The 144179-nt window shown below is 40.9% G+C and overlaps 1 protein-coding gene across 1 annotated transcript; it reads left to right on the plus strand.

Moving 5' to 3' along the window:
* Positions 1-26018: 26018 nt before the first annotated feature.
* On the plus strand, positions 26019-105431 carry ubtd2 (ubiquitin domain containing 2). Its single transcript, XM_072264433.1, has 3 exons — positions 26019-26157; positions 75810-76046; positions 102309-105431. The coding sequence occupies exons 1-3, from the start codon at positions 26088-26090 to the stop codon at positions 102704-102706; spliced, it is 705 nt and encodes a 234-aa protein (XP_072120534.1). The 5' UTR covers positions 26019-26087; the 3' UTR covers positions 102707-105431.
* Positions 105432-144179: the final 38748 nt, after the last annotated feature.

Consider the following 144179-nt stretch of genomic DNA (forward strand, 5'->3'; position numbering starts at 1 on the left):
CTGAGCTCGTTTTGGAGATCTTCTAAAATTGACTTGGACTTTGTGTTATTCCTAAATGGATTTCAAGTTGATTGATAACGCAGGTAAATCATTCCATGGTGTATTCAGATGGGCCTTACCTGCTTTCAAGGTCTCTATGTTCCTGGTGCTCTGGGTATACTGTGTTCTCCACCAGTGAGTTTAATTCCCCACTGTTTGTCCTCAGTCAGCTCAAAGTAAATTGGAGGAACAGAACCACATTTTATGATAAGGCACTTTACAGCCATATGCACTCAACAGGGACTTCAACAATTCCTGTTAACAAATTTTGTTTTCCCTTTTACTCTGTCTTTAGACCCATCATTTGGTTCTTTACAGCTGACAGTACCAATTTGTTTTCCTTTGCATCTTCATGCTTTTCCCATCCCATTTCTCCTGCCTTCCACATCAGAGAATTTTCATTCTGTACTTTCCTCATAATCTCCTTATTCTATCTCTTTTGTTTAAAACCTGTTGTAATTGAATACTATCAGTTTTGATGAAGACCTGAAATAGTAACAGTTTTCCTCTCTCCAAGAAAGCTGTTGAGTATTTCCAGCATTCCCACAAGCTTTGTGTTTTCAGATTTTCAGCACTCTACTTTCATATTATCTGATAGCATTTCCGTTAAATGTCTTGGAACATTTCACTTTATAGCAGGCACTAAAGAATTTGAAGTGCACATCTGAACTTACTTCCCACAACTTCTCATTGAGACACCACAAAGTACTCTTTAGGTCATATTCTCCCACCACCTGCCTGCCCTCACCCCTACCCTGGTTCCTAATCTCTCAACTGACCTACAACAAGGTTTTGAAAGCTTGGTATTCCCTATTCATAAATGTCTTACTCAGGAAGAGGAGGAGAAGACCAACAGAGGTTATAAAATTGTTTTTAGAAGGTGATATACTTTAATCTATGGTGTTCTAGGAAAAAGTAGTTGGATAATTTGATGTTGTCTTCTCTGTTTTGATCAGATCACTTGAAACAGTTCTCCCTCCCTCCAACTGACATCAATGTTTTCACATGTTCTATCATTAACCTCCAACAGCTTGCTCTTTTTCTCTAAAGTTCAAAGAAATTCCAAAGGTCATTCAAAAGCTGTGAAATGTCAACATATTCTCTTCCCTCATGCTATGACCTGCTTTTATTTGGCTGTGAGTGCCAGATGGTTCTGTGTTGAAAAGTGGCACAAAAATAGTAATGTAACGAACACTGAATTGGGCTGAGTGGGCCAGGCACCACATTTTGCATGCTTTTTGGTCCCACAATCTCCTGCTGCAAGCTTGAGCCAGGCTGGACTGGCTTTTTTAAATATAGAAGTATCATGAAAAGTGCAAGTTTTCATTCCGAAACTGAACGTACACTGAACTTAACAGAGCAAATATACGTGAATGGATTTATTCTAGCATTTATCAGAATCAGAATCAAGTTTATTATCACCAGCATGTGTGGAAGAAGCTGTTCCTGAATCGCTGTGTGTGTGCCTTTAGGCTTCTGTACCTCCTACCTGATGGTAACAGTGAGAAAAGGGCATGCTCTGGGTGCTGGAGGTCCTTAATAATGGACGCTGCCCTTCTGAGACACCGCTCCTTGAAAATGTCCTGGGTACTTTGTGGGCTAGTACCCAAGATGGAGCCAACTAAATTTATAACCATCTGCAGCTTCTGTCAATCCTGTGCAGTAGCAACCCCGCCCCCCCCCCCCCCCCCACCGCCACATACCAGACAGTGATGCAGCCTGTCAGAATGCTCTTCATGGTACATCTATAGAAGTTTTTGAGTGTTTTTGCTGACATACCAAATCTCTTCAAACTCCTAATGAAGTATAGTCACTGACTTGCCTTCTTTATAGCTGCATCAATATGTTGGAACCATGTTAGGTCCTCAGAGATCTTGACACCCAGGAACTTGAAACTGCTCACTCTCTCCACTTCTGATCCCTCTATGAGGATTGGTATGTGTTCCTTCATCTTATCCTTCCTGAAGTCCACAATCAGCTCTTTCGTCTTACTGATGTTGAGTCCAAGGTTGTTGCTGCAACACTACTCTACTAGTTGGCATATCACACTCCTGTACATTCCCCATAATCCTTCTTCCAACTTATTTTATGTCATTATATCAAAATCACTTTCTTTTTCCATCTCCCCCATTAACCTTATTTATCGTTGTAAAGGCATCTAAACTCATTACCTCGTGTGGTGACACGTTCGACATTCTCTGGATTAACATGTAAAAAGACTTTTCTGAATTATCCATTGTATTTAGCATAATTCTTTTGATTTTCAATCCAAATAATCTGAAACTGTTTCATTTGCATAATTTATTGTTTACTTTAGCAAGTTTTGGGACAACCCATTTTCCAGGATCTGGATTCCTTCACGGTTTAAGTAATAACTGATATCAGCAAACTAAAATGCTCGACATCCTGCTGCGTTGTGTTTCTCTTTGATACAATCATCGCCATTCAGGACTAAGTCTGTGCAACACATTGATAATGATCAGGTTGCAAAATTCAACATTATTTTTCAAGCCAATCTTTTCTTTTTCCTTTTGGGAAGATATCACAAGATCAATACTCCAAGAGCAGAGAAGGAAAGAGATATGTGCTTTTCACCCAGAATTTACAAGTCATCATTCAACTGATTTCATGGCTAAGAATGTAGGCAATAATTGTAAAAAGCATGGTTTCTATTATGTAAGTATGAGCATAATATGCAGTAGTAACCAAGCATTCTGTAAAAATCCATGACAAAGTTAAATGAGGCCAGAAATTTCTGAAAGCAGTTGCTCCAGCCTTCTATGTTTTAAAGTTCTGTTCTCTATTGCAGCAGCACCTTCGCCTTCTCCTTCCCAAGAGAACTGTTGTTGGCAACATTCCTGTTGATGTCATGTATAATCTTTTTCCCAAATGTAATCAGGGAATGTTACAATATGTTCATAACCAGTCCCTTATTACAGATAAATCTCAGCTCACTTACATAGACACTGAAGGTCAATTTATGCTACCTGAGGCCAATGACCCTAAAGAGAAATGTTGCCTCTCGTCCAGTACCTGGCAGATCAATGTTGAAATTCAGCAGATGCATCGTAAGTCTGGGATATTGTGAGTGCCAGGTATTATTGCAGCCCCACTTTTCACATGACGAGCCTTTGTCCTCCCGCTTTGCCTCATGATAAGACTTGTTAGGGCATTTTTGGGACAGAGCCTAAGCAGTTTGTCACCTGAGGACTACTTGCTACTAAGACCTGTGTGCTCACTGATGCCCTCCTAATGCAGAGGACTACTTTGATTGCTCCAGAAAAATGCTGGTATAAGGGACACTGGGGAACAAGCAAGCATTGTTTGTTACATGCTGTTAGTGTTGCCTAAGAACTACTGATGTGTTTTCAATATGTATTAAACTTCCCTTCACAAGTCACTCGCCACTCGCCTGGATGAGTGCAGCTCCATCAACACTCAAGAAGCTTGACACCATCCCGTACAAGGCAGCCCACTTGATTGGTACCCTTTCCACAAGCACCCAATTCCTCCACCATTGATGAACAGTTGCAGCAGTGTGTACTATCTACAAGAAGCACTGCAACAACACACAAAAGTTCCTAAGGCAGCACCTTCCAGACCCATGATCACTGCTATCTAGCAGGTTGAGAGCAACAGATACCTGCGAACACCAGCACTTGGAAATCCCCCTCCAAATCACTCACCATCCCGACTTGGAAACATATCACCGTTCCTTCATTGTCGCTGGGTCAAAATTATGAAATTCCCTCCCTAACAGCACGTTGGGTATACCTACACTTCAGGGACTGCAGTGGTTCAAGAAGGCAGCTCATCACCAACTTCTCAAGGGTAATGAGGGATGGGCAATAAATGCTGGCTTAGCTGGTAACGCCCACATCCTGTAAATGAATAAATATAAAAAAAGAATAAAAATAAATAAAGTTGCAAAGATTCTTCCAAAGCTTAAATGACTAAGCAAATCAAAATATGATTCACCTGAAATCTAACTTAATTCTACCACAAGAGACTAAGTTCCCTTGACATAATAGAAGATTATTGCAAGAAATTATGTCCAATGCCAGTTTCTATCGGTTATTGGTGTGAGTTAATCCTTAACCCAAAGGTTCTAATATTGCTGGGGATGTGATATGAAGATAATCAGGAGCTGAGGCCCAGGATTTTCTTTTCACACTGTGGAACTTTGACCCTGCTGTAGAAGTACTTTTTGATCACCAGTATTTCCGCCTGAACACCAATCTGATTGATAAGCTTGACTTCAAGTCAGGCAGGGAGAATGGCCCCAGCCATTGTTAAAGAGACTATAACTGCTGGTGGGAATATAGGAGTGGTGCTCAATGCTGGAGAAATCCACAATCCTAGGAGGGAATTGTTATATGTGTTGCCTTTAGTGTTGCTGTCTACAAAGTCAAGCAACAGAGGTAGAATTACCATTTAAGGATCCTTTCCTGAGAACAGCGAACTCTTAGCTGAACTAAATAATGCAAGGAAGCAATAATATATGGGGATCCTCTCACATGATCCAGTAGGCTCCAAAGGTACCCTGCACTTAATAATCCACTTCAGGGTGGGGGGATTCAGCCAGTGTGTGTGCTCCTATGCCTCTTGCTTCAAAAACAAAGCTCTAATAGCACATATTTCATCTCTCCTGAATTCTCCTCTCAGTTGCTAGGTTTCCCAAGAGAAGTTAAGGTCACACCTGTACCAAAGGCAATATCTCAGGCTGACAGTCTCATTACGACAGCCATCATGTTTCCTAAGAGCACTGACTGCCTATTTTTAATGCAAAATGAAGGTTAAGGTCAGGTTTGAGATTTGTACATTTTTAACACTTCACCTAAACACAAATCAGCTGATTTAGTATGTAGGACCTCTCACTCAATGTCAGCAAAACCAAAGAGCTAATTATTGACTGCAGGAGGATGAAACCAGAGGTTCATGAGCCAGTCCTCATCTGGGATCAGAGGTGGAGAGGATCAGCAACTTTAAATTCCTTAGTGTTATTATTTCAGAGGATCTGCACTGGGTCCAGCACATATGTGCCATTATGGAGAAGGCTCAGCATATCATGGCATACATATATATACACACTTTAATAATAAATTTACTTTGAACTTTATGGATTTTTTTTAAAAAAGTACAATTAGAATAGCTTTAAATTTTGAAAATAGGTATTAATTTATGCTTCAAATGCAACTTTCATTGCAAACTTTCTGGGGTATTTTAGCTAAAATTGAACTTAAGTGTTTCCCCAGAAAATATTTCTTGCACAATTGCAAAATTCATTTTTGTATACATGTGTATTAGATTTGATTGGAAAATTGACATAGAAAAATGTTAGCAAACTTACCCTTTAACATTTGCAGCAAAAAGTGATTAATATTGTTTCCAAAGAGTTGAAATACTTTTAATGCCATGACTCATGGCCCCACTGTCAGATGAGCTGTTAAATTATTCACTTACAATGACTGGCAGTGCAGCTGAGCAGTAATGCCTGGACAGGATTGCCATTGATTAAAAAAAAATGTACAATAGAATTGCTTCTTAAAGATCCCAGACTTTACAAATGGTTATGTTTCAGCAGCTGTGCAACCTTTATTAATACAACAACCAGTTAGTTGAACATTTGGAGAGCAATGAGATAAGGAACCAAATGAGAAAGAGAAAACAAAGATGGGATTAAATCCATTTGAATGTCTATTCTGCTTCTTATGAATCCAATTCAATGGTATGCGAGCAACTAAGTTCTGTAAACAAGTTAAACCTATAGATATTTTTAAAGCAGCATTAAATTGCAGAAACAAAAGGAAAGATTGCACTCCTATTTCTTTTTACTATTAAATATTATTGGTGCTTTTTTCAATTTGTGATATGATCACCATGAACATAATTGCAATTTTGGGTGATTGGTTATTTGTTTCAGCTGTCTATTATGTGCATTCATTTCTAATTAAATGGCTATTAGGCCAATGGTTCATTTGCAAATCAATTGCCTGAAAACAACATGGAGAAAAGATCAAGGCAGACAGTTCCTGAAACACTGTGCTTCAGTGGTGGGCAGCCCTGGTACTTTCAATGGCAGCATGGAGACGGAAAACTAGAAAATAATGTCAATAATACCAAACAATCATTATTCCAGTACTAATATTATACATGCATACAATGCAGACCAACTTTAAGTTTAAACTTTAAAGTCACCTTTCGCCTAAAAATTGGGCGTAATCAATCAGGAAATGAAACTTCCTTCGGTTTCATGAATAAAGGCTATAATATATTTGTTACTTGTCATTTATTTATTCCTGCATGTTAATTTTTTCACATAAATTATATAAGTAGATTTATAAACTTGTTTAACAGATGCCTTTTGGAAGTACACATATATTTTCAACAATTATAAACAACAAATTTAATTCGCTTTCAGGTTAGAAAATATTTCAGGATGTTATTTAAACAAATATAAATCCTTACATCTCTTACAGACTGGTATTTCTTTACAAAAGAAAATTCAGATGTCGGGTGGAGAGCTGAAAACCATGATCTTACATATATATTCAGAGGTAGAGTGTAGGAAGAACTACAGAGAAATAAGATTGAATCAGAATCAGAATCAGGTTTATTGTCACTGGCATGTGACATGAAATATGTTAACTTATTAGCAGCAGTTCAATGCAATACATAATATAGAAGGATAAATAAATAAGAAAAACTTATTCAGTATACTTTATACAGTATACTATGTTGAATAGATTAAAAATTGTGCAAAAAAACAGAAATACTATATATTGGAAAAAAGTGAGGTAGTGTCCAAAGGTTCAGTCCATTTAGGAATCCGATGGCAGAGGGGAAGAAGTTGTTCCTGAATCGTTGAGTGTGTGCCTTCAGGCTTCTGTACCTCCTACCTGATGGTAACAGTGAGAAAAGGGCATGTCCCAGGTGCTGGAGGTCCTTAATAATGGATACTGCCTTTCTGAGACACCGCTCCTTGAAGATGTCCTGGGTGCTTTATAGACTGGTACCCAAGATGGAGCTGACTAAATTTACAACCCTCTGCAGCTTCTTTTGGTCCTGTGCAGTAGCACCCCGCCCCCCCACCAGCACCTCCACCATACCAGCCTGTCAGAATGCTCTCCATGGTACATCTACAGAAGTTTTTGAGTGTACTTGTTGACATACCAAGTCTCTTCAAACTCCTAATAATTATAGCTGCTGTCTTGCCTCCTTTATAACTGCGTCAATATGTTGGTACCAGGTTAGATCCTCAGAGATCTTGAAACTGCTCACTCTCTCCACTTCTAAATCCTCTATGAGGATTGGTATGTGTTCCTTCGTCTTACCCTTCCCGAAGTCCACAATCAGCTCTTTCATCTTACTGATGTTGAGTGCCAGGTTGTTGCTGTGGCACCACTCCACTAGTTGGCATATCTCACTCCTGTACGCCCACCTGAGATTCTACCAACAATGATTGTATCGTCAGCAAACTTATAGATGGTATTTGAGCTATGCCTAGCCATACAGTCATGTGTATATAGAGAGTTGAGCAGTGGGCTAAGCACACACCCCTGAGGTGCACCAGTATTCATCGTCAGCGAGGAGGAGATGTTATCACAAATCCTCAGAGATTGTGGTTTTCCAGTTAGGAAGTCAAGGATCCAATTGCAGAGGGAGGTACAGAGGCCCAGGTTCTGCAACTTCTCAATCAGGATTTGTGGGAATGATGGTATTAAATGCTGAGCAATAGTTGATGAACAGCATCCTGACATCGGTGTTTGTGCTGTCCAGGTAACCTAAAACCACATGGAGAGCCATTCAGATTGCATGTGCCATTAACCTATTGTGGTGATACGCAAATTGCAATGGGTCCAGATCCTTGCTGAGGCAGGAATTCAGTCTGGTCATGACCAACCTCTGAAAGCATCTCATCACTGTGAATGTGAGTGCTACCAAACGACAGTCATTAAGGCAGCTCATGTTATTCTCCTTAGGCACTGATATAATTGTTGCCTTTTTGAAGCAAGTGGGAACTTCCTCCCGTAGCCGTGAGAGGTTGAAAATGTCCCTTGAATACACCCGCTAGTTGGTTGGCACAGGTTTTCAGAGCCTTACCAGGTACTCCATCCGGACTTTCTGCCTTGCAAGGGTTCACTCTCTTTTAAAGACAGTCTAACGTCGACCTCTGAGATGGAGATCACAGGGTCATCAGGTGCAGCAGGGATATTCACAGCTGTGGTTGTGTTCTCCCTTTCAAAGCAGGCATAGAAGGTGTTGAGTTCATCTGGTAGTGAAGCATCGCTGCCATTCATTCTATTGGGTTTCGCTTTGTAGGAAGTAATGTCTTGCAAGCCCTGCCAGAGTTGTCGTGCACCTATGTCGCCTCCAACCTCATTCAAAATTGTCTCATCACCCTTGAAATAGCCCTCCGCAGATCATACCTGGTTTTCAGGTACAGGCCTGGATTGCCACTCTTGAAAGCCACAGATCTAGCCTTCAGCAGACGACGTACATCCTAGTTCATCCATGGCTTTTGACTTGTGAATGTGCAGTAAGTCTTTGTAGGCACACACTCATCCACACAAGTTTTAATGAAGCCGGTAACAACTGCAGCATACTCAGATTCGAAGATGAATCCCTGAATACAGACCAGTTCACTGATTCAAAGCAGTCCTGTAAGCACCCCTGTGCTTTCCCTGTCGATACCTTCTTGGTCTTCACTACTGGTGCTGCAGTCATCAGTCTCTGTCTATACTCAGGGAGTAGAAGTACAGCCAAGTGATCAGACTTCCGAAAGTGAGGGCGTGGAATAGCACAGTAGGCATCCTTGATGGTGGTGTAGCAATGGTCCAGTGTGTTGCTTCCTCTGGTATTGCAAGTGATCTGTTGACGGTACTTGCTTAGTGATTTTTCCAGACTAGTCTGGATAAAACCTCCCAAAACAGTGGTGAAGGCAATAGGATGCACTATTTCGTGCATGTTGATCCCATTGCTTAGATCATCTAAAGCCTGATTGACATTGGCCTGAGGTGGAACATAAACTGCTACCAAAATGAACTCCCGTGAGAACTCCCGTGGTAGGTAAAAAGGACGGCACTTAACTGCTAGATATTCCAGGTCTGGTGAGTAGAACTGGGACAGCACTGATATATTTGTGCACCAAAAAGAGTTGATCATGAGGCATACTCCTCCACCTCTGCTTTGAGAGACTCTATAGATCTATCCTATCGGTGTATAGTAAACCCGTCGATCTGAAGCACTGCATCCGGTAAGGAAGGGGTTAACCAGGATTCCGTGGTCCTAATGTCACTCTGATTCAGCATCCTAGCTCTAGGATCATCAATTTTATTCACCAGAGACTGCACGTTTGCTAGCAAGATAGTGGGATTAGGAGTTTAAAACTTCTTCCGTGGGTGCTTCCGTCCACAATCAGAGTTGTTTCCATCAGTTTTAAGCAGTGATAGTTTACTTATACGCATAAGGACATCTTTGTTGACTGTACTGACCTTGGAAGCAGTTGTGCTTTTTAGCTGTATCCGGCTGAAACCAGAATATTTAATCGTATCCTTTGAGAGTACTGCTGCTACTCCAGTCGCCCCTAGGCACCCCGGATTGCTCATTGATGTTAAATTACCTGTTTAAGTAATAATAAAGATATCTTCTTTAAAATTGTAAAATTACCATCAAATTCAGAGATGAACATGTTCTGATTGTGTAATATCAGATTCAAAACATACATTAGTTGAACATTAAAAAACCTGCCAGTCGTCCTTCCAAGATCTTGCTAAGTACTATCTTTATCTACGAAGTCACTTCCTTATCAGTTAGTCTCATGAAATATGAATTACTTATTCCAACTCAAATTCATATAAATTCAACCCCTCCCCGATGCATGACACTGCTACCTAACTTTACACATTGGTTCCATTATCCATTGTCCTGGGAAATACTGTAGCTTATCAACAATAAGAGGAATTATTACTGTGTACATTTTGGGTGGGTAGAAGTGCAGGAGGATTGCCAGCCTAAGCGGTGTGATGTTAATTCCTTGGCCTCATTTGCTGAGGAGCACAGGAAAGTCATGTCTTCATATTCAATGACAGATTTAACTTTCTTCAGGAAGGTCTTGTTGCCTCCTTTACAGAGAAGTGGGACAGAAGGATCTAGAGGAATTAGCCACTGTAGTATCCAAATCATCTTCAAGGAGCGGTATCTCAAAAAGTCAGCACCCATCATTAAGGACCCCCACCACACAGGACATGTCCTCTTCTCACTGTTACCATCAGGAAGAAGGTACAGGAGTCTGAAGGCACACAGTCAGTGACTCAGGAACAGCTTCTTTACATCTGCCATCTGATTTCTGAGGGGACATTGAAACCATGAACACTACCTCACTACTTTTTTAAAAATTTATGTTTTTGCATTACTAATTTAACTATCTAATACACATATATATGCTTACTGTAATTCACAGTTTTCCCCTCTATTATCATGTATTGCTACTGCTGCCATAGAGTTGATTCTGATGTTATATTCCAGCTGCTCACCCTCCAAGTGGGTAGACACAAAACTTCTTTCTGTCTCTAGTAGCTGTAGGAACATATTTATCACTTTGCAGTCATTTTGATACATTTGCTTACTGCTGTGGAATGAATGAGATCCATGCCCACTAATCTTGCGAGTGTCCTGTACTTTGCATTAAGCTGAAATATTCCACAAATTTAACATGTATTCTACCTTTCAGAAACTATAATAGCAATTATGCTTGCAAAAACCAGTAAACATTCCAATTAATGTATTTGAACTAAAATCTGAAACTGTCAAAACTACCCAGAGTTTCTTTCAGGGTGCACTAATTTCCTTATGCAGAAACAGCATCAGCTATGAAGAAATTGCATTATTTCCTTACAGAAAAACAAGCTGATACATTAGTCATACTGAAAGTCAAGGCTATTTATTAACAAGAGCTTTTAAATTTTGAACTTACTTTATGGTTGTCCTAATAGCAAATATTTCTTCTGAAAAATTAGTGGATAGTTAATTTTTGTTGGTTGCTGCATCTAATGACTAATTTCACTTACATGTGGTTGAAAACTTTGTTAATATATTCACTTTCTGTCAAAAATCCTTTCTTCATTTGCACAATACATATTTTAATGCGTAGTAAATTCTGGAGGTGTGTTAACAACACTTTACTTGGAAACAGAATGTGCATTGTCCCTATGTAAATAATTTGCTGTAATGGTTTGCGAACGTTTTTTTCCATTTTGTTTTCTTCCTATTGGCCTTATATATTGATCAGCTCTTAGCTCAAGAACTTAGAGAATGAGACCAAATACTGCAAACACAGAACAAGATCCAAGGCTTAATATATTTTGGGGAAATAGAGTTCAAATTTGAGACAGAATACACGTCTGGTGATCCCAAATACTCACAGATGAGGAAAAACTTTACTAATCAAAACCCATACTCTTACTCTTACCCATACTCTTCAAGTAAGGCATCAAGGTAACTCATTAATATATTCATTATGCACATTGTGCCAAATGTTAATTATACAATGCAAGGCAAACATAAAGCTCAAAGTTATTTTTTAATGATTTTTAGAGATTTTTTACCTTGTTATTTCCATACTGTTGAGATTCACCTAATCTGTTGCTGTTGTCTGCTTGGCCCATTGATCCAATTTCTGTAAACTTCCATTGAAAATTTAACACAAAACAATCTATGTCCTAGGACCTGTAAAAAAATAAATGCAGCAAAGATAGTGGGTATATGGTTCATGATTCCCTAGTGTTCTTTAGGTCCTGAAAGATGCTGAAATCAATCACTAAAGAAGAAGTGATAGAATATTTTTAAAAATCATAACTGAATTCAGCATAATCAACATACCGTAGCTTTATAAAAGAGAAATCATGTTTTACAAATTCATTAGAGACATTTAAGGATTTATTGAGCAGATTGAATAAAGGTGAACCATAAATGTAGTGTCTTGAAATTCCAAATGGTATTCAGTATGATGCCACATACAAGTTAACTAACAAGACAAGAACTCACAACACGAGGAATTCTGCTGATGCTGGAAATTCAAGCAACACACATCAAAGTTGCTGCTGAACGCACCAGGCCAGGCAGCATCTCTAGGAAGAGGTACAGTCGATGTTTCAGGCCGAGACCCTTCGTCAGGACTAACTGAAGGAAGAGCTAGTAAGAGATTTGAAAGTGAGAGGGGGAGGGGAAGATCCAAAATGATAGGAGAAGACAGGAGAGGGAGGGATGGAGCCAAGAGCTGGACAGTTAATTGGCAAAAGGGATATGAGAGGATCATGGGACAGGAGGCCTAGGGAGAAAGAAAAGGGGGAGGGGGGAAGCCCAGAGGATGGGCAGGGGGTATAGTCAGAGGGACAGAGGGAGAAAAAGGAGAGAGAGAGAAAGAATGTGGGTATATAAATAAATAACGGATGGGGTACGAGGGGGAGGTGGGGCATTAGCGGAAGTTAGAGAAGTCAATGTTTATGCCATCAGGTTGGAGGCTACCCAGGAATATAAGGTGTTGTTCCTCCAACCTGAGTGTGGCTTCATCTATCCACGGCCTCCTCTACTGTAAAGATCATTTCAAGTCAGCTCCTCATCACTTAACAATGAATGGGTTAGCTGAAAGGTTTATCTAAACCTTCAAGAAGTCCATTAAAGCAATGGACAATGGACAAGGAAGACATTTCTCTACAGCACAAGGTGGACAACTTCCTTTTTTTGTATCAGAACTCTGTTCATGTGACACAAAATCAAACACCTGCAATGCTGTTCATGAGCAGGAATCTGAGATCTCACATAAATCTCCTGAAACCAGACCTAAGGAGGGAAGTACAGAATAAACAGTTTAGCCAGTTGCCAAGTAAAGCAGCAAGGAGCTTTGAGATTGGACAGGAAGCCCTAGCGCATGATTACCGAGAAGACAAGTGGACACCTGGTAGGATAGCTACAAGAACTAGACCACTGATGTACACATTGGATGTAGGAGATCAGACATGGAGACGTCACGTGGACGAGATACTGGATGCTCAACCAAAGAACACACCTGAGTCGACTGCATCCAACAAAACGGACATATTACAGTCACCGATCTTACCCCTCGGTGTTGATCATGTAACTAACAGCAACTTGACAGCAGAAACCGAGAATGATGTCTTAGACAAGACACCCACCAAACCTGATGCCACTTCACAGTTCCAGAGGCAGGATGACAAGACACCTGTCAAACCTCCTGCCACTCCACAGGTTCAGAGGCGCTATCCTGAAAGAAACAGGGCGCCACCCAAAAGACTGAACTTTTAGAACTGTGAAATTAGTTATGGACTGTTATTGTGAAAGCATGTTTATTTGGAATGTGGGTTTATGAAAGGGAAATCGGATGTTTTGTACATATACAATTTTATGTTGCATTACTCTAAAGGGAGAGGAAATATAAAGTATGGATCTATTTCTATTAGAGCAATGATCCTTCCCTTAGCACTACCTGTTGATCTGTTGTCTGCACATATGCTGTTGTCTATGCATGAGCATTGTTCTCTCTCTCTGTCATTGCAACGTGAATACACCAGTTAAATCCATCTCTCACATGTGTGCTTTTATTTAATTGATATGTAGTTGTGCACAGACACAACAATACCAAACCAAACTGAGTCTTCAGATTCAAACCCCGGGGCAGCCTGGAACAGGCCCAAAGCCTCGCTTATCAGTTCATCATATGAGCTCGCACGGAGCACAGCAGCCGAGGTAGTTTTCATAGCCTCAGTGACATGGAGGGAAGAGTGACCATTGCGGACAGCAAGTGAAATTGGCTCTCATCTCAGATCCCAACATCCTGTCTTTTCAGTCTATTTGGGCCGGTGTTTAAATTAACCAAACAGCGAAACAGCGAAAGGCTCCGGCACCTTGGAGGGAGGAATGAACATCGCAGAGAGTGAATGAAATCGGCTCTTGCCTCCATTCTGAGCCAGCGTTTAAATTGTCTAAACCGCGAAACATGCTTCGCACTAGGACCCAGCTGCTGCAAAGAGCTCGGGGCCAAGACCATGCCACCCAGTGGCTCGCTCAGGGCCTAGATTTTGCCGCCCAACCTAAAGCAGCCCTCAAGCTCTACAAATCAGCTCTGCGTCCAGAGTAATCCATGTATTTAAATGAAATACTGAATAAATTACCACCAAAATTACAACAGTACTATAAAACTGTGTATTTATTCCTAATACTTATCAATGAGTTCATCCAGTATATGCTGCCATATTCTTTTGATTGACTGTAAATGAACAACATCAGTACAGACGCTTAGTGCAGACAATGGACTGCCTTCAGACAATGCTTTCAATACTTGCATCCTCCAAATCTTCATTTTCATTGTAACATTCAAGATTGTCTATACCTTCAAATTCTTCGTCATTCTGAATTTGTTGAAATAGTGAAATCGCTTCACTTTCAATCCCAACTTGGATCTGCTCCAATTTACCTGCTGAAGCAACAAGTCCACAGCAGATGCCATCTCATTGGCTCTTCACTCAAACCTGGAACATCTGGTCAGCAAAGATGCATACATCAGGATGTTCTTTATCGAATACAGTTCAGTATTCAATACCAAGATCCCCTCAAAACTAATCAATAAGCTTCAAGACTTTGGTCTCAATACCTCCTTATACAACTGGATCCTCAATTGCCTCTCTTGCAGACCCCAGTCACTTCAGATTAGCAACAACATCTCCTCCATGATCTCCGTCAGCACAGGTGCACCACAAGGCTTAGACACCCGTCTGCTTAGCCCACCGCTCTATTTGCTTCACATTTATGGCTGTGTGGCTAAGAACAGTTCCAGTGTGATACTCAAGTTTATACATGATACCATTGTCATAGCCGAATTAAAAATGGTGACAAATCGGCATATAGGAGGAAGATTAAAAATCTAGCTGAATGGTGCCATAACAACAACCCCTTACTCAATGTCAGCAAGACCAAAGGGCTGATTATTGATTTCAGGAGGAGGAAACCAGAGATCCATGAACCAGTCCTCATCAGAGGATCAGCAGTAGAGAGGGTCAACAACTTTAAATTCCTCAGTGTTATTATTTTGGAGGACCTGTCCTAGGCCCAGCACATAAGTGCAATTATGAAGAAAGCACGGCAGCACCTCTACTTTCTCAGAGGATTGCAAAGATTCAGCATGACATCTAAAACTCTGGCAAACTTCTATAGATGTGTCGTGGAGAGTGTATTGACTGGCTGTATCACACCTGGTATGGAAACACCAATGCCCTTGAATAAAAAATCCTACAAAAAGTAACCGACACAGCCCAGTCCATCAGGGTAAAGCCCTCCCTACCATTCAGCTCATCTACATGAAGCGTTGTCGCAGAAAAGCAGCAGCTATCATCAGAAACTCCCACCACCCAGGACATGCTCTCTTCTCACTGCTAAAAATCAGGAAGTATGTACAGAAACCTCAAGACTCACACCACCAGGTTCAGGAACAGTTATTATCCCTCAACCATCAGGGTATTGAACTAAACAGGATAACTTCACTTGCCCCATCATTGAAATGTTCCCACAGCATATGGACTCGCTTTCAAGGACTCGTCATCGCAAGTTCTGGATATTTATTGTTTGTTTGTTTGTTTGTTTATTTATTTATTTTTATTTGCACAATTTGTTATCTTTTGCATGCTGGTTAAACATCCAAGTTGGTGCAGACGTTCATTGATCCTATTATGGTTTTTTCCTATTATGGATTTATTGAGTGTGCCTGCAAGAAAATTAATCTCAGGTTTGTATATGGTGACATATGTGTATGTACTTTGACAATAAATTTACTTTGAACTTGGAACTTCTTGCATCTCCAAGCCTGAATGCTTGAAACCACAATGAGCAAAACAGTTCTGAGTTGGCTTACTGCTTATTAGTTGCCAACTATTAGTGACAAAATCACTGCTTTTTGAATGCAAACTTGCAAGTGACACCATTTTAAAACTGTTCACTCTAAGCATAGTGTAGTGTTTAACGGGCACATGATGTGCACACTACTGAAGCTACTTAGAAACTGTTCAGCACGTTTCCTGGTCCAATTAAGCAGCAGAGTGTCCCAAGTAAATAAAGGGAATCCTGGCTATGTTCTCAATTTGCTTTTGTTTCTTTAAGAGATGTCCCAAATATGTGACTGTTTCAATAAACCGGTGGCCCAATTAACCAGAATCCACTCTACTTGATTATTAGTGCTTTACAAGGATCTACTACCTCTGCCTTAAAAATATTCAAGGACACTGCTTCCACCATACAAAGCACTTGAGCAACTCAACAGGTCAGGCAGCACCTGTGAAGGGGAAATAGACAGTCAACATTTTGGGTCAAGACACTTCATCCGAACTACTTCTAAAGAAGGGTCTCGTACCGAAACATCGACTGTTTACTCCTTTCCATAGATACTGCTTGACCTGCTGAGTTCCTCCAGCATTTTATGTGTGTTAATCTGAACTATTTGTCCATTTTCCTCCCGAACCACTGAGTTCCTCCAGCACTCTGTGTGTTGTCCCAGATTTCAGCCTCTGCAATCTCTTGTGTATCTAAAGACTCATGACTAGCTGAAACACAAATATTTCACCATGTATCATTCTTAAATGGGGAACCACTTATTTTTAAACTGTGACATCTACTTCCGGATTCCCCCAGGAGAAGAAACATTTGTCAAGATCCTCAGGATTTGATAAAGTCCTTACTCACCTGACTAGCTGTAACTGTTGTGCTATTATCTGAATCAAGGCTGAGGCTTATCTATTTATAATCTACACTAATTATTTTGAACAAGGTACCAAATGTATTGCAGCCAGATTTTCTGACAATACAAAGATATGTACAAAATCAGATAGCGAGAAAGTGGGAGGAAATGGCCACTAGAGTATAATATGACTAAATATGAGGTGATCCATTTGATATTAAGAATAGAAAGGCAAAATATAATTTAAATGGAGAGAAAATTGAACTGTATAGAGCAACCTGTGTGTTAATATGCATGAAATTGGGAAGACAAATGGAACGATGGCTTTAGTGCGAAGGAAGTGGAGTACTAAAGCAGGTAAGATTTACTCCAGCTGTACAGTGATTTGTTGAAACCTGAAGTACTGCAAAGAGTCATTGGAGATGATTCAGGAAAGGTCTGATGATTCACTGAGATGGGTGGCTTGTCATTTTAGGAAAGGTTGAGCCATTTAATTTAGTAGAATGACAGGTGACCTGAGTGAAGCATAGTTTGTGAGGGGAATTGATTAGTTAGAATATTATAATTCACCATCCCACTCTGATGCCTTACACTGTTTCAACAAAGCCCTAGATAATCTTAAGAGATGGTACCCTGAGCCGAGGGTCAAAGCACGTAGGTGCGAGGTTGAGGCATATTCGATGAGAAGTAGAGGTAAGGTCGAGGCATATTTGAGGAGAAGTTGGGGCGAGTGGAACAGAGCAAAGTTGGAGCGGAAGAGAGGCTGATTTAGACCCCATTCACGGAAATCGAGGCAAGGTTTGATCAACCTAAGCGCCAGACCAATTTGGAAAGTTCGAGTACAGCCTGAAACATGGCAGTAAGGTCCAGGCCCATAAAATCATAAGACATAGGAGCAGAATTAGGCCATTCAGCCTATTGGGTCTGCTCTGCCATTCCATTACAGCTGATCCTACTCAACCCCATACACCTGCCTTTTTGCCATACCTTTGATGCCCTGACCAATCAGGAAACTATCAATTTTATGTTAAAATATACCCACTCTTTTGGCTTCCACAGTTGTCTGTGGCAAAGCATTCCACAGACTCAATACGCTCTCAATATGTCAAAAAAAATTCCTCCTTACCTCTGTTCTAAAGTGTCACCCCTCAATTTTGAGGCTGTGCTCTCTAGTTCTGGATACCCCCACCGTAGGAAACATCCTCTCCACATCCACCCTATCTAGTCCTTTCAACATTCGGTAGGTTTCAAAGAGATCGCCCTGCATTCTTCCAAATTCCAGTGAGTACAGGCCCAAAGCTGCCAAACACCCCTCAGATGTTAACCCATTCATTCCCGCAATCATTCTCGTGAACCTCCTCTGGACTCTCTCCAATGACAACACATACTTTCTGGGCCCAAAACTGTTGACAGTACTCGAAGTGAGGCCTGACTAGTGCCTTTTAAAGCTTCAGCATTATCTCCTTGTTTTTATATTCTATTCCCCTGAAAATGAATGTCAACATTGCATTTGCCTTCTTTACCACAGACTTAACGTGTAAATTAACCTTCTAGGAGTCTTGCATGAGGACTGCGAAGTCCCTTTGCATCTCTGATGTTTGAAGTTTCTCACCATGAAGATAATAGTCTGCACTTTTGTTCCTTTTACCAAAATGCATTATCATACATTCCCAACACAGTATTCCACCTGCCATTTTTTTTGCCTATTCTTCCAATTTGTCTAAGTCCTTCTGCAATCACATTGCTTCCTCAGCACTACTTAACCCTCCACCATTCTTCGTATCATCCGCAGACTCTACCACAAAGCCTTCAATTCCATTATCTAAATCATTGACTGTGAGAAGTAGCGGTCCCAATACCGACCCCTGAGGAACACCACTAGTCAACCAGGAAAGGTCCCTTTTATTCCCACTCGCTGCCTCCTGCCTGTCAGCCATTCCTCTATCTATGCCAGTATTTTTCCTGTAATGCCATGGGGTTTTACCTTGTAAAGCAGCTCATAGCATTTTGTTGCGACAGGGCCCGAGTCTTAGAGCGAGGAATGACCCGATGTTTGGACGACCTACACACTGGGACAGATGGATTAAAGAGGCAGGGTGTCAGGACCAGAGGCGAGGGTCAGGCTGGTTCTGCTCACTGCTCCATGACATTTACTCTGGTCTTTGCTGTACTGAGGCTGAGGTTGTGTGCCTGCTCTGAGCATCGTGTCTGCAGGCTGTGCGATGTTTACTCCACTATGTGCTGAACGGAGGCTGAGGCCATGGGCCTGCTCTGACTGCTCCAGGCTTTGTGCCTGCGGGCTCCAGGACAGTGACCCCACTCTGCGCCGAACTGGACCTGAGGCCGTGGGGCTGCCCTGACTGCTCCAGGCTTTGTGCCTGCGGGCTCCAGGACAGTGACCCCACTCTGCGCCGAACTGGACCTGAGGCCGTGGGGCTGCCCTGACTGCTCCAGGCTTTGTGCCTGCGGGCTCCAGGACAGTGACTCCACTCTGTGCTGAACGGAATCTGAGGCTGAGGGCCTGCTCCAGCTGCACTGGGCTTCCTGTCTGAGGACTCAATTTTGTTCTAAATGCTATTTGCTTACTTTTATTGTTTGCACAATATGTTTTTGTTCTCTCTGTCTGCAAATTTGGTGTTTGTCAGTCTTTATTTTTAATCAGTTCTCTTGAGTTTCTTGTTTTGTGACTATCTGTAAGGAGACGAATCTCAAAGTTGTATGATGTATGCATACTTTAATAATAAATGTACTTCGAAGTTTTAACTTGTGAACTCATCTTCCATCTGAGAACTCCACTGATCTTTGAATTCACTGGTTTCTGATTTGTATCAGAGTGCTGCCTGCCCTACAAGTATACATTTTTTTTATTTCAGATTTCCAGCAATCCTGTGTTCTATATCTCAGAGTCCCGTTATTTTATTCTGATAAAGAGCTCCAGACCTAAAATTGTATTTGTTTCTATTTGCCAATGCTGTCTAACCTACTGTATGTTTTCAGCATTTTTTACATTTTATTTTCGGTTTACATGTTTTCTTTTGGTTTTCATTTATCGGCATCTTGTTTGTTTTTCTTTCCTGTCCTCTGTTATCATACACCACCTTCTATACACACCACTATACAAACACAGATGCAGTTAATAAGCCTTCATCACACGCTCTCTTCTGGCATCAGCTCCACCTGCTTATTCAGTTTCACTACGTCCCACTCCATCACACACATTCCCTATATTTTCCCTGATACTCCATCTTCGCACAGAATCATTCAGCACAGTAGCCTTTTTGACAATCTATGCTAATCCCATTTGCCTGCTGTAGGCCTACATTCTTCTATGCCTTTCCTATCCAAGTACCCATCCAATGTCTTTTAAATGTCCTCTGGCATCTAATTCAAGATAACCACCACTCTCAGTATGAAACACTTACCTCTGGGTCTCCTTTAAATTTCTCCTCTCTCACCTTATTCCTATGTCCTCTAGTTCTACCCTTTCTGGCCTGTGCAAAAGACTCTGATGATACAGTACATCTTTCTCTGTTCCTTATAATTTTATGAACCTCAGTAATGCCAACTCTCAGTCTCATATGTGCCAGTGCCAATAAATCCAGCCTATCCAATATCTTCCTATAAATACAGCTCTCCATTGCAGGTGAATCTCTTCTGTACTCTCTGTTGCTACCACATGCCACATGAGGGTGGTGACCAGCACAGTACACAATAATCAGGTGCTATCAAGACAATGTTCTTGTACAGCTACAACATAATGTCCCAAATTTTATAATCAATGCACTTGCCCATGAACAATGCCTTCTTTACTCATCTACCCAGGTCACCACTTTCAGCAAACTATGGATTTACACCCGAACGTCCCTCTTTATATCAATGCTCCTAAGTTCATGGTGTTTTCTCTACATGCCCAACCAGAATTTGATATCCCAAAGTGCTCACCTCACACTTCTTTGAATTAAATTTTATCTGCCTCCACTCTGCCCAACTTTCCTAATCTACATGTATGTCTTGCTGAATTCTTAGGCAACCTTCTTCACCAACTACGGCGTTTTGTGCCATTCACAAATTCTAAATCAGGTCATCTACATTCTCATCCACTACAATCAACAAAGATTCTTGCATCACTCTCTGTGGTACATCACTTGTTAGTTTTCCATTCAGTAAAACATCCATCCACCATACCTTCTGCCTGCTATCACCGAATCAATTTTGGATGCAGTTTGCCAACACACTTCAAAACCCTTTGCCTGCCGGACCATTTTGATTGGGTAGAATCAATGTGGATTTTAAAAACAAAAATCATATTTGACAATTTTTTGGAAATGTTTTGATATTTTAACTACTTGAATTGATAAGGTGGAACCAGTGTGATGTATTTAGAGTAGCATATTGGTATTGAGTGAGAATTGATTAACAAAGAAAAAATAGATTATGAACGAAGAGGTCATTTACCACTTGGAAGGAAATAACTGGTAGGATGCCACATGGATCAATGAGTGCTGGGACTTAAATGCTTGCAATCTATACAAATCCTGAGTGAGGGGATGAAATATATCCAAGGTATGTGAAGATAAAGAAGATGACTAGTAATGAGGACTATGAGGTGCAGGCAGAGACTCTTCAGTGAGATATAGATAGGTTAAGTAAATGAGGATGAAATATAACATGGGAAAATTAGGCCATCAATTTTGTAGAAAAATGAGTTATTTCTGAAATGGTGAGTCTGCTAAGTGTTAGTGGGAGCTCCTCTGCACAAATCACAGAAAGTTAACATGCAGCTACAATAAGCAATTAGGACAAATAGTATGCTGGCTTCTGAAAAAAAAGAGCGAAAGAAGCATCTTACTTCAAATATATAGGGCCTTCATGAGACCGAATTATGTGAAATATTGTGTGCAGTTTCGATCTCCCTACCTGGATATAACAAATCAAGCCAAGCCAAGTCAAGTCAGGTCACTTTTTATTGTCCTTTTGACCATAAGTGCTCGTACAGTATACAGGAAAAACGAGACAACGTTTTTCAGGACCATGGTGCTACATGAATAATACAAAAACCACACTGAACTACGTAAAAAAACACAAATCTACACTAGACTACACACCTACCCAGGACCGCATAAAGTGCAAAAAACAGTGCAGGCTTTACAATAAATAATAAACAAGACAATATGCACAGTAGAGGGCGGTAAGTTGGTGTCAGTCCAGGCTCTGGGTATTGAGGAGTCTGATGGCTTGGGGGAAGAAACTGTTACATAGTCTGGTCGTGAGAGCCCGAATGCTTCGGTGCCTTTTGCCAGATGGCAGGAGGGAGAAGAGTTTGTATGAGGGGTGCATGGGGTCCTTCATAATGCTGTTTGCGTTACGGATGCAGCGTGTGGTGTAAATGTCTGTAATGGCGGGAAGAGAGACCCCGATGATCTTCTCAGCTGACCTCACTATCCGCTGCAGGGTCTTGCAATCCGCGATGGTGCAATTTCCAAAGCAGGCAGTGATGCAGCTGCTCAGGATGCTCTCAATACAACCTCTGTAGAATGTGGTGAGGATGGGAGGTGGGAGATAGACTTTTCTCAGCCTTCGCAGAAAGTAGAGACGCTGCAGGGTTTTCTTTGCTATGGAGCTGGTGTTGAGGGACCAGGTGAACACCAAGAAATTTGGTGCTCTTAACGATCTCTGTGGAGGAGTCGTCGATGTTCAGCAGAGAATGGTCGCTCCATGTCCAGCTGAAGTCAACAACCATCTCTTTTGTTTTGTTCACATTCAGAGACAGGTTGTTGGCTCTGCACTAGTCTGTTAGCCACTGCATCTCTTCTCTGTATGCTGACTCATCATTTTTGCTGATGAGACCCACCACGGTTGTGTCATCGGCGAACTTGATGATGTGATTCGAGCTGTGTATTGCTGCACAGTCATGGGTCAGCAGAGTGAACAGCAGTGGACAGAACACACAGCCCTGGGGGGCCCCCGTGCTGGAGATGGTGTTGGAGATGCTGCTTCCAATCTGGACTGACTGAGGTCTCTCAGTCAGGAAGTCTAGGATCCAGTTGCAGAGTGAGGTGTTCAGGCCCAGCAGGCTCAGCTTTCCAATCACAGAAATATTGTTGTGATAAAGAAAGAGCTCTGAAGGATCATTATTTTGAACCCTGGGGCCACTGTTCGTTACGTGTTTAAGGTTAAGCAGACTGGGTCCGTGTTCCCTGAATGAGAGTTGATCTCATTCAAACATGCAAAATTTTTGCAGGGCATGAGAGGCAGATACGAGGAGAATATGTCCCCTTGGCTCGATTACTTAAAACCAGCAGTCAGTCTCAAAAATAGGGAAATGAGAACACATTTCTTCACCTAATGCGGATTTGTAGGGATGTAATCTTTGGAGGGTGCACTCCGCTCACAAATGCCAAACACCCGACCTATTACAATGTCAAGTTTGCTGATGACACAACAGTGGTGGGGCTTTTCACCAACAATGATGAGCCCACAGAGAAGAGGTGAAGGAGCTCGAGGCCTGGTGCCAGGCAAATAACGTCTTCCTCAATGTCAACAAGGGAAAAGAGATGGTTATTGACTCTGTACTTGCACCCCTCTTACCTTGGTGGCACAGCAAAGAAACTGTGCACAGTTTCAAACTACTGGGTGTGCACATCTAGCATCGTCCCAGAACACATCTGCCACAGTCAAGAAAGCCCACAAGTGCCTTTACCTTCTGAGGAGGCAGAAGAGAGCTGGTCTATACGTATCAATACATATCAACTGTACAGTTGAGAGCATGCTAACATGCTGAATTACTGTGTGGTATGAAAACTGCATCTAGCAGACAGGAAGTAGAACTGCCCAATGCTGCACTGGCACCAACCTGCCCACCATTAAAGGCATATATACAGAAAGGTGCCAAAAAAAAAGTCCAGCATTATCATGAAGAATCCCCTGCTTATGGACTGTTTGTCCCACTCCCATCAGGGAAGAGGCTACACAGTATCCACATCAGGACCACTATACTCAAAAAGAGTTACCTTCCCGAGCCATCAGGTTGTTCAACACCTCCACCCATTAACCCACCACCACTGCATACACATCGCCTAGTATCACTATGTACGTTCAATCAGTCTATGTATGCAAGTTACTGCATTTTATAGAATTGCTTCCATATTTATATATATTTTTGTATTTTATTGTGTTTTCTATGCTTATTCTCTTCTTTATGCTGCATCGGATCCACAGTAACAATCATTTCATTCTCCTTTACACTTGTGTACTGTAGAATGACAGTAAACAATCTTCAATATTGAATGAGCAAACCAATGTCAGTGTCCTCTCCCAGGTTGAGGCACTAGCTACATTCAGCAGATTATGTTGTTCATATACCTGAGCTCTGTCATGGGAAGAGAATGCCAGCGAAAAGAGAAAACAATCTGTGCACCTGACTTCTCAAGTGGAGAAGGACTGTTACAGGCATTCAGAATATAGAGGTCATGCATTGTGATGGATATTCACTTTCTAGGCCAGGGGACTCTTGTTTTTTTGCCAAACTTAGCTTTCTAAATTCAGCAGCTGCAACTTGCAAAGATCAAACAGTTGTAAATTAAACTACCAACTGTTTAGCTTCTGGTCATAAATGGGAGCCAATCTTCAATTCTTAATGTAAGTGGGAAAATCAGCTTTATAGAGCCACAGACTTGCTGGCTCATAGCATAAGGCTAATTGCTGAAGAGGTGCAATATAAGACATGGGTTACTTAATTGAGCTTGTTTCAAATCAGACAACATTGGCTAAGTTGTTTAGTAAGCTTGCGGACCAGATGGAGACTATCACTTGCCATATCAATAAGTGATCTATTAGTAAACTGAAAGGTTTATGTACTCAGGGAAGTTAGCTTCATGGCATTAATTGTGGGTACCTGGGATCTGTGTCTCCAAAAAGCTTTTAGACCATTCATGCTAAAAGATATATGAAAGAATATCACATGGGTGTGAAGGCACCTGTGGTAAAGAAACTGTATAAACAAAGAGAACATTTCAAGCATATTAGGAATGGGATAAGCAACATCAAGAAGCATGGAAAAAACATAGGAAGAACTAGAGTCCATTCCTCTACCTTCGATTTCTGCAACAGATGACTGGTTCGTCTGTTGTTCATGGGCATGTCTTTTTAGCTCTTAGGAATTGTATCCGTGTTTTACAAATCCTTCATGTGTTTGAAATTGTTTGTAATTTAGAAGTCTTTTATAAGATAGAAATCCTCTGTGAGTTTTAATTTTGTTTTAAGAATGTTGTTCGGATATACTGTAAATATGTATCACTGAAAAAAATGAACTGTTTAAACTACTTTGCTAGCAGGAAATATCTTATCCTTGGTAGGGAGGGGGACCTACTGCTCATATAGTGGGTATTGGCAGCTAAACTCGCTGTGGAGAATAAACAGGGAAGTGAACTAGTCTTTGAAGATTGGGTAGTTACGGTAAAACCTCCCTTTAGTGAGGGTACTCATGGCAATTTATATTGGATAGGGCTTCGGGTCTAAATGAACAGGGAAGCAAATTAGTCTTTGAAGATTGGATAGTTACAGTAAAACCTCCTTTTAGTAAGGGTACTCATGGCTATTTATATTGGATAGGCTTCGGGTCTTCATTCAAACTCAATACCATCACAACATCAGAAAGAGGAACTTTGAATGAGAAAGAGAAGGAGAGCAGCATCTCAGAAACGACCTCACCTACCCCCCCCCCCCCACCCAGCCATATCTACAGAAAATAATGCAGTTCACATTTGAGCCTGGTCATCCACCAGAATCCAGTAAGTTACAAGCAAACGACCCAGAAAATGCATGAGAAAAAGCAGCCAAGCTTTGGATATCATACACATTTGTCTGGGTCAGTCTACAGTATTTCTGTCTGCAATTTGTTAAACACTAAGAGAATCGATGGCTATGCAGGTACTCGGGGCTGGAATTGTATTGAAGAGCACGCTGAATAGGCCGTTTCTGTTCCCTTATATTTTGATAGATTGGCTGGGAGGGAAGGTTTGGGAGTAAAATTACTTATCCAGCTGGAGGAAGACTCCCTCACATCGCCCCATCTCCAACACGCCGATGTCGTCCACCAGCGTCATGACGTCGGATCGGAGAGTGTCGCGGGGTCGCGCCCGCGGGAGGCGAGAGGTAGTGGATACGGGGAGCGCGCAGTTTTGGGGAAAGAGGCGTCGACGGCCGCGCGCTGGGGGAGGAGCCGCGGGATTGCGCGGCTGAGCAAGCCAGTGCCGGCTGAGGCTGCGGGTGGTAGTTGGTCTGTTGTAAAAGTGACAACAGCTCACCCATGGGAGGTTGTGTGGGCTCTCACCATGACTCCTCGGGCAGCTTGAACGAAAACTCGGACGGCACGGGAGGTAAGAGAAACCGGTGGTGTTTGGTGGCGACAGTGCTTCTCTTTTCAAGTTGATATTTTGGTTAGTTTTTGGGTCGGTGTTTTTGTATCTCCCCCGGTGGTGTGAGTGTGAAACTCTGAGTATGGGCCTCACACTGGCTCCGTAACCCCTTCCCTTCCCCAGTCCGGCCCGGGCCAGCCTCACAGCCTCGGAGTCTCTCCTTCCGTCAGCCCGGGGTAAGTGCAGGAGGATGTATTTCTCTCCGTTCGTCGGCTCGCCTCCCTAGTTTCAGGCTGGGGCTGATGTTCGATCAGAGGGATGCTCCTCTTGCCGACCGTGGGATGGCTTCTAGTGGCTGGAAGCTCACGGGGATCTTCTGCCTTTGTCTCTCTGTTGCTCACATTAAAGCATGATGCTTCCTTTCCTCACTAAATCTAAAGGAGACAGTTTTTAAAAGCGATAGAAATGTTTCTATTCTTTTAGAATAATCGTTTGTGTTTCGCAATTTGGTGTATAATTAGAAGTACTGATCTACATTCCCATCTTTCTCTTTTCTGTTTTATATAAAATGCATGTTTAGATGTGTAACGTTTTATGAAGCATTTATTTGGGATATTTTTGTTAAACACGATGTAAGCTGTAAAGTTACGACTGGCAACCCAAGTCCTAGTGGTGATACTATTCTTAAAACTACAACCTGACTTCATGAGATGGGCCTCTTGCGAGCTGCACAATTTTGTAGTGTTGTTTATGCTGTAAAGTTCAGAAATAAGAACTGTTTAATAAGCCAGTAATTGATTTTGAAAAGGAAAAAAAGTCTAGCACCTTCTTTACTACATTTTTTCATTCTTGGTATTTTGACCACGAAAAAACCATCAGAAAGTTTTCTCCAGATGTTCTCTTGATTCATTGTGAAGTTTCAGTAGGATAACAACGTTTTTAGAAGAAATGATGCCCAGCTAACTTTTTCATGAATAATAAAACTACTTGGTGAGAAGAAGTTGTTATGTTATACTTTTAAATCATTTTTTTAAAATTGCAGATTATTGATCCTTAAAAAGGAAATGTAAAGCTTTTAATATTGTATTATCTTTAAGCCATTATTTTCTAAGATATTATAGTTGCATTCTAAATTTTCCCTCAACAACTCACAAATTTCAAATTTAAAAAGTCCCCTGGCACTCTGAAACTTTGGGTTAAAAGTTTGTAACTTTTTACTATGCCCCTTTTCAGATGGAAAGACTACCTGAGCAATTGCATCCCATCCCAATTCTTCACTAAATATCAAATAAAAGTAAATATTCCTCTTCTAGTTGAGTATGAGTACAACCTGTCAAATAAAGTTTGACCTGAAGGGAACTGTCCCCCAAAAATGGTAGCTAGAATTGGTGCTAACTCCTTAATGGTATGAAAAGTGTGATCAAAAATGTGATCCATTGGAATTGCTCAAATTTTGAACCAGTTTAATAACTCCTGAATCATGGGGTTCCAAATAGCAAAACAGCCTTGCACGAGATCATTGATTTTATGAAATGAGATGATAGTAACTTCTTTGAGGATGTGACCAGTCGAATCGGGATGTTATGTATTTTGATTTTCAGAAAGCTTATTGCCCCACACAGGAGTTGAGCGGAGAGGTTAAAGGAATTGGAATAATATCTTGATGTGGATTGAAAATTGAAGGAATGGCGAGTGAAAATATTTCCTTGGATGAGGCATCGAGAACCAGTGATTGGTCTCAGAATTAGAGGTGCACTGTTTAAAATAGAAATGTATTAAATTAGAAGACTGTCTTACTGACGAGAATTGTGGAACCTTGGTCATTGTATTAATAGCAACACAGTTCCTGGATTTGAGAGATCTGTATGTACTGCAGGGAAATGGCACTGTGGTAGAAAATCACTTATCACGTCAATAAATGGCAGACCACATCCAAAGATTGCATGTCCTGACCCTGCGCCCCCCCCCACCCCTCGTTCCTTATGCTTTTATTTCTTATGCAAGTATGAAGAGCGTGCATGCAAATAACAAGACGGAAGATATTTAACTCTTTCTGTTAAATTTGAGCAATACTGGAAGGTAAGTTATTTTTGACTTAAGTGCAAGGTATAAATTCAAAGTGGCCCGCAGTGCTCTCTAGAATATGGATCTTGATGTAGAAAGCACAAATTGAGAATAAGAAACAGGCCACTTAGCATGATGAAAAATTCCTGTACTCAGTGTAGTAAACCTTTGAATGCTCAACTCAGGTGGATGTGGATGCCTTTTCATAGTTATATGCAGAACACATGATGAATTTCTGGATAATAAGGTAAACAATGGATATGGGGATAAGGTGGGAGAATAACATAGATTTGCAGTACGTTACAGGCTCTTCAGCCCACTGTGTTGCCAGCCATGCAAACTACTCTAGAAAGTGCCTAGAATTTCCTAACCGCATAACCCTCTATTTTCCTAAGCTCCATATACCTATTTCAGTCAGTCAGTGGGTGCCGTCCCGAATCCGGGGTTGGCGGCTATGCACCTCCATCTTCTTCGATCTTATGACAGCACCGAGTACAGCCTCTCCTCCAGTTTGTTCTCGATGGCCGCCGAACTCGAGCCCGAGGCCGTGTTGGCTTCCAGCCGCGGCCGCTTCTTCGAGCTGGGCCCTTCCTTAGGTGGAGGCCTTGGGCAGGTCCAGGCACACGGTGCAGCGCCCAAGTTCATCATATCCCCTCTAACTAGGTGCATAGCATACGATTCGTAGATAGGTGGTGAGGCTTTAATCTCTTCCATGGAAGATAGCGTTGGCTCACAAGGAGCTCATCTGTCCTTTATCAGGTCTTTTTTTTTAAGTCCTACTGGGTGTCCTCACACCCTCCTCTCCAGACTAAGTCCGGTGGGGGAGCCGGCCAAGTCGCCGACCACTCGACCACGGCTATCTAAATGTCTGTTAGAAGACCATATTGTATTTGCCTCCACCACCGTTACTGGCAGTGCATTCCATGTGCCTACCACTCTGACATCCCCCTTGTATCTACTTCCAAGCACCTTAAAACTATGCCCCCTAATGTTAGCCATTTCAGCCCTGGGGAAAAAGCCTCTGACTATCTACAGGATTAATGCTTCACATTGTCTTATACACCTCTTATCAGCTCACTTCTCATCATGTCTCTCCAAGGAGAAAAGGCCAAGTTCACTCAATCTATTCTCATAAGGCATGTTCTCCAATCCAGGCAACATCCTTGTAAATCTCATCTGTACTTTCTGCATAGTATCCATATCCTTCCTGTGGCAAGGTGACCAGATCCCATGGTTGATGAAGGCCAACACACCCTGTGCCTTCTTAACGACACTGTCAACCTGCTCAGCAGCTTTGGGTGTCCTATGGACATAGACCCAAAGATCTCGCTGATCCTCTACACTGCCAGGAGTCTTACCATTATTATTATATTCTGTCTTCAAATTTGACCTACCAAAATGAGCCACTTCACACTTATCTGGGTTGAACTCCATCTGCCATTTCTCAGCCCAGTTCTGCATCCTGTCGATGTCCTGCTGTAACCTCTGACAACCCTCTCAACTATCGACAACACGCCTAACTTTTGTGTCATCAGCAAACTTACTCACCCATCCTTCTACTTCCTCATCCAGGTCATTTATTAAAAAAATCACCAAGAGGAAGGATCCCAGAATAGATCCCTGCAGAACACCACTGGTCACTGCCCTCCATGCAGAATACAAACCTTCCAAACCATCTTTTGCCTTCTGAGGGCAAGCCAATTCTGGATTCACAAAGCAAGGTCTCCTTGGATTCCATGCCTTACTTTCTGAATGAGCCTTGCATGGAGAACCTTATCAAATGCTTTATTGAAATCCACATACACTACATCCACTGCTCTACCTTCAACAATGTGTTTGTTACATTCTCAAAGAGTTCAGTCAGGTTTGTAAGACAAGACCTCCCCTTGACAAAGCCATTCTGACTATCTCTAATCAGATTATGTCTCTCCAAATGCTCATAAATCCTGCCTCTCAGGATCTTCTGCAACAACTTGCCCATCACTGAAGTCAGACTCACTGGTTTCTAATTTCCTGGGTTATCTCTACTCCCTATTTTGAACAAGGGAACAACATTTGCAACCTTCCAATCCTCTGGTACTTCTCCCGTCCCTATTGATGATGCAAAGATCATCGCCAGAGGCTCAACAATCTCCTCCCTTGCTTCCAGCAGTAGCCTGGGGTATATCTCACTTGGTCCTGGTGACATATCTAATAATACCTTTCAAAAGATCCAGCACATCCTCTTTCTCAATGTCTATACACCCAAGTGTTTCAGTCCACTGCAAGTCATCCCCACAATTGCCAAGGTCCTTTTCACTGGTGAATACTGATGCAAAGTAGTCACTAAGTACCTCCGCTCCCTCCTCCAGCTCCATGCACATGTTTTCACTATCGCTCCTGATTGGTCCTATTCTCACACGGTTTATCCTCTTGCTCTTCACTTACTTGTTGAATGCCTTGGGTTTTCCTTAATCCAGCTCGCCAAGGCCTTCTCATGGCCCCTTCTAGCTCTGCTAATTTCATTCTTGAGCTCCTTCCTGGCACCCTTGTAATTTTCTAGAGCTCTAATAGTACATAGTTTCTTGAACCTTTCATAAGCTTCTCTTCTTAACTAGATTTTCTACATCCTTTGTACACCATGTTTCATTTACCCTACCATCCTTTCCCTGCCTCAATGAAACATACCTATGCAGAACACCTTGCAATCCCTGAGTCCCTGAAATGTCCCCTGAACATTTGCTGAATTTCTGCCATACATTTCCATGAGAACATCTGTTGCCAGGTTTTTGCCTAATAGCATCATATTTCCCCCGACCCCAATTAAATGATTTCCGAAATTTTTTGCTTCTATCCTTCTCCAGCACTCTCGTAAAGTTGTGATCATTACCTCCAAAATGCTCTCCTACTGAGAAATCTGACACCTGACCAGGTTCATTTCCTATTGTTTGTCCATCATCGATGAGGACCTCGACACCATTATGATGGTGTCGAGACTAGCGCGTGATTTGGATTTAAGTGAGGGAGAGTTGCGCAGCATCTGCCTCACTATCTTTTCCCAATTCCCATCTGGATCCAGTGGCAAGACAGAGTCGAGACGGCTGGAGATGGGACTAGGCGCAGTGGATGACCAGGACGTTTTCTGTGTCTTGTCCCTCTCTACACGTTCCACGACACTTGCAGAGCCTGCCTTCTTGACCGTTGGACCTTCCATTGGTCTCGTCCGCTCAATCCACCGGAGTCTGTCTTCACATGCTGGGATAGACAACTCCCTATCTCACCAAGGGTTTGAGACACGTTGGGTACCCTCACCTGGTTTAGCCGGCTTGTCGAAGCCGTTGCCCGGGGTGTGGCCGCTGTCACATGCAAACAGCTGTGAGGAGCCACAGGTGTGAGCTGAGTGCCGGGTGGGGACCAAAGGTGGACTAACTGCCTTGAAAAGGATGCGACATGTTCCCCCACCAGAGATGCTACCCCTCCCTGACACCCCATACACCCCAGGTTCATTTCCTAATGCCTGATCAAGTACAGCCTCTCCTCTAGTTGTCTTATCTACATATTACGTCAGAAAACCTTCATGATCACACCTAACAAACTCCACCCATCTAAACCCCTTGTTCTAAGGAGATGCCCATCAATATTAGGAAAGTTAAAATCCTCCAGCACAACAGCCCTATTATTATTGCACCATTCCGTGATTTACCTCCATATCTACACGATGTTACTGTACTATTGGGGGGGGGGGGGGGGGTCTATAAAATTACCCAGTAGAGTTATTGCTCCCTTTCTGTTTCTGAATTCCACACACAATGACTCAGAAGACAATCCCTCCATGACTCCCTCCTTTTCTGCAGCCCTGATTAGCAATGCCAGCACCCCCCACCTCTTTTACCTCCCTTCCCGTCCTTTTTGAAACATTTAAAGCCCAGCACACTCAGCAGCCACTCCTGCCCCGAGACATCCAAATCGCTGTAATGACCACACGAGGATAAAAGATTAACTTTGATCTTGAAGAATGTTGGAGCAGGTTCGAAGGTTCAAATGGCCTGTATTTCTCCTTCCATTTCTTGGGCTATTACATCTTTAACATCAAGGCAGCATTTAATCACGCAAGCTATCAGTGGAAAATTCTTCACCTGTTTGACTTGTCCCAAGCTCAGTGGTGATGGCCGTTATCTCATCGTCATGAATTGCTGCAGTAGCTCTTCTGGGCAATATATTCAATTCACAAAATGGCAGAAAAATTGATGCACAGTGAGAGGCCATTCATTCAGTCATAACTACAGTGTGTTGATTGAAAAAGACCTATCTGGCATACTTGATGTTTTACAAGTTGGCCTGTAACTGCTGCTCACAACTCTTCAAGTATTCACAAGCTACTTAAATGTGAGTGCTTCTGATACTTGCAGATTTCTATCATCTAACCATCCTCACTTGATTCGTATTGGAATATCATTCTCCTATCACATATGAATTGTCAAAGTTACCATATACAATCCTGAAACATACTCCATATCCTCCTTCCCCTCCCCTAACTTTTTATTCTGCCATCTTCCCCCTTCCTTTCCAGTCCTAAAAGAGGATCTCAGCCAGACCAGCTGAGTTCCTCCAGAATTTTATACAATATACTACCTTGAGGTTCATTTTCTTGCAGGTATTTATGGGGAAAAAAGAAATACAATAGAATTTTATGAAAAACTACATGAATAAAGACTGGCAAACACCATTGGGAAAAAAAGTAAACAGCAAATGAAACTAATGCTGAGAACTTGAGATGTAAAGGTACTTGGAAGTGAATCTATAGTTTGCAGAATAAGTTCAGAGTAGTGGTGAATGAAGTTATCCATACTAGTTTAGGAGCCTGATAGTTTTAGGGTAATAAATGTACCATAAGCTTCTATACCACCTCCCCAATAGTAGTAGCAAGAAGAGGTCACGGCTTGGGTGGTGGGGTTTTGATGGATGCTGCTTTCTTGAGTTACCACTCCATATAAATGTTCTCAGTGTTAGGAGGGCTTTGTCTGTGCGCTAGTCAGTAACTAATTCTTCCTGGTAGCCTCTTCCCTTCCTGGTGATTCTGGGCATTGATGCAACTAGTTAGGATGTGCTCTGCTGTGCATCTGTAGAAGTTTGTCATAGTAAAGATTAGCCATATTTGTCACATGGACATTGAAAAAAGCAGAGAAATGCATCATTTTGCATCAGTGACCAACACAGTTTGAGGATGTGCTGGGGCAACCCACAAGTGTTGCCATACTTCTGATGCCAAATGGCATGCCACAACTTACTAACCCTAACTTATACATCTTTGGAATATGGGAAGAAACAGGAGTACCTGGAGGAAACCCACGTGGTCAAAAGGAGAATGTACAAACTTCTTACAGACAGCGGCAGGAAGTGAACCCTGATCTTCCCATCACTGGCATTGCAAAGTACTATACCACCATGCAGCCTTTTTTTTTTTGTGATGTTCTGAACCTGCACAAATTTCTAAGAAGGTAAAGGTGCTGTCATGCCTTCTTTGTAACGACACTGATATGTTGGTCCAAGGACGGATCCTCCAAATGTTAACACCAAGGAATTTACCTTTATTTTCTATTAATCTCTTACATTAGCAGCAACTTAATCATCAATTAATCTTTCAACACATGGGAGGAAACGGGAGCTCCTGGAGGAAACCCATATCACAGGGAGAATGTATGGTCTTAATACAGACATCGTCCTACATCATCGAAACTGATCATTGGAACTATATGGAAAAAGCAGGCCCATTTGTTGTACCATTGTCCCACAAGCAATAACGCTCAATATATCTAGCGGATGATGTGCCAACCGTGCTATCAAACAGCATTCATCAATGTCTCACTAGCGTTTTACTGGGAATAATTCTGGGCTTGAATGAAATAGTTGAATTCTAGAAATGAGATGCAGATGACTGCCTTTGCCATGAAGGCAGAACTTAACTAAATATGGCATCAAGAAGCTTTGGTAGATCTGATGCATTTGGGCATATTATTCCACATTTCCTCATGACAAATGAGGTCATTCTGCCCATCAAGACAATGCTGGTTTTCAGAGTAATTTGTGTTAATTGCATTCTCCAACTTAGCCTTCTAACTAGGCTCAGTAACAACCCCCATTCTCCTGCCAAGTACCTACATAGGATAATTTACGATAGTCAGTTAATTTAATAAACAGCATGCCTGTGGAAGAAATCTGGAGTACCTGCGCTGAAGTTCACAGGGTGACCATGCAAATTCCTCATTGACTACACTGGTTGGTGGGGGTGTAGATTGACAGCAGTTCAGTGGAACACTGGAAGCTCTGCTGTGGAAGGTATCATTGGCACAACAGAAACCTTCATGTGGGTAAAATGGGAAGATGCAATGGAATCTTTGCACGAAGAAAGATTGGAGGAAGTGCAGTCACTATATATCTTGGGTTTATACACCTGTAATAGATATTGGTTGCTAAGCCATGCTGTAAGATAGAGAAATCATGAAATAGAAGGGGAAAGTCAAAGAAAGTGAGACTAGATTGAAAATTGTCTGTAAAAGTGATGAAACTTTTGAGTCCTATATGAAAGCAAGTAGCAGCACCAATAGCTCAGAGTACTGGAAAAAATGTGAGGGGAAAGTACTATTTAAAATAAAAATGAGGGCTATTCCATGTATCCCACAAAGTGATAGGCATAACTTGGACCCATATGAGTTCCCATGGTCTCACTTTGATTTGGAGGGAGTAAATGGAGTTTATAGCAAATCTAAACACAAGAGCAACCAGGCAAAAGAAGGTAGTGGTGGTGAAGGATGTATTGGATTCTATTCAAGAAAGTATGCTGTCATGAGTGGGATTGTAGAGGGATCTGATATCCTATGATTGAACTTTTGCTTCACACAAAGGAGAAAAACTGGTTGTTAGGCATTAGTAATTTTAGCCTCCGAACATTGCTGGAGTACTTTCTTAGACCACTGTGCTTAATTTAACCATTTGCTACTCCAGTGACTTTTTTTTCCATCATAAAGTCGTTAGTGAACGATTCTGATTGATGGAGAGGCTTCACCATTGACCAGGAACTTAGCTAGATCAGCTTCGTAATTACCTTGGCTCTAAGAATTGGGCAGTTTTAGCCTTGCTATCTTATACCTCTTAACCACTGTTCCCATCCCAAGCATACAGGACATAAATACGATGGACTATTAACCACTTGAACTGATAAGTGCAGCTCCAATAATGTTTGAGAAATTCAATACCATACAAGACACAAGAAAGATGCGGACAATAGATATGTGGAAGACCACCACCATTTTTCTGTTTGAGCCATATATGGCATTGTGGAAAAGTCTTGGGCACATACTTAATTGGTGCCTAAGATTTTTGCACAGAACTGTAGTAATTTTATGTATTACATTGCTCTGCAAAAAAAAAACAAATTCCATGACACGTGAGTGATAAACCTGGGTGCTGTTGTGCACGGAGTGTGAGAAGGGGTCAGGGAGAAGGGAAATGATGGTTGGGGAAAGGGGAGAGGAGAGGGAGTTGGAAGGACCAGAGAGACATTGTGTAATCAATAAGCCAATTGTTTGGAATCTAATGACCTTGCCTGATGTCTGAGGACTGGGTGTGTGTGTACCCACGTCACCACCCTCCCCCATCTCTTCCCCCCCCCCCCCCGGGGGCTTGGCATTCCTTCTCTGCCATCTGTCCCGTGCCTCTCCTGGGGTTCCCCACCTTTGCCATTTCCAACATCCTTTGCTCCCACCATCCCACCAGATTTACCAACTCACTCTCTGCTCCATGTTGACAATTAGAGTACTATGCAAAAGTCTTGGGCACCCTAACTATCGTACTGTACTATTCTCATTGTTAACATCAGGAAGAACTTACAGAAGCCTGAAGGCACACACTGAGATTCAGGAACAACTTCTTCCCCTCTGCCATCCAATTTCTAAATAGATATTGAGCCCATGAACACTACCTCACTTTTTTATTTCTGTTTTTGCACTATTTTTAATTAAACTATTTATAAAACATTTACTGTAATTGATTTTATTTTTTTCTATATTTATCATATTTTGCATTGTACTGCTGTCGCTAAGTTAACAAATTTCACAACATATGTTGATGATATTAAACCTGATTTTGATTGTGTTAAAGTCAATGAAATAAAAACGCCGTATATCTTTAGAACTTCTAGAAATCCTAGAACTTTCTATCCAACATCATTGCAGGAGTAGCTTCACTCTAAACACTATTATTGGTTTTTAAAAAAATGAACGGTTCCTTGTCCCTTTTGAGAGCAATTGTGGTTGGGAAGCTTCTTGAGTAAAGAAAAAACTGAGAGATAACTAACAGTATTCAATAAAATATATTCATGCTCATTACCTTGCAGATACAATATTTGCAGTTCAAGAAAATTGATGAACCTGTTGACTTTCTGATTCAGTTTAGTAGAATGTTCCTACCAAAGTTTTGCAGAAAAATTCAATTTTAACATATCTACCTTGTCTATTTATAAAGTTGACTCACCTTGGTTTAAAATTGTAGTTGAGATGTTTACCACTGGGTTCACCAAATTAGAGTATATGCTTTGACTTAATTATTGGCCATTTGATACAGCATTGCTTTTAATGGACATGTATTATGAGATTATTGTCACCTGTATATAATTCCACTGTATGTATTTTAAAAGGTACAATGTTTTTGACAGGACTACACATCTTAATTGAGTAATACCTCCACATTGTCAACAACGTGGTTGCTACTAGTAGTATTAAGTAGTACTAAGCTACTAAAAGTAGTGGATATGGTCCATTTCATCATGGGTAAAGTCCTCTCCACCTTTGAGCATATCTACATGGAGTGTTGTCGCATGAAAGCAGCATCCATCATCAGGGACCCCCACCACCCAGGTCATCCTCTCTTCTTGCTACTGCCATCAAGAAGAAGGCACAGAAGCCTCAAGACTCTCACTACCAGGTTCAGCAACAGTTGTTACCCCTCAACCATCAGGCTCTTGAACCAAAAAGGATGCTATCACTTGCCCCATCACTTAAATGTTCCCGCATTTTCAGGGATTCTTCATCACATTCTTGATATTTATTGCTTATTTATTTTTTATTATTTCTTGCTTTTTGTATTTGCATGGTGTGTTCACTTTTGCTCATCAATTGAATGCCAAGTTGATCCAGTCTTCCATTGATTCTATTATGATTATTCTAATATGGAATTACTGAGAATGCTGACAAGAAAATGAATCTCAGGGTTGTAAATGGTAACATATATGTACTTTGATAATTAATTTACATTGAACTTTGTTTATTTGGGATGGTGAATTCTGATGCACTTTGTGCAGTATTTAAACCTGAATACAAGTTGCTGTGCAGAAACAAGTTATACATTAATTGTTATTCAGTGTATTATCCACAACAACAAGGGAGTTATTTCTCTTGAACAAAATTTAATTGGTTTGTGGAACATATGACTCCATTTGATCCATTGCCTGCATTTTCTTTCAGTGAAATAAATATAAACATCCATTATTTCATGTCAGTACAAGTTAAGGTGTCTTTATTGTCTTGGAGCTTAAAAACGAAAGTATATTGTTACAATTGTGCAAGTTATTAATGACCAACAAATCTTCCCCCTCTTACTTAAAAAATCTGAAAGATTTTCAGTTGGCTACTTCCTGGGACTGAGCAGCTAAAAGAATTGGTTCTGTATAATAAGGGGTAAGGGTGATTTTATTGAAGTGTTTCAAATCTTAGGAGCATGGCAAGGAGAACATTGTGATATATCCCCTAATGGGAGATAGTTACAAGATCAGGAGGCTGTCTGTCTTTTCTAACTGTGTTGCATGGCAATGTCTTGCAGAGTGTGGTGAATCTATGGAACTTTCTAACAAGAAGGGTTGTGGAGGCTAGATCACTGATAATTAAACGGAAGTAGATTTATTTTTGAGGAATCAAGGAATTAAGATCTATAGGGAACTGGCACAGAAGAGGATTTGAGGCTTACGGCGTATCAGCCATAATTATTAGTGAAAGGCTTGAGAGGCCAAGTAGGCTGTTCCTAATTTCCTATTTTCTAAACAATAACTTTACCATTTTGTTTTCAACTGATTTAGTGCACCATTTTTGCGAGAGGAAAGCGAAAAACAGAAAAATGCCTCCTAGTCCTTTGCAATGTTTCATTTGACTGTTTTCATCTCCCCAATTATTAGCCAGCTACGCCACTCCTGAAAGCTCAATCCACTGTCATTCCTTGAGCAACTAATTAAGTTCCAGGAGGCTACAGAAATTGGAAGATGCTATACTACATTTCCCTATCTGGTACATTCAATGAATTTAACCATAATCATATTGTTTCTAGTTTTGACTAATTGAATTTATTGGGCAACTGGTGTGTTTTTTTTCTTAAGTTGAGGTCTCTAATGAAAAGTGTCTTGCTCACAAATCAATATCATCACCTACTTCCACTTTAGTTATAATTTGTATTTATATTGAATCAAAACAATCTTAAAACTCTCAAAGCACAAATTGGAAAATCAACAAACAAAATTTCACACCAAGCTACCTAGTGAGATATTGGAACAAATGATCAAAAGCTTAGGCAGAGAAAAAAAAGTTATAAAGGATATACTGAGGGACAATGCAGAGGATTTGAAAAGGAATTCAGAAGGTAGTGTTCATGTAGTTGTAAGCATATTTGCCAACAGTGGAGGGGGAAGGGTGAGTGATGCTACAGAATATTTGAAAACATGGATGAAAATTATAAAACGATGCTTTGGTTTAATCAGTGTAGATTGTCAGATATTTCTTGAACTTGGATGTTAGAAACAATATATTTTCTGACCTCCAGTTTACAGAGGTAGAAGGTAGAAACCATCTTTTATTCTGTAAATTTGGGTGAGTATTTCAGCAATAGATGATCTGAGGCAGTAGTAACTTAAAATGCATGTATTGAAATTATCATCTGTTGCTTTCTGTAATTTATTGAAATATCAAAATAGTGAATCTGCACTCTAGTTCCACCATCCTATTAACACATACATTTTCATTGATATGGTTTATAAATTTACTATTTTATGCATTCATTGTAAATACTAACTATTGTACCATTGATATGCGTGACTTTAGCTCTCAAAGCTCTAAGCTCTGGAAATCCTTTCCTAAGCTTCAGTCTTGCCTTAACTTGCTCTTTTTAGACATTTTCCTTATGCTTGTTTATCTTAATGATGCTTCTTTTGGCTCAGTATTAAATGTTTTTGTCTGATTACAGGCTTAACAAGTTCCTTAAAATATTTTAATGCTGTGAAGGGTTTTGTAATGTACAATTTTGTTAGATTTGGGCTTTATTCTTTAAAATATTTCATTTGTGTGAAGTCATTGGATTACCTCACCCTGTTATGATAACAGAGGGCCTATAACCTAGCGATCAGTCAAATATCAAGAGCCTGGACTACTTTGTTCCGTAGGGACCCAAAACAAGACATAACCAGAATTTCTCCCTTAACCACAACTGGCAATCTAGGTATGAATTGTGGTCAAAATACCCTTGGTTTTCTAAACAGATATTACAGTTCAAATTTTCGCTCAAACCTTGTTTGTCTAACTGTAAATATATGTAATCCTATGAACCAATTCAATTAGGCTGTTTTGTTTCCTTTGAGTTTATAAACATGATTTATTTAAAAATAACTGTAGCTCACTTAAGCAACTGAAAAGGAGTCTGATTCAGAGTAAATTATTTTTTCAAAAACAAAGCACACAAACTTCTAAAATGCTTATTACTGCTCTTGCACCATGTTTAATTTGAGGAGTTGCCAAAAGATCACATTTAGCAGAAGCTTGTCATGTTAATTAATTTAATCGTGTGAAGAGAAATTTATGGATAGGCCCAATTCTAGCAAAATGTTTCTTAAACCAGTGTTTAAAAGAATGCAGAAACATAGCTTTGACAAGATGCAACTTTAAATACCCCAATCTTTAGTGTTTTAAATTCAAGCTTGATTCATGGAGAATGTAATATTTGTTCTTTCATTCTTCATTGTTTATGTAATTCTCCTCAATATTTCCTAGTTTCCTAATCACAATACTAGTTCTTAACCAGAATCAGAATTGGGTTTGATAGCACCAGCATATGTCTTGAAATTTGTTTATAGCTACAGTCCAGTGAAATATATGACCAATAAATATAAAGAAAAAAAAGAATTACGGTAAGGATATATATAGTTAGGTTAAAATAAATAGTGCAAAAAAAAACAAAAATGAAAAAAAGTATTGTGTTCATGAGTTCAATGTCCATTTAGATGGCTGAGGGGAGCAAGCTGTTCCTGAATCGCTGGTGTGTGCCTTCAGGCTTCTATGCCCCCTTCCCATTGGTAACAATGAGGGTATGTCCTGGGTGGTGGGGGTCTGTAATGATTGACCTTCCAAAGGCACCACTGCTTGAAGATGTCTTGGATACTACAGAGGGTAGTACCCATGATGGAGCTGACTGGTTTTTACAAGTTGCAGTAACTTTGAACTTGCACAGTTGCCCCCCCCCCAGTACTAGACGGTGATGCAGCCAGTCAGAATGCTTTCCACAGTATATTTATAGAGGTTTTCAAGTGTTTTAGTTGACAAACCAAATCTCTTCAAACCCCTCATGAAACATAGCCACTGCCTTGCCTTCTTCATAGCTGCATCGACATGTTGAGACCAGATTAGGTCCTCAGAGATGTTAACACCCAAGAACTTGAAATTGCTCACTCTCTCCACTTCTGATCCCTCTGAAGATTGGTTTGTGTTCCCTCAAATTGCCCTTCCCGAGTCTTCAATCAGTTCTTTGGTCTTGCTGACATTTGAGTGCAAGGTTGTTGCTGCAACACCACTGAACTAACTGGTATATCTTGCTTCTGTATGCCTTTTCTTCACTATCTGAAATTCTGCCAACAATCAGCAAATTTATGGATGGCATTTAAGCTATGCCTAGCCATAGAGTCATGGGTGTAGAGAGAGTAGAGGAGTGGGCTAAGCACATGTCCCTTTTATGTGCCAGTGTTGCTTGTCAATGAGGTAGAGATGTTATTTCCAATCCACACAGATTGTGGTCTTTCAGTTAGGAAGTCGAGGATCCAGTTGCAGAGGGAGGTACAGAGGCCTAGGATCTGTAGCTTTTCAATCAGGACTGTGGAAATGGCAATGTTAAATGCTGAACTATAGTCAATAAACAGCATCCTGACATAGGTATTTGCATTGTCCGGGTGAACCAAGGCCGCACAGAGAGCCATTGAGATCGCGTCTGCTGTAGCCCTATTATGATGGGCAAATTGAAGTGGGTCCAGGTCCTTCCTGAGACAGGTGTTGATTCTAGTCATGACCAACCTCTCAAAGCATTTCATCCGTAGATGTGGGTACAACTGGATGACAGCCATTAAGGCAGCTCACGCTGCTGTTCTTCGGCATTGGTATAATTGTTGACCTTTTGAAGCAGCTAGGGACTTCTAACCACAGCAGTCAGAGATTGAGTATATCTTTGAATACAGGTGTCCCCCGCTTTTAGAACATTTGCTTTCCGAAACCTCACTGTTACGAAAGACCTACATTAGTACTCTGTTTTCACTTTCAGAAAGTGTTTTCACTGTTACGAAGAAAGGCAGCGTGCGAAAAAATCAGCATGCGATAAATGACAGCGCGCGCCCCGAGCAGCCACTTTGCCCCGGATTCGGAACGGCATTGCTTAAATATGTTGCATTGAGCAGCCGTTAGCAAGATGAGTTCTAAGGTGTCAGAAAAGCCTGAAAAGAAATGGGGTGTTACACTCAGCGTAAAACTAGACATAATTAAGCCTTTCAGTCGTGGTGAACGAAGCAAGGACAAAGTGAGTTTGGCTTGTGGAAGTTGATGAAGATGATATTGAAGAGGTTTTGGCATCCCATGACCAAGAACTGATAGATGAAGAGCTGGTGCAATCGGAAGAGGAAAGGATAACAATCGAAACCGAATGCAGAAAGTGAAGCAACTGCGTGAGATTTTCGCTGCAATGATAAAGTACGACATTAATTTTGAAAGGGTACGTAGGTTTAGGGGATATTTGCAGGATGGTTTGAGTGCTTACAAACAACCGTATGATAGAAAAATGAGCGAGGCTCAGCAGTCAAGCAAGCCTTCCACATCAGCCACAAGCAGACGACAAACCTCGACCTTCGACATCAAGGCGGGCAGTCATAGGAGAAGATGAGCTGCCTGCCCTGATCGACGGTGAGATGACACCCCCGTGTCTCGCCACCCCAACACCCGGGCCCTGGACAGATACTGTACCGATTCGCGAAGAATGCAGCAGTAACCAGGAGGCACACAGCACATCGTTAAGAAAAAAGCCGAAATAAACATGCTAATTAATTAGGTGCCACCTAGCACGTAATTGTTGGCCCAGATCAATCGCCTCTGATCTGCGCTGACATTTACATGCCGGGCAGCACCTAATTAATTAGCATGTTTATTTCGGCTTTTTTCTTAACGATGTGCTGTGTGCCTCCCGGCTACCGCTGTGTTCTTCGCGGCAATGTATCGGGTCGGCGGCCACCCAGCCTGCGACAATTCAGTCTAACACACCATCATCAGTGTGCTCGGGGCTGTTTTCCCAATTCCGGTAAGTGATACTACACTCTACATACATTATTTCTACTTTATATAGGCTATGTATTTTTACGTGTTATTTGGTAGATTTGGCAGCTTCATAGTTTAAAGGTTACTGGAGAGCGCGTTTATGCCAACAGCACTTGCGTGAGATTTTCACTACGGAGATCTGTGCAGGCAATCGTTGTAGAGAAATATTTCTACTTTATATAGGCTGTGTATTTATCATATCATTCCTGCTTTTACTATATATTACTGATATTTTAGGTTTTATGTGTTATTTAGCATGATTTGGTAGGTTATTTTTGGGTCTGTGAATGCTCACAAAATTTTCCCATATAAATAAATGGTAATTGCTTCTTCGCTTTACGACATTTCGGCTTACGAACCGTTTCATAGGAATGCTGTACCTTCAGATGGCGGGGGAAACCTGTACTCCTGCCAGTTGGTTGGGTCAGGTTTTCAGAGTCTTACCAGACACTTCATCAGGCCTAGCCACACAGTCATGGGTGTAGAGAGAGTAGAGCAGTGGGCTAAGCACACATCCCTGCATTTATATTCTGTAATAACTGGCTGTTTCTATTCTTAAAAACAATGTTATGGTGGCTTGCATCTGACAGCAGCCAACATGGTTTATTGTGTAAACAAACGGCTAAGCTCATGACACTGCATCATGTTGTCCACAAGGAGATAGCTCCAGGTGCCAGATTAGCATGTTTACCAATCCTATGAAAGCTAACAGTTTTGGGGGAAATTTAATAAAAATTTTCTGCTGGTTTATGGAAAATAAGGGAAATTGGCAATTGTTATATGTTCCTCAACAGTATTACTTCAATACTATTGAGCCACTGATTGCAGGACAACATGAAAGCTTGTATTAAAAGCCTGTAACTGTGATTTTGCAATGAAGAATTGAAGATTTTTTTTCATCAAATGTCTGTTTAGAATTTGTCTTCTAATTGTTTTAAGAGGATTTCTGCTCGCATAATGTATGCAATCATTATTTGAACTTGGAAACCACAATATTGAACCAATTGTTGACCTCCCATCAAGACATAGAAATGGCAGCTCAAAATGCTGGGAATACACATTAAATTTATCTTTATTTAACAATTTGAAGCAATTCACTTTAAGTTTAGACCTTCCTGTCCTCTATTGTACCCAAAACATAAATGGTTAAATCATAGTGTTCAAATAGGGTTCAATTCCTTCTGCAAAAAGAAAATCCATTTATCTATAAAGAATAAAGTTGCCAGAAGTGCTAATTAGACCAGAAATTCTAAATTGAGTAGGCAAATCAAATTAGCAGCAATAGTGTGAAGGCTGAGTTCATGGAGTCTAGATTTTAAAAAAAGTAGTTCTATTTAATTCAAAGTAAATTTATATATAAGTACAATAAACGAGGACTGAGTGTCCTCATAATCTAATCTAATCTAATCTATATATGTCACCATATACAATCCTGCGATTCATTTTCTTGCGAGCATACTGAATAAATCCATAATAGAATAACCAGCTGGGGGTTCAATCAGTGTGCAAAGGACAACAAGCTGCAAGTATAAAAAGAAAAATAATAAATAAGCAATAAATATTGACAGCATCAGATGAAGTCTTTGAAAGTGAGTCCATTGGTTGTGGAAGCAGTTCCGTGATGGATAAGGTAAGTTGAATGAAGTTATCCCCTTTGGTTCAGGAACCTGAAGGGTAATAACTGTTGCTGAACCTGGCGGTGTGAGTCCTGAGGCTCCTTTAGCTTCTTCCTGATGGCAGCAACGGGAGAGACCATGACTTGGCTGGTGGGGTCCCTGATTATGGATGTTGTTTTCTGGTGACAACGTTCCATGTAGATATGCTCAATGGTACCCATGATGGACTGGGCCATGTTTGCTACTTTTTGTAGGAATTTTTATTGAAGGGATTTTTTTTTTTGTTTCAATACTAGCCTATGATGCTGACAGTCAATATACTCTTCACCGCACTTCTATAAAATTTGTTAAAGTTATAGATGTCATGCTGAATCTTCGCAAGCTCTTAAGGAAGTAGAAGTGCTGCTGTGCTTTCTTCATAATTTGAATTTGCAGGTCTAGAATAGCTCCTCCAAAATGATAACATCGCTGGTAAAATCACTGACCCTCTCTACCTCTGATCCTCGAGCATTAACTCATGGACCTCTGGTTTCCTCCTCCTGAAATCAATGATCAACTCCTTGGTCTTGCTGACATTAAGTGGTTGTTGTTGAGTCACCACTCAGCCAGAATTTCAATCTTCCTCCAGGCTGATTCAGTCTGCGACAGTGGTGCTGTCAGCAAATTTGAATATGGCCTTGGTGCTGTGCTTAGCCACACAGTCATAAGAGTAAAATAAGTAGAGCAGGGGTCTAGGCACACATGGTACATCTGTGCTGATGGAGATTGTGGAGGAGGTGTTGCCAATCCGAACTGACTGGGGTCTGCAAGTGAGTAAAGTGAGAGGTTAAAGATCTCAGTAAACACTCCATCCTGTTGATCTGAGAGAGTCATTTAAGTTGGGGAATAAAGAAATGTCAGAGAAGTTAAATGTGTGTCTTTCTTCACAGGTGACACAAAATACCTGTTAATAGGGGATAACTAAGGTCTGGAATAAATGAGGAGCTTACAGGAATTAGTGTTGGTAGAGTATGAGTGTTGGAGAAATTAATGGGATTGGAAGCCGATAAATCCATAAGACCGCTGACCTGCATCTTAGGAATTTAAGAGGTGATTATGGAAATGGAAATTGCATTGATAGTTATTTTCCACTGTTATTTTTTTGCAAGTTGAAAAATGGCATTTATAATTGAACAATTTAAGCAGGTGAAAGAGCGAAAACACAAAGCCAATGTTGTTCGTCCATCGTTGACGTCGATGAGGACCTCAACACCATTATGATGGTGTCAAGACTAGCACGTGATTTGGATTTAAGTGAGGGAGAGTTGCACAACGTCAGCCTCTCTCTCTCTCCCCAATTCCCATCTGGATCCAGCGGCAAGACAGAGTCTAGACGGCTGGAGATGGGACTAGGTGCAGTGGATGACCAGGACGTCTTCTGTGTCTTGTCCTGCTCTACACGTTCCACAAAGCTTGCAGAGACCGCCTTCTTGACCATTGGACCTTCCATTGGTCTCGTCCGCTCAATCTGCCGGAGTCTGTCTTCACATGCTGGGACAGACAACTCCCTATCTCACCGAGGGTTTGAGACCCGTCGGCTACCCTCACCTGGTTTAGCCGGCTTGTCGAAGCCGTTGTCCGGGGTGTGGCCGCTGTCGCATGCAAACAGCTACGGGGAGCCACAGGTGAGAGCTGAGTGCTAGGTGGGGACCAAAGGTGGACTAACCACCCTGAAAAGGACGCGACAGGTTCCCCCACCAGAGGTGCTACCCCTCCCTGACACCCCAATAACTACATCAGGAATGGATGAAAAGGCTAGAATTTAGGAACTGATAACAGCACTTGAAAAATAATTATAGTCTTGAGTAGAATCAGTGTGGGTTGACAAAAAGGGAAGTCATATTTGTCTAATCTTTTAACTTTTTGTCAGTTTTACTTGTTGAGTAGGTAATGGAACCGGTGTATATTTGGACCTTAAATAGACAGCAATTTTATGAAACAAAATCAGAGCTAACAGTTACAGGAATAAAATGGACATTGGAAGGTTATGAATAGAGGGGTATGAGTTGATGGACTTCGGACTTAAAGATTTTCAGTGATTTGGCTGAGAAGATCAAGTTTCAGGGAGTAAGATGTGTCAAGTGAATGGATGAGGAAGTTGTAGATTGAATAAAGTCTAATGTCATCCAGCAAGAAAATAGAATATTCTTAAATGAGAAATCCAAAGATGTTGGTGTTCAGAGGAGGTTTAACATCCTTGTACATAGATCACTGAAAATTAACATGAAGGTGTTTTGGAGGCAAACTATATTAACTTCTATTGCAATAGGATTTGAGAAGAAAGACAGAAGTTGATTGACAGAAATTCTTCTGTTGATTGATTCCTAATGACACATCTGGAATATTATGCATATGAAGGGAAAAAAGAATGCAGCAAAGGTTCACCTGGCTGATTGATCAACAGATCTTTATATATTTGCAAAAGTCAATTGATTGGGGGTCAAGTGTAAGAAAGTGGTGTTGGAGTGTAAGATCAGCTGAATAATATTTTTATCAGTATGATTAATTGAAAAATAGGTTATTCTTCAAGTTCATGAGATTTGTTGGAACAGCATAGGTTGGGATTGAGAGACCAGAGTGCAAGAGGTGGAGAAATGCGGTAACGGGTGACTTGAAGTTCTGGGTGTCTTACACAGGTGCTGTCCGAGTGTTTCCAACATTTCTTGTTTTTATTTTAAGATCTTCAACATTCAGTTTCTTTCTAATTTTCATGTTCTGGAAAATAATCATCCAATCAGTATCTGTCTTTCCCAGAGCAAAGGTAAACAGTAAGATAACATGCTAAATTGGAAGAAGTGCAGAGAAGTTGCTGATTCATGTAGAAATTGTTCTTCTTTGGGGTGGGGTGTAGTGAGAAAAGAGGAGATGAAAGTAGTAAATCTTTTGCAGTTGGCTGGGAGGTTAATGTGGGAATTAAAATGGATATTGTTAGACTTGGAAGAGAGACTTTGAGTATCCTAGAGGGAATTATCCTTTCAGTAGGTGAGGAAAGATGAATGCAATGGTGTCAGCATGTTACGGAGCAGATTGCTGAGGCTGAATGACTTGAAAGTAAATAGAAAAGGAAGAATGGAGAAAATAAAATGGATAGGGGCAAGTTTCTGATGAAGTAAAGTTGTTAATGGCAGACAATCACGTAGAAGGTGATGTCATCAGGAAAAAAACATGCAGCACAGATGGAAACAACTAAGAATAGAGTAGGATTAGAGGAAGTGTCGACAAGGTAGCTGTGGGAATCAGTAGCATTCAAGTCTCATAAGCATATGGACAGCCATTCCATTTCTCTTTAGAACACCATCTCAAGGAAGTAATTGGAGTAGAGATACAAGATTCATTTATTATCAAAGAATGTGGAAATTATACAACCTTGAGATTTGCTTGCTCACAGGTAGCCACAAAACAAGAAACCTGAAAGAACCCATTTAAGGAAGAAAAAGAATAAAAATAAAAACAAAAGACCAGTACTCAATATGCAAGAGAAAGAACAAAAATACAAATCATGCAAACAATTGGAGATTACATATTCATTGTGAGAACAGACAGGAGGAGGGTAGTGGTGAAGGGATATTGTTGCTTCTTTGTTCAAAAAAAGCAACTGGCTCTTGTACATGAATAGTAAGGATACAAAGCTTCAAATACCCAAATAGTTTAGTTGTGGTACTCTACAGGCTGTGAACTAATACAGATTTACCCCGCCATCTGAAGGTAGAGCATTCCTGTGAAACAGTTTGTAAGCCGGAATGTCGTAATGCAAAGAAGCAATTACCGTTTATTTATATGGCAAAAATTTGTGAGCGTTCACAGACCCAAAATTAACCTACCAAATCATGTCAAATAACACATAAAACCTAAAATAACAGTAACATATAGTAAAAGCAGGAATGATATGATAAATACACTGCCTATATAAGTTAGAAATACTTCTCTATAACGATTGCCTGTACTGTTCTCCGTAGCGAAAATCTCACGCAAGCGCTCCCGGCAGAAACACGGCGCAAGCGCTTTCCAGTAACCTTTAAGCTATGAAGTTGCCAAATCATACCAAATAACACGTAAAAATACACAGCCAATATAAAGTAGAAATAATGTATGTACAGTGTAATATCACTTGCGGTAATCGGGAAGACAGCGACGAGCACACTGATGATGGTGTGTTAGGTTGAGTTATCGGAGGTTGTGGTAGTGCAGTGATCCCCACCCTCCGGGCAGCGAACTGATACCGATCCGCGAAGAATGCGGTGGTCCAGCGGTGGCCGGGATGCACCCAGCACATCTTTAAGAAAAAAGCTGAAATAAACAAGGTAATTAATTAGGTGCCGCCCGGCATATAAATGTTGGCCCAGATCAGAGGCGACGCAGTCAGCAATCACCTCTGAACTGGGCCGATATTTACATACCGGGCGGCAGCTAATTAATTAGCTTGTTTATTTTGGCTTTTCTCTTAAAGATGTGCTGGGTGCCTCCCAGCTACCGCTGCATTCTCCGTGAATCGGTATCTGTCCACAGCCCGGGAGTTGGGACCACTGGGGTGGCGGGACACGGGGGTGTCATCTCATCGTCGATCAGGGCAGGCTGGTCATCTTCTATGTCTGCCTGCCTGATTGTCGAAGGTCGAGGTTCGTCGTCTGCTGTGGCTGAAGTGGAAGGCTTGAAAAACGACAGTATGCTTGACTGCTTAGCCTCACGCATTTTTCTATCATACAATTCTTCGTAAGCACTCAAACCATCTTGCAAATATGCCCTAAATCGACCTACCCTTTCAAAATTAAAGTCATACTTTATCATTGCAGCGAAAATCTCACGCAGTTGCTTCACGTTCAGTTCCTGGACGACTTTACTTTCACTACTGCATTTGGTTTTGATTGTTATCCTTTCCTCTTCCAATTGCATCAGCTCTTCATCTGTCAGTTCTTGATCATGGGATACCAAAACCTCTTCAACATCATCTTCGTCAGCTTCCACAAGCCAAACTCACTTTACTTCGTTCACCACGATCGAAACACTTAATTATGTCTAGTTTTACGCTAAGTGCAACACCCTTTCGAGCTTTTGGGGTTTTCCGATACCTTAGAACTCATCTCACAAACGGCTGCTCACAGGCACGTGTTTAAGCAATGTCGGCGAGAATGGAGTTCCGAATTTGGGAAGTGTGGCTGCTCGGGGTGCACAGCGTGCTGCCTTTTTTCGTAACAGTGAAAACGCCTTCTGTTAGCGAAAACAGGTAACTAATGTAGGTCATTCGTATCAGTGAAGTTTCATGAAGCAAACGTTCGAAAAGCAGGGGACGCCTGTACATGGATTTATTTCTCTCTGAAGTGGAAGCAGATGCAAACATTTTTGGGATCTTAGTCGCATAACACAATTAATGTTTATTGAACTAAACCCATTTGCAGAAAACGTAAAACAGAGAAGAGTGTCCAAAGTTCTGTGGATTTATGTAGTTAGATTATGAGCAAGAAGGAGAATAACGGAAGAAGTGCATTCTATGCAAGAAAAGCATCCAGTCTGCCGACCTTGCTTAAGCATCTTTGTGAACAGGTTCAAGAAGGCTGCACATTTGCAAAACTGAATTTGGAAGCTGTGACAAAACCATCTCCAGAAGGGGAAAAAAGAAGACATAATTGAGTCAACAGGAAACAATCACCTGATGTTCTGTGGTGAGATCATGGTCCAGAGGGAGTTGTGAAGTCAACCAGTAGAGGTAGCCACTTCAAACATTAACAGCACCTCCCTTCACTTTTTTTTAAATAATGTTGGGTTTAGGCAATTTTAGAGGAGGAGAGAAAGAGGTTAGAGTGAATGGAGTGGGAAAGGTATAGCACCAGGACTTGGCAATTAAAAGACCTGGAGTCGTTCAGAGGCCAGAGAAAGAACAGAGGAAACCTGTAATTGTGATGGAGAGTGCTTCACCGTGAGGTGAAGACTGGGTGAAGAAGTAAGCTTGGAGGCGAAGGTATAAGATGATCCCAATTCTTTGGGGATATGCCGGGATGAAAACTAGTTTTGTTTATTCCTGCAAACAGGTTCAAGTTTACTAAACTTTGTGGTATATAACTCATTGAGATTGCATAAAATATTGGCCACTTGTCCCAATTCGCACAAGGAACACTTTATATTTATTGATAGCAAAAGACACTACAGGGTACCATGTGTGACATTTGAAGCTTCATATCCTTAACCATCATTGGAGATCAGTATTTGCAAAATTATTTGAACTCCACTGAATATGAAATAATAAGTGAAATAATTTGAGGAAGTCCGTGCAATGAAAGTATTTCCGAATTATTTTGTTCTGGTTAAGTAGTCAAAATGTTAACTATTTTAACACTTAGACAAAATAGCAGCTCTGGTTTCAATGCACTATATCATATTTTAGTATCTGGAAAATACAACTATGTGCAGTTGAAAGTAAAGTCTTATTTGAAATATCTAAGTACAGATCGGAATTCATGCACTGTTTCCTCATTGCAGTGAGTAATCGGAAGACTATTTCATCATCTGTTAAGGAATTTAACCTAGGGATGTGATGTAGTTACTCACCTCAGCCTTAGATAAAGCAGGGAGGCTGTTGCAAACTGTGGCCGATCATTGGCTATATTTAAGAGGGAGTTAGATATGGCCCTTGTGGCTACGGGGGTCAGGGGGTATGGAGGGAAGGCTCGGGCGGGGTTCTGAGTTGGATGATCAGCCATGATCATAATAAATGGCGGTGCAGGCTCGAAGGGCCGAATGGCCTACTCCTGCACCTATTTTCTATGTTTCTATAAGGATCCTAACTTCATTAAAGTTAGAATTTCAAGTGTTAAGCAAATTATCTGAAAATTGGTGGAGTATGCTGAGGGTATGAAAGACCGAAAGTGTCTTAAAATAACCAAAGGGATGACAGAAGAAAATATTGATGAGTGACTGTATGTTCGTGATGAAGAGCCAGCTGCTCATCAGTTCTCTACAGAGATTGTGGAGATGGGTCAACAAGACAAGACATAAAAAGATCTTTAAAAAGTGCAGACAAGGATGTCAAAGAAAGAATTTCTATTGGTAGATGTATCCAACTGATGAGAAATTCAATTGCAAGACTGGAAGGGAGTTTATTATTAAAAAAGCAATTATGTCCATTTTTTTAAAAAAAAATCTAAAGTACTGTACATGAAGCAAACCACTTTGAAACAGTGGTTCTAAAATATAGTTGAGAAGACTAGTGAAGAGCAATATAGTATAGATAATTCACAACCTCTGTCCCTGTTGTTCAGACACCTGCTGACCTTATTGGTATTGAGTTACCATTAACCACTAGAACATAATGCTGCCATACATTCATTTCCATTAACAATAAATTTATTTTCTGATTTTCTTTAAGCTTATGTATGTTTCATAAACATTAAATATAAATGAAATTACAATACAACTTTCCAATTATAGCTTCATATTAGAAACAAGGACTTTCTAATGACGTAGTTTTATTTTCTGTTTTATTCTTTATTATACTTTTTATAGCATTGCAATAAATAGGCAGGGTGAACAGGCAAACCATGGAGTTAGGCGTATGTTTAATTAAAGGGTTATTGAAGCATTTTCTGGGAACCAGCGTCGGTCAAATCCCAAAGATGCTGTACTAGAGTTTCAAATTGTATTAACAGTTTAAAGAAAAAAAACAATTTGGGTATTTTGAAAATATCTAAATTTTGTATCACATAGTTGTGCTTGTTTAGATTATAGACACATGCTGACCTTTGTAGCCTGCTAGAAAGGCAATTTATATGCAGTAACCTGTTTAACACTTGAGCAATTCAAGTACAAGTTATATCTCTAGTCACAGCTGGAGAAATCCTCTTAAATGGACCTGAGCATATTTCAGTACCTTCATGGTGTGATGGGGTTAAATTTAATGTTCTGGTAAATTGGGAAAAGAAATTTTGAAAAGAAATATTGCTGAACAATTTCTGAGCATTTTGCTTCTCCTTAGTCAAGTGTTCATCTTTATCTTCACAAGACGTCTTGAATAGTCTTATAGCAACAGGATAGAAGCTATATGCAAGACCATAAGATACAGGCGCAGAATTAGGCCATTTGGCCCATTGAGTGTTCAGGCATTTCATCGTGTCTGATCTATTTCCCTGTCAGCTCCAATCTCCTGCCTTCTGTCCCTATCTCCTCATGCCCTGACTAATCAAGAATCTATTGACCTCTGCCTTAAATATACCCAATGACTGGGCCTCCACAGCCTCTTATGGCAACAAATTCACAGATTCGCCACTTTCTGATCTCCATTCTAAAAGGGTGTCCCTCTATTCTGAGGCTGTATCCTCTAGTCCTAGACTCCCACACCACAGGAAACATCCTCTGCGCATCCACTCTGTCAAGGGCTTTCAGTGGGTTTCAGTAAGCCCTCATTCCTCAATCTCGTTATGAAGGATTGAGGACTTGCATGTGGCATTGATTTACTTTGGCTCATGACAGATGGATAATCACAAATAGAAGTAAAAAGTGTGTAGATGACAAGCATGGTTTTAGTTATTTCAAGTCTATTAATGTTGGGGACAGTAGCACTACTTAGCAACCAATTTTTGATACAGCAGGAAAATAATTTAAATAGCTAATATTAAATGTGAAAAAATTGTGAAGCAAATGAAAATGACAGGGATTTATTAGAAGATCAACTGTCAGGTGTAGGGATGGTGTGTACATTTAAGATTTTCTCAGGATTAAAACAACTTTTGCTGAATTGCTGTTTGATAACATTATGATTCGCCTAATTTATTAAATACTGCAAATCTGAAATAATATGAAAATAATAGAAACATTGCTGAGATACAAATCTTAAATGAGTCAATTCTTTAAAACTGAATGGGTTTGTTTGTGCTGTTATCCTTATTTTAGTTGGATGTTATCAAACCTGTGTGTTTTCATAAATGTAATGGATATCAGATACAACAGAAATACTGTTATCTGCAACATATTTCAGAACTAATTATATTTATCTCTCTTCTTTGAGTGTAATTGAGTTTGTTATAGTACTCATTTGTGGTAATGCATTACATGCTCTAACAAGTTTTTGGTATGAAAAATGTTTTCATTTTTTAGTATAATTGTAAATTTTTATCCCTATAATGTTGTCTTAGCCAATTGAAAGAACCTTTAGTATTTAACCTCTGAAGTTCTCGCAAGGTTAATTTCTTTTATTCAATTCCTTGTAGATAGTTTAACTTCTGAAGTGAACACGAGAGGTCTTTTTTTTTTGTTCAAATTTGCAGCTGAGCTGTGTATGTAATGGAGGAGATGTGTGCTATTCTTTGTTACTTTGAACCATCATGATTTAGTTATCCAAGCCTGTACATTCCTTCTATCCTCACCAGAAAATATTTTAAGTTGGCTCAATAGTGACTTGAGCCTTCCCTAAATATTGCTTGGAGGCAATATAATTTTATGAATTTCAACATTAATTTATACTTGAAAGTAGATATTTTTATCAGCATTGAAGAGCTGGAGTTGGATGAACTAAGGATCGCCCGGGAGGCAGAGCATTTGATAGGTTAGACTTTTCAGTAGGTGGTTAAAGCCAAGTGCAGAATTCAGGGAGTAATTGGGTGAACACCAAGAGAGGTAAAGGAAGAAAGATGTCAGTGCAGGGTTCCCATGTGACCATTCCCCTCATCAACAGGATACTGCTGAGAGAGATAACCAATCAGCAGCACCCTGAGCCTTGGAAGGGTAGGGTGAAGTCAGGTGGAGCAATAGTTATAAGGAACTTGATAGTTAGGAGGACAGATAGGAGATTCTGTGGAAGCAAAAGAAGCTCCAGAATAGTGTGTTGCCTCCCAGGTGCTAGGGTCCGGGATGTGTTTGAGTGGTTATTCTTGAAGGGGAGGGTGAGCAGCCAGAGGTCATATTGGTGCCAATGACATAAGCAGGAGAGGAGTAGAGGTCCTGAACAGTAAGTTTAGGGAGTTGGGAAGGAGGCTGAAGAGCAGAACCTCCAAGGTGGTAATCTCCAATTTACTCCCAATGCCATGAGCGAGGGAAGGTCAGAAAAAGAAGATAGCACAAGCAACTGAGTGGCTGTGGAGATGGTGCAAGGGGCATGGTTTCAAGTTCTTGAATCATTGGAACATTTTTTGGGGAAGGGGTGACCTGTACAATTGGGGAGGGTTGCATCTAAACTGGAGGGGAACCAATGTCCTGGGACGGAGGTTTGCCAATGTTCTTGGGTAGAGTTGAAGCTTGATTTGCGGGGGGGGGGGGGGGGGAGGGGGGAGGGGAGGGGCAAGAACCAAAGTGAAGAGGCATATGATGGGGCGGTTGATGCACAAGTAGAGACAGCTTGTTGGGAGTTTGTGAGGAAGGATAAGCAGATGATAGAGCAAAGATGCACTCAGCTAGATAGTTTGAGATGTGTCTGTTTTAATGCAAGGAGTATCTAGAACAAAGACTTGGATGCCTCAGGAAAAAAGAGAGACCAAAAAAAAGGAAATAAATAAATAAGGGATGGGGTAAGAATGGGAGGAGGGGCATTAACGGAAGTTAGAGAAGTCAATGTTCATGCCATCAGGTTGGAGGCTACCCAGACGGAATATAAGGTGTTGTTCCTCCAACCTGAGTGTGGCTTCATCTTGACAGTAGAGGAGGCCGTGGATAGACATATCAGAATGGGAATGGGACGTGGAATTAAAATGTGTGGCCACTGGGAGATCCTGCTTTCTCTGGCGGACAGAGCATAGGTGTTCAGCGAAACGGTCTCCCAGTCTGCGTCAGATCTCACCAATATATAGAAGGTCACACCGGGAGCACTGGACGCAGTATATCACACCAACCGACTCACTGATGAAGTGTTGCCTCACCTGGAAGGACTGTCTGGGGCCCTGAATGGTGGTGAGGGAGGAAGTGTAAGGGCAGGTGTAGCACTTGTTCCACTTACAAATATAAGTGCCAGGAGGGAGATCAGTGGGAAGGGATTTCTCTGTGCTGTAGATTTCTATGTTCTCACTTGTTTGCTTTTGTGTGTTTCTGCAAGAAATTACTAACCTATTTGAGTGGTTAAAGGAGAAAAGTTTAATTTCTCATTAATTCCTTACTGCAAGCTATACTCTGGTGATTTGGTAGCAGGAATCCATTGTTCAGAATGTTGAGATTTGTTTTTGGTGTTTATCGCTTTAAATTCGTGTTCTGTGAATTCCTGGAAGACTTGTCAAAGATGACCATAGCTTACATGTTTACTGCTTCTCAGAAAATTGGTTTATATTACAAATTAAAGATCAGTGTTATTACCAGATTATGGCTGTTCAGTATTCGAATTTGCTGCAGACTAAGAGTTGGGTTAAGGGATTAACCCTCTCTTTTTGCTGAAATGGACCCTGTAGGTTAATTACGTCCACATTTTTGTTTAATCCCCTTCCTCCACACCCCATGCCTCTGCCTGCTTATGTGCAGTGACTGTTCTTAATATTGATACACAGTTGCACAATTCAACTATTCAGCAGTAAAAAACCACCTGTTCAGCTTTTGCTTTTGAAAGACAATGAAACACACATTTACAGTTTTCTGTATGTCTGAATACCTTTGCTGTAAGAACAGTAATATCTACTCAATATCAAGAAGGCCACAAGTCCTTTGAAAGCATAGAGGAATTATTTACTGGTTGACTTGGGCTTATTACTGGCAACACAACTGATTTTCATTGCCTCACCCAAGGGAGATGGCCATGGTGAATATGATCTTTGCGTGATTTATGACTTGCTGTCTCTGTAGTAGTGAAAGGCAGGTTTTCCAGTGGAAGTAACTCAGTTCATGCATATAAATAGCAGTCAGGTTTTAGAGAAATGTATTTTTAGCAGATCTAGGAAACCTTTTAATAATGGTGTCATTATCCCATATGCTATAGAATGACATTACATGGTTGTTGACTAACATTTTTGGAGTAGTTTGAGACGTGCATCTTAAAAGACAGATTGGTGTGATTGAAGTAAAACTACCCATCTTAAAACTTGCTGCAAATTCTTGTTAAAATGTATGAGCTCTGTCACTGCACAATTGGAAATTATTGCCCTAAGCTACGTTTTGTGATTCCACTACCTCTAAGTTTTCTCCCACAGATGTAACAATAGGAATTAAAGAAAAACTCTCTTCCATAGAGATTTACTGCCCTGCATAAAGATAACTTTCTCCTCATGGACCATTACCTTCTCGTGGTCAGGGGGCTTGTGTATCTCAGTGATACTATGAGCTAGTCAAGATGGACAGGTCAGACTTAAATATGGTCCACTGGAGAAGGAAATGGCAACCCACTCCAGTAATTTGCTAAGAAAACCTTATGGATAAAAGTAACCAGAAATATATGAGACTGACACTGAAAGATGAGCTCCGCAGGACTGAAGGTGCCCAACATGCTAATGTGGAAGAATGGAGGACAAATATGAGCTAATGACGTGGTTGGATTAAAGCCAAAGAACATCCAACTGCTGATGTGCTTGGAAATGCAAAGAAGGTCCGATGTTGTAAAGGTCAATATACCATTGGAACTTGGAATGTAAGATCCATGTATCAAGGTAAACTAGATGTCAAAAATAAGGTGGCAAGACTAAACATTGACATATTGGGAAATAGCGAACTAAAGTGGACTGAAAAAGGTCACTTAATATCAGACAACTACCAAATCTACTGTGAAAAGAAAACCTGCAGAAAGAATAGAGTGGCTTTAATTGTCAAAAAAAAAGTATCGAATCAGTGACTGGATACAATCCCAAAAATGATCGAATGTTCGCAATATGAATTCAAGGCAAACCTTTCAACTACATTGATCCAAGTTTGTGCTGCAACCACAGATGCCAAGGAGGATGAAATTAAAAACGCAAACACAAGGAAATCTGCAGATGCTGGAATTTCAAGCAACACACACAAAAAATGCTGATGAATGGAGCAGGCCAGGCAGCATCTATAGGAAGAGGTACAGTCGATGTTTCAGGCCGAGACCCTTCGTCAAGACTAATTGTTTGTGTTGTAGGATGAAATTGCCCAGTTTTATGAAGAACTGCAGCACCACCTGGATATGACACCAAAAAAGAATGTTGCATTTATAATTGGAGACTGGAAATCACAGAACACCTGGAAGTTCCCTCATCCAACAGCAGCCTAAGAGCTGGTTCTATACATGGACATCAACAGATGGTCAATGCCTAAACCAGATTAACTCTATACTTTGCAATCAGAGATGGAAGAACTCTATATGGTTAGCTACAACAAGACCAGGAGCAGATTGTATCTCAGACCATGAGCTGCTTGTTGCACTATTCAGAATGAAACTGAAGAGCATCAGGAAAACCAATGTACCAGCAAAGTTTGATGTTGATAGCATCGCTCAGGAAAATGCCATGGTGGTGAAGAACAGATTCAATGGATTAAACCTGGTGGAGAAAAGGCCAGAAGAATTATGGATAGAAGTAAGGAGCGTTATACAAAAGGTGGCACAAAAAATATTGTAAACAGAAAGAAGACCAGGAAGGCAAAATGGCTTTCCGTGGAGGCTCTACAAGTAGCTGAGCAGCAAAGCTAAGTGAAGGCCAATGGAGATTGGAATAAATACCTCCAACTGAATACAAGGTTCAAGAAGATGGCAGGGAAAGCTAAGGAAGCATAATGCAAAGAAGATGAAGAAGCCAACAGAATTGGAAAAACAAGAGGGAAGATTAGAGAAATCCAACGAACGTTTCATGCAAAGATGAGTATAGTAAAATACAAAGAAGGGAAGGACCTTACAGAAGCAGAAGACATCAAAAAGAGATGGCAGGAGTACACAGAAGAACTATACAGGAAAGATCCCAACAGTGAAGGGCCCCAAACAGTCCTTCCAGGTGAGGCAACACTTCACCTGTGAGTCAACTGGGGTGATATACTGCGTCCGGTGCTCCCGATGTGGCCTTTTATATATTGGCGAGACCCGACGCAGACTGGGAGACCACTTTGCTGAACATCTACGCTCTATCCGCCAGAGAAAGCAGGATCTCCCAGTGGCCACACATTTTAATTCCACATCCCATTCCCATTCTGACATGTCTATCCACAGCCTCCTCTACTGTAAAGATGAAGCCACACTCAGGTTGGAGGAACAACACCTTATATTCTGTCTGAGTAGCCTCCAACCTGATGGCATGAACGTCAACTTCTCTAACTTCCGCTAATGCCCCACCTCCCCCTCATACCCCATCTGTTACTTATTTTTATACACACATTCTTTCTCTCACTCTCCTTTTTCTCCCTCTGTCCCTCTGAATATACCCCTTGCCCATCCTCTGGGTCCCCCCCCCCCCCGTCTTTCTTTCTTCCCGGACCTCCTGTCCCATGATCCTCTTGTATCCCTTTTGCCTATCACCTGTCCAGCTCTTGGCTCCATCCCTCCCCCTCCTGTCTTCTCCTATCATTTTGGATCTCCCCCTCCCCCTCCAACTTTCAAATCCCTTACTCACTCTTCCTTCAGTTAGTCCTGACGAAGGGTCTCGGCCTGAAACGTCGACTGCACCTCTTCCTAGAGATGTTGCCTGGCCTGCTGCGTTCACCAGCAACTTTTATGTGTGTTGAGTGAAGACCCCTGCAATGACTCACTCATCGATCTAGAACCGGACATTCTGGAAAGTGAAGTTGAATGGGTGATAGAAGACATTGCCAATAATAAGGCTGCAGAATGTGACAGGATTCCAGTTGAATCATTTAAAACTTTAAAAGATGATGCTGTAAAAATGTTGCATGCAATTTGCCAGCAGATCTGGAAAACCCAACAATGGCCTTTAGACTGGAAAAGATCAGTTTATATCCCAAATCACAAGAAGGGAGATGCAAAGGAAGTTCAAATTACTGAACAATTTCACATGCTAGCAAGATAATTCTAAAGATCATGCAAGTATGACTCCAGCAATATATGGAACGAGAACTGGCTGACATATAAGCAGGTTTTGGAAGAGGCAGAGGTACCAGAGATCAAATTGCTAACCTACGCTGGATAATGGAGAAATCGAGGGAATTCCAGAAATGTATTTATGTATGTTCTATTGACTACTCTAAAGACTTTGATGGTATGGACCATAATAGACTATGGCAAATCCTTAAAGAAATGGGGGTACCTGGACATCTGATCTGCCTTATGAGAAATTTGTACAAAGATCAATAAGCAACAGTTAGAACTGAACACGGAACAACAAACTGGTTCAAGATTGGGAAAGGAGTATGACAAGACTGTGTACTGTCAATCTACTTATTTAATCTATATGCTGAACACATCATGAGGAATGCTGGTCTAGAGATCTCAAATGTTGGAATCAAAATTGCCAGACGAAATATCAACAACCTCAGATATGTAGATGATACTACCCTAATGGATGAAAGTGAGGAGGATCTGAGGATGTTTCTAATCAAAGTGAAAGAAGGAAGTGCAAAAGCTGGCTTGCACATGCCCACTTTATGATAGTTGAGATAAGATGAGGTTGGATTGCAAGAAATAACCATACTGTGTTCAGGAACTCTCCCTTCCCTATTTTCTGCTGTCGCTACAACCTCCTTCAATCCTGCCAGGCAGTTATATTCTCGGTCCCCTCTCTTCCACCATTGAGATGTGAGGACTATGAATGTTAATGATTTGTCTGCATAAATTAAACAGCAAATTTCGGATTTTTTAGTTAACTGTTATTTGCCCTTATTTGAAGTTGCAGTTGTATTTATGCATTAATAACAGCAAGCAGTGTTGTTCCTCTCATTGCTATTTTGACAGCAAATTATAGATAATTATTTCTGGTGAATTAGCCTGTAACAGTGAAAGGACCGTAATTACTTCTGTACACCTAAGCTTTGAGACAGGCAACTGGCTCAGGCTCCTGTTTGCATTTTCTGCTCATCAACTCCTACTGGGTGTGGATGTTTGAGGACTCATTATTTAGCTTTAATGTGAATTTTCTCACACGATATATTGATGGATTCTCAACACCTGTGGTACTGCAATGAAATCTGAGTCATGCTGGAGAGCTAAGGGAACACTCATCATTTTGCGCATTTGCTGCTCGTTTGATGTGGAGAAGATGGTGAAACAGACGTTTTGTATTGCACTGGTACAGGTGCTTTGTTGAGTGAAACTGACAGTACTAATGTTATAAATCTGAGGGCATAACATTCACCATAGTGCAGTTATCCTGAGCATCTTTGGCAGGGATAGGCTATTTAACCATTGTTCAGTGATTTTTTTTTTCTTTGTGGGTGGGGGGGAATAAAAATCAAAATTAATTTAATGTGTTGCTTTGAACTAGTTGTCATCCTCAGTGCCTAACATCAATTGACTGGTAATTCCAGAAAATGTGATCAAAAACCAAATAACATTGCCTTGCAATTGTGTAATCTAAAAGAAAACATAATGAAAAGAGAAGAGATATTTTTATTGCCCATGTTTCCAAATTTATGCTCAAAAACCCTCGGTTTGGAAATGGATTGAAATTTACTTCGCTTAAAACTTATAGCACCATTTGTTTTATGTGGTAGAAATTCATGATTTGTAAAAAAAAATATTGTTGATCAGAATGGTTTTCATGGAGTAACGGGTTACAGGTTTCCCCCACCATCTGAAGGTAGAGTGTTCCTATGAAATGGTTCATAAGCCGCAATGTCATAAAGCGAAGAAGCAATTACCATTTATTTATATGTGAAAATTTTGTGAGCGTTTGCAGACCCAAAAATAACCTACCAAATCATGCCAAATAACGCATAAAACCTAAAATAACAGTAACATATAGTAAAAGCAGTAATGATATGATAAATACACAGTCTATATAAAGTAAAAATATTTCTCTACAACGATTGCCTGCACAGATCTCCGTAGTGAAAATCTCACGCAAGCGCTCTCGGCAGAAAATCTCACACAAGCGTTGTTGGCAAAAACGCGCTCTCCAGTAACCTTTAAACTATGAAACTGCCAAATCTACCAAATAACACGTAAAAATACACAGCCTATATAAAGTAGAAATAATGTATGTACAGTGTAGTATCACTTACGGGAATTGGGAAGACATCGAGCACACTGATGATGGTGTGTTAGACTGAGTCGCCACAGGTTGGGGTGGTGTATTGGCCCCCACCCTCCAGGCCGCCGACTGATACATTGCCGTGAAACACGCAGGGGTAGCCGGGAGGTACACAGCACATCTTTAAGAAAAAAGCTGAAATAAACATGCTAATTAATTAGGTGCTGACCGGCACGTAAATGTCGGCGCAGATCAGAGGCAACTGCCGATTGCATCAGCACTGATCTGGGCCGACAATTACGTGCTAGGCGGCACCTAATTAATTAGCATGTTTATTTTGGCTTTTTTCTTAAAGATGTGCTGTGTGCCTCCCGGCCACCGCTGCATTCTCTGCGAATCAGTGCAGTATCTGTCCGGAGCCCGGGGGTCGGGGTGGTGGGACACAGGGGTGTCATCTCATCGTCGATCAGGACAGGCAGCTCATCTTCTCCTATGACTGCCTGCCTCGATGTCGAAGGTCAAGGTTCGTCGTCTGCTGTGGCTGATGTGGAAGGCTTGCTTGACTGCTGAGCCTCTAGCATTTTTCTATCACACGGTTATCCCCTAAACCTACGTACCCTTTCAAAATTAAAGTCGTACTTTATCATTGCAGCGAAAATCTCACACAGTTGCTTCACGTTCAGTTCCTGGACGACTTCACTTTTGCTATTGCATTCAGTTTCGATTGTTATCCTTTCCTCTTCCAATTGCATCTGCTCTTCATCTATCAGTTCTTGGTCAAGGGATGCCAAAACCTCTTCAACATCATCTTCATCAGCTTCCACAAACCAAACTCACCTTGTCCTTGTTTCGTTCACCACGATCGAAATGCGTAATTATGTCTAGTTTTACGCTGTGTAACACCCTTACAAGCTCTTTCAGGCTTTTCCGACACCTTAGAACTCATCTTACAAACGGCTGCTCACAGGCTCGTGTTTAAGCAATGCTGTTCCAAATCTGGGGGAGAGCGGCTGCTCGGGGTGCACGCTGCCTTTTATTGCGTGCTGCCTTTCTTCGTAACAGTGAAAACACCTTCTGAAATCGAAAACAGGGTACTAATGTAGATCTTTCGTAACAGTGAGGTTTTGTAAAGCGAACGTTCGAAAAGCGGGGGACACCTATACCTTATCTAACATGAGGAAAAAAATAATGTTGTGTGTGTTAACTTTTCACTACCTTCAACATCTGAGTGGAACCAAGAGCATCAGGTCAATGCCTTGGAAGCAGTTCAGTGCAAAAGTTCTTCTCAGGAACTAGAATCTAATTACGGTGACCAGTAGTACCCCTTCCCCTTGGGGAAAAAATATCATGCATTACTTTCCACATTTAGGTTTGAAGCTATTAACAAATCTGAATTAGTATTTGAATTGGATTAGTTTTTTTAATTTCCAATATTTGACAGATAAATGCCAAAAAAAAAGCAAAGTTTACGCATAACTGTAAAAAGCACAAATAGATTGCTGAACACAGCTGCTCCTGCCAGTTTGAAAATGTGCACAGATGTACTTGTATGAAATTAGGAACATATCAAATCCCATTTGCCATAAACATGGTTGAGAGTGGGGAAAAGTAGACTGTTGAAACTGCCAAATTCAAGTTCTTTGTTGTAATTGGCAATTCTCATACTAAAATGCTATTTTGTGGAAATAAAAAGTTAGTTAAACATTTTATACTAAACAGGGAAGAGGGTTTGGGAAGGAGAGAATATTGTATGACCTGAAAACTGTGCATCTTAGCAGGTAACAATCAATGTTACAGTCTTGGAATAGCTACTGAAACAGTTTTAAATTAGTTTTTAGAACTGGGTGAAATGTTATTTTAGTTACAAATATAACCTGGAGGCACGAGAGCTGCAGATCTTGAAACCTGAAGCAAAAATTAAACTCCTGGAGGAACTATGGATGCAAAGAGAAGCTCAATATTTCAGGTTGAGACACCACTTTAGGACTGAGAGCATTGATGGAAATAGCCATTATCGGAGTGGAAAGAAGAGTGAGGGAGAGGCTGGAAGGTGTCTAGGTGGATCCAGATGAGGATAATGGATAGAGTCTGGTGGGATAGGATAGGTCTTCACGGACATTTTTAATCTGTACCTGGCCCAGGCAGTTGTCCCCACAAGCAGCAAGATTGCCACCATCGTGCCAGTGCCGAAGCATTCCGCTGCCATGGGCCTGAATGACTTCCGCCCAGTTGCACTCATCCCCATCATTGCAAAGTGCTTTGAGAGACTGGTTCTATCACATCTGAAATCCTGTCTGCCCTCTACACTGGACCCCCATCAATTTGCCTATCGCACCAACAGGTCAACAGAGGATTCTATCTCCATGGCACTTCACTCTGCCCTGAGCCACCTGGACAGCCCCAACTCTTATGTCAGAATACTGTTCATTGACTTCAGTTCGGCATTCAATACTGTGATCCCCTTCAAGCTGATCACCAACTTCGCCAGCTTGGTATCAGCGTATCCCTCTGCAATTGGACCTTGGACTTTCTGACTAACAGACCCCAATCAGTTAAGTTAGACAACCTCTCCTCCTCCACTCTCACCCTGAACACTGGCGTGCCTCAAGGCTGTGTGCTGAGCCCTCTTTTGTACTCCCTTTTCGCCTATGACTGCGATCCTGTACTTGGTCCTATCTCCATAATCAAGTTCACAGACGACACCATGGTGATTGGTATGATCAGAGGGGGTGACGAGATGGCCTACAGGGACGAGGTCCAGCACGTGGCTGCGTGGTGTGCCAACAGCAATCTGGCCCTTAACATCCAGAAGACCAAGGAGATCGTTGTGGACTAAAGGCATGCCAGGAGTCACACTCATGTCCTCATCTACATCAACGGAACTGTAGTGAAGCGTGTATCAAGTTTCAAGTTCCTTGGTGTCCACATTTCCAAGGATCTCACCTGGTCCCTGAACTCCTCCATCCTGATCAAAAGGTGCAACAGCACCTTTATTTCCTGTGGAGCATGAAGAAAGCTCACCTCTGTCCCAGGATACTGATGGACTTTTACTGCTGTACCCTTGAGAGCATACTTACCAACTGCATCTCAGTGTGGTATAGCAATTGTCCCATATCGGACCGCAAAGCACTCCAGCGTGTGATTGAAAACTGCCCAGCGGATTATCGGCACCCACCATTGAGAACATCTACCATAAACGCTGCCTGGGCAGGGTGAAAAGCATTATCAGGGATGCATCTCACCCTAACCATGGACTTTTTACTCTCCTCCTATCCGGTAGGTGCTACAGGAGCCTCCACTCCCGCACCAGCAGGCACAGGAAGAGCTTCTTCCCTGAGGCTGTGACACTGCTGAACCTCACATCACAGCGCTAAACAGTATTGCATCAGTGTTGTACTGTCTCAGCACTTTTATATTTGTGTGCTGTAGCACTTTTATTCGCAGTTATTTTGTAAATAACACCATTCTTTGCTTTTCTGGTCAGATGCTAAATGCATTTCATTGGCTTTGTATCTGTACTTGGCACAATGACAATAAAGTTGAATCTAATCTAATGTTGATATAGAAGCTGGTTGGAGATAAGTAAAAAGTAATGGGGTGGGGGAGGGAGCAGTGAGGCAGATGCTGATGTGTGATAAGTGGAACCAGATGAAGGAGGGAGAGATAATAGGCAAATAGACCTTGGTGGGGAAAGGTGATGAGTCAAGGTAACATGAGGTAGGAATGAAAAAGTGAACAAACAGGCAGACACTTTGGGTGGATTAGTGGGGAAAGAAACACTGGGAGTATTGGTAACTTACTGAGTTAAATAAGTGGCACACAGAAGCATAATAGCTTCTATTTATTGACTTTTGATAACTGGAAAGCTTTCAGTCAATTGAATTGGCATTGGATTTTAGCGGAGTGTTAGTGGCGTTTGAGATTAGAAAAATTATGCAGTCACTAATTTTCCTTTAATTATCTGAAGAATGTCATTGAGTAGTTGGATGTAGACTAATTTCCTTTCATTTTATCAATACCCAAACTTATTGTAGGCTAATACTGTGAACTTGTTATTAATATCTCCATTTTACTTTTATCTTTTCAGATGGAATTCTTACACTTACTAGAGGCATTTAGACAGACATTTAAATAAATAAGATTTAGTGCAAGCAAATGGGATTAGTGTGAATAGGCAGAAAAGTCAGGGTGAACATGGTGTACTGAAGAGGGTATTTCTGTGTTGTATGACTCTAACTCAATAAACATTTTGTTAAAATGGTACTTATTAGCTCTAAAGTGCTTTGGAATATCCCAAAGACAATGGAACTAAATATTCTCTGTTCATGAGATGTCTTTCACCAACATTGCCTATTCTCAAATGGTGATGTGAATCACCACTTTTTTTTGTCCTGTTATCTGTGTTCTCGGGATAGTCAAATTCAGGATCATGTTTGGGCTTTATAGCTGATTGCTTTTTTAAAAATCTATTTTACAGAAGTATGAGAATAACTTTCTTCAATATTTCTGTTTTTGCTTTTATGCAAGAAAAGTTTTAATTGAAGTCAAATGAGTTTTGCATCAATTTTTCATATTATTTTATGCTTATCAATAGATAAGCAAATATGTTTGATATTTCCTCCTGTCTGAAAGCAAACTTAAAATTTCCTTTGCGTGGTAATGGATCATGAGATTAATTGTAACTTCATAATACTGTGTGGATCACAATCATTTCAAAGTGATTCACAATCAGTTTGTTATGGCACTTTCAATGGATCATGAAATTCTAAAGAGTTCTCAATCATATATAAGAAAATTTATATCAGACTGATGTCTGACTAATGTATTATTTGATGAAGTGTCTTGCAGATAAGACAAGCCAGTGGATGTGGTACATTTAGATTTTTCAGAAGACTGGATAAGTTCTCAGAAGGTCAGCAAAATTAAAATGCACATGATTGTGAATAATAAATTTCAGAAAAATAATTAAGTCAATAAATAAGTATATACAGTGGCACTCCAGTCAAAATCTCTGTTACTGTGAATAGCTAAGCAAGTAAAAGATGACCTGATTTCCAAAAGGCATAAAGTCAAAGATGACACATTTCTTTAATATTTTAAGCAAGATTACTTTTTTATTTCCATCTTTTACAGTTTCAAAATAACAAAAAAGGAAAAGGGCCCAAAGCAAAAGTTTGGGCACCCTGCGTGGTCAGTACTTAGTAATACCCCCTTTGGCAAGTATCACAGCTTGTAAATGCTGTTTTTTGCCAGTTAAGAGTCTTTCAATTCTTGTTTGGAGGATTTTCGCCCATTCTTCCTTATAAAAGGCTTCTAGTTCTGTGAGATTCTTGGGCCATCTTGCATGCACTACTCTTTTGAGGTCTATCCACAGATTTTCCATGATGTTTAGGTCAGGGGACTGTGAGGGCCATGGCAAAACCTTCAGCTTGCGCCTCTTGAGGTAGTCCATTGTGGATTTTGAGGTGTGTTTAGGATCATTATCCTGTTGTAGAAGCCATCCTATTTTCAACTTCAGCTTTTTTACAGACGGTGTGATGTTTGCTTCCAGAATTTGCTGGTATTTAATTGAATTCATTCTTCCCTCTACCAGTAAATGTTCTCTGTGCCACTGGCTGCAACACAAGCCCAAAGCATGATCGATCCACCCCAGTGCTTAACAGTTGGAGAGGTGTTCTCTTCATGAAATTCTGCACCCTTTTTTCTCCAAACATACCTTTGCTCATTGGGACCAAAAAGTTCTACTTTAGCTTCATCAGTCCAGAGGACTTGTTTCCAAAATGCATAAGGTTTACTTAGAGCAACACACATAAAAATTGCTGGTGAACGCAGCAGGCCAGGCAGCATCTATAGGAAGAGGTACAGTCGACATTTCGGGCCGAGACCCTTCATCAGGACTAACTGGAAGAAGAGATAGTGAGAGATTTGAAAGTGGGCTGGGGAGGGGGAGATCCGTAATGATAGGAGAAGACAGGGGACGGGATGGAGCAAAGAGCTGGAAAGTTGATTGGCAAAAGGCATATGAGAGGATCATGGGGCAGAAGGCCTAGGGAAAAAGAAAGGGGGAGGGGGGAAGCCCAGAGGATGGGCAAGGAGCAATGTTTCCTCTAATTTTTAGTAGTCAGTGTGCACAAGAATCTTATGTTGTGCATATTTTTTTCCTTTGACAAAAGTATGTGCATACTGAATGCACACATGGGACAGTTTATGTAGGTTTACAAAATATTTGACATAAAACTGCACAGAATAGCAACAAAATAACATACATATTTAAGTCACACACACAAAAATTGCTGGTGAACCCAGCAGGCCAGGCAGCATCTATAGGAAGAGGTACAGTCGATGTTTCGGGCTGAGACCCTTCGTCAGAACTAACTGAAAGAAGAAATAGTAAGAGATTTGAAAGTGGAAGGGGGAGAGGGAGATCTAAAATGATAGAAGACAGGAGGGGGAGGGATGGAGCTAAAAGCTGGAAAGTTGATTGGCAAAAGGGAGAGGATCGTGGGACGGGAGGCCAAGAGAAAAAGAAAGGAGGGGAAGCCCAGAGGATGGGCAAGGAGTTATAATGAGAGGAACAGAGAGAAAAAAAAAGAGGGAAAAAAAGGGGAAAGAAAAAAATAATAAATAAGGGATGGGGTACGAAGGGGAGGAGGGGTATTCATCAATGTTCATGCCATCAGGTTGGAGATATTTAATTTTTATCATATTTAAGTCACTCAGTTATTTTTTTCTCTCTCCTGTCTTTGGCATTTACCCATTCTTTGTAAACTCTATCTAGACTAATAGAACTTCCATCCCATTGATAGCTTTTGATTCTCATTAACATATCCAAATGACATTCACCTATAACGGTTTCTCAGCTTGTTTTTGAGGCTAAAACCTTGTTCACAGTCCACACTAGATGCAAGAAAGGTTCCCCCAATGTCCATCAACTGTGCAAGGTCGCAAAACTGTTCATTCTGAAGTACAAATGCCAGCATTTGAGCAAAGTTTGAAATTGGTTTGGATTTAATTTTTTCTTGCATGGAAAGTTGGAAATCATTAAACTGTCTAACTATTACAATATTTTCAGCGAGAAAATCATGATATTTTAGACATCAGGCATTAACGTGTTCATCGCCAAATGTGAAGTCACAATCTGCAATTGCAGAGAAATCAAAAGCTGACCATTCTTGTACCTCAACTTTGATCTCCTCTGGGTTCGATAGTTTTCGCTGTCACTCATCTGCACTCAACCGAAACATGCGTAACACTTCTGTAACAGGTAATGACGGGTTCTGTTGCCTGAGCTTTTGTACACCGTCCAAATGCGATTTACTTGCTAAATGACGCTTCAAAAAGTCAATTTTCCAAATATCATCCCACTTCTTTCCACTAGCAACTTCTCCAGCAACTTTCGCATCACGACAATACAAACAGATAACTCCAGTTTCCGAATCATACATAAATATTTCTTGTAGCTGAGCGTTCATGACCTCCTGAGCTTTCGTTGTAACAGTTTCTACTATTTTGTTAAGCCATTCAACTTTAAACAAATTTTCAGTTCTTTTACGCTTCACGCCGTTTGCTTCTTTTGAATTCGACATAGTGAATCAATATTTTTTCCAATAAAAACTTAGTAAGCTATCTACAGGATTTGAAACAGATCTTTGTAAACTTTACAATATGACACTGTCCACCAAAGATGGCTACCGTCATGATGCAGCTGTACAAACCGGAACAGGAAAGGCGAGGTGACGTAAATCAGTGACGTGCATGTGGTATTTGAAAAACCGACTAACTAGTTAACAGAAACAGTTAGCTAAAAGATTATTTTCAATAAGTATAATTATTAATTACTACATTATTTTAGGTAACTAACCTTTTGTGCGCACATTAATTTCCTTTGTGTGCTGGCTGAAAAACGTGTGTGCACATTTAGAGGGATCAAGGAGTATAGCGAGAGGAACAGAGGGAGAAAAAGGAGAGAGGAAAAAATAAATAATAGTAATAGATAAATAATGGATGGGGTATGAAGGGGAGGTGGGGCATTAACAGAAGTTAGAGAAGTCAATGTTCATGCCATCAGTTTGGAGGCTACCCAGACAGAATATAAGGTGTTGTTCCCCCAACCTGAGTCTGGCTTCATCTTGTTAGTAGAGGAGGCCGTGGATAGACATATCAGAATGGGAATGGGATGTGGAATTAAAATGTGTGGCCACTGGGAGATCTCGCTTTCTCTCGCAGACAGAGCGTAAGTGTTCAGCAAAGCGGTCTTCCAGCCTGCATTGGGAGCACTGGGCGCAGTATATCACCCCAGCCAACTCACAGGTGAAGTGTGTTGCTTCACCTGGAAGGACTGTCTGGGGCCCTGAATGGTGGTGAGGGAGGAAGTGTAAGAGCATGTGTAGCACTTGTTCTGCTTACAAGTATGAGTGCCAGGAGGGAGATCGGTGGGAAGGGATGGGGGGAATGAACGGACAAGGGAGTCGTGTAGGGAGCGATCCCTGCGGAAAGCAGAGGTGAGGGGGAGGGAAAGATGTGCTTAGTGGTGGGATCCCGTTGGAGGTGGCGGAAGGTACAGAGAATTATATGTTGGACCCGAAGGCTGGTGGGATGGTAAGTGAGGACAAGGGGAACCCTATTCATAGTGAGGTGGCGGGAGGATGGGGTGAGAGCAGATGGGTGTGAAATGGGCGAGGTGCGTTTGATAGCAGAGTTGATGGTGGAGGAAGGGAAGCCCCTTTCTTTAAAAAAGGAGGACATCTTCTTCGTCCTGGAATGAAAAGCCTCTTCCTGAGAGCAGATGCGGCAGAGATGGAGGAATTGCAAGAAGGAGGTGGCATTTTTGCAAGAGACAGGGTGAGGAGGAGAAGAAGAATAGTCCAGGTAGCTGTGAGAGTCCGTAGGCTTATAGTAGACATCAGTAGATAAGCTGTCTCCAGAGACAGAGACAGAAAATCAAGAAAGGGGAGGGAGGTGTCACAAATGGACCAGGTAAATTTGAGGGCTGGGTGAAAGTTGGCGGCAAAGTTAATGAAGTCAATGAGTTCAGCATGCATGCAGGAAACAGTGCCAATGCAGTCGTCAACGTAGCGAAGGAAAAGTGGGGGACAGATACCAGTATAGTCTTGGAACATGGATTGTTCCACAAAGCCAACAAAAAGGCAGGCATAGCTGGGACCTATACGGGTGCCCATGGCTACACCTTTAGTTTGAAGGAAGTGGGAGGAGCCAAAGGAGAAATTATTAATAGTAAGGACTAATTTGGCTAGATGGAGGAGAGTGGTGGTAGAGGGGAACTGGTTAGGTCTGGAGTCCAAAAAGAAGCGGAGAGCTTTGAGATTTTTGAGGCCTGTGGAAACAAAGTCAAGTTCATTGAAAACAAATTAGTGGTGCTAATGGAATCTGAGGCTGGCACTATTGAAGATAAAGAGATGGATTAGTAATAATGAAAGCATCTACAGTAAGTGTTGGTGGACAATGTTTGTCCACTCAGCAGAAAGCAAGGATCAGCTTAGATTTTCTCTTTATTTCCCAGATCCAATCTCATTTCATCCTGCTAATTCGCTTATGATCCTGAACACAGTTTACATACTGCCAAAGGCCGATGTTAAACAAGCACTCAATGTATTAAGTGCCGCGATTAGCAAACAGGAAATGGCCTGCCCTGATGCCATTGAAATCATGGCCAGGGATTTCATTCAAGCTTGCTTGAAGAAATCTTTGCCTAATTTTCATCAACATATCACCTGCAGCACCATGAGCCCCAACACACTTGACGGCTGTTGGACCACCATAAGGGATGCCTACCATTTCACCCCTAGTATGCATTTTGGGAAATCTGATCATCTGGCTGACAACCTCCTACCTGAATACAGGCAAAGGCTGAAGAGCAAGACTCCAGAAGTAAGAGGTCGTCGTGGGAAGCAGAAGAGTGGACGAGCAAACCGGAGGTCCATGAGCAGGTTCTCATCAGGAGCAGAGGAGAAGAGGGTCAACAACTCAGGTTATCATTTTGGAGGATCGGTCCTGGGTCCAGCACGTAAGTACAAATACAAAGAAAGCACGGCAGCGCCTCTCCTTTTTCAGAAGATTGCGAAGATTTGGCATGTCATCTAAAACTTTGACAAACTTCCATAGATGTGTGGTGGAGAGTACTGTATACTAACGGATTGCATCACAGCCTGGTATGGAAACACTAATGCCCTTGAATGGAAAAGCCTACAAAAAGTGGTGGATACAACCCAGTCCGTCACAGGTAAATTTTTTCCCATCACTAAGCACATCTATATGGAGAGTTGTCACCAGAAAGCAGCATCCATCATCAAGGACGCCCACCAACATGAGAGAATCTGAGGCAATACACACAAAATACTGGAGGAACTCAGCAGGTCAAGCATAATCTATGGAAAGGAATAAACAGTCAATGTTTTGCGCTCTTCATCAGGACTCCCACCAACCAGGCCATGCTCTCGTTGCACTTCTGCCATCAGTTAGTAGGTACAGGAGCCTCAGGACTCTCACTCACCAGGTCCAGGAACAGCTACTATCTCTCAACCATCAGGCTCTTGAATCAGAGGGGTAACTTAAATTTTCTTACCCCAACACTGAACTGTTCCCACAACCTATGGACTCACCTTCAAGGATTCTTCATCTCATGTTCTTGGTATTGATTGCTTACTTATTTGTTATTATTGTTTTGTTTCTTTTTGTGTTTGCACAGATTGCTGTCTTTTGCACATTGGTTGTTTGTACTAATGTGTGTGGCTTTTTATTCTATTGTTTCTTTTTATTTACTATAAATATCTGCAAGAAAATGAAACTCTAGTTTGTATATGGTGGCATTTATGTACTTGGATTAAATAATTTACTTTGAATTTTGTTAATTAATGTCAACTGGAACAGCAGTATGAAGTTGCAAGACCCTTGGCTGTAGGAATAATGTTTGTATTTATGCTGTTGATGGTCATCCAGTTAACACAATGTGAAAGAAATGGATTTAACAGTTTTTGGACTGGTGCCTGTTGTTTCATTCTGGGGAAAATTGCAAGTAAGGAGACATAACTACAAAGTAAGGGGACTGTCACTTAAAACTGAGGTACATTGTAATTTCTAATGAGAATTGAAATCTCAGGAATTCTCTTGCACTGAGGGTGGTGGAGGACTGATTGTCAGATACACTCAGTGACTACAGGAGGCACCTAATAAAGTGGCCACTGAATATGTTTCATCTTCTGCTGCTGTAACCCATCCACTTCAAGGTTTGACATGTGCAGTTCGGTTCAGTACACCACTGTTGTAACACATGGTTATTTGATTTACTGTTGCCTTCCTGTCAGCTTAACCACCCTGGCCGTTTTCCTCTAACTTTACTGTGGCATGGCATTTTTGCCCACTGGAACTGCTCAGTGGATTTTTTTATTTGCACCATTCTCTGTAAACTGTAGAGACTGCTGTGTGTGGAAAACCCCAAGAAATCAGTAGTTTCAGAGATACGCAAACCACCCTCTCTGGTACCAACAATCATTCCACAGTCAGAGTCACTTAGATCACATTTCTTCCGCATTCTGATGTTGGCCTGAACAATAACCAAATCTCTTGACCGGTGTCTGCGTACTTTTAACCATTGAGTTTATGCCACATGATCGGCTGATATTTGCATTAAAAAGCAGGTTTACAGCTCTACCTAACAAAGCAGCCACTGAGCATATATTTCAAGTGAAGATAAGGATAGAAGATAAGATAATCAAGTATTTAAAAGGTCAAAAAAAATGAATGGTTTAAGAACTTGCATAGAAGAGTTGAGGCCAGCATGGAGTGGCCATGATCATATTGAATGGTGGGGCATGCTTGAGAGGTCTGGTGCCCTGCTGAAGGGTCTCGGTCCAAAACATCAGCTGTGCTCTTTTTCATATACACTGCCTGGCCTGCTGAGTTCCTCCAGCAATTTGTGTGCATTACTTAGATTTCTAGCACCTGCAGATTTTCTCTTGTTTGTGATTGGCCTCTGACTCCTATTTTCTTGTGTTCTTTTGTTTCTTGGAAAAAGGCATTATCACTTCACTCTGTGGTCTCCCATGCAGATATGATTTTAAGGCTGAATTAGCTAATATTTTAGATTTTGTTTGGTTTCATGACTGCTTATTAATATTTTACCAATTAGTCTATCCAAGACACAAGTTATTTTCAGGATGATGCAGCAGGGGAGCTTCCATTAGTAAATCCATGCTGTCTTTTTAATGTGTTAAATCGCATAACTTCACTTCCATTGTGAAAAATCATAGAAAATCTGTCTTTGTGTAGTGCTTGAATGGATAAGCCCCAACTTTTTCTGGCATGTTAAGGTATACCATTGCTCACACTTTCATGGATTTGAATTGTGATACTTTGACTCAAGCAGTAAACCAGGAGCACTATAACTTTTTGATTTCCACCTTTAACCATGCACATATGGATGTTGGGAATTACTGTCCAATTTGCTCTCACAAATATGGAGCATCACCATTTCTCATACCGCAAAATCCTAATTCCTTCAGTAGCTTTATATGTTATGGTGTTTTTTATTTGCCCAAAATCTGTTTGAAGAGTGTATCTCATGCAAACACGAGTAAGTTCCCTCACTTTTACTGCCATATGTCATAAATTCTGAATGAGATGTTAGGGGAGTAGCTTGTGCTGAAGAATCACGAAGATACAACCCTTGAAACCTCACTGTCACTCACTGTAAAGCATGAATGTGGAGGAATTGGAGATTCTGCAAGCTCAACCTCTCACTTTACACTGCCACTGGATTCCATCTGTACCCTGCTTGGATTTCCCACCTCTGCAATGGCAAAAAAAAAGCTTTGAATCCTGCTAATCAAACTGCAACCTTGTGGATTTTGGTTAGGATGATCAGACAAAGGTAAAGGAGACCAAGTGAAAGTAACTGTTAGTATCTTTGTCATTATTTTAAATGGTTAATTTATTGATTTCAATGCTGATGGTTTTGTACATGTCTCTAAATGATACGGATGTTAAATAAAGGACTAAAATCATGACCATTTTTACATCTAGAAAAGCTCCACCTCACTTTTTCCACTGTAGTGAGTCACCTTCATCTCACCCAGACGAATACAGACCTGAGTAGACCATGAGTGGCTTTTCTGGACAGGAGGATCAGACCAATAAGTAACAGTACATTGATGATTGTAGTGTTCAGCTGTAAACAAAAAATTACTTTTTAGCAAATCCTCTCCACCTCTTTCCACTAGCACTCCAACCAGCCCACATCTCCAAATCATCTGCAATATACTGTCAATTATGATTCAGGCAGACAACTATTAATATCTGAATTGCATTACTATTTTTTTGTATTGTGATTATTACACTTTTTAAAAATACAATTGCTTGTATCACAAATGTTAGAAGATCTAGAAACTGTATCTTAGAACATAGGACATAATATAGTGCAGGAACAGGTCCTTAGGTCCACAATGTAATGCTGAAATTAAATTAGTAATCAAATATCCAATGTAACTTGTTCCTTTTGCCTAACATTATCCATAGCCTTCTATTTCCTTCACATTGATGTGCCTATCTAACAGCTTCATGAATGCCTCTGTTGTATGTGCTTCTACCACAATCCTAGGCAGTGCATTCCAGGCACCCACCACACTGTTTTTTAAAAAAAATCTAAAAAACTTGCCCTGTACATCTCCTTTGAACTTACTCCCTCACCTTAAATGCATGCCCTTTGGTATTTGACTTTACAACCCTTGGACAGATGTTAGCTCTCTATCCATATCTACAAGCTAATAAACTTCTATCAGATCTCCTCTCAACCTTTGCTGCACCAGAGAAAACAATCCAAGTTTGTCCAAACACCTTAGAGTGCATGCCCTCAAATCTTGTTAAACCTCTTCTTCACCCTCTCCAAAGTCTCTACATCCTTGTAATGGGGAAACTACATGCAATATTCCAGATGTGGTCTATTATAACTGCAACATAACTTCCCAACTTTTGAACTCAGTTCCTTGACTGTGCTGCCTTTACCACTCTATCAACCTGCCTAACACTTTCAGGGAGCTATGGACTTGGACCCCATGATTCTTCTGGACATAACACTGTTGAGATCATGCCACTAACAGTGTACTGTCACTTTGCATTTGATCTCCCAAAGTGCAACATTCACATTTGGGCAGGTTGAACTACATTTTTCTGTCAATATCTGCAACTGATCTATATCCTGCTGTATCGTTTGCCAGTCTTCGAAGCTAATCTTGTATGTTTCTTTTGAAATGTGTTATATTACTCTGCATGTCAACTGTATGAAGTATTGGCTGATATTTTTTTTATTTTGCATTTTGTTGTAGTGGCTTTGGGTCGCAATCAGCCGCTAAAAAAAGAGAAGCCAAAATGGAAAAGCGATTATCCAATGACAGATGGACAGCTGCGCAGTAAGAGAGATGAATTTTGGGACACAGCACCTGCTTTTGAAGGTCGGAAGGAGATATGGGATGCCCTCAAGGCTGCAGCACATGCTTTTGAAAGCAATGATCATGAACTTGCTCAGGCAATCATTGATGGTGCAAGTATAATGTTACCACATGGTAGGTTCTCTGTATTTTCAGTGTTACTGATATGGTTGTAAAAGTCATTGTACATGTTAGCTGATGAAAAATCCTAGCCTTTCCTTATGAAGGAATTGAATAATATAGTGTCATATATCACTTCTAAAAATAATTACATTAGTATTAATTGAGGTTCAAATGGCACTTCAAAATTAGAAATGTTTTTTCAGGAATGAAACAGCGGTTTATATATTCTTGAGAGTCATTTACACTGTGCACAACTCCACTAATTCTGGTGTCAGTTGCAAAGTTGCTAATCCACCCATCTACATTTTCATCCAAATCATTGATATATATCACAAACAAAAGATGTCCCAGCATAGATCCTTGAGGAATACCACTGGTCACGAGGTTCTATCCAGAATAATAACCTTCTCCCTCCTTCTCACTGAGTTCCATAAGCAAGCTGGCTCTGAATCTAAACTTCCAATTCACTCTGGATCCCATGTATCTTTATCTTCTGAATCAACCTACTTTGAGAGATCTTATCAAATACCTTTCTAAAGGCTGTGTAAATAACATCCACTATGTTACCCTAACCAAACAAGGCATAACTTGCCCTGAACAGAGCCATGCCACTGTCTCTGCACTGAATCGGGCTGGAAGATGATTATAGCTGGGAGCTTAATGTCCAAGGATTCTAGACATTGTATCGAAAGGACAGGCAGGAAGGCAGAGGGGGCAGTGTTCCTCTCTTGGTCAAAAAAAAATGAAATCAAATCATTAGAAAGAGGTGACATAGGGCTGGAAGATGTTGAATCATTGTGGATAGAGCTAAAGAACTGCAAGGGAAAAAAGACCCTAATGAGACTGGTATACAGACCCCCAAGCAGTGGTAAGGATGTGGCCTACAAATTGCAAAAGGAGATAAAAAATGCATGCCAAAAGGGCATTGTTACAATAGTCATGGGAGACTTCAATGTGCAGGTAGATTGGGAAAATCAGGTTGGTGCTGGATTCCAGGATGGGGAGTTTCTAGAGTGCCTATGAGATGGCTTTTTAGAGCAGCTGATGGTTGAGCCCACTAGGGGATCAGCTATTCTGCACTGGGTGTTGTGCAATGAACCAGAATTGATAAAAAGAGTTTAAGGTAATAGAACCATTAGGGACAAGTGGTCATAATATGATAGAATTCACACTGAAATTTGAGAAGCTAAAGTCAGATGTATCAGTATTACAGTGAACTAAAAGAAATTACAGCCATGAGTTGACCAGAATTGATTGGAAAAGAACACTGGCAGGGATGATGGCAGAGCAGCAGTGGCTGGAATTTCTGGAAGCAATTTGGAAGGCAGAAGATATATACATCCTGAAGAAGAAGTATTCTAAAGGAAAGATGACACAACCGTGCCTAATAAGAGGTCAAACCCAATATAAGCAGCAAAGGGAAAGCAAGTTAGTGGGAAGTCAGAGGACTAGGAAACTTTTAAAAACCAACAGAAGGCAACTCATAAACTCATTAGGAATGTAAAGATGGGATATGAAAGTAAGCTAGCCAACATTGTTAGGATACCAAAAGTTTCTTTAAATACAAAGTATAAAAGAGAGGTGAGAGTGGATATCGAAATGCTGGAGAGCGATGCTGGAGAAGTAGTAATGGGGGACAACAAAATGGTGGACAGACTGAATAAGTATTTTGCATCAGTCTTCAGTATGGAAGACAGTAGCAGTATGGTGGACATTCCAGGTGTCAGGGATCATGAAGTGTATGAAGTTACCATTACTAGAGAGGTTATTTTGAAACTGCAAGATCTGAAGGTAGAAAAGTCACCTGGACCAGATGGTGTGCACACCAGGGTTCTGAAAGGTGGCTGAAGAGATCGTGGCGCCCTTAGTAATGATCTTTCAAGAATCACTAGATTCTGGAATGGTTCTGGAAGCCTGAAAAATTGCAAGTGTCACTCCATGCTTCAAGAAGGGAGAGAGGCAGAAGAAAGGAAACTATTGGCCAGATAATCTGACCCCAGTGGTTGGAAAGATGAAGTCGATTATTAAAGATGTCTCATGGTACTTGGAGGTGCAGGATAAAATAGGCCCAAGTCAGCATGTTTTCCTCAAGGGAAAATCTTGCCTGACAGATCTGTTGGAATTCTTTGGGAAAAAAATCACAGATAGACAAAGGAGAATCGGTTGATGTTTATATACTTGGATTTCAGAAGGCCTTTGATGAGGCTGCTTAACAAGTTAAAAGCCTTCGGTAATACAGGAAAGATTCTAGCATGGATAAAGCAAGGGCTGATTGGCAGGAGGCCAAGAGTGGGAATAAAGAGTGCTTTTCTGACTGGCTGCCAGTGGCTGCTGGTATTCCTTGGGGTTCAGTGTTGGGACCGATTCTTCTTGCATTATATGTCAGTGATTTGGATGATGGAATTGATGGATTTGTTGCAAGGTTTACAGACAATATGAAGATAGATGGAGGGGCAGATAGTTTTGAGGAAATAGAGAGGTTATAGAAGTACTTGGATTAGGAGAGCAAGGAAAGAAATGGAGAGAAACGACAAAAAAATTGAGGTGCAAAGGGACTTGGTCCTTGTGCAGGATTCCCGAAAGGTTACTTTGCAGGTTGAGTCTGATGTGAGGAATGTGAATGCATTGTTAACATTCATTTTGAGAGGACTAATACATAAAAGCAAGGATGTAATGTTGAGACTTTATAAAGTACTGGTAAGGCCTCAGCTGGAGTATTAAGCAGTTTTGGGCCCCATATCTTAGAAAAGACGTGCTGAAACTGGAGAGAGTTCAAAGGAGGTTCACAAAAATGATTCCAGGATTGAATGGTTTGTCATATATAATGTTTGATGGCTCTGGGCCTGTATACACTTGAATTCAGAAGAATGAGGAGTGACCTCATTGAAACCTATCAAATGGTGAAAGGCCTTGATAGAGTGAATGTGGAGAGGATGTTTCCCATAATGGGAGAATCTTAAGACCAGAGGACACAGCCTTAGAACAGAGGAGCGTCCTTTTAGAACAAAATGAGCTCCTTTAGTCAAAGAGTTGTGTATCTGTGGAATTCTTTGCCACAGGCAGCTGTGGAGGCCAAGTCTTTATGTATATTAAGGCAGAGGTTAAAAGATTCTTGATTGGTCAGGGCATGAAGGGATACAGGGAGAAGGCAGGAGATTGGGGTTGTAAAGAAAACTGGATCAGCCATGATGAACTAGCAGAGTAGACTCTGGGCCAAATGCCTAATTGTAGTTTTGTACCTTGTGGTCTTACTTGCTACTCTCCAGGTCGTCACCTGCTAATGAGGACATAAAGATCTTTGTCAGAGCTCCAGCAATCTCCTCACTTGCTTTTTTTCTATGTTCTATAATATGTACCATCAGGCCTTTGGGACATCTACCTCAGTGCTTTTCAGAAGACCCCACTATGTCTTCCTTAATCTCAATATTTCCAACACCTTGACTTTTCCCACTCTGACTTCACTTCCCTCCAAATCCTTCTCCTAGTTAAGGACTGAAACAAAATATTCATATGGAGCTACTGCCATTTACTCTGACTCCCAAGTACAAACTCCCTCCTTTATCCTTGAGTGGACCCATCTTCTGCTTAGTTGTCCTCTTTTATTTAATGCAAGTATAAAATGCCTTGGGATTCCCCTTGATCCTGTTACCCAAGGACATTTCATGGCTTCTATCAGCCTTCCTAATCACCTGCTTGAACACTTCCCTGCTATCTTTATATTCCACCAGAGCAGTGTCTGATTTTAGCGACCTAAACCTTATCATTTTCTTCCGGACTAAATTTAGAACTCTTCTGGTCATCCGAGGTTCCCTTACCTTACCTTACCAGGCTTGTCCTTGGAAATCCTGAGCCCTGTTCAGCTGGTCTTTAAACAACTTCCACACATCCAACATGGATTTGTCTAATAGCAACCCAGTTAACATCCCTTAGCTCCTGTTTTATCCTGTCATAATTGCTCTTCTCCAATTAGTACCTTCCCACAAGATCCAATTTTATCCCCAGTCATAACTATATTAAAAATAATTGTGGTCACTATTCCCAAAATGTTTATCCACTGTTAAGTTTGTCACACTACCTGGCTCTTTCCCTAAACTAGGTTCAATATGTTTTCTTTACTAGTTGGAGTCCCCACATATTGTTTCAAGAACCCATCTTGGATGCACTGAAGAAATCTCCTGACATCTTGTATTAAGGAAGTTCTAATCAATATTGGGGAAGTTAATGTCCCCCACTATGGCAACCCTAGTGTTTCTGCACTATTCCATAATCTGTCTATATAATTGTTCCTCCACCTCTCATCAGCTACTGGCAAGCCGATGATATAATCCATCAGAGTAATTGCACCTTTTTTTACTTAGGCATTGCAGTGGATGAGCCCTCCAGTGTGTCCTCTGAGTTCTGCTGTGATATTCTTCCTTATAAGTAGTGCAAACCCTGCACTTCTTTTACCCATCATTTCCCCCCACCCCAGTCTATCACATCTAACACTGAGAAACCCAGGAATTTTGAGTTGCCCATCCTGTCCCTTGTTCAACCAAGTCTCTATAATGGCAACATTTTATGTACTGATCCAGGCTCTGAGTTCATCCTCCCTGCCCATAATACTACTAACATTGAAAGAAACACTTCAGCCCATCAGTCCCACCATTTTACTAGCTTATCTCTTGTTGCTGTTCCTTCCATTCTTCCTTGTTATATCATTTCTCTTGCTCTCAACCTATCCCCCATTGTCCTGTTGCTATGGTTTCCATCCCCCGCCACTCTTAATTGTGATGGGGATTTCTGGCTCTACAAAGTCAAATGCACTCTCATGTTGAAGTGTTGTTATTCATGATAGGAGGCTGGAATGAAGATGGATAGTTGGTGGGAGAAGCAGAGGTAGGTCAATCTGAGACATGCGTCTCCTCACAGCACCCTGGAGGACTGCAAGCAAAGGGAAGATGTTGATTTAGGATGCTTAATTTTAAATAAAAGCCTTAGAGCACAAGATGATGACCTCATGAAAATAACAGATTAAGTAATTTGGTATGGTATGGAGTTCACTGTTCTACATTAAGATTTCATAGTGACTTCTCTGATGTATTGGTGATAGTAAAGTATTACAGTTCTTAGCATGTTAGAAGCTGAAAGTAGATCAGGAAATTTGAGTTGGACTTAAATACACTGGCAGAACAATTCTCTTTGGTACTCTGTCTTGTAAGTTTGGCAACACTGCCTACTGAAGAAAGCCTACCTTTCCAGACCTGATGAAGGGGTCAGCTGTTCATTCCATTCCATAGATGCTGCCTGACCTGTTGAATTCCTCCAGTATTTTGTATGTTGCACAGGATTCCCAGCATCTAGAGAATTTGTTGCTTGGAAAAAAAAAGATTGGTCTGAATCATTCTGTTCTTGAAACTACTGTTCTGATCCTAGTCAAGATTTCCTCTTCAATATTCTTGGAATTGTAAAATAGAGATGTTGTTTTCAATAATACTAACTAAAGGAGGGGATCCGTATTGGCCAGAGGAAATATAAATGAGCTAGTCCTGCAGCTTTTAACTATGTAGGGTAGCAAATATTTAAGGCCCTTCCTGTTTGATGGGTTATACATAGACACATCTTGACGATTCTTTGGAACACTCCCTGACAGATACAGTCCAGCAAGCCATCTGTTCCTCTATCAAGTCACGTGCAATAAACTTTACCAGATTGAGTAAGGAATGCTGAAAAGCTTGATTCAAGACATTTTAGTGCCTGTTGTCTAGAATTGTAGAATGTGATGATTATTCTGTGAAATCAAAACATCTAAAAATAAAATGGCTTTAGGATACACCCTGCAACGTTTGAGGAAGCATGGACCAAGCTCTGCTTATAACAAATTATTTTATTGTGTTTGTTGGTTGAGATGAAACTTCATGTTTAATTGTCATTTAACTATACACAGAAATACAACTGAACAAAGCAGCATTCCTCTGGGGCCAAGTTGCAAAACGCAGTACTAACAGTCACACATAGCACATATAATTATGATAGCAGAAGGATATAGTAATGGTAATATTCAAAAATAATACAGCCAAAATCCCTGAGTTATTGAAATATACACTTAATAAAAGCCAAAAGCCTGTAGATTGATGATGCATGGATGTTGTCATGGAGCCATGTTTCTACAAGAACAAGCTGCAGCAGTTTCTCATCTCACACAAGTGCAACTGCAGACGAACACAATCCAACTTGTCTTCCTGGGAGCAAACACTGGAGAGCAGCACTGACAGGAGGATCTAGTACGCAGTATGGAATTCACCAAAGCACAGCCAATTCCGGTGTCTCCTTCAGCAGCCATAGCTGGTGACCCTGAGGTGTAAGGGCCTTGTCCCTGCAACAGTTGAGGCCATGCAGCTTTCCCGCCGTTGGTCTTGCTAATGAACCAATAAATCGGACTTACAGTATTCTACATTATTAGTGCCTTAACAGGATCTTGCATCACACAACAAACATCCAAGCCAATCATTTCCACTTTGTTGGATCACGCACTCCCTTCACACACTGCCTACAAGTTGAAATTTTGCTATTTCAGAATTATTTGGAAATAAAACAAATGGTGGCTGTATCCCAGGTTCAGCAGTGAGTGTTGGACTGAACAATTGGACATTGCTAATTTTGAAAATAAGCATTTGGCTCACAAGAGATGAGCTGAGTCTTATTTTCCAGAGCACTTGTGTTAATTAGACTTCTTCATATGTCCCAGCCCCTGCCCTGATTAATGGTATAGCATGCTTTTTTTTTTAACTCAGAAGATCTGGTTTTCCATTTGTAGCAAGAATAGTAGTTTCTATTGCCAATATCACTTCATATTTTTAATGTGTCTGTGGCCATTGAACTCTGACATGGTGCATAGTTATAGTGAATTACCATTAGTTTCTGTTATGCTGGTGTTTTTGTTGATGTTTCCTGTTTCTTTCCCTAACTCCAAGAAGAAACCAAAGAGCATTATTGACCACTTTACTAGGGCTTTTCAAAACTTTACAAAAGCCTTTGTCTCCATGAATCAAGAAGATCTATAGAATATTCTTAAGCTTTCTTGTTCTTTCCATTGCTTCGTGAAGATCATGTTCACTGTAATTTTTCCATTGATCAGGATTATGTCTGTTGAGCTTATCACTTCTTTGCAACCTCTATAGGTCTCCTTTCTCTTCTGAAACACTTCATGGCAAACTTTCCAAAAGATAGTCATTGGAATGTGCTTCATCCAGATGGTGTGTAAATGTTGTTAAAATTAGCATTTCATTTTCCGTTTCTGATCAGTTACCAGGTGAACTCTTCCCCAAAGGGTTTTGCCGTCCTTAGCCATCATCTAGGTTGTTTCCTTATGTGAATGGAATTCACTCTTTCTAGTTTACTCCATTCAGTTGCATCTCTTGATTTACCTACTGATGAATTGGTGCTTTATTTGGGGATGCTTTTTTATTGGCTTTAAATGGGAATCAAGTATGATGTTCAGAATCTTAAATATCCAACCATTTCATCAAAATGTTTGATTGCTTTATATTGAAATACGCCCTTACTAACAGATGTGTTCCTTTTAGGTTTTGTTGTTGATTCCCCATCCCTTAGTTTACAGGTTTCCCCCAACATCCAAAGGTAGAGCGTTCCTACGAAACGGTTCGTAAGCCAAAATGCCGTAAAGCAAAGAAGCTATTACCATTTATTTATATGGGAAAATTTTGTGAGCATTTGCAGATCCAAAAATAACCTACCAAATCATGCCAAATAACACATAAAACCTAAAATAACAGTAACATATAGTAAAAGCAGGAATGATATGATAAATACACAGCCTATATAAAGTAGAAATACTTTTCCACAATCATTGCCGGCACTGTTCTCCGAAGTGAAAATTTCAAGCAAGCTCTCTCGGCATCGCCTCTGCTCTGGGCCGACAATTACGTGCCAGGCGGCACCTAATTAATTAGCATGTTTATTTTGGCTTTTTTCTTAAAGATGTGCTGTGTGCCTCCTGGCTACCGCTGCATTCTCTGCGAATCGGTATCTGTCCGCGGCCTGGGTGTTGGGACACTGGGGTGTCATCTCGTCATCTGTTTCCATTAGGGCAGGCAGCTCATCTTCTCCTATGACTGCCCGCTTCGATGTCGAAGGTCGAGGTTCGTCGTCTGCTGTGGCTGATGTGGAAGGCTTGCTTGACTGCTGAGCCTCGCGCATTTTTCTATCATACAGTTCTTTGTAAACACTCAAACCATCTTGCAAATACTGTATGCCCTAAACCGACATACTCTTTCAAAATTAAAGTCGTACTTTATCATTGCCACGAAAATCTCACACAGTTGCTTCACGTGCATTTCGCTACTGCATTCGGTTTCGATTGTTATCCTTTCCTCTTCCAATTGCATCAGCTCTTCATCTATCAGTTCTTGGTCATGGGATGCTAAAATCTCTTCAACATCATATTCATCAGCTTCCACAAGCCAAACTCACTTAGTCCTTACTTCGTTCAGCACGATCAAAACGCTTAATTATGTCTAGTTTTACGCTAAGTGTAACACCCTCACGAGCTCTTTCAGGCTTTTCCGATACCTTAGAACTCATCTTGCAAACGGTTGCTCAGAGGCACGTGTTTAAGCAATGCTGGCGAGAATGCCGTTCCAAATCCGGGGGAGAGCAGCTGCTCGGGGCATGCGCTGCCTTTTATCGTGCGCTGATTTTTTCGCACGCTGATTTTTTTCGTAACAGTGAAAACACTTTCTGTTAGCGAAAACAGGGTACTAATGTTGGTCTTTTGTAACAGTGAGGTTTCGTAAAGCGAACATTTGAAAAGCAGGGGACACCTGTACTGAGATCAGCTGTGATTCACATGTTCTCTGACTTAGTATAATGGTTCCGCCCATTTCCAAAATAGGGAGTGTGCAATTAAATTTCTTTCTTTCTGATTTGGATCATTCCAGATTAGGAGGTTTTACTTTCTGCTTTTGCCATGGGCATGACATTTTGTTTCAGGAGTTTTGGTTTGGATCCTCATCTTTCTGATTCTTAGGGAACGTCTTTTGGTATAAGCTGTGTTATACTGTTACTTTGTATGAATACTCTCTTCTCGAGCTTCCAGATGGGTGCAGGTATCGATTATAACCAAAAATTGAAATGTCAGTTATAATCGATACCTGTACCTGGCTGGAAGCCTGAGAAGACTTTATTCATCATATACGCTGGGAAAGCACTAGATTCTTTTTCATGTTACTTTGTACTTTTGTATCTAAAGTTTCAGCTTTAGGTTTTTGCCTGCAAACTTTTTTCTTGTATTTTACTGATCTAAATATTAATTTGAGTGTTCCAAAATCTTGTTTGTTCTCAAACTCCATTTATCTATGTATGGTGTGAATGTTCTGATTTTGATTTTTTTTGTGTATTAGTCTTCAATCTCTCCATTTTTCCCCACTACTGATTTACATTGCCTGATGTTCAAGTTATGAGAGTGCATTGACTGATGTAAAGGTTATCTGCCTGATCATTGAGCATTTTCCTCTGTTTGTATCCACCTAGTCCTGTACTTTTGCTTGTGCTTGGGAACATAGAACCACAAATGAGTTGTCAGCTAACTTTTCCTCCATGCCCTTCAGTCTGTATTTACTGACTGTCCTTGTCAGCTGGAGGGAAAAAAATGATCTTTTCACTTGTCCTTTCCCCAAGATTGATTTCTGGTCAGGTGTGTACTGAAATTTTCAAAGATTTCAGGAATTTTACTTTGTTTCATTATTTTTGCTATTAAAAAGATCTAATACTTTCTCCATCCTTCTTGCCTTTTGGAAAGCTGATGAGTATTAGATTACATTTTAGTTTAAATTTTCCTAATACATCTACAGTGTCAAATTACTTCCTACTCCATTATAGCTGAAACAATTTGCAGAGATAATTTTTATTTCTTGTTCAGACATACTCTAGTAATTGTTTTCAATTTCAGGCACTCTCACTTTCCACCAGTGTAGTTTTTTCCCCACTTAGGCTATGTCTACACTACGCCGGATAATTTTGAAAACGAAGCTTTTTCTCTTCGTTTTGACCCTCCATTCACACTGAACCAGCACTTTTAGCCCCCGAAAACGGAGATTTTCAGAAAAGGTCTCCAGAGTGAATAAATCTGAAAACGCCTAATATCCGTTGCAGTGTGTATGGGGTAACCGGAGCTTTTTAAAACCGCTGTCATGACGTGCCGGAACAGATGGCGACAGCGTGGCATTTCATTGTTTTCTTATTATTATTATTATTATTATTATTATTACTACACTACTTTATTGTTTAGAGTGCACAATCATCACAGCGATATTTGATTCTGCGCTTCGCAGAACCTAACAATTTCAGAACAGACGGCAACGAGACTGAAGCCAGAAGAGTTGGAAATGTACTCACCAAATACTTCGACCCATAGCTTACTGAATAAATAAGTATACTCACTTTGCCCTGTTTTCTTTCCTTGCTTGTATGAAGGTAAGGACAGAAAATACCCGCCGCCACCTCCAGTTTAAATTCCATGTGGAATATTTTGGAGGACCAAGAACCAAGGTGGTTTACCTATTTATGCAAGTACCTCTCTGACAATAGATGTGTAACAGCCTAATGTAACATTGTATGGAAATACAAGATAACACTGACGCAGTCATGTTTTATACATTTAACAAGGTGCTTTATTAATGCAACAGAGTTAATCAGTTTTTCAATGCTCGTCATCAGCCGGGTCATACTGTCCGTGAGTTCCCTGTCGGTTGCCTCCATACGCTCCAGTATTTTTTTTTTAAGTTTTAAGTCCTCCTTCACGACAGCCAAGAGCAATTCCTTTTAAGTTTTTCTACTCCGTAACTGGACAAACGCGCATCAAGTATATCGTTTCCTCTTCGCTTGTTTTCTGTGTCCTGCGCATGCCCAGTAGGAGGAGATTCGCCTAAATATCCGCCTAATGTGGACGGAGTTATTTTGAAAAACGCTTAGTGTGGACGCCTGTCGTTTTTACTCGAAACCGGCGTTTTCAAAATTATCCGGCGTAGTGTAGACGTAGCCTTAGTTAACTACTACACCTATTACATTGTGATTTTGTTGCCCAGAGAATGGTATGTTAAATCAGACTGGGATCTGTGGCCCAACAGTTTAACTATTCTTCAAGCTTTATGCTATGTGCTATGCAAATTATAAATTGTTCTCTTCGCATTGAATGTTATGCATAAGAGATGCAGTACCAAAGTAACTTAATTGTTCATTTTAAAAAAAAGTTGTAGTTTTAAATAAATTTTGATGAAGAAAACTTCTTGCTAAAGAAGTGTTCACTGTCATCGGTTCTTTTCTAGTTCCAGTCAAGGGTCTTCCCTAAAACGTCTGCTTTTTTCCTCTCCATAAATGCTGCCTGACCTGAGTTTCTCCAGCACTTTGTGTGTTGCTCTTGTTTATCATTTGTATAAATGTTAAGAAGAGATTTTACATCAGTTAAATCAGTGGTCCCCAACCACCGGGCCGCGGACTGGTACCGGGCCACAAAGCATGTGCTACCAGGCCACGAGGAAACGATATGATTTGGCGATAGGAGTCAGCTGCACCTTTTCTCATTCCCTGTCATGGCCACTGTTGAGCTTGAACGCATGCGAGGTTATTACCCACGCGTCAACCATGTCAGCACGGGAAGGAGATCAATTCCTCGAGCTTGCAAATGACGGCGGGCTGAAAAGTATGTTTGACATAACATCTCTGCCGGCATTCTGGATCAAAGTCAGGGCTAAATATCCTGAGATAGCCATGAAAGCACTGAAAATATTGCTTCTGTTTCCAATGTATCTCTGCAATGAATGCAACGAAAACTAAATTGCGGAATAGACTGGACACAAGGAACCCCCTTCGAGTATCGCTGTCTCCCATCACCCCTCGATAGGACCGTCTTGTTGCAGGGAAACAAGCCCAGGGCTCCCACTGATTCAGCAATATTGCTGTGTTGCAATGATTTTATATGTTCATACGGGGAAAATATGTGCTGTGTGTTTAATATCCAAACGTTACTTAAAATGTTATGATGCTATTGACTTATAAGTGACTTGTATAACCATATAACAATTACAGCACGGAAACAGGCCACCTCTGCTTTTCTAGTCCGTGCCAAACGTTACTCTCACCTAGTCCCACTGACCTGCACTCAGCCCATAACCCTCTATTCCTTTCCTGTACATATACCTATCCGATTTTGTGTTAAATGATAATATTGAACCTGCCTCTACCACTTCTACTGGAAGTTCGTTCAACACTTACTTCAAGCTCCCGTCCTCCCCAGATAATTGACTTATCACTATATTCATGCGAGGAAAATATGCGCTGTGTGTTTATTATTAAATTCGTCAGATAAACCCTTTCAGAAACAAAGTTGAGTGTATTAGCCACTTATCACCTATATTCCAGTAATGATTAACACCCCCCCCCAAACAGAATCGCCAAAAACGAAATTGTAGAAAAAAAATCGGCATGTACACGCATGCACACTGGTGCCCGCGCACGGCTTCATGGTGTGGTAGTCTTTCTCGGGGTAAACACAACGTATTTGACTGCTACTCTTGTCCGTTGGCAACCCTACCCCCCCCCCACCTCCGGCAGGTCGGCCGGTCCGCAATGCAAAAAAGGTTGGGGACCCCTGAGTTAAATTGATTAATTCTCTCTGTATTTCCGTTCTTTTGCATCCACTAAATCAGCACAATTGCTCAGGACTTCTAAATCTGTGTTCTTTAAATATTCATTAATGCATTTAAGCAGTATCTAGGTTAATATAACATGAACACCTATTAAAAATCACACAATACAGTACCTATAAAAATATTCAACCCCTCCCCCCTGGAAGTTTTCATGTTTTATTGTTTTACGGCGTTGAATCACAGTGGATTCACTTTGGCCTTTTTTGACACTAATCAACAGAAAGACTTTTTCATGTCAAAGTGAGAGCAGATCTTTGCAAGGTGATCTAAATTAATTACAAATATAAAAAAGAAAATAGTTGACTTCATAAGTATTCACCCCCTTCAAGTCAGTATTCAGTAGATGCATCTTTGGCAGCAATTACATCCTTGAGTCTGTGTGGATAGGTTTCTATCAGCTTTTCACATCTGGACACTGCAATTTTTTTCCCCATTCTTTCTTACATAACTGCTCAAGCTCCATCTGATTGCATGGGGATCATGAGTGAACAGCCCTTTTCAAGTCCAGCCACAAATTCTGAAACTTGATTGTGGTCTGGACTCTGACTTGGCCACGCCAGGACATCAACTTTTGTTTTTAAGCCATTCCTGTGTAGCTTTGGCTTTATGCTAGGGAACGTTGTCTTGCCGGAAAACGAATCTTCTCCCAAGTCGCAGTTCTGTTGCAGACTGCATCAGGTTTTCCTCTGGGCTTTCCCTGTATTTTGCTGCACTCATTTTGCCCTCTACCTTCACAAGCCTTAAAGGGCTTGCCGCAGTGAAGCATCCCCACAACATGATGCAGCCACCACCATACTTCACAGTAGGGACAGTGTGTTTTTGATAATGTGTTGTGTTTGGCTTAGTCCAAACAAGCCATTTCGTCTGATGGCCAAAAAGCTCAATTTTGGTTCAACCAGACCGTAGAACCTTCTTCCTGCTGACTTCAGATTCTCCCACATGCCTTCTGGCAAACTCTAGCCAAGATTTCAGGTGAGCTTTTTACAACAGTTGCTTTCTCTTTGCCACTCTCCCATAAAGCTACAACCGGTGAAGCACCCAGGCAACAGTTGTTTTATGCACAGGCTCTCCCAGCTTAGCCACTGAAGCTTGTAACTCCTCCAGAGTTGTTGTAGGTGTCTTAGTGGCCTACATCACTAGGCCCTTCTTGCACGGTTACTCAGTTTTTGAGGATGGCCTGCTCTAGGCAGGTTTACAGCTGTGCCATATTCTTTCCATTTCCTAATTGACTTAACAGTACTCTAAGGAATATTCAATGACTGTGTGGGTATGTGGCCAAGTGGTTAAGGCATTGGACTAGCGACCTGAAGGTCGTGAGTTCGAGCCCCAGCCGAGGCAACGTGTGTTGTGTCCTTGAGCAAGGCACTTAATCACACATTGCTCTGTGACGACACTGGTGCCAAGCTGTATGGGTCCTAATGCCCTTCCCTTGGACAACATTGGTGTTGTGGAGAGGGGAGACTTGCAGCATGGGCAACTGCTGGTCTTCCATACAACCTTGCCCAGGCCTGCGCCCTGGAGAGTGAAGACTTTCCAGGTGCAGATTCATGGTCTCGCAAGACTAACTGATGCCTTTACTTTATTCAGTGACTTTATTCAGTTCATATCCTGACTTCTGTTTTTCAACAACCTTTTTACGGAGTTGCTTGGAGTGTTCTTTTGTCTTCGTGGTATGGTTTTGGCAGGATACTGACTCAGCAGCAGTTGGACCTTCCAGATACAGGTGTATTTTTACTACAGTCAATGGCAACACCTTGACTGTACACAGGTCTCCAAAAAGAGATCTCCGTTTAACTAATTATGTGACTCCTAAAACCAATTGGCTGCACTAGTGATGATTTGATGTGTCATATTAAAGGGAGGTGAATACTTGTGCAATCAATTATCTTAAGTTATATATTTGTAATTAATTTAGATCACTTTGCGGAGATCTGTTTTCACTTTGACAGAAAACTTTTTCTATTGATCAGTGTCAAAAAAGGCAAATTAAATCCACTGCAATTCAATGTTGTAAGACAAAGCATGATAACTTGCAGAAGGGGTGAATACTTTTCATAGGCACGGTATGTCCAGCCTGCCCTTTACTACCTCATTTTTAAATAACTAATTTTTAAATCATTTATTATATTGGAACACATCAGTACCTTGTTAATTTAATTGGTGTCCTTATGCATTAAAGAACCAGCTTAATGTTTGCAGCCTTCCAGAATGCCTGTATTGATACCGTGAACATAAATTCACAATGGTGATTGAGTTATTCTAGGAGTCTCTGCAATATGTGTGGGGTCTCTTTCCTCCTACACAGCCCATAACCCTCCATTAACCCTCCATCCATGTGCCGATTTAGGAGTCACTTGGCAAAGGTATCTCTTTAACTAAAAGCTAATACAGGTGCGCCTTCTTTTATCCCTAATTCTGAAATCCAAAAAGCTCCGAAAACTGAAGTTTTTTTCGCCAACAGCTGATGTCACTCAGGTGTGACGTGGCAGCACTAGCAGAGGCTGCCAGAGGTCATTTGTGGCTCAGTGCTCGTACTGGTTACACGTACATTTGCTTTTCGCTGATATTTTGTGTTCAGACTTTGTGTTTAATTCATTGTGGAAAATTTCAAAAAGAGCTGCAGATACCCCTATGAGTAACAATGAGAAAAAGAGAAGAAAGCATCTATCATTATCAATAACACAGAAAGTGGAGTTATTGCAGAAGCTTGGTCGTGGTGTATCTGTGCGGCGTCTTACTGAAGAAAATAGTGTCGGAACTACCGCTGTATATGATTTAAGTAAACAGAAGGACAAGTTACTGAAATTTTATAGTGACAGTGACATTCTGCATTTATTCCAATAAGTCATTTACCATGTGTTTGATTCGGTTCATTTGAAGCTGTATATTTTTGTTTTATTGAATGTTTTTGTTGGAAATAAAATTTTTTCTTGTCATTATTCCCTAAACAATATAGTATAACAACTATTTACGTAGAATTTACATTGTATTAGGTATTATAAATAATCTAGAGATGATTTAAAGTATATGGGAGGGTGTGCATAGGTTTGGTGCGCCGCCGGGTCCTAAAGTCCATCGCACTGAGACTGGTTAAATAAGGGACTTGAGCATATGTGCTTTTCGGTATCCGGGGGGGGGGGGGGGGGGGGGGGGTCTGAAATCCGAAAGATTCTGAATTCCGAAATGCAACTGGCCCCAAGGATTTCGGATAAGAGATTGTGGACCGGTACACCTAGTAAATTCTATGATCTTATTCTGAGATCTTCAGTGGGGCTAACTAACATAAACATTAGTTTATTGTATTCCCCTACACAATTGCAATGGTAAATGTCACACGCCCATTGTTTAAAAAAAACTTTTCAACAACCATTAAAACTAGATTCACTAGTTTCAATAGATGTTCAATGGGTTTCTTTTTGAGATTGGTTCATATTTGTATTTCTGTACACAAACTGTGACGCAGCCAGTCAGTATACTCTCCTACACACATCTGACTGACTGATGGACCTCTGGTTTCCTTCTCCTGAAGTCAAATCAGCTCCTTGGTCTTGTTGACACTGAGTAAGAGGTTGTTGTTATGGCACCACTCAGCCAGATTTTCAATCCCCCTCCTGTATGCTGATCCACCACCACCTTTTGATTTGGCCTGCAACGGTGGTGTCAGCAAACTTGAGTTTGGCATTGGAGCTGTACTTAGTCTCAGTCTAAAGCGAGTAGAGCAGGGGGCTAAGCACACAGCCTTGTGGTGCACCTGTGCTGATGGAGGTCGTGGAAGAGATGTTGCCAATCTGAACTGACTGGGGTCTGCAAGCGAGGAAATCAAGGATCCAATTGCACAATGAGGTATTGAGCCCAAGGATTTGAAGCTTATTGATTAGTTTTGAGGGGATGTTGGTATTGAATGCCAAGATGTTGATAAAGAGCATCCTGCTGTGGACCTGTTGCTCTAATAGTCAAATGGGAGCAGATCCAAGTTGCTTCTCAGGTAGGAGTTGATATAGTTCATCAACAACTTCTCAAAACTTCATCCCTGTGGATGTAAGTGCTACTGGACAATAGTCATTGAGGCATGTTACCACATTCTTCTTAGGCACAGGTGTAACTGAAGCCTGCTTGAAACAGCTGGGTACTTCAGACTGCCGAATACCGACAGTACCTAATCCCAAGCTTGCAGATATTTTGTCCCAAATGGCCCACTGCATTGGCATAGGGGCTAGCGCAATGGTTTACTGTGCCAGCTGTAAGATGAGGCTTCAATGCCTGCATCTATCGGAGAGAAGTTTGTATGTTCTCCTTGTAACTGTGAGAGTTTCCTCAGTGCACTCCAGTTTCTTCCCACATTCCAAAGACGTGGGTTAAGGTTACTAAGTTATGCTGGCACCAGAGGCGCAGCAACACTTGCAGGCTGCTCAGCACAATCCTTGCTGATTTGATTTGATACAAATGATGCATTTCACTGTTTTGATATCCATGTGGCAAATACAGCTAACCTTTAATATTGTTGTTTATAAAAGCTCGTAATAATTGACATGAAGACAAAAGGAACTAATATACATTCCATTGAAGAAAGAATTCTCTGGTCTTGAGATGTACAGTGACTGCTGTTTAAAATAATTGGTTCTTCAAATAGAGTGCAAAAACATTCCAGTTCAGAGCAAGACATCTGTTACCAATTGTTCATTTTCAGCATGATTGAGCAAAAGTACTTCTAAACTGCACTCAAAATATCCAAAAGCACTTTTATACCCACAATTCTTGTTTACAAATTTCAGCAAGCCATTCAGTTTTGTTGCAGCAGTAATAACTCAGGGCATTAAAAGAAGCAAAGGAGGCAATTATAGAGGCTCTGACAATTATTTTTCAGTCATCTTTGGCTATAGGAGTAGTGCTTGAGGATTGTAGGACTGTTTGTGCATGAATTTTACTTAAAATCCATGATGTGCATAAATGGGATAACTATTGGTCGGTAATCTTGTTGACAGTGATAAGCAAATTCTTAGGAGTACCACATTCTGCCCAGTTCAGTACAGAAAAAGAGATTTCACTGGTAAGGTTGGAGAGATTTGCAAAAATGTTGCCAAGACTGAAAAATATTACCAAATAAGGAATAATTGGATAAGATGAGGTTATTCTCTTTGGAACAGAAGCAGCAGAGGGGAGACTTAATTGAATTATGGTGGAGCCAAGAGGAAGTAAATAAGGATCTATTTCCTTTAACACAGAAGCCAAAACTCAGAATGCATGGATTTAAAGCAAATGATAGAAGAATTACAAAAGTAATGAGAAATATCTTTTTCATCCAGAGGATAGGAGGTGTGGAACTCACTTGCCTAAAAGGGTAGTAGAGGCAATAGCATAAAAGCAGTACCTGAATGTATCCTTTTAGGGCTGTGGAACAAGTACCAAAGAGGGAGTCTAGGTAATACTCATTTTTGTATTGAATATAGAACATAGAACTTTACAGCAAAGTATGGGCCCTTTGGCTCACAGTGTTGTGCCAGCCTTTTAACCTACTGTAAGATCAATCATCCCTCCCACATAGCTGTCCATTTTTCTCTCATCCATGTGTCTGTCTAAGAATCTCATAAATGTCCCTAATGTATCTGTCTCTACCACCATCTCTGATAGTTCCACCCTCCTGCCACTGTCTAAGTAAAAAGTCTCATCTCTGATATCCCCTATAATTTCCGAGAAACAACTTGGTTATATCCCCTTATTTACCTATTTCCATCCTGTCAAGTAACCTCTCATCTTCACACAAAATGCTGGAGAAACTCAGCAGGCCACACAGCATCAATGGAAAAGAGTACAGTCGACATTTCAGGCCCTGCCTGTCCTGGCCTGCTGAGTTCATCCAGCATTTTGTGTGTGTTGGTTGGATTTTCCGCATCTGCATATTTTCTTATCTTTGAACCTCTCCTCTTCCTTCACTCCAAAGAGTATAGCCCTAGCTCTCTCAACTTGAACTCGTTCAACATTCTCTATAATTGAAGCGGCATACTGGAAAATCTTCTCTGCACCCTCTTTAGATCTTCCACATCCTTCCTATCATGAGGTGACCAAATGTGGTCTGATCAGTTTTATAGAGCTGTAACATTACCTTGCAGCTCTTGAACTCAATCCCCCAAGCAATGAAGGTCAACACATCCATACGCCTTCTTTTCTACATTTGTACTGCAACTTTCAGAGATCTATGGATGTGAACAGCGAGATCCCTCTGTTCCTCCACACTGTTAAGAATCCTGCCATTACCCTGTATTCTGTCTTCCAAGTTCAAAATAAATCACTTCATTATTTTCTGGGTTAAACTCCATCTGCTATTTCTCAACCCAACTTTGCATCTTATCAATGTCCTGTTGTAACCTACGACAACCTTTTGCACTGTCCACAACACCACCAACCTTTGTGTCATTTGCAGACATACTAAGCCACCCAGATGTGAGACTCACTAGTCTATAATTCTCACTGTTATCTCTATTATCTCTTTTGACAAACGTTTGCCACTGTCCAATTTTCTGGTACTACTCCTGGGGTCACTGAGGGCATAAAGATCATTGACAAAGGCACTGCAATCTCATCCCTTGCTTTCCATCGTAACGTGGGGTGTATTCCATCCAGCCCCAGGGACTTGTCTCTCCTAATATTTTTCAAAAGTTCCAGCTCATCCTCTGTCTTAATGTTGGCATGTTTCAGTATATCAGCCTGTTCTACACTAACTTCACATTTATCAAGAACCCTCTCACTGGTGAATACTGAAGCAAAGTATTTATTAATAACCTTCTGACTCCAAGCATGTTTCTTCTTTTATCCCTGATCGGACCTAACTTCATGTTAGTCATCCTCCTGTTTTTCACATACGTGTAGAATGCTTTGGGATTTTTCTTAATCCTACTCACCAAGTCCTTCTCATGTCCCCTTCTGACCTATTATGTCCATTCTTAAGCACCTTCTTGGCTACTTTGATAACTTTTTGGAATCCTGTCTGATCTTTGCATCCTAACTTTGAAGTATGCTTTTTTACTTCCTCTTGACTAGGTATTCCACCAGTTGTCAACTGTGGTTCCTTCACCCTGTCATTCTTTCTTTGCCTCAATGGGACAAACCTGCAATAACTCCATGCAGGTACTCCCTAAACAACCTGCACATTTCCCTGAGTACATTGAGTACATCCATTCCCAATTTATGCTCCCAAGTTCTTGCCAATTGCATCATAATTTGTCCTCTTCTCCCCCCCCCAAAAATACTTTCCCATACCATGTGATCCTGTCCCTCTCCAGAGCTATGTAAAGGTCAGAGTGTTGTGTTTGTTGTCTGCAAAACGCTCACCCACTGAGAGATCAGTCACTTCTCCAGTTCCATTGCCTAGTACCAGCTACAGTATAGCCGCTCCTCCAGAGGCCTGTCTACATATTGTGTCAGGAATTCTTCCTGGATACATTTAACAAAATCTGCCTCATCTAAACATTTTGCATTATGGAGTTGCCAATCAATATTAGGGAAGTTGAAGTCATCAACAGCAATAAGCTTGTTATTTTTGCACCTTTCCAAAATCTGCCTCCCAATCTGCACCGCCGTGTCTCTGTTGCTATTGGACATTCTGTAATAGTCTCAGTAGAGTGATTACTCCCTTCCTGTTTCTGACTTCCACCCACACTGACTCTCCACAACATCTACCCTTTCTGCAGCTGTGATGCTATCCCTGATTAGCAGTGCCACTCCCTCACCTCCTTACCTCCTTTCCTCCTTCCTTGACCCTTTTTGAAACATTTAAACCCTGGAACATCCAGCAGCCATTCCTGCCCTGGTTACAACATCAGTTCCATGTACTGACCAAAACATTAACTGTGTTTCTCTTTCACAGATTCTACCTGACTTTTTGACTGTTTCCAGTACTTTTTCTTTTACTTAAGATGTGTGGAGTTGTACAGCACAAACAGGCCCTTCACCTACACAGTGTAATATCCTTCCATTTTCTGCACATTGATGTGCTATCTATATCATGGACAACTCCATCATATTTGCCGTCACCACCACACCTGACAGTGCATTTAGGCACCCACCGGTTTCTGTGTGTGTAATTATTTTTTAAAAAAACAGCCCCACGCATCTTCCTTGATCTTGCCCCTCTTAACCTCAATTGCCTGCCCTCTGGTATTCGACATGCCAAACCTGGGACGGGAAAAATGATACTGGCTTTGTGTCTATGCCTCTAAGAATCTAACAACCTTCTCTCAGATCTCCCCTGTCAGATCTCCCCTTTGCTTCTCCAGAGCAAACAATCTAAATTTGTGCTACCTTTCCTTATAGGAAGCATCATTCTGGTAAACATATGCATCCTCTCCAAAGCCTCTATCCTTCCTATAATGGTGCAACTAGAATTGAATTCAGTACTCCATACGTGGTCTAACTGGACTTTTATGAAGCTGCAACATAACTTACTGAGTTTTCAGCTTCAGTTCCTTGACTACTAAACGCCATGTGCCACTTTTACCACTGAAAGTTCAGGGAGTGATTTGGATCCAAAGATTCCTCTGCAGTTCAACACTTAGGAGAATTACCATTAACAATGTACTGTCCCTTTACATCTTCAAAGTGCAGCAGTTTATTTTTGACTCTGTTAAATGTCATCTGCCATTTCTCAGCTCATATCTACATCTAATCTATATCCTGCTATAACATTGCAGTTTTGTACACTAACCACAACACCACCAATAACTACCTTCCGTATTCTGTGGGCAAGCCAATTCTGAATCCAAAGAGCCTAAATAACCATAGATTCCGTACATAATCTTTTGCATGAGCCTCCCAAGCGCTACCGTGTTAAATGCCTTGCCATATAGATAATATTCACAGCTCTACCATCATTAATTACTCTTGTCACCTCAAAAAAAAAAAAAAGGCATAACTCAATCAAACTAGTAAGACATGACTCCCTTTCATTTCTGACCTGGTTCTCTGTTTCCTATTCCACTTGTCAAGCTAGTTTAAACCCCACCCCCGAGTGGCACGAGTGAACCTCCCAGCCAGGATATTGGTTCCCCTCCAGTTAAGGTTACCCTTGCCCCAGAAGAGGTTCCAATGATGCAAGAACCCTGCCCCCTGCACCAGTTCCTCAGCCACGCATTATCTGTTCTATCTTTCTGTTCCTGCCCTGATGAGAACATGGCACTGAGAGTTATCTACAGATCACTACTTTCAAGGTTCTGCTTTCCAGCCTCCTCTGAACTCCCTGTATTCATTGCATAGGACCTTTATCCTCATCTCTACCCAGGTCATTGGTGCCAGTATGGATCACAACCTCTGCCTCTTTCTAGCGTCCCTGCTGAGTGCCACTACTGTGGCTGTGGCTGCTGCTACTGTGACTTGATGGATCATTCCACTCCCCCACCCATACCAAAGCCAGTATCCAAAGGGGTATATTATTGCTGAGAGAGTAACCATAGAGGGATCCTACTCTGTCTTTTCCCCTTACCCAAGTATCTGCCTTGGGGGTCATCACCTTAACCTTACTAAAACTTTTGTCTGTGATGCTTTCAGCACCTTGGGCAATTCAATGTATGCCTAACTCCATCTCTAGTTCCTTCACGTGTCAGTCAAAAGCTGCAGCTGGGTCCTCCTCCTCTAGGTGAAGTCATCAGGTACACTGGCAGTCTTTTTGACCTCCGACAGCCTGCAGGAAGAGCAGACCACTGCCCTAACTGACATCCCAGCTGTTCTAATACGAGGGGTGATTGATAAGTTTGTGGCCTAAGGTAGAAGGAATCTAGCACATTTATTTTTCCTACATTTACACACTTAGTCCAGCGGTCATGGACCATACAGATCCCTTTGTAGAAGTCGGCGTCTTGGACTTCCAAAAGTGGTCCACAGCAGGGGTGATTGGTAAGTTTGTGGCCTAAAGTAGGAGGAGATGAGGAGAAACTTCAAACTTTCTGCATTTTCACTCAGAGTTGAACTGCCCATGCATGTAATGAGAGCTATATAACTCATCTCCTTCAACCTTAGGCCACAAACTTCTCAATCACCCCTTTTGTGGACCACCTGGAGGTCCAAGATGCTCTCATTACATGCACGTGCATTTCCACTCTTTGAGTGATAATGCAGAAAGTTTGAAGTTTCTCCTCATCTCCTTCTACCTTAGGTCACAAGCTTATCAATCACTCCTGCTGTGGGCCACTTCTACAAAGGGATCCGTATGCTCTACAACCGCTGGACTAAGTGTGTACATGTAGGAGGGGGCTATGTGGAAAAATAAATGTGCTAGGTTTTCTAAAATTGACTCCTCCTACCTCAGTCCACAAACTTATCAATCACCCCTTGTAGAAACAATAATTCTAAGAAACACGTCACCTGCACCTTCATGCTCAGCCTCCTTTCATCAAAGCCTCAGTACTCAATCTAAACCACAGTAGTTACATCTCAAACACAGCCACTCCCTGAAATGGCCACTCTGCTAGGGCCTGCTTCCTTTTTTATACCTGCAAATAGCAATTAGCCAAACAAGTTATTAACTGCAAATCAACATTCAAAAAGTTGGTTCTCCCCTTTGCTCTGGATGCAACAACTTGCAAAATTTGCAAATGGATTTTATTGATTATTGTGTTTGTTAATCTGAGCAGTAACATAAAAGATTGAGGAGGAAAGATGTCATTTTATAATCTAGTTCAGTAATCATTCAAATAGTTTTGAATCCATAATATATATTTCCTTAAGAACTGCTCGTTGGCGGAGGAGCTGGATTTGGTGCAGACCATGTTGCTGTCTGCCACAGGAAGGTATCTGAGTTGGTGCACAAAGGTGATGGGTATACTCTAACTGCGAGTGATTGCTTTGAATATTTCTGTTGTGGGCATTGATATGTAAAATGCTGCAAGTCCATTTCCCTTGTTTATTGATGAGACCGACGACAGCAGAGTTGTATGGCCTCTGTGTGGTGAGGACTAGGCCTCAAGCTGTGGGCTTGCCTGTTGCAGCAGCCCAGGAAAGGAGACACCAGAGGCGGTGGCCCCTTCCATCAGTGATGCCCTCCAGTGTTCAGTCAGTGGAATGACAAGCTGGACTGTGTGCGTCTATTCATCTGCGGACTGCCGAGAACCTATGCACCATCAATTTACAGGACATGTCAGTTAGGGACTTGAGATATTTTTTTGTGTGACTGTATGTTTATTTGCTATCTTATATGTGCCTTGTGTTGTGTATGACTGGTACTGTGTTTTGCACCTTGGCCCTAGAGGAACACTGTTTCGATTGGCTCTACTCGTGGGTATTCATGGTTGAATGATAATTAAACTTAGATTTGAAATACCTTAAGTGAAATTGAATTCTGTTTTTTCTTAATTTTTTTTGCTTTAGTTCTCTTTGTTACTTAACCTTGAATTTTTTAATATGATGTGTTACATAATTTTTTGTTAAACTTTTCCTTCTACATCATAGTATCAGAGAGTCAAATCTGCTGGCTTCTCAGAGTGAAATCTAATAAGTGGCATTGCCTGTTCTTTCCACATTGCTATACAACTTTTTTGTTCCTTCCAATTTTTACCTTCCCGTCTTTGCTTTGAAAGCCACAATTGAACCTATTTCCATAGCACAAAGACAGATTATTCCATATCATAACTATTCACTATAAAATAAAATTTCTCACATCACTCCTGGATGGTTTGCAAATCATTTTAAATATATCCATTAGTTATTGCCATATTATTGCCCTTTAATTTTCCTCTTTAACCCATCAAGATTTTACTCATCATAAATTCTCCTCTTTTTGCCCTAAGGAAAGGAAAGCAAACCTAACCATTCCATTCTTTCCTGTGTGCCTTCGTAACACAAATCCCTCAATTTGGAAATTATTCTTGTATATGTTTTTCTTTGCTGTCTCTATTGCCTTCATAGCTTCCTTGCATTTATGCTCCCAATTATTAGAAAAATTAGGATCCCCTGTTCTTTAACTGCATTCTTAACTTGGTTGCAGCCTTTTAAATTTTTCTGCAGATGCGCAGAGGTATTTTTGTTTCTGATCCTCTTTTAGAATTCTACCATTTAATTGAAATTTTATTTTGTCGCTCTCACCATGATGTAACACATTGCACTTCATCTTTATTTTTAAATCCCGTATACCATTGCAGCAGGCAATTCTCCTTGCAATGTCATCTGTAGAATTTGGAAATGTTTGACATGCATAGCCATATCCAGGTGGTTAATGGCAGTGAGTAGTCCCAATATCTCCGAGTTGGGCATTTTAAGAAATATTTTCATAGTGTAAATTTGAATGTGCTTGTTCATTTTGAATTGGTGAAAATATTTGAGAGAGACATAATTGGCCCTCAATTACAAATTCTTAATGTTGTGTCCAAAATTTGATTAAGGAATGATTATATGATTCTAAACAATTGAAATGATTTTCACAAGTATGGCACAGTGCTTGCTTAAATTCTGCAGTAAGAGCAAAATGCATTTGTTATACTGCACATATGAGTCAGCTGTGGGGTTGGGGCATAGGCGAGGAAGAGAGGATGGTTAATATTTTGCATCAAAACCATTCTTTTCTCTCTGCATATGTATGAACTGCTATTTCCTGCTTGTGTGGTTAATATTGTTCTACATAATACCTGACCATAATACCTGGATTAACATGTAAATCAGATACCTGCCCACAATATTTTCAACAGATTTTAATAACTTTAGTTTTGTAATATGTGGTTTGATATGTCAAAGTGTACTTTGTTTATCATGCTGTTAGTTTTGTTTGCTTACTCTGTTTCATGGGATGCTTAGCTGAAGCTTTGTCTGTGCTGAAGACTTGTGAGAAAGGAATATCAGGCCTTTGTAAGTCATGGGGTTTCAGAAGGAATCATCAGGCGAGAACCTTGTGTTTTGAGGGGCAGGGAAACTGTCAGGGATCAGTGAGATTAGCCAGGATTGCAGCTGAAGACTGAAGGTGATAGGACATAAACAGTGATGATGAAGGATGAAGCTGTTTGAGATTTGGGACATGGAAGGGCCACAAAGTGGGAGAAACAAGTCTTCACTCTATAGGAGGGTAAATCAAAGGGATTGAGATGTGTGTGCCTAGGTGATTAGGGCTAAGTTAACGAGGGCAGTAGATTAATTACTACAATGAATTGAGAATAGTAGTACGGGTAGAGGCTTGTAGTGATGCAGAAATGTGCAATATGAAGTAGATCTACATGATTTATTGTACAGGGTATGACATCACCCCATGAAACCTGTTGTGGAAATCAAATCCAGAAGAGTTTTCTCGTTATTCTGGAAATTCATGCAGACAATGCAAAATTAGACATTGGCCTATTTCACTACAGAAGGAAAATATTTTCACTTGCTTTGTACTGAAAAAATGGAACATTCTGCAATTGAATTCCCGGATGGGTATCTCTTAAATAGAATTTTCTTCCCAGTATCCCATTATTTACTTCTGCTCCCCTACTTTGGAAAAGCTGCTTAGGAATTGTAGGAGGATAGCTTTACTTCCTTGGTTTTAATGCTTATATGCAAAAAAAATTCCTCAGGTATGTGATGAGACTGATTTTCTTTTTTTTTTTTTTTGCACACACAGGAGTCCTTACAGAATGCTATGATGAACTTGGGAATCGATATCAACTTCCAGTTTATTGCCTTGCACCTCCAATCAACATGATTGAAGAGAAAAGTGACTTGGAGACTCTGGACATCCCAGAACCATCACCAAATTCTGGACAAGAATGTCAGCTACGGCTGCGGCTTTCCACGGGGAAAGACTTGAAGCTTGTTGTCCGCAGTACAGATACAGTCTATCACATGAAGCGACGTTTGCACACAGCAGAGGGAGTAGAGCCCTCCAGCCAGAGATGGTTCTTTTCTGGCCGACCATTGACAGACAAAATGAAACTGGAGGAGCTGAAAATCCCCAAGGACTATGTGGTGCAGGTCATCATCAGCCAACCTTTGCAGACTCCTACTCCTGTGGAAAACTGACCCCTTTGAATTCTTTGACTATTTCTTTCTACGCAAGAACATTCATTTAATATCACCTGCGACGCATCCGTGATGAGGACTTCCAGAATGGTGTTCCCACTGATCCACTGAAATGTAGAACACAGCAGTTTATACTGAGAAAGCGACTCAGGAGAGGCTCCAGTTCATTGAGGATCTTCCAGGATTTGTTTTTTATTGGAAGACTTTGTTGAATGCATATCTGACCCAGATAGATTTCTTTCAGTTAGTTGTCCAATGAAATAAATCTAGCTGTAAATGTGTGGCCATCATTTTCTGCATACTTTGCTACAATATACTGAATTTTTATTAGAAATCATAAGTAGCTGATTTTAAATGATGCACACATACTGTCAAATAATAAGACTATATACAATCTTGACATTAGGTTTTCCTTCAGGAATAATGTCAGTGAGACTGAATCATTTGGAGTTAAATTATAAACTTTTTTTAATTTTCAGCATGCATTAGTGTGGAGAATTATACATCTTGATTAGTGGTAAACTAATTTATTGAAGTAGAAAAGGTAAAGTTCTTATTTTGATACCAGAAATAGTCTTGCGTCAGTTGCTGCTGAGTTGCATGATTAAGTGGGGGAAAGTTTAAAATGTTACAATTAATGAAGAGGGTTTAAAAACTCAGATTTTTTTTTTCCATTATAGAGATTTCTCCCCTCTCCTACCACAGTCTGTTGATGACTCTTCATATGTGCATCTGCATGGATTTGATAGTAATGGATTGGAACTGTAGATGACACAGCAAAGGTCAAATGGTCTGCTAACAGTCGTGTGTCTGTTTCTGTAAAGCTGCAATGCAGCATTGTCAGTGTACAAACGATGAAGGAGGAAAAGAACCTTCACTTAGTCCATAGCTAATTAGCCATTCTACTCGATCAACTAATTGGCAGCCATATACTTGTTACTTGCTAACTTTAGTTTTGAATTTATTAATTTTTTTGAAAGCTAGTTATGTATAGTGATTGTGCCGGTGAACCGCTGCAACATTCTGTGGGCTGCTTACTTTGAACTTTATTAGGGAGCTGAACTTTTAAAGCATTCCAGGAGCTGCAGTGTATAATTTTAAGCTGAAGCAACAGCAGTTATAACCTAGATTTGGCCAATAGTAAAACATCTTTTGTTCAGTTTCTTTTGTATCCTGTGATAGATGTAAAAGAGATTCAATAGTTTAAATTCAACCTGTAAGACGAAATACTTTTTCATTTATTTAATTTCTCTGCTATGTATAGTTTAAAGCAAAGAATGATTTTTGTATTTTTAGAAAATAGAAGTTAGGTTAATTTCAGAAAATTATTGAGGTAAATATTTTTGACACATGAATTAAATATTTGGCAATTTCACAGTTAGTATGATTTTTAGGAGTGCAAAGTTGTGATGCCATATATTTACTTCTAAAGGATCTTTTATATTATATTTGATATATTTCATGCATGTTTCCTTGTTTTTATTGCTAATTTGGGGGCCTTTAGTACAATATTCTCAGTAAGCGAATTGTGTAATTTCAATAAAAAAGAATGTTCCTTTGGGATCAGATTATATATACGCATACACCAATATTGTGCCTGAGCTATTGAAAAATAGAGGTTTTACTTTGTGCATAACTGTCCAGCTGAAAAGTAGATTGGGGTACTATTAATTGTTGAGCCTCGTGTTCTATTTAGAGGTTTAATAATTTGGTATTAGATTTCTGATTTGTACAAGGTTTATAAGGAATGTTGTAATGCAGAACATAAGCAAGTATAGTTGGTTTTCATTTATGCATTGTCATTTTGTCATCCAGAGCATTAAATGTTATGAGTAACATTTGTCTGTTATATTGGGGATTGTCTGGAACAAACGTAAAATCTGATGTAATAATTGAATTGCCTTGCATACTATTTCTTACAGGTCCCACTTCTCATTTCCCAAACTAATCATCTAAAGGTTTCAGTCTCACTGACCAAAAGCTGTTCCTAAACATATTATTTCAGATTTTCTTTGTAGTATTTATTTTCTTGACCTTAATGCTTTATAGCATAGTATATTATGTGAACTGGAGCAAACATAGTAATTATCCCTTGATAAAGCACAACAACTAACTGCTGTACATCAGAGTCACTGTTTTTTATATATTGAAATGTTTTAAGCATTTCTTTTGTAGTTCATAAGACTTGGGCTATTGAATTGGTTTTATATCTTCCATACAAAGTTGCAAGATAAGTCTTAATATAATGAAGTTTCAATCATTTTCAAACTTCCGTGCTGCAGGCATTTGCTGTTTCCTCTTTAAGGAACAGTAGTTTTTTTATGTTTTGTAACTGTACATTTGAATTTTCACAGATGACGTTGGGGCAGTGTCCTCTGATACTTTATACACTTTCCAATGCAGTTTGTGCTATTAATGTGCAGTACATTGTTGTAAGATCTGTACATTGTAATAAATGATTATTTGTCATAAAAGACCAGTGAATGTTTGGTAATGAATGTTTTATAATACACAAATAAACCAAATATTTGTAATTGGAGCCCATCAGTCAGTTTTCTGAATTGAAGTTAAACTCCAGCTCCTTTTCAGTTACTTGATTATCCTAAGGAATGCTGTTGTAATCAGCTTTTCATCTTGATCCTCTTAAAGGTTTTCTACTTTGGGTTAAGAAAAAGAACAACTATTATAATAAACTACAACTTCCCCTTTTATTGTTTGTTTTTCCATCTTTTAAATTATTCTGTAAATTTCAGCATCCGAACATTTTATTTACTTTGCCTTATCAATTCAGCTATCGCCTCCACCTTGTCAAACTGGCAGGGTTTCTGCTATTTTCCTGATTAGTCAGGAATTAGTGAATATATGATGCACAGGCAGCTGTGGCTAACATCACTGCCACCCACACCTCTATCTTGCTCCATTGTCCCACTGCAACCCCCACCAAAAATGGGGAAATTTAAATTTCATGTCTTTGTGATATTAGTTATCAACTCATACAAATAAATTGATCTCCATGCTTATGACTTTATGATAGATTATATGAATATTGCTCTGGTAGCTCCAAGTAGACAAACTTTTTGGAATACATTTACAATGTCACCATCGAATAAACTTAACATATTTGACTGACTGGGACCTAAAGTTAAGTGCGCTGCAGCATTATTGCATTGGTTTGGCAGTTTGCTTGAAGTATTTTAATGGTTGGGAAGATGTTGATATTTAGTGATTGCAGACAAACTAGGGAAATAATTTCCTATATCAATCGGACAATGGATATAGGTGAGAACTTATTTAGTACTTTTTTAAAAATTGATCTGTTGATAGCAAATTGACAAATATGATAATACCCTCTTATAATAAACCCTTTCATAATATGGATCATGGGAGAACAATTTCATTTCTTATGTCCTCTTCCCTACCTAAACAAAATTGAATACACAAAATAGCTATTATAGAATTATAAATACAAGCAGCCATGTTGTAGCAGTTTAACAAATGCCAATGAAAGTTAAGCATATTAATGAAAAAAACTGAAGGCTGTACCTATAAGGAGTATCTGAAAAAATAATCTGTGGAATTTGCAGGAAAGTAAACTTTACAATTACTATAAGTGTAGAGGACATTTGCAGGAACTTGACTATTTTCAGACCATAAAATATTATGTAATATCTCAACTTCCATTTGAGGAGCAAAATTGTCCTTAATTCTCTGGTTTGAAGTGCATTATAGAAAGGTCAGAGAGGAAACATAAAAGGAAATAAGTGCCAAAGCAAAAAAGGTGGCAAAGGTAGAAAATCCAACAATTTTTTTAATAAGCATATGCCAGTAAAAGAGTTGTAAGAGAAGGTGGGCATAGTAATTGGGAACTGGTAAAGATATTCTACTTATTGAAACAGAAGGCATAGCCTAGATAATGAATATTTTGATAAAGACCAATGTAAAATGTGAGAAAGATATAGTTAAGAAACTAGTCAGACTAAAAATTGATAGAAATGGTATCAGAGAGACCTGCTGTACTGTGTGACTAAATCACCCAGTCCAGAAGGAATGTATCTGACGTTACTTACCTGGAAGTAGGCATGAAAATAACAGGTGTTGATCATAACTTTGCAAACATACTGCATTTTGCAAGATTATGGTCAATACTTGTTATTTTTATACCTGCTATTTTTACACTTTGTGTGGATGGCACAGCAGTGTGGCTAGCAACCTGCGTTCAATTCCCACCACTGTCTGTAAGGGGTTAGTATATTCACCTTGTGACTGTGTGGGCTTCCTCCAGGTGCTCTGGTTTCCTCCCACGTTCCAGAGACGTATGGGTTAGAAAGTCAATTGGTCACATGAGTGTAATCGGGTGACATGGGCTCATGGGGCTGGAAGGAACTGTGCTGTATCTGTAAATTAAATATACAAAGCCGAAAATGCAAAATTGCAAATGTTATACTCTTGTACAGGCCACCTAATTTTAAAATCAGTAGGAGGGAATCTTTTAGAGATACTGATGCCTCACAAAAAGTTATCTTGCAATATTTATGATTGTTGTACTAGACCTCTATTTCCTTTCAATACCTGGCTTGATGTCAAACTGGAAGAGATGCTGGTGCAATCCCTTTTCGGTGGTATTAAAGTTCACATGTTGAAATAAATATCATAAAATTACTGGAGTTATGCCATTATTTCAATGTAAAGTTAGAGGGCAAAGACTGAGCAGTGACGGAATAGTGTGTTCTAACATTGATTCTTAATATGTACACCCAAAGAGATTTTCTAGAAATCCTTTTGTTTCCTCTGTAAACTTGCTGTCCACATCTTTTGCCTTATAGCAGTGAATAAATTATCATTGAAGTGAATTTGAAAGTTCCAAGGATTTATATTCAGCTCTGTATTTATTTTTTTCTTCAGTTAAGGTTACACTGATATTTGTGAGTGTAGAATATCTTAAGTCTTAAAACATAATAATTTAACTGTTTATTGCCTAATGTCTTAATGTAAAATTTAGTACTCTCGCACAAAACGCTGGAGGAACTCAGAATGGAAATGAAAAAATAGTCAATGTTTCAGGCTGAGACCCTTCTTCAGGACTGAGCAGTGTGGTACATCTTCCTAGGCTTCTCTTTACCAGAAATTATTTTGGTATGTACTTGCTCTAAATTGAAGTTGATGCTCAAGTTATAAAATTCAACTGTGGAGCACTTAATGTTTGGGTGCTTTGGCAACAGTTTTCTTCAAGCTCCAGCTGATATAAACAGGGTATAAACTCCAGCTGATATAAGCAGGGTATAAACTCCAGGATAAATAGTGGCACAGTATATTAAGTGATGATGGTGAGCACAAGTTAACAATCAAATTAACAAATGATTCATAAATAACTGTGCAAAAACAACAAAATAAATAATAAAATAATTTGGTATGTGCTTTGTGTGCCATTGCTAAATGTTGTCAAGCTGACCATAAAATTCCAAATAGCTCTTGTACATATGGTATTTACTGGCAGTGGTGATAATCAGTTTATAATACAATTCAGAGCCACAGGTGCTGCAGAACTTGCGTTTAACACATGGTTTCAGCTAAGTTGTTGAACTCGTACAAAGGATCTGACCTTTAGCAACAATAGGGACTGCCTTCCTGAACCATATGATTAATTAGCCCCTGACTAACTTGTATCATCATATAGCTCTTAAACACAAAATACTCTGCAGATGCTGGGGTCAAAGCAACACTCACAACAAGCTGGAGGAACTCAGCAGGTGGGGCAGCATCCGTGGAAACGATGAATCAACGTTTCCAGCCGGAACCCTTCGTCAGGACTGAAGAAGGAAGGGGCAGAGGCCCTATAAAGAAGGTGGGGAGAGGGTGGGAAGGAGTAGGCTGGTAGGTTCCAGGTGAAAAACCAGTAAGGGGAAAGATAAAGGGGTGGGGGAAGGGAAGCAGGGAGGTGATAGGCAGGAAAGGTGAAGAAGGAATAGGGGAAAACACAATGGATAGTAGAAGGAGGAGGAACCATGAGGGAGGTGATAGGTAGCTGGGGGAGGGGACAGAGTGAAATAGGGATAGAGGAAGGGAGGGGGAGGGAATTACCAGAAGCTGGAGAATTCTATGTTCATACCAAGGGACTGGAGACTACCTAGATGGTATATGAGGTGTTACTCCTCCAACCTGAGTTTAGCCTCATCATGGCAGTAAAGGAGGCCATGTATGAACATATCCGAATGGGAAGCAGAGTTGAAGTTGGTGGCTACTGGGAGATTCTGTCTGTTGTGGTGGACGAAGCAGTCCCCCAATCTGTGTCGGGTTTCACCGATGTAGAGGAGGCTGCAGCAGGAGCACCGGATGCAATAGATGACCCCAACAGACTCACAACTGACGTGTTGCCTCACCTGGAAGGACTGTTTGGGGCCCTGAATGGTGGCAAGAGAGGAGGCGTAGGGACAGATGTAGCACTTGTGTTTACAGGGATAGGTGCCAGTGGGAGATCCGTGGGGAGGGACCGATCCCTGCAGAAAGCGGGGAGGGAAAGATATGCTTAGTGGTGGGGTCCTAATCAAGGTGGCGGAAGTTGCGGAGGATAATGTGTTGGATTTGGAGGCTGATGGGGTGGTAGATCATATAGCTCTTGACTGGTTTATATGGAATTAGTTACTGTTTCTATTTCCAGAAGACCAGAAAGTTACAAATATCATTCTACTGTTCAAGAAGGGAGAGGGAGAGAGAGAAGAAAGGAAACTATAGGCTAAGTTAGTCTGACCTCAGTGGTCAGGAAGATCTTGGAGGCAATTATTAAGGATGAGGTCTCAGGGTACTTGAAGGCACATGATAAAATAGGACATAGTCAGTATTGTTTCCTCAGGGGAAAATCTTGCCTGACACTTTTGTTGGAATTCTTTAAAGAAATACAGTAATAAACAGGATAGACAAAGGAGTCTTAGTAGATGTGTGTACTTGGGTTTCCAGAAGGCCTTTGACAAGGTGCCACCCATGAAGCTGCTTAACATGGTATTACAGGAAAGATACTAGCATGGACAGAATATTGGCAGGAGGCAAAGAGTGGGATTAAAGGGAGCATTTTCTGGTTGACTGCCGGTAACTAGTGGTGTTCCACAGAGATCTGTGTTGGGACTGCTGCTTTTTACGTTATGTCAATGACTTGGATAACGGAAGTCATAGCTTTGTGACCAAGTGCGGACAATACAAAGATTAGGTGGAGGGGATAGGGTAGTGTTGAGGAAGCAGAGAGGCTACAAAAGGACTTAGATGAGAATGGACAAGTTAGAGGCAGGTGGAACAGTGGTCGGGAAGTGTAGGATTCCCTCCTGCAGGATTCCCTGAAGTTTAACTTGCAGGTTGAGTCAGTGATGAGGAAGGCGAATGCAACGTTAGCATTCATTTCAAGAGGACCCTACTGAGAGGACTTGTCGTCTCACGAGTGCATAAGAATTTTAAAAAACTTAAGTATTGTGTGCAGTTTGGGGCTCTTATTTTAGAGAGGATATACTGACATTGCAGAATATTCACAAGAATGATTCCAGGAATGAAAGGGTTACCGTATGAGGAATGTCTGGCAGCTCTTGGGCTGTATTCCCTGGAGTTCAGGAGAATGGTGGCGGGGGAGGGGGGAGAATCTCATAGAAACATTCTGAATGTTAAAAGGCCTGAACAGATTAGGTATGGCAAAGTTATTTCCCATGGTAGGGGATTCTAGGACAAGAGGGCACGACTTCAGGATTGAAGGACGTCCATTTAGAACTGAGATGCGGAGAGATTACTTTAGTCAGAGGATGGTAACTCTGTGGAATCTGTTACCATGAGTCATTGGGTGTATTTAAGGCAGAGATAGATGGGTTCTTGATTGGCCAGGGTCTCAAAGGGTATGGGGAGAAGGCAGGGGAGTGGGGATGACTGGAAGAATTGGAGTAGAATCGATGGGCCGAATGGCCTACATCTGCTTCCATATCTTATGGTCTTATGGACTAGAATATAAAAGCAAGGATGTAATGTTGAGGCTTTACAAGAGACCTGTGAGGCCTCACTTGGCATACTGTGAGCAGTTTTGGTCCCCTTATTTTAGAAAGGATGTGCAGACTTTGGAGTAGGTTAAAAGGTTTATGAAAATGATTCCAGGATTGAAAGGCTTATCATGTGAAGAGTGTTTGGCTCTGGGCCTGTTTTTGCTAGAATTCAAAAGAATGAGGGGTGACCTAGTTGAAACCTATCAAATGGTGAAAGGCCTTGACAGAGTGGATCTATCAAGTCTTCTTGTATATTTAAGGCAAAGGTCGATAGATTCTTGATTGGTCAGGCTATGAAGGGATACAGGGAAGGCCAGAGATTGGGGCTGGGAGGATAATTGGATCAGCCATGATGAAATGGTGGAGTAGATTTGATGGGCTGAATGGCTTAATTCTGCTCCTATACTTTCTGCTCTTATGGTATTTTTAAGCTTAAATTTGAGAAGTTTTCAGAGAGGATTGTTGCCTAGAAATGAGTGATCCGAAATCCAATTCCAATAAGTACAACCCAAATTCCCTATTCACCAACAACATACACTTTGGCCTTCTCTCAGACTCAGTGTCTGCTTGTCTGTAATGCCAAAATAAAAGCTAACAAAATCATTCCAAACTAAATTTATAAGCTAAACCATCCAATATTACATTAAAATTCAACTAAATTCTCCTTGTGTCTCTCGGAATTTGCTTTCAGTGCACTTTGCCTGTTTCTGACACTCGTATATAGTTCTATCTCACTGTGTTTGCCTTGTGGATCATGGAAGAATAATGCAGATGGCTTTGGAGCAACATCTCAGGCCCAAAAAATGTCCTGCACTTTGTCAAAACCAAGTACCACTCTGAGCTCACTAGCAAATGGGTGAAAAGCAATGATCAAGTACCAATCAAGGGATTCTGAATGTTACCTTGAGAGAGAAGAGCAAGCTCATTGAACCAATACGACTACACTAATGAAGATCCTTAGCATTCCTAACAATTTGTTGAATGATTAATTGCTTTGACATCCAGCAGCTGTGTTGGCAGAAGTGTGAACTCCACCTCAGGTAACATCTTATTGTACTGGAAGATATCTGTCATTTGACAAAGGAGGAAGCTGTGACTGTGCTCTTAATAGCTCATATAGCCATATAGTATTGTTTCCTTGCCTTGTTAGTAATGGCGGAGTGAATTACATGTTAGAACACAAGGTTACAAATTGCTGTACAATATAATTTTATTGTTGCTGAAGGCTTAATGTGTATGGATGTCCAAATTTGATCTGCTTGTCCTGTTCTGAATTAATCTCATTTCATATGATGGTTATGCCATACAGCACAAGTGAGCTGTTTAGAGTTCCCATTATGAAAGAAAGGATGGCTTCTAAACTCCACACAAAGCACTGTGAAAAGAAGAGGTTCTAATAACATCCCTGTCTGAATTCTCTGCACAAGTCCTGGTCACCCTCTCCTGAAGGAGAGTTTACAAAACAAAAATCTTGTTGCAAGGAACTTGGAAATAAACTTGTTTATATATTAAAGTTAGAAATGAAGGAACTGTATGAATGAATTACATAAATAAATCTCTGATCGGTTAATAAAAAATATAAGCTGCAGTATCACTTTGTCCAAATGGGGGCACCGTCTGGTAAATGAACATAAATTTAGCTGAAAATTGTGATGAGCACAGATGGGGGAATTCCTCTGTCTGGCTACATCTGTGTGTCTGGAGCAATGAGCACCAATGTCATCAGGAGAGGGAAAGAAAGGAATTTGTATTTTAAAATTGAAAAGGGGTTTCAATTTTCCTTATGAATCCATAAGAAATGCCAGAAGGAGATGGCGCCGGTGAACAAAGCAATCACGGGCGACATCCTCCAGATGATTCATGAAACTACTTCTTTTACGCTTTCTTGTTCTTTCAAAAGTGGGTCTGCTACCGTTGGAGCCTGGGATCTACATTTTGGTGGTGTGTTTTCGGGCCTATTTGGCACTTTGCTTTCTCCGAGGCTTCGAGCAAAATGTACAGCTTTGAAGCCAAGGAGCCTGAAGACAGCTCGCTGATTAATGCACTGAGGAAGACTGAAATCATCAAGGTGAGTCCGGAGGTGAGGGGGTGTTCAGAGCCATCTATCAGCCTCTCGCTTGCTGCTGCAGGAGGAAGGTGTTTGCGTGTGATGGTCTCTCTCTCCCTCTCACTCACTGCTCCCAATACAAGGTCCCTGTGTTCAAATGGCCTCTCTCCCTCGATGCTGTCAGAGAATGGTGCTGGAGTTCTGGGTCTTGGACAGGGTTTAATCGATGTGGTTTGTGGATTGGACTCTGTAGTTCACGTTATGATGTGTTTCTGGTCGCTCTTTTTTTTTGTTGCTAATTTAGGCAATTTTGATCTGGGCATCTTGTTAGATAACAAACTGAGCTGAATTGAATATGCCTGGATATTGATTTTGTGTTTTATATGCTGTGTTTTTTGCTTGCTTTTTACTGCCAGTTGCATGATTTTTTTTTTGTTTTCACACTGGGGGGGAGGGGGTTGATGTTATTCTTTGAACGAGTTCCATGGTTTTCTTTAGGTTTTTTTTGTTTGGTTGTTGCCTGTGGGGAAAACAAGTCCTTGGGTTGTATACTGCATACGTACTTTAATAATAAATGTACTTTTAATCTTTGAATCAAATATTTTAAAATATTAGCTTCACTTTTGTAAATCATCAGATTCCATTTCATTTTATTGAATCATTCACAAGCTACAATCTTGCTCAGTTTCTTCCAGATGTTTCAATAACAGTGTTTCAGCAGATATTAGTTTAATATAATTTAGTTCAGTAGGTAACTTACAAAACCGGCCCAAAAAGGAGTCAAGGGATACAATAGAGACATAGTCATAGAATGCTACAGCACAGAAACAGCACAGAAACAGGCCCATCTAGTCCAAGCCAATCTATTAATCTGCCTAGTCCCATCAATTTGCACTCAAAGCGTAGCCCTGCATACCCCTCTCATCCTTGTACCTATCCAAATTTCTCTTGTGTTGAAATCGAATCTGCATCCACCACTTCTGCTGTCAGTTCATTTCACACTCTCACAGCCCTCTGAGTAAAGAAGTTTCCCCTCATGTTGCCCTTAAACATTTCACCTTTCACCCCTAACTCCAACCTCGGTGGAAAAAGCCTGCTTGCATTTATCCTATCTATACCTCTCATCATGTTATATACTGTACCTCTATCAAATCTCCCCTCATTCTTCTACACTCTGGCAAATAAAGTCCTAACCTACTCAACCTTTCCCTATGACTCAGGGCCTCAAGTCCTGGTAACATGCTTATCAATTTTCTCTACACTCTTTCAATGTTACTGACATCTTTCCTGTACGTAGGTGACCAAAACTGCACACAATACTGTAAATTGACCCTCATCAACATCTTCCACAACTTCAACATAACATCCCAACTCCTGTATTCAATACTTTGATTTATGAAGCCCAAGGTGCCAAAAGTTTTCTTTGCGACTCTCTCTGCCTGTAATGACACTTTCAAGGAATTATACATCTGTATTCCCAGATCCCTCTGTTCTACCACACTCCTCAGTGTCCTACTGCTCACTGTGTAAGTCCTACATGGGTGGGTTCTCCAAGTGCAACACTTCACACTTGTCTGGGTTAAATTCCATCTGCCCTTTTCAGACCATTTTTCCAGCTGGTCTAGATCCCACTGCAAGCTTTGTTAGACTTCCTCACTATCCACTACACCTCCAAGCATAGTGTCATCTGCAAATTTGCTGATCCAGTTAACCACATTATCATACAGATCATTGATAAAGATGACAAACAGCTCTGAACTCAGCACCACTGCCTGTGGAACTCTGCTAGCCGCAGGCCTTCAGTCAGAGAGCCAGCCACCTACAACCGCGCTATGGCTTCTTCCACAAAGCCAATGTCTAATCCAATTTACTACCTTGTATTGAGTGCCAAGTGACCGAACCTTCTTGACCAACCTCCCATGCAAGAGCTTGTTAAAGGCCTTGCTAAAGTATATGTAGACAGCATACTCTGTCTTGCTTTCATCAATTTTCCTGGTAACTTCCTTCAAAAACTCTGTAAGATTGGTTAGACTTAACTTACCATAAACAAAGCCATATTAACTATCCCTAATCAGTCCCTGTCTGTCCAAACACTTGTATGTCCGGTTCCTTAGAACCTCTTCCAACGGCATACCTCTGCTGATGTCAGGCTCACTGGTTTGTAATTTCCCGGCTTATTCTTAGAGCCTTTCTTAAACAACAGAACCACATTAGCTATCCTCCAATCCTCTGGCAGGATCTTACGGAAACCTTGCGGATTTATCCACCCTAATTTGCATCAAGACAACAAACGCCATCTCTTCTCTAATCTCACTGCTGCTTTGCCTCACTACTATGGACTCTGTGTCTGTCTCCTGAACAAATACATATGAAAAAAATCAATTTAAAATCTCCCCCATCTCTTTGGATTCAATGCATAGACAACCACTCTGATCATCCAGAGGACCAACTTTTCCCTTAATATGCATTTGCTCTTAGTATATCAGCAGAAGCCCTTGGGATTCTACTTCACCTTGTCTGCCAGAGCAACCTCATGTCTTTTTTTTTATTAGCCATCCTGATTTCCTCTTCCTGTATTCTCTTGCATTTCTTATATTCTTCAAGTACCTCATTTGCTCCTTCCTGCCTACACCTGCCATGCACCTCCTCCATTTTCTTAAACAGAGTTGAATATCTCTTGAAAAGTAAGGTTCCCCTAAGCATGTTATCCTTGCCTTTTATTCTAACTAGTTTAGGACTGATTTTACTCCCGTTTACAATGGTGCTGGTGAAACTCAGAGATGCCTTACTGGCAGAAAAAAAATCTACTAACTACTCCATTAATCACGCTTTTTCAGGACAAAAATGACTGTAATCAATAGCCTGTAAGTTCCCTTTCAAAGTTGAGATTTTGAGCTGTCTGTATGACCTGGCAATTTTACAGTGTAAACGGAAGTCTCAAAGATGCAGAACACTTGCAGTATGGTATGTACTGGCCAAATCGAGGCAGTAGGCCTCATGCCTGAAAGTGGGGATTGAGCCAATCTTTGTCCGTTGCAGGAATGGACTTAGAGCCAATTCGAAGTAGCAGATCTGAGGCGAGGCAGAGTCAAGGTGCCAGGGTCCGGCCTCGAGAGCAAGAAACAAGCCGATGTTTGACCAAATTAAGCGCTGTTCCAGATTGGAAAGGTCAGATATGGACCAAATCATGGCAGTGTGATCCAGGCCTGAGAGCCAATCAAAGCAGCAGGGCCCGGAACCAAGGATGAGTAACGAACTGTTGCTTGGCCGATTTAAGCGCAGTGCCAGACTGAAAAATTCCAGGTGTTGGGGCGGGAGAGAGAGGTTTACTCGTCTCTGCACTGAATAGAGGCTGTGGCCTGCAACTAATGGGCTTCAGGAGCAGCTGCAATGATGACAGTCTTCATGGCTGTGAACTCACTTTCATGAGCTTTAGTTCTGAATACTATTTGCTTCTTTATTTTATTGTTTGCTCAATTTATTCTTTTCTTTTGCACATTGGGTGTTTGACAGTCTTTTTTAATGGGTGCTATTGGGTTTCTTCTTTTGTGTGGCTGTCTGTAAGGAGGTGAATCTCAAGGTTCTATATAGTATGCACACTTTGATAATAAATGTACATTGAGCTTTAACAAGAACGTACAAACTCTCAAATTTCACACTTGAAGACTTCCCATCTTTGCCAGAAAATAACCTGTTTGTTCACAAGTCCATGGAGTGAATGGAGTGTATAATTAGTAAGCAATATGTGTTTCTTCTCTGTAGCAGTTAGGAAATGATGTGCTGTCCTATGATGAGAACTCTAAACTAATCATCTATGCTTTTATGGTACAACTATCATGTGAAATGGGATTAATTCAGAACAGATCAAGCAAATCAAATTTGGCCATCCATACACCACATTAAGCTTCACCTACAATAAAATTACATTGTACAACAATTTGTCACCTTATGTTCCAGCATGCAGTTCACTCTGCCATTACTAACAAGGCAACGGAGCAACACTCGCTTACTCAGCAGAGTAAAGTACGCTGGGAGAAGGACACTAGACACACATTAAAAATAATGACGGCAACATGGAAAAGCTGAACATATGCATACTAACCAGAAAACAAAGCAATATGTAATCGAGCCTCAGTAATCATAAAACCAATTTGTCAGGTCAAAGCAGTTCAATCCTGCCACACTGAGTCATTAATGGTGTTGAATAATTAAATAGCTAACAAGCAGAGGCACTCAACAAACATCTCCATCCTCAATGATAGCATAACCCGATACATTAGCGTTTTTAAATTGGGTGTTTACAAGATGTTCAAATTTTATTGCTATAACATCGCTTGACGATGTCATGTGACAGGTATATCACTCTTGACAGTTATATAATTTGGAAAATATCTTCAAAAGCTGCATGATAAGTTGTGCATTGAAGATGCTTACAATTACATCTCAATATACTGGAAAATCTAGCTGTGACTTGCATCTTTAGAAAATATATATATACTTCCATCTATAATCCCACCTCAAGTTCTGTGCACAAAGTCCTTTCTTCAACTGCATTGTAAGAAGTTGTGTTTAATATTTCAGGAAAGGACCAAATGATCATGTCAAGTAATTATACATTGAGGAGTTTAATGAGTAGACAAGTTATTTAATCCTTTTAATATCCCTTTCTCTGAGTAATAAAGGGCATGGTATTACACCAATCAAAACAAGCAAACTTTGGATTTGTGAGTTGAAGTAATCCCTTGGACTTGTATCAAATAATATATATATATGTATTCTATAGTTCCTCTTCACCATGTATTCACCGAGTGTTCAGTCAGTTCGGAGGCACAACGCTCACTGTTTATATCAGATGCCTTGCTTTAAATACTTGTTGCCTAGAAACAGTGTGCAATAACACTGAAGAAAGAGATTTGTACCTTTCAGAATATCCAAAAGTGTTCTACAACCAATAAAGTACTTTTTCCATGAAGTGTGGTCATTGTAATAAAGGAAACAGAAATGCTGTGCAGAATGTACACACAACCTTTTCACCATCAGCATATATTAATGACCAGACCGTCTGGGTTTTGTCAGCAGTATTGATTCATTAGATCATTTGGATAACTCCCCAGCATTTCAAAATACTACCACAGGCTCTCTATCTCATCTGCAAAATAGGACATCTGTCTGGTCAGTACATCTCAGAATGACACTGGAGTAGTTCTGAGGATGAGTCATAAAGGGTTGCTAGAGCTGTTCCAGAACCATTACTCAAGATAAAGAACAGGAAATAATAAAGATCAAGAAATCTCAATTAGTAACTGTCTCTTAATTGTCAAAACTATTTTCAAACAAGATGTAAATGGCTAATTGATACATTATAAGCAATGCCTTTATAATTAACCCTTGTGGTACTACCAAACAGTGAACTCTATTGAAACAAAACTGATAAATTTCACATTCAAAATATTGGTTAATGGAGTTGGGATGTTATGCTGAAGTTATATGAAATGTTGGCGAGGTTTAATTTGGAGTATTATGTGCAGTTCTCGTCACCATACCTACAGGAAAGGTAGCAATAAAATTGAGAGTACAGAGAAAATTTACAAGTATGTTGCTGGGATTTCAGGACCTGAGTTTTAGAGAAAGGTTGAATAGGTGAGGACTTTATTCCAAAGAGAATGGGAGAAATGAGGGGAGATTTGATAGAGGTATATAAAGTTGAGTGGTGTAGATAGGGTAAATGCAAGCAGGCTTTTTCCACTGAGGCTGGGTAAGATGAGAACTGGAGGTCATGGGTTAAGCATGAAAGATAAAATATTTAAGGAGTGCATGAGAGGGATCCTCGTCACTCAGAGGATGGTGAGAAGTGGTTGATGCAGATTCAATTTCAACGTTTTGACACGGTGTACAGTAATGGTCCAAGTGCAGAAGGAGAGACAGAGCAGCAGTATGAACGGTTCACTGAGCTTTATTAAGAACTGTACAAAACAAAAGGAAAATAATAAATGCTAGACCAAGGTTCTCAAACTAAAATCCAACACAGTCACTGTGGCTCGCAAGCTGTAACTTGATTCTTTGCTGCGTCCACCTAAATTGTAATCCCCTTTCCCAGAACATGGACAATGGAAAACAGGGAGTGTTGCAGTCTCTATGCTTTGGTCTAGAGTTGACAAGACTGAAACAAAAGGGAGGGAGTTAAATACAACCACAAATACACCCTGATTGGCTGGAATGTACATTCTCACAAGCATGATTGCTGACCCCTCTCAGCTGCCTGACTGTGACATGATGCATTCTGTATTCGAGTTCGTGGTTGTGACATATTTGTGAATTAATCATTTGTCGGGTACAGCTATCTGTTATAGCAAACACTTCTATGCCAAACTCTGCCGTCTTCATCAGGGATGATGCCTGGGCATGTCTAGTCTGGTGGTATATTTTTATTAATTAGATGTTTGAATAAGTACATGGATGGGAGAGATATGGAGGGCTATGATCTAGGTGCAAATCAATGGGACTAGACAAAATAATAGCTCAGCATAGATGGGGTGGATGTGGAGAGGATGTTTCCTGTGGTGGGGGTATCCAGAACTAGAGGGCACAGCCTCAAAATAGAGGAGCAACCTTTTAGAACAGAGGCATTTTTTTTAACCAGAGAGTAGTGAATCTGTGGAATGCTCTGCCTCTACCACAGACTGTGGTGGAGGCCAAGTCCACAGGTATATTTAAGGCAGAAGTTGATCATTTCCTGATCACTCAGAGCATCAAAGCATAAGCCAAGAAGGCAACTGATAGGGTTGAGTGGGGTCTAGGATCAGTCATGATAGAATGGTGGAGCAGATTCGATGGGCTGAATGGCCTAATTCTGCTCCTGTGTTTTATTAGATGGGCCAACAAGCCTGTTTTCTGTGCTGCAGTGCTCTACTCTAATCAGTGCATAATTGGTGAGGACTATTGTTGCATACCGTGTTGCAATGGGAAGGATAGACTACAATAAGAATTGGTGAATGCAGCAGGCCAGGCAGTATCTCTAGGAAGAGGTACAGTCGATGTTTTGGGCAGATACCCTTCGTCAGTTAGTCCTAAACGTCGACTGTACCTCTTCCTAGAGATGCTGCCTGGCCTGCTGCGTTCACCAGCAACTTTTATGTGTGTTGCTTGAAATTCCAGCATCTGCAGATTTCCTCCTGTTTACAATAAGAATTACTACCTTCTGTTCACCCTACAGTATGTCTTTCATGATTTCATAATATGACAACTGCCTTCAGTATCTCTTTTCACAAGAGAATGCCTTAATCCTGGGAGTTGTTGTCCATTGGGCAGCAATTTGCCAATTCCCTAGCATTTGACTGTATTTTTTACGAGGCTGAGTTGCTAGCTTGACGCTCAACCCAGCACAGATGCAACTGGCCAGATTCGAACTTGGGACCACTTATCTTGAAGTCCAGTGCTGATGGCACTACACCACCAGCGGGCTTAATCCTGGTGGTCTCTCCTCATATATATCACTTTCCACCACATATTTCCTGTTTTGTTGTTTCCAGAACTATATACAGTATTCTATCTGTGGATCAGATAGTGTTGTATTCAGTCCTGGTGTCACCTCCCTGCTCTTAAATTCAGTACCTCAACAGCTAGACGCAAAAATTATGTATTCCTTCTTAACCATCTTACTTGTCTTGCCTCCTTCTGGAATCTATAAATATGTACTACAAGATCCTTCTGCTGTTCTACCTGTCTTGTTATCCATGTTTGGTCCACTTTTGGGTTATAGTTGTTCTGATATCTGGAGGTGATATCCATGATCATGATCACTGCCTTATTATTCCAATTGTTGCACTGAGGACTTGGCTGCCTGGATTCAGAACTGGCGTGCCTACAGAAGGGCATAGAACATAGAAATCTACAGCACATTACAGGACCTTCGGCCCACAATGTTGTGCCGACCATGTAACCTACTCTAGAGACTGCCTAAAATTTCCCTATCGCATAGCCCTTGATTTTTCTGAGCTCCATGTACCTATCTAAGAGGCTTTTAAAAGACCCTATCATATCCGTTTCCACCACTGCCGCCGGCAGTGCATTTCACACACCCACCACTCTCTGCGTGCAAAACTTACCTAACATCCCCTCAGAACCTATTTCCAAGCACCTTAAAACTATGCCCCCTCCTGTTAGCCATTTCAACCTCTGGCTATCCACACGATCAATGCCCCTCATCATTTTGTACACCTCAATCAAGTCACCTCTCATCTTCCGTTGCTCCAAGGAGAAAAGGCCAAGTACACGCAACGTATTCTCATATGGTACGCCCTCCAATCCGGGCAACATTCTTGTAAATCTCCTCTGCACTCTCTCTATAGTTTCCACATCCTTCCTGTAGTGAGGTGACCAGAACTGAACACACCACTCCAAGGTGGTAGACGGGTGTGCTACTATCGGTATCCTGCAGGGATCAGTTCTGGGGATCTCATTTTTGTGACTCTTATAAATGACCTTAGATGAGGACATGGAGGAGTGGGTTAGTAAGTTTGCAGATGACACAAAGGTGGGAAGTGTTGTGGATAGAGTAGAAGGTTGCTATAGGTTAACTATTTAATTTCCAGTAAGATGGCAGTGCACTCGGATGCAGCGGCTTCTATGGGGTCAAACAAAGGTGATATTGTCTTTTTTTTAATGTATTTTTTACAATCGCAAGATCCTACTGGACATTAAGAACTTAAACTACTTCAGGTCTATCCCACAGCAAATTGCTCATTGGCAGAGAAACTGAAGGAGCTGGATGTGGCATGGATCATGCTTTGGCCTACATCAGAGAGACATCTGAATCGGTGTGCGGAGGCTGTGTGTAATCTAATAGCAAGTGATCATCTTAGTCACTTTTCTTGTGATCGTAAGACACTGCTGGACGTTGGTGGTGTGGAATGCTACAAGTAAAATTCATTGGTTTATTGGTGAACAGCAGGTTTGGATGGGAGAGGAATTGCGTGGCTTTGATTGTGGCAAGGACTAGGCCTCAAGCTGTAGTGTCGCCTGTTTGCAGCTGCTCAAGGGAGGCCAGAGTCGGGCACTCCACTGGAGTCCTGGAGGCAGTGCGGACTGACATCCATGATGAGTTGGTGCTGGCCCCTGTGTTCGGTCAGCAGAAGACAAATTGTATTGTGTTCGACTGCACACTGCTGCAACATTCATGGACTCAGGTATTTGGACTATTGTTTTAGTGTGGATGTATTTTAGTCCTATTGTATATGTGCCTTGTGCTGTGAATGACTGTTGGTACTGTGTTTTGCACCATGGCCCCAGAGTAGCATTGTTTCAGCTGTATTCATGAGTATTCATGGTTGAACAACAATTGAACTTGATTCGGGATGTAGTATTGGGCAGAGGAATGGAAGATCAAACTTCTGAAGATAGAATACGAGGTCAATGGAAGATTCTTATCGGTGGAAGAACAGAGGATCTTAGGGTCCGTATCCATAGATCCCTCAAAGTTGCCATGCAATTTGATAAGTGGTTAATAAGGCATATGGTGTGCTAACCTTCATTAGTTAGGGGATTGAGTTCAGGAGTGACGAGGTAATGTTGTATCTCTGTAAAACTCTGTTTAGACCATACCTGGGGCAGTGTGTTCAGTTCTGGTCGTCTCATTATAGGAAGGATATGGGAGCTTTAGGGTGGATACAGAGGAGCTTTAATAGGATACTGTTAGATTAGTGACTATGTCTTATGAGGAAAGGTTGAATAAGCTACGACTCTCTCTTTGGATCAAAGGGTGCTAAGAGATGACTTGACAGAAGTGTATAAAGGATACAAGGCATAAATAGAGTGGACAGCCATCACCTTTCACCCAGGGCAGCAATGGCCAGTACCTGAAGATATTTTTTTAAGGGGAGTGGAAGAAAGCTTAGGGGATGTGTCGGAGGTGTTTTTTTTTTAAACACAGAGAGAGGCAAGTGCCTAGAGGTGTGTGGTAGAGGCTGGTACAATAGAATCATTGACAAGACCCTCACAGAGGCACATGGATGTAAGGAAAATGGAGGAGTATGGACTGTGTCAGAGGAATGGTCAAGATTGATCTGGAAGTAAGTTTATATAAATCAGCAAATTGTCATGGGCCGAAGGGCCAAACTGTGCTGTACTGTTTTATGTTGTAGAGTCATAGAACATTTCAGTACAGAAACAGGCCCTTTGGTCCACCTAATCCATGCCACATTATAATTCTGCCTAGTCCCGTCAACTTGATCATAGCCCTCCATTGCCCTCCCATCTATGTACCTATCCAAGTTTCTCTTAAATCGAACCTGTATCTATCACTTCCACTGGCAGTTCACTCCACAGTCTCACTATCCTCTGAGTGAAGAAGATCTCCCTCATGTTCCATTAAGCATTTCACCTTTCACTTTTAATCTATGACCTCTAGTTCTGGTCTCACGAAACCAGTGGTAAAATCCTGCTTGCATTTACCTGATCTATGCCCTTCATAATCTGTACACTTCTATCAAATCTCCCCTCGTCCTATATTCTATGCTCTACTTACTTGATAATCTATAGAAACTTAATGTATCTGCCACAAACATAAGACACTTCACATCATATAAGGCAGTGCTAGTAAACCTGATTCTGATTCAGAATATAGGTGAAGCTAAGCAGAGCATCAGTGAGCTGGTTCATGTTGACTAAGCACCTCTGGAAGGCACGACTGTTAAAACTTCCAACACTTTTATCGCAATTGGCAAATTACTATACTGAATCAGTTCTGTTTTGTGTGGACAAGAGTCACCTGGGCAAATTTCCACATTGTCCAGTAGATCCTAGAGTGTAAATGGAAAGGAATAGCATGTTAGAAGAGGTTGCTATTTCTAGTCCAGACATCCTTTACATGGTTCTGACATTGACTGTAGATAGCATAAGTGCTATTTTAAGACTGGGTTGTGAAAGAGCTCAGATATTTGCAGTATTTGTCTTGTGTTACTGATAATAATCCTAAGAGATTATATTTCGATGCTCTCTTTATTAAGCATCTGCTAGTGCCATTACATATTTGTAATCTTTTGTCACCCATGAAAGCTAATCAGTTCTACACAAAAAAAGCTGCTGTTTACTACTGTACATCTTCAGTGAAAATCAGATAAATCATATAAATCATTGGAAGGGAAGTGCACCATGTAATAAGAAGCTATATTTAAACTTGGAAGTATTCCTGCATTAGTTTCCCTATCTGCACTAAGTTATATGGTTGCAAATGTGGGACAGGATAAGTATTTTTAGTTGTTCCTGATTCCTTTAGTGAAGAAGTAAAATGAATTTGGAGTGGGATTATCACTTCTGATTTTTATTCCCACGAGAAGTATTTACGCAAGAATACCAGGCAAAGGGAGGACAGATTAAATTAATTGTGATCATTTTTTGTTCCCAGGTGTGAGAATAGTATGCTTGAGTATCTTGGCTATACATATTCTGATTCTCTTTTTTAAATTCCATACAGATTTCATAAATGCATTTATAAAGTGATTTCATTATAACAAATGTTATTGTTTCATTGTGTATGATAGTGCTGCAAGCAATTTTATTTTTTTAATTATCACAGGAGATTTAGAGAAATTTGCAATGGACTACTGGAAAATATGAAGTCTCAAATCATTCTAGGCATTTAGATTGCAATCATTTATAAATGTAGATCTGGTTCCTCTGCCATCTTGATTGTTTTTGGCCTGAATCTTATAGGAATATTTTCACAAAAACTAAAAGATTACCTTACTTTAACTTTGGTCATTCCATTGTTCTCCATTTTGAACAGAAAATATAGCTTTTCATTAAAGTTAATGCCTAGCATGCCTGTGCTGATGATGATCCAATGAAAGTTAGTTTTCATCTTCCATAACATTTCTCCATATCCTTTCAGGTCCTTTCTTTTCAAATGCTAAACCATTACAGAAATTGATGGCAAGTAATGTTTGCAAGAGCCATAACCCAAAATTCTTGGACATAAAACACTCAAAAATTCAATTTCTTGAATGAATAAGGATCATGATAAATTAATATTATTGCCGTGTCAAATGTTCTGAAGAAAATTATTTCAATTTGCTTCGTATTTGATATAAAATGTAATTGGATACAAATAATTTATAGTAGGATGTGAACATTCTATGAATTTGCAAAGAAGTGAGAGAAATTTAATTTATAAATAATATGCAATTATTTCCAAAATATAGCACATTTGGACAACCTTGGTTCAAAGGGGTAAAGCAGACTGTCTTCTAAAAGGAGATAAAAGGAAATGGTGGGGGTATCCAGAACAAGAAGACAAAATTGAGGGGCGACCCTTTAGAACAGAGGTAAGGAGGAGTTTTTTTTAGCCTGAGAGTATTAAATCTGTGGAATGCTCTGCCACAGACTGCGGTGGAGGCCAAGTTGGTGTGTATACTTAAGGTGGGTATATGAGGTTGAGTGGGATCCAGGATCAGCCATGATGGAATGGTGGAGCAGACTCACTGGGCTGAATGGCCTCATTCTGTTCCTATGTCCTTAGTGCAAGGGGTTTAGATGGGGTGGAGTTTGTTAGGTGTGTTCAGCAAGATTTCTTGACACAATAGGTAGAAAAGCCAACTAGAGGAGAGACTGTACTTGATCTAGTATTGGAGAGTGAACCCGGTCAGGTGTCAGAGCTCGCGGTGGGAGAGCATTTTGGAGGTAGTGATCACAACTCCATCTCTTTCATGTACCTATCCAGGAGAGGAATAGGAGCAAACAATTTGGGAAAACATTTAATTGGGGTAGGGGGAAATATGATGCTGTTAGACAGGAACTTGGAAGCATAAATTGGGAGTAGATGTTCTCAGGGAAATGCATGGCAGAATTGTGGCAAATGTTCAGGGAACATTTGCATGGAGTTTTGAATAGGTATGTTCCATTGAGGCAGGGAAAGAATGGTAGAGTTAAAGAACCATGGTGTACGAAGTATGTAGAAAATCTAGCTAAGAAGAAAAGAAAAGTTTACAAAAGGTTCAAGAAACTAGATACTGTTGGAATTCTAGAAAATTACAAGGTTGCTAGGAAGGAGCTTAAGAATGGAATTAGGAGAGCCAGAGGGCCTATGAGAAGGTCTTGGTGAGCAGGATGAAGGAAAACCCCAAGGCATTCTACAAATATGTGAAGAACAAGAGGTTGAGTTACGTGAGAATAGGACCAACCAGGTGCGATAATGGAAATATGTGCATGGAGTCGGAGGAGGTAGTGTAGGTACTTATGAATACTTTGCTTCAGTATTCACCAGGGAAGAAGACCTTGGCAATTGTGGGAGTGACTTACAGCAGACTAAAACACTTGAGCATATAAACATTAAGAAAGAGCTGGAGCTTTGAAAAGCATTAAGTTAGAAAAGTCACTGGGAACGGATGTGGGATGCGAGGGAGGAGATTGTTAAGCTTTTTGTGATGATCTGTGCATTCTCAATAGGGACAGGAGAAGTACCGGAGGATTGGAGGCTGCAAATGTTGTTCCCTTGTTCAAAAAAGGGAGTAGAGATAACCCAGGAAATTATAAATCAGTGAGTCTGACTTCAGTGGTAGGCAAGTTGTTGGAGAAGATCCTGAGAGGCAGGTTTTAAGAGCATTTGAAGAGACATAATCTGATTAGGGATAGTCAGCATGGCTTTGTCAAGGGCAGGTCTTGCCTTACAAGCCTGATTGAATTCTTTCAGGAGGTAACAAAACACATTGATGAAGGTAGAGTAGTAGATGTAGTGTATATAGATTTCAGTAAGGCATTTGGTAAGGTTCCCCATGCAAGGCTTCTTCAGAAAGTAAAGGGAAGCATGGGATCCAAGGACACCTTGCTTTGTGGATCCAGAACTGGCTTGCCCATAGAAGGCAAAGGGTGGTTGTAGATGGTTCGTATTCTACATGGAGGTTGGTGTTCAGTGGTGTTCTGCGGGGATCTGTTCTGGGACCCCCTTCTCTTTGTGATTTTTATAAATGACCTGGATGAAGAAGTAGAAGGGTGGGTTAGTAAGTTTGCTAATGACACAAAAGTTGGGAGTGTTGTGGATAGTCTGGAGGGTTGTCAGCATTTTCAGCGGGACATTGATAGGATGCAGAACTGGGCTGAGAGGTGGCAGAAAGACTTCAACCCAGATAAGCGTGAAGTGGTTCATTTTGATAGGTCCAGTTTGAAGATAGAATATAATATTAATGGTAAGACTCTTAGCAGTGTGGAGGATCTGAGAGATCTTGGGATCCGTGTTGATAGAACACTCAAAGCTGCTGCGCACGTTGACGGTGTTGCTACAAAGGTGTATGGTGTGCTGGCATTCATCAACTGTGGGACTGAGTTCAAGAGCCATGAGGCAGTTTTACAGCTCTATAAGACTTTGGTCAGATCCCACTTGGAGTGTTGTGTTCAGTTCTGGTCACCTTACTACAGGAAGGATATGAATAATATAGAGAGAGTGCGGAGGTGATACACAAGGATGTTGTCTGGATTGGAGGCGTACCTTATGGGAATAGGTTGAGTGAACTTGGCCTTTTCTCCTTTGAGCGACGGATGATGAGGGGTGACCTGATTGAGGTGTACAAAATGATGAGGGGCATTGATCGTGTGGATAGCCAGAGGCTTTTTCGCAAGACTGAAATGGCTAACACGAGGGGGCATAGCTGTAAGGTGCTTGGAAATAGGTACTGAAGGGATGTCAGAGGTAAGTTTTTCACACAGAGTGTTGGGCACATGGAATTCACTGTCGGAGGCAGCGGTGGAAGCAGACACAATAGGGTCTTTTAAGAGACATTTAGATAGGTACATGGAGCTTTAAAATATAGAAAGTTATGCACTAGGGAAATCCTAGAATAAGTTACATAGTTGGCACAATATTGTGGGCTGAAGGGCTTGTAAATTTCTATGTTCTATGTCTTATGGTCATCTGGTTTTATAAATTTGAAAGTGGAGGTGAATTTCTAACTTGAATGTGGTTATTACGTGAGCAGCAAGTGTTGGCTGCTCGAGGAACTTGGGCTCAAAGTTAATCACCTGGAATCTAAGCTTCAAACACTGTGACATATCAGGGAGGGGGACAGTTACCTGGATGCTCTGTTTCAGGAGGTAGTCACACATATTAGATCAGCTGCCTCGAATTCCATCTGTAGTCAGGGACAAGAGGGTGTGACTGAGAGTGAGGCAGGTACTGGGATGTAAGAGACAGTGCTGGAGGAGCCTCAGCCCTTGAGCTTGTCCAACAGGTCTGAAGATTAGTCAAGCATGATTTCCCCTTCATAAATCCATGCTGACTCGGACCTATCCTGTTACTGCTATCCAAATATGCCGCTATTTCATCTTTTATAATTGACTCCAGCATCTTCCCCACCACTGATGTCAGAGTAACTGGTCTATAATTGCCTGTTTGCTCTCTCCCTCCTTTCTTATAAAGTGGGATAACATTAGCTACCCTCCAATCTGCAGGAGCTGATCCTGAGTCTATAAGGTTCACCAGATTGATTCCTGGGATAGCAGGACTTTCATATGATGAAAGACTGGATTGACTAGGCTTATACTCTCTAGAATTTAGAAGATTGAGGGGGGATCTTATTGAAACGTATAAAGTTCTAAAGGCATTAGACAGGCTAGATGCAGGAAGATTGTTCCCGATGTTGGGGAAGTCCAGAACGAGGGGTCACAGTTTGAGGATAAAGGGGAAGCCTTTTAGGACTGTGATTAGGAAAAAGTTCTTCACACAGAGAGTGGTGAATCTGTGGAATTCTCTGCCACAGGAAACAGCTGAGGCCAGTTCATTGGCTATATTTAAGAGGGAGTTAGATATAGCCCTTGTGGCTAAAGGGATCAGGGGGTATGGAGGGAAGGCTGGTACAGGATTCTGAGTTGGAGGATCAGCCATGATCATACTAAATGGCAGTGCAGGCTCGAAGGGCAGAATGGCCTACTCCTGCACCTATCTTCTATGTTTCTATAGAACATTGGAAAATGATTACCAATGTTCACGATTTCTAGAGCCACTTCCTTAAGTACCCTGGGATGCAGACCATCAGGCCCTGGGGATTTATCACCCTTCAATCCCATCAGTTTACCCAACACCATTTCATAGTCATAGTCATAGTCATACTTTATTAATCCCAGGAGGAAATTTTCTGCCTAATGCGAATTTCCTTCCGTTCCTCCATTACCCTAGGTCCTCTGGCCACTATTACATCTGGAAGATTGTTTGTGTCTTCCCTAGTGAAGACAGATCCAAAGTACCTGTTCAGCTCGTCTGCCATTTCCTTGTTCCCCATAATAACGTCATCCGTTTCTGTCTTCAAGGGCCCAACTTTGGTCTTAACTAATTTTTTCCTCTTCACATACCTGAAGAAGCTTTTACTATCCTCCTTTATATTCTTGGCTAGCTTACCTTCGTACCTCATCTTTTCCCCCTGTATTGCCTTTTTAGTTATCTTCTGTTGCTCCTTAAAAGTCTCCCAATCCTCTGGCTTCCCACTCACCCTCGCAATGTTATACTTCCTCTCTTTTATTTTGATACTGTCCTTGACTTCCCTTGTCATCCATGGTCACCCCTTACTCCCCTTCGAATCTTTCTTCCTCTTTGAAATGAACTGATCCTGCACCTTCTGCATTATTCCCAGAAACACCTGCCGTTGTTGTTCCACTGTCATCCCTGCTGGGGTATCTTTCCAGTCAACTTTGGCCAGCTCCTCGCTCATGGGTCCATAGTCCCATTTGTTCAACTGTAATACTGACACTTCCGATTTTCCCTTCTCCCTCTCAAATTGTAGATTAAAACTTATCATATTATGGTCACTACCTCTTAATGGCTCCTTTACCTCGAGTTCCCTTATCAAATCTGGCTCATCACACAACACTAAATCCGGAATTGCCTTCTCCCTGGTAGGCTCCAATACAAGCTGCTCTAAGAATCCATCTCTGAGGCTCTCCACAAACTCCCTTTCTTGAGGTCCAGTGCCAACCTGATTTTCCCAGTCTACCCACATGTTGAAATCTCCCATAACAACAGTAGTATTACCTTTGCGACATGTCAATTTTCACCCTATATCCAGGTTTGGAAGCCTTTACATAACTCCCTTTAGGGTCTTTTTGCCCTTACAGTTTCTTAGTTCTATCCATACTGACTCCACATCTCCTGATTCTATGTCCCCCCCCCCAAGTGATTGAATTTCTTTCCTCACCAACAGAGCCACCCCACCCACTCTGCCAACCTGTCTGACCTTACGATAGGATGTATATCCCTGAATATTCATTTCCCAGCCCTGGTCCTCTTGCAGCCATGTCTCTGTTATTCCCACAACATCACACTTGCCAATTTCCAATTGAGCCTCAAGCTCATCCACTTTATTTCTTATACTCTGTGCATTCATATACAGTATAATACTTTTAATCCATTTAAAGTAACACTTTTACTCCCCTCACCTTTCACATCGATTCCTATTGCACTTGGCCATACTCTCCAATCCCTTCCTGAGCTTTCTGCCCCATTAATTCTGTTGTCTTTCTTAACTTTTCTTTTTCTCTCTTTCCCTTTAACTCCATCCTTATATTTCCAGTTCGTCCCCTCCCCCCCACTACTTAGTTTAAACACACCCGTGTAGCAGTGGCAAACCTGCCTGCCGGAATGCTGGTCCCTCGTCCGTTAAGATGCAACCCGTCCCTTCTGTACAATTCATCCTTACCCCAAAACAGATCCCAGTGGTCCAAGAATCTAAATCCCTACCTTCTGCACCAGCTCCTCAGCCATACATTCAGATCCCCTATCTCCCTGTTCCTGTCCTGTCCAGCACAAGGAACTGGAAGCAAACTGGAGATAAGCACCCTGGAGGTCCTGCTTTTCAGCCTTCTTCCAAGTTCTCTGAAGTCACACTGCAGAATTTCTTTCTCATCCTCCTGACGTCATTTCTGCCAACAGGCACCACCACTTTCGGCTGTTCACCTTCACCCTTGAGGATGCCCTGCAATCAGTCCGTGATGTCCTGGATCCTGGCACCAGGGAGGCAATACCCCGTCCTTAATTCCCGCCTGTTGCCACAGAAACCCCTATCTGTACCTCTCACTATGGAGTCCCCTACTACCACGGCTCTGCCTGACGTCTGTCTCCTCGGCTTTGTTTCAGTGCCAATTTTTGACTGGCAGACCCGTCTGCCTCTCAGACTGGCAATGTCTTCTGTCCTGGCAGCTTCCAAGAGGGTGAACCTGTTTTCAAGAGGTACATCCCCCGGGGTCTCCTGTACTCCAAGCATCCATCCCTTCCTCATCGTCATCCCTCTTCTCTCTTCCGGTATCTTCGGTGTAATGATGTCGCTGTTGGTCGTATTCAAAACAATCTCTGTTTCTCGGATAAACCTGAGGTCATCCAGTTGCTTCTCCAGTGCCTCAACACAGTCCTTCAGGAGCTGAACCTGGACACACATTCCACATTTGTAGCAGCTAGAGGCACCATCAACGTCCCTGACCTCTCAGATCATGCAAGCAGCGCACTGAATCAGTTGACCTGTCATTTCTTCACTACTTCTCTCCTTCTCCAACTGTGGTGTAGTCTCCTCCCTCAGCCTCCTCGCCAAAGACTCTCGAGACAAAGACTCACACTTTTCTCACAAGGCACTTCCCTCGACAAGGCCACTCCCCAAGAGCAAACCTTGATTATATTGGCTGACATTAACGATCTGGAAGAGGAGACTGAATGCGGTGTATCTAAGTTTGCTGATGACAGTAAATTGAGTGGAAAAGCAAATTGTGCAGAGGATATGGAGAGTCTGCAGGGAGATATAGATAGGTTAAGTGAGTGAGCAAGGGTCTGGTAGATGGAGTACAATGTTGGTAAATGCAAGGTCATCCTCTTTGAAAGGAAAAATGGAAGAACCAATTATTATTTAAATCATAAAATATTGCAGCATGCTACTGTGCAGAACAGCTTGGGGTGCTTGTACATGAATCACAAAAGGTTGGTTTGCACATGTAGCAGGCTATCAAGAAGACAAATGGAATGTTGACCTTCATTGCTAGAGAGATTGAATTTGACAGCAGGGAGGTTATGCTGGAACTGTACAGCGTACTGATGAGGCCGCATCTGGAGTACTGCAGGCAGATCTGGTCTCCTTATTTGAGAAAGGATATACTGGCTTTGGAGGCGGTGCAGAGGAGGTTTGCCAGGTTGATTCCAGAGATGAGGAGAATTTGAGTCACCTGGGACTGTACTCACTGGAATTCAGAAGAATGAGAAGAGATCTTATAGGAGCATATAAAATTACGGAAGGGATAGATAAGGTAGAGGCATGAAGGTTGTTTCTGATGGTAGGTGAGACTAGAACTATGGGACATTGCCTCAAGATTCAGGGGAGTAAATTTATTTAAGACAAGTTTGGGTAGGTTTTTGCATAGTAGGGGAATTAAGGATTATGGGGGAAAGTCAGGAAGGTGGAGCTGAGTCCATGGTCAGATCAGCCATGATTTTATTGAATGGTGGAGCAGGCTCTACAGGCCAGGTGGCCTACTCCTGATCCTGTTTCTTGTGTTCTTAAACAACTGTTATGTTGTCCCAAGACCTCACTCTACTCTGCACCTTGAAAGATGTTGTTGTAGTTGTTGAGTACCATTGGGTCATCATCAACTCATGGCGACCCTATGGATAATGCAGTTGTCTATAGGGTTTTCATGGCAAGATGTGGAAGTAGATTACCATGCCCTTCCACGCAGATACTGTTGCTGCCCAGGTTTGACCCGGCCAGATTTGAACTCAGGACCATCCGCCTCGAAGTCCAGTGCCGATGCCACTACACCACCAGCCAGCCTACCCTTAAAGATAGATTAATGAAAATAAAGGCATAAACATGTAGTACATCTCTTCTGCATCTGGGGCTGAAAAGAAAAGCTTGATAATGTAGGTAGAGTTGCAGCCGGTTATCCAGAACCATTTTGATTGTAGATTATGTTTTCAACAACAGTAGATTTTTTTTTATCTTTCAAAGATGTGATGCTCAGCGCCAATGTAACAGCTTAGTTCCTTTTGAGTTCTCCTGCACAGTTGTAAAAGACAGAACATATTAAACCATGTTCTTGTGAATCAAGTGATGGTATTTGTTACGTAACTGGCAACAATGAATATCAATCGAGTCAGGTTATATAAAAACAACCAAACATTTATTAAACACGGATAAACAATAAAAAACAAACAAAAACCTTAACCGGAAGTTAACCGCTATGCGGCCATTCAACAAACCGTCACTCGGTACTGCTTCTCAAAGCGATAAATGCGAAAGCAGTTCTTAAAGCGGTGAAGTCAAACACAGTTCTTAAAATGGTAAATTCGAAAGTCCAACAGATTTATACATTCAATTGGGAGAGACCTCTCTGGAGAAGGATTTCTTCATAGATGCGACTTTCCTGCTGGTTCTGTCCGAAGGATTCACAATGAAGGAAATAAACGGCTTAAAACAACTGACCTTAATTTCTAGAGAGAAAATCCTGCATGAACTACCTTGTTCTTTTGGCAGGAGTTATCTTTAATGCAGGTTGCTACTTTTTCAACAAAGACTCAATGAGGTTGATCCTTTGTTAAACTGCCGAACATTACCGACTTCTCTTAATCCTTCATATCCTGTACTTCGATAAGGTCTTCACTCTCCAATACTACTAAAAAGGTACATCAACAAACCTGGCAAAAATTGCCAGTCCAGCACTATTGTACCTTACAATAGAACGTAGCACTCCGTTTTAAAAATGAAATAGCGTCATAAAACAAATACGCAACGGAACGGAGAAACTGACTAACGTTCTAGCTGGAAAACTAACTGCATCACCAGAGGTCTTCCTTTTTATACCCGTGGTAAACATGTCATCACGTGACCTCTCATCGGCGGGAAAATTACATCAGGTGACCTCCAAAAGACCAATACATCATTCTCACAAGAAAGTCACAAGATCTCCTTGAGGCACGTAACATATTAATGACTACAACAATGCTGCAGTATTTCCTCACATCCGGCAATATAATTTTAGCATTATTTTACCTGATTTACAGTTAATCTTTTTAAAACCCTTATCAAGACTGTGAACCGTGGTAGTTATGGAAAGGGAACAATGACCCCCATTACTTCAACTGGGAAAAGGTGAGGATGTGCGGGTGGGAGATATCATTGGGAGGGAAAGACAGTGGGCAGGGCAGGTTGCTGTGTACAGATATTGGTATTAGTGTCGGTGTTGTGAAAGTTTATCTTGCATCCTATTCATACAGATCAAATCGTTCCACGGTGCATTGAGCTAGAATATGGTAAAATAATAACAATGCAGAAAAAGTGTAAAAGCTGTGGAAGAAGTGCAGTGCCGGTACACAATAAAGTACAACGTCATAATGATGTAGATCTTGGGGCCAAGAGTCCATCTTATTGTACAAGAGGTGGGATAGAAGCTGACCTTGATTCTGTTGGTACACGCTTTCAGGATTTTTAATCTTCTGCCCAATGAGAGACAGGAGAAGAGAGAATGTCCAGGGTAGGTAGGGTTTTTGATTATGCTGGAAGCTTTACTGAGGCAGTCAGAAGTATAGACAGAGTCCATGGAGGGGAAATCTGGCTTCCAAAATGAGCTGAGCTGTGCCTACAACTCTCTGCAGTTTCTTGTGGTCACATGCAGAGCGATTGTTGTACCAAATTGTTTTGTGATTAGACAGAATACTTTCTATGGTGCATCAATAAAACCTGGTCAGAGCCTGCAGTGCTGTACATAGATATCACTGGCCTGGTTATCCCATCTTCCACTTTACCCTCAGCTCGTGCATCATGGTGATTTTGTTGCTTCAGCCTCAGCTTTGTTTTGCATGTTGCAAAGTATATTTAACAAATGCAGAACAGTAAATGCAGATGCAGCAAACCACTTATGCCAAGAAATGTCATTTAAGATCTCCAGTGTGAACTGAAATTTTCTTTCCTTATTGCCAACAGCTGAGAATGAGATATCAAGTACAGAAAAAGAACAGCCAAGGCTCCAGTTCCCCTTGCAGTGACCTTGCTGAAAAGAGCTTCCATTTAAACGTGACTGAGTAGAATTCTAACTCTGCCATTATGTTGACAGTTAAACATCTCAGCACATTTATTATATTTTGATCACGAGATTCTGTAGATGCTGGAATTTTTCAGCAACAGACACAAACTACTGAAGGAACTCAGGCAGCATTTATGGAGGAGAATAATCAGTTGATATTTTGGGCCAAGACCCTTCATCAGGTCTGGAAAGGAAGGGGCAGAGGCCAGAGTAAGAAGCTGGGGGGAGCAACAAGGAGTACAGTGGCAGGGGATAGGTGAAACCAAGTGAGAGGGAAGGTAGGTGAGTGGGGGAGTTGGGATGAAGTAAGAAGCTGAGAGATGATAGGTGGAATAGATAATGGGCTGAAGAAGTAGTAATCTGAATGGAGAGGTCAGTGGACCATGATAGAAAGGGAAGGAGAAGAGGCACCGGGAGATGGTGATGGGTAGGTGAAGAGAAGAGAAGGGGTGGGGGGGGGGGGTATTAGAATGGGGAATGGAAAAAGAGAGAAGGGAAAGGGGAAAAATTTACTCGAAGTTAGAGAAGCTGATGTTACTGCCATTAGGTTGGAGGTTACCCAGAGAGAATATGAGATGTTACTCTTCCATCCTGAGTGTGGCTTTGTCATGGCGTTTAAGAAGGATGATAGTGTAGGGAGATGGAGTAGTTAGGAATTAAGATCAGTGATTGGGCGCATTGCCAGTATGGACAGAGGAAGAGAGAGTGTGAGGGCCAGAGGGAGAGAGTTGATGCAAAGGAGAAGGATGAGTGTGGGTAGAATACCTTTGTGAAGGCAGAAATTAGTACAGGTGGCCCCCACTTTTCAAACGCTCACTTTACGAAACCTCACTCTTATGAAAGACCTACATTAGTACCCTGTTTTCACTTTCAGAAGGTGTTTTCACTGTTACGAAAAAAAAATCAGTGCACAATAAAAGGCAGCGCGTGCCCCGAGCAGCTGCCCTCCCCAGATTCAGAACTGCATTCTTGCCGGCATTTTGCTTAAATATGTGCCTGTGAGCAGCCATTTGCAAGATGAGTTCTAAGGTATTGGGAAAGCCTAAAAGAGCTCGTAAGGGTGTTACGCTTAGCGTAAAACTAGACATAATTAAGCGTTTCGATCGTGGTGAACGAAGTAAGAACAAAGTGAGTTTGGCTTGTGGAAGCTAACGAACATGATGTTGAAGAGGTTTTGGCATCCCATGACCCAGATCTGATAGATGAAGAGCTGATGCAATTGGAAGAAAAAAGGATAACAATCGAAACCGAATACAATAGCAAACGGACCGAAGATGAAGTCGTCCAGGAACTGAACGTGAGGCAACTATGTGAGATTTTTGCTGCAATGATAAAGTATGACTTTAATTTTGAAAGGGTACGTAGGTTTAGGGGATACTTGCAAGATGGTTTGAGTCCTTACAAAGAACTGTATGATAGAAAAATGCGCGCGGCTCAGCAGTCAAGCAAGCCTTCCACATCAGCCACAGCAGACGACGAACCTCGACCTTCGACATCGAGGCGGGCAGTCATAGGAGAAGATGAGCTGCCTGCCCTAATGGAAACAGACGATGACGAGATGACATCCCAGTGTCCCACCACCCCAACCCCCAGGCCACAGACAGATACCGATTCACAGAGAATGCAATAGTAGCCGGGAGACCCACAGCACATCTTTAAGAAAAAAGCTGAAATAAACATGCTAATTAATTAGGTGCCGCCCGACACATAATTGTCGGCCCAGATCAGAGACAACGTAATCGGAAATCGGCACTGATCGGGGCCGACAATTACGTGCCGGGCAGCACCTAATTAATTAGCATGTTTGTTTCGGCTTTTTTCTTAAAGATGTGCTGTGTGCCTCCCGGCTACCGCTGCACCCCTGCATGCTTCGCGGATCGGTATCAGTCGGTGGCTCAGAGGGTGGGGGCCACTGCACGACCCAACCTGCGATGACTCAGTCTAACACACCACCATCAGTGTGCTCGGCGCTGTCCCAATTCCAGTAAGTGATACTACACTGTACATACATTATTTCTACTTTATATCGGCTGTGTATTTTTACGTGTTATTTGGTATGATTTGGCAGCTTCATAGCTTAAAGGTTACTGGAGAGCGCTTGCGCCATGTTTTTGCCAACAGCACTTGTGTGAGATTTTCTGCCGAAGGCGCTTGTGTGAGATTTTCACTACAGAGAACAGTGCAATTGTGGAAAAGTATTTCTACTTTATATAGGCTTTGTATTTATCATCTCATTCCTGCTTTTACTATATGTTACTGTTATTTTAGGTTTTATGTGTTATTTGGCATGATTTGGTAGGTTATTTTTGGGTCTGCGAGCGCTCACAAAATTTTCCCATATAAATAAATGGTAATTGCTTCTTCGCTTTACGACATTTTGGCTTACGAACTGTTTCATAGGAACGCTCTACCTTCAGATGGCAGGGGAAACCTGTATTAGGGAAGGCATGTACAAATAGAGTTGTGGGTTATTGTACCTGTTGGCATTTAATATTTCAGTGATATTTGAGTAATATTGTAAATGTATGGTTTGATAAAGCATTCTTTATTTCAATAATGTTGTATGAAACAGTACGTGAATGGTTTACGTCATTATGCCACCATGTCATAAGTGCACACCTCACTTAAAAATGAAAAACTAAGCACACACGTTATTTCCAGCTCCATGTTTTTTTTTCAATTGGTTCTATGTTTTGGACTTACAAAACATAACAGTGGCGGCGAGGAAATTTTAAATAAAGCTGAGATGGCTACCTACCTGTTGAAATTCAGCGAGACATGTAATTTTAAAAAGACAGAAAATGGGGCATTCGAGTTTTTTTAAAAAATGAGATATTCAAGCTTTTTTAAAAAGTACAGTGAGATGTTTGAGTTTAAAAAAAACAATACATTTGTTACTTTGCAAGGGAAAGAGAAAGATGGTCAAGTTAAAAAAAAAGGCAGAAAACAGTTGAATTCACTTGTTCCTTAACAATGGATGATGATAATTATATATAAAATAAGAGCAGAAATGGCTGAATATGTTTGAAAGGTAGACACGTTTGATTGCACAGATGATAACTGCATATTGTATACTGAGCAAATTGAGCATTATTTTGAAGCCAATGAAATAACCAATGAAAAGTGGGTGCCAGTTTTGCTGAGTGCATTGGATGGAAAAGCAAACAATTTACTTAGAAATTTAACTGCTCCAACCAAACCAGCCAAAGAGAGCTTTGCTGATATTGTGAAAGTAATGCGGGAACATTTAGAACTGAAACTATTGTTGACTGCTGAATGCTTTAAGTTTCATAAGCAGAATCAAATGGTTGGGAAGTCCATTTCAGCATATGTGACTGAATTGAAGAGATTATCTGAGTGTTGTCAGTTCAATAATGTACTTAGTGATGCACTGAGAGCTCATTTAGGCTGTAGAATTGTACAAGAAAACATTGATAGGAAGCTCTTTACTGAAGCACAGCTCATGTTTAAAAAACACAGTTGAAGTTGAAGCATCAGTGGAAATAGCAGGCAGTGATGCAATTGAATTGCAGTCAGGTTCGAAAGTGAATGTGAACAAAATTGCAACGTCTAAACAGAAACCTGCTTGGACAAAAAAATTGTGTTACTGTTATGCCAGGGCCTCACATACCCCAGCCCAATGTAGGTTTAACGGCAAAACCTGCAGAAAATGCAACAAAGTAGGACACATACAAAGAGTATACCAGGTAAAGAAAAATAAATGGAATGCATAGGAAAGAGAAAAAGATAAAAAGTCATAATCTGCATAATGATGGTGAAAAATCTGATAATGATGTGAGTGATACAGGACTGCACTGCCTTGACGATTACATGTGAAAACGAACAGTAGACAAACAATAAGGCTTACATGAGAAGTGAATGGCAAATTAGTTAAAATGGAATTGGATGCTTGTTTAGCTGTTTCAGTCATTCGACAAATGAGTGTGAATGACATTTCAAAGATATTGAAGTGAAGCCTGCAGATATCCAACTAAGAACTTACACTGAAGAAAAGATAACTCCTGTGGAAATGACACTTGTAACAGTGAAACACTACAACCTACAAACCAAATTGGGTTTGGAAGTGGTAAAAGCAGGATTGCCTGCATTGTAGGGTCATGAATGGCTGAGACAACTACAACCTAAATGGAGATCCATCCACCATTTGTATGCCACAACCCCTGTAACAGAGTCAACTGAAAGCAAATTGAGAAATGTACTGAATGAGGCTACAGCAATATTCAAGGATGGCGTTGAAAAACTCAAGCATATCAAAAGTAAGATGGAGTTAAATTAAAATGACACACCCAAGTGTTGCAAACCTGTCCTGTTCCTTATATCATCCTTGATAAGGTAGACAGTGAGCTGGATCACATGGAAGCTGAAAATTTCTTGGCAAGGTTGAGTGGAGCTCATGGGCAATGTCAGCAGTCCCAGATGCCAGGAAGAATGGGTCTGTAAGGATTTGTGGTGATTTTAATGTCACCATCAACCCAGTACTGAAAGTAGATCAGTATTCTCTGTCCAGGATAGACCATAACTTTGCAGACCTTTCTAGAGGAAAACACTTTTGCAAAGTGGACTTAGCTGAGGCCTACCTACAGATGGAAATGGAAGAAATCTAAATCTTTCTCAACATCAACACTCAGAAAGAATGTTAATGCTATAATAGTTTCAATTTTGGAGTAACATCTGCATCTATGAACGATGGACTTTTTCATATTCAGAGTTTTCACTCGTTCTTTCTCATTGTTTTTTTTTGTGCAGAGTGGAGGTGGTCTATGGGGGTCAATATTACTGTTGCATTTCTGTTAGTTTATTTGTACAGAGAGAGGGGAATCCGGGGTCTAGTGTTCATGTTATGTCTCGTGGGGGGGTGGGGCGGGGTGGGGGATGATAGTTTGGAGGTCGATGGTCTATTTGTGTTTTGGTTAGTTTTAGTGCGGGGGGAGGTAATTTGGGGGCCAACGTTCTTGTTGTGTTTCGTGTGGAGGAGGGGTTTGATGATCGTGTTGCCGTTCTTTTTTTATGCATGGTGGTGTGGGTTTGCTGTTTCTCTCTGAAATGACTTTCATGGTTTTTCTTTGTTACATGGCTATCTAGGAAAGAAGAATCTCAGTGTTGTATACTGAATATATACTTTGATAGCAAATAAACCTTTGAATCTTTGAACTGTATTCTGGCAAAAAGCTGTGGACCAGGAGCTGCAAGGTTGTCCCGGCCCATGACCTAATTGTTATCAGTAAGGATGACAAGGAACTCCTCCAAAATCTCAATACAGTGTCAAAAATATTAGAAGATTTTTGGTTCAGAGCAGAACACAACCACTGTGAGTGGTTTCAACAAAGTATCACTTACTGCATTCACACTATTGATGCGCAAGATTTACACAATTGTGCTGAGAAAATTCAAGTAGTGGTGACTGCCCCAAGGCCAAAGGATGTACCACAATTGTGGTCCTTTTTAGGATTACTATAACAGGTTCCTGCCAAACCTGACTACTGTGCATCACCCCTTGAATTCATTACTACAGGTATGGAAGAAGATATCAGCATGAGGTAGCTTTCAATATGTAAAGAAAATGGTGATGTCAAACTCTGTCAGCAGACCTTATGATCCACATCATCTACTGAAGCTTCCCTGTGATGCCTTGCCTCATGTCACATGTTATGAGTGATGGAAGTGAAGGACCAGAGCCTTTGTATCATGTTTCCTTAGTGCTGCAGAGAAAAATTACACACACATTGACAGTGAGGCCTTCAGTGTGGTTTGTGGTGTAAAACATTTCAACCAGTACTCTCAATACTGATCATTAGTCACTAGTGTCCTTTTTCAACTCACAGAAGGGTGTTCCACAATCAGCAGCAGCATGAATACAGAGATGGTCTTTGTTCCTTGGAGGACACAATTACAAGATCAAATTCAGGACAACTAATCATAGAAATGATGATGGATTATCCTGTTTACCCTTGGAAAAGAAAATATCTGAAAAATTTACAAAATGGGCACTCCTCTTGACGTATTCTCCTTAATGCAAATTGAAAGTCTCCCAGTTACTGCAGGGATGATCCAGAAAGAAACCAGAATAGACCCCCGACTCTCTCAGGTCTACATGGCCACTCAGAATGGCTGGAACATGCAGCAAAAATTCCAGTTCCCCCATTTTGACCAGCTCAGGATGAATTTTCCCTCAACAGAGGTAGCCATAAGTGGGGATTGAGAGTTGTTCTAGCATCCAACCTGAGAGCTAAAGTGTTGGAGGAGCTACATGCTGGTCATCTAAGCATGGTCAAAATGAAAGCATTGGCTTGAAGCTTTGTCTGGTGGCCTGGGATAGATCAGCAGATGGACTTGCCATCCAATGTTCAGGATGCCAAAACGTTTAGAAGCAACCAAAAGCAGTGCCTCTCTACCCATGGGAATGGCTTGCAACGCCCTATAAAAGGATTCATGTAGATTTGCCAGACAATTCATTGCCTCAAATTTCGTGGTGGTTGTGAATGCAGTTACAAAGAGGCCAAAAGTGTTCCTAATAGCCTCCACTACAGCCCCATACACTGCTAATGTGTTAAGAAGTGTCTTCTCAAGGACTGGTGTTCCAGAACACCTAGCCAGTGACAAAGGACCCCAGTTTGTTGCAGAACAGTTCTAGTCATTCCTGAAAAGAATGGAAAAAGATAGATTACATCTGCATCATACTACCCAGCTACAAATGGCTTGTGGAAAGGTTTATCCAGAGTCTAAAGGACAAACAATGTCAGCAGAACACACTACACTGGAACTAAATGAGAAACCCATCAATCTTCCCCTTGCATATCACAATGCAGCACACACCACACCAAAAACTCACCAGCAATACTGTTCCTGAGTCATCCCTTACGTTCACACTCAGATCTTCTCCGCCAGAATCTTAGAAGCAGTATGCTGGATAAACAGCTGAGACTATTTGAAGGCTCCTCAAACGAGGAATTTAGTTTTTTAACTCCTGGACAAGCGGTCCTAGCAAGAGACTACAGAGGTGATCAAGAGTGGGTACTTGGAGAGACTAAGGATAAAACAGGACCGCTCTCCTACACAGTAAAGTTTGCAACTGATGACATATGGAGACTACACGTTGATGAGTGGAAGAGAGCAGATTCAATTGTTAGAGGGAAGAAAAGTGTCCAGAGCTGTCAGAACAACTTGCTGCAGTCCCAGAGTCAACTCCTACAACCATCACAGAGGAGCCCCAGAACCTGAGATTGTTTCACAGCCACAATTCGCACCTGCCAAGCCGATTGACCTCCCTCGCCACCCCACCACATCAGGCAAGCAGTTACTAAGCTGTAGATGTCTATATAGTAGTTGTATTATATAGTATAATATGTGTGTGTGTATATGTATAATATGTTGAGATTAATTTTATATTGAGTTAGAGTTTATAGCTAAGCGGGGGAAGTGTGTATTTAGTATTTCAATGGTATTTGATTAATATTGTTAAAATATTGTTTGATTAAGCATTCTGTTTTTATGATTCATTACAGATCATATGTAAAAGTACATGAATGGCATATGTTATTACTTCACCATATCATAAGTGTACATCTTACTTAAAGTAAAGACAAAAAACTAAACACACACATCTCCTGATTCCATGCTTTTTCATTGTATTTTATGTTTTGGAGTTGTAAAACACAACAATAACCTCCAAGGACTGTAAGTATGGCAAAGGATAAAGAAAATAGGGATGGTGTTAAAGACAGAAATGTTGGGGAAGTGACAAATAGAGTAAGCGTAAAGGAGTAAAATGAGAGAGAGAGAGTAATGCAGAGAGTAGCACCAGTTCTGAGAGAGTGAGCAGGGTCAAAAGAAAGAGGGATTCAGGGAATAAAGGAAGGTGGAGTAGGGTGGAAAGAAAGTGAGGCGGTGCCTAGGGAAGAGGGCAGGTTCAAATTTCAAAGTAAATTTATTATCAAAGTACATATACATCACAAATGTTGCCCTGAGATTCATTTTCTTGCAGGCATTCACAGCAAAACAAAGAAATACAATAGGATCAATGAAAAATTACACACAAATACTGACAAACAGCCCATGTACAAAAGAAGACAAACTGCAAATACAAAACAAATAATAGGAAGAAAAACAAATAGATAGATGGTTGAATAATACTGAGAACATGAGTTATAGAGTCCTTGAAAGTGAGTCCATAGTTGTGCAATCAAGTCAGACCATCAAATTATGCTCCTTTCATTCTCGCACACCTTCTCTCTCCACTCATTTCTTCCATCTTATTTCTGTTTTCTCTAATTCCTTCCCTCTTCTTATTCTCACTTCCTTCTGTCTTCTCCCTCCTCCTCTCTCCCTCTCTCCCTAAGATGGTGCTGATGAGTGGCAACTCCTTGCATGCAGCTGCAATGCGAATCATCAAGTATTCCTGCTTAGTCCTACAACAGCTGAAATCCACAATCACAACGTGTGAACTTCAGAAAGCAACATCATTCTAATGTGTTAAAAAATCTATCAATCCTCAAAATTAGCAAACCCATGCTTTGTTTTCCAACTTCAAAACATTAAGCTAATTCAAAGGAAGACATGGGAGTCCGAAATGTACGTCTAACTCTGTGATTACTTTAAGTGAGGTGTGCACATATCACGTGGTACCATGATGACATATCCTATGTTTTATATATAACCCATGATGAATTATTTAAATGAACAAGAATGCTTCGTCAAACTGTATACAAGATTAATTATTACTGAAATATTAAATACATAATACCCCTCCCTGCTTAGATGTTAGTGACAACTCTATAATGCATCACAACTATATACACAGTATATTATAATAATGTGACTACTATATACAGATATCCACGCATAGTAAATTTTAAATTGTCCCATTCTGGCCATTTATTTGCTGTGGAGGATTTCTTACTCTTGTGGATAACATCTTTCATGACAATGATCTAATCTCTCCTCAAAGTTTCCTCATTCACATCATGTGATGACTCCTCTGTTTTTATATCTCCATTGACTCCTTTATTTTGGCCTTCCGTTCATCCAGCTAGGCTTTGGTCTTTGCATCTACTTTTACAAGCAGCTTTTTGTCTCCCATATGAAGTTCATGCAATAATCTTAATGGACACAGAGTAGATTCTGGGTTTTTATCCTTACAAAAGCCAGAATGCCTGCAACTTTCTGAAGCCCCTTGATTTCTCTTCCAGCTTAAAACGAAGCCACATTTCACAAGTAACTGCCTGATTAACATATCAGAAGCTTTCTCAAAAATGTTCCCTACAAAAACTGTTGTAGTCTGACCACTGCTTTTGTCACTTTCATGATTCCTCTGAGCAGCATGGACCTTGGTTCAACGTGCTTTCCAACCAGAGGCAGAGAGGTTGACACC

The sequence above is a fragment of the Mobula birostris genome, chromosome 7, assembly GCF_030028105.1.
Source record: "Mobula birostris isolate sMobBir1 chromosome 7, sMobBir1.hap1, whole genome shotgun sequence".
NCBI lineage: Eukaryota > Metazoa > Chordata > Chondrichthyes > Myliobatiformes > Myliobatidae > Mobula > Mobula birostris.

What these genes read in the sequence shown, in the direction of transcription:
- ubtd2 (XM_072264433.1), top strand. Translation starts at nt 26,088, where the DNA reads ATGGGAGGTTGTGTGGGCTCTCACCATGACTCCTCGGGCAGCTTGAAC. An exon ending in AAACTCGGACGGCACGGGAG is followed by an intron (nt 26,158 to 75,809) that starts GTAAGAGAAACC and finishes ATTTTGTTGTAG; the next exon opens with TGGCTTTGGGTCGCAATCAG. An exon ending in AAGTATAATGTTACCACATG is followed by an intron (nt 76,047 to 102,308) that starts GTAGGTTCTCTG and finishes TTGCACACACAG; the next exon opens with GAGTCCTTACAGAATGCTAT.